Source organism: Bufo bufo, chromosome 5, assembly GCF_905171765.1.
Source record: "Bufo bufo chromosome 5, aBufBuf1.1, whole genome shotgun sequence".
Taxonomy (NCBI): Eukaryota; Metazoa; Chordata; class Amphibia; order Anura; family Bufonidae; genus Bufo; species Bufo bufo.
This window is the reverse complement of record NC_053393.1, coordinates 122,198,819-122,342,997: the sequence shown is the minus strand read 5'-3', so window position 1 is coordinate 122,342,997 and position 144,179 is coordinate 122,198,819. Positions and strand designations below refer to the sequence as shown.

The following is a 144,179-nucleotide window of genomic DNA, read 5'->3' as shown; positions in this document are numbered from 1 at the left end:
CTGATATATTTATACATAGTAATTAGATCTCCCCTCAGTCGTCTTTTTTCTAACGTGAATAACCCTAATTTTGATAATCTTTCAGGGTACTGTAGTTGCCCCATTCCAGTTATTACTTTAGTTGCCCTCCTCTGGACCCTCTCCAGCTCTGCTATGTCTGCCTTGTTCACTGGCGCCCAGAACTGTACACAGTACTCCATGTGTGGTCTGACTAATGATTTGTAAAGTAGTAGGAATATGTTCTCATCACGGGCATCTATGCCCCTTCTGATGCAACCCATTATCTTATTGGCCTTGGCAGCAGCTGCCTGACACTGTTTTTTGCAGCTTAGTTTGCTGTTTATTAAAATTCCTAGATCCTTTTCCATGTCAGTATTACCGAGTGTTTTACCATTTAGTATGTACGGGTGACTTGCATTATTTCTTCCCATATGCATAACCTTACATTTGTCAGTGTTAAACCTCATCTGCCACGTATCTGCCCAAGCCTCCAATCTATCCAGATCCCTCTGTAGTAGTATACTGTCCTCTTCAGTGTTAATTACTTTACACAGTTTAGTGTCATCTGCGAAAATTGATATTTTACTATACAAGCCTTCTACAAGATCATTAATAAATATATTGAAGAGAATAGGGCCCAATACTGACCCCTGAGGTACTCCACTAGTGACAGTGACCCAATCTGAGTATGTACCGTTAATAACCACTCTCTGTTTTCTATCATTGAGCCAGTTACTTACCCACATACAGACGTTTTCTCCCAGTCCGAGCATTCTCATTTTATATACTAACCTTTTATGTGGTACAGTGTCAAATGCTTTGGAGAAGTCCAGATACACGACATCCATTGATTCGCCGCTGTGAAGTCTAGAACTTACCTCCTCATAGAAACTGATTAAATTAGTTTGACATGACCGATCCCTCACGAAGCCATGCTGATATGGCGTTATTTGCTTATTTCCGTTAAGATGTTCTAAGATAGCATCTCTCAGAAAACCTTCAAACAGTTTACCCACAACAGATGTTAAACTTACCGGCCTATAGTTTCCAGGCTCTGTTTTTGGACCCTTTTTGAATATTGGCACCACATTTGCTATGCGCCAATCCTGTGGAACATTCCCTGTCAGTATAGAGTCCGCAAATATCAGAAATAAGGGTCTGGCTATGACATTACTTAACCCCTTCACGTCTGCAATCTGTATATATACGTGATAGCTGCACATGCCCCGTGCAGCTACCACGTATATAAACGTTCTGGCAGCTCTTTAATCCAAGCGCTGCAAAGCGCTTGGATTTAAGCTTCTGCCCCTGCCCTGCTGCTGTCACGGACAGCATACAGTCTAGTAATGCCGGCAAGGGGCCAATCAGAGTGGCCCCTTGCCGGCAATCGATCCGATTGGTTAGTCTGTGCAGACTAACCAATCGGATCGCGGCAGTGTTAAAGTGCCGGTTTCAGGCTCTGATCTGCGCTCTGCAGATCAAAGCCTGAAAGCAGATAGTGTAACTCATGCCCCCCGATCTGTGCCCCTCCAAGCCCTTAATGCCGATCTGTGCCCCCCCATCTGTGCTCTGCTGATCTGTGCCCCTCTCCTGCTCGGATGGCATGCGGTCCGCTCCCTCCCCGCCCCCTGCATTAATTTTCAAGCCGCCCCTCCTGCCCCAGCCTCCCTCGATATCCTCGATATTGTGGGCAGCCTCCCGACCCCCCCCCCCTTTCCCGCGCTGCCCCCCCCCCCCCCGATCCCCCTGCTGTGTGCGATGGCGGCGGCTCAATTACTGAGCCGCCGCCATCAGCAGAGAGTGTCAGCTCTATGCTGACACTCTCCTGTAACCCCTATAGATGCCGCGGTTGCGGCATCCATGGGGTTAACAGAGGGAGGGAGCTCCCTCTCTCCACCATCGGGGCTGCAGCGCTGTGATTGCAGCACCCGATGGTTGCCATGGCAAAGGCGTCCAGTGCTGCCACCTACAGGCAATCTGGAAGTACTCGACTTTGGAATGCAAGAGCATTGCAAAGTATAGTACAACTATCAGCCCCACTGGATCTTCAAGATCCAAGAGGGAACTGATAAAAAAAATAGTGAAAATAATAAAAGTAAAAATAAATAAATAAATAAAAATGTAAATTAGAAAAAAGAAATTGCCTTTTCCTATAAAAAAAATGAAAAAATAAAATAAAATACACATATTAGGTGTCGCCGCATCCGTAACGACCATCTCTATAAATATATCACATGATAGACCCCGTCAGATAAACACCATAAAAATAAAATAAAAAAAACAGTGCCAAAAAAGATATTTTTGTCACCTTACATCACAAAAAGTGCAACAGCAAGCGATCAAAAAGGCTTATGACCCCCAAAATAGTACCAATCAAACCGTCACCTCGTCCCGCAAAAAATGATAACCTATTTAAGACAATCGCCCAAAAAATAAAAAAAGCTATGGCTCTCAGACTATAGAGACACTAAAACATCATTTTTTGGGTTTCAAAAATGCTATTATTGTGTAAAACTTAAATAAATAAGAAAAAATATACATATTAGGTATTGCCACGTCCGTAACGATCTTCTCTATAAAACTATCACATGACCTAACCCCTCAGATGAACGCTGTAAAAATAAATAAATGAAAACTGTTCCAAAACAGCCAATTTTTGGGTCACCTTGCCCCATAAAGTGTAATAATGAATGATCAAAAAATCCTATGTACCCAAAAATGGTACCAATAAAAACCTCAACACTTTCTGCAAAAAACTAGCCCCTGCACAAGACGATCGGCACAAAAATAAAAAACATATGGCGTTCAGAAAACCAATCCAGCAAAATCTGCCTTCCAAAAACCGTATGGCATTCCTTTCCTTCTGCGCCCTGCCGTGTGCCCGTACAGCAGTTTACGACCACATGTGGGGTGTTTCTGTAAACCGCGGAATCAGGGTAATAAATTATGAGTTTTGTTTGGCTGTTAACTCTCAATGTGTTAAAGAAAAAAAAATTATAAAAATGGAAAATCTGCCAAAAATGTGAAATTTTGAAATTTCATCTCCATTTTCCTTTAATTCTTGTGGAACGCCTAAAGGGTTAACAAAGTTTTTAAAATCAGTTTTGAGTAATTTGAGGGGTGTAGTTTCTACAATGGGGTCATTTATGGGGGTTTCCACTATGTAAGCCCCATAAAGTGACTTCAGACCTGAACTGGTCCTTAAAAGGTGGGTTTTGGAAATTTTCTTAAAAATTGTAAGAATTGCTTCTAAACTTCTAAGCCTTCTAACGTCCTAAAATAATAAAATGACATTTCCAAAATGATGCCAACATAAAGTAGACATATGGGGAATGTTAAGTAATAAATATTTTATTAGGTATGACTTTCTGTTTTAGAAGCAGAGAAATTGAAATTTGGAAAATTGTGAATTTTTCCAAATTTTTGGTAAATTTGGGATTTTTTCATAAATAAAGGTGAAATATATTGACTCAAATATATGACTGTCATGAAGTACAATGTGTTACGAGAAAACAATCTCAGAATGGCATGGATAAGTAAAAGTGTTCCAAAGCTATTACCACATAAAGTGACGCATGTCAGATTTGAAAATTTTGACCTGGACATTGGGGCATCAATGACCCTTGGTCATGAAAGGGTTAATTCCCTTAGGATATGGGGGTGTATGCCATCCGGTCCTGGCGATTTGTCTATTTTGATCTTTTTAAGTCGCTGTTGTACTTCTTCCTGGGTCAGACAGGACACTTTTAATGGGGAATTTATTTCAACATTCAGCATTTTATCTGACAGTTTATATTCCTCAGTGAATACACTTGAGAAAAAAATATTTAACAGCTTTGCTTTCTCCTCGTCGCTCTCTGCGACTTCCCCCTCATTACTCTTTAAAGGGCCAACACCTTCAGATTTATACTTTTTAACATTTATATAATTGAAGAACATTTTAGGGTTAGTTTTACTCTCTTTGGCAATTAATCTCTCAGTCTCTAGTTTGGCCGCTTTTATTTGTTTTTTACATGTTCTGTTTTTTTCCTTTATAGTTTTTCAGTGCTTCCGTGCCACCTCCTGTTTTAGTGTTTTATATGCTTTCTTTTTGTCATTTATTGCTTTCTTTACAGTTCTGTTTATCCACATTGGTTTCTTTTTGTTCCTTAACCTTTTATTCCCATACGGTATGTACCTCTCACAATGAGATTTTAGGATGTTTTTAAAGATATCCCATTTTGTGGCTGTATTTCTGTTTTTGAGGACTTTGTCCCAGTTAGTTAGGCCTATGGCCTCTCTTAGTTGGCTAAATTTAGCTTTTTTGAAGTTTGGTATTTTTGTTCCTCCCTGTAGAAACGCTCTTTTGAATGATAATTGGAAGGTTATTACTTTATGGTCACTATTTCCCAGGTGTCCCCCAACCTGCACGTCTGTTGTTCTGTCAGGTCTATTGGTTAATACTAAGTCCAGTATGGCCGTAATTTTCTTTAGTTATTGCCAAGAATCTGTTTCCTTTATGAGATATACAAGTTTCCGTTTCCCAGTCTATATCTGGGTAGTTGAAGTCCCCCATAATAAGCACCTCATTATGATTTGCCGCCTTGTCTATCTCATTTAGTAGTAGATTTTCTGTGGACTCTGGTATATTAGGTGGTTTATAGTAAACTCCTATTAGTAATTTATTGTTGTTTTTAGCTCCATGTATCTCTACCCACAGTGACTCCACATGTTCATGTCCCTCACTTTTATCTTCACGGAATGTGGGCTTTAGACAGGACTTTACATAAAGACAAACCCCTCCCCCTCTCCGGTTTTGACGATCCTTTCTAAACAGACTGTAACCTTGTACATTAACCGCCCAGTCATAGCTATCATCCAGCCATGTCTCAGTTATTCCCACTATGTCATAGTCCTCCTCACACATCACTAATTCCAGTTCACCAGTTTTATTAGTCAGGCTTCTGGCATTAGTATACATACATTTGAGAGGTTTATGTATATTTTTTACCCTACACCTTTCCTTCTGAACTGTTCTAGTCCCTCCTTCCATTCCTCCCCCAGTCCCACTACCTTGCCCCCGGTCTCTATCTGCACTATCTTCCCCTTCTTTAGTGTAATTACCCTCCCCCCCAGTCCCTAGTTTAAACACTCCTCCAACCTTCTAGCCATCTTCTTCCCCAACACAGCTGCCCCTTCCCCATTGAGGTGCAGCCCGTCCCTACGATAGAGCCTGCAACCGACAGAGAAGTCGGCCCAGTTCTCCAGGAACCCAAACCCCTCCATCCTACACCAGTTCTTGAGCCACTTGTTAATTTCCCTAATCTCCCGCTGCCTTTCTAGTGTGGCCCGTGGTACAGGTAGTATTTCGGAAAATACTACCTTTGAGGTCCTTGCCCTAAGCTTTGCAAAGAAAGGTGGCTATATTGGTCACTGATTTGTTTTTGTTTTGTTTTTGAATGTCAGAAATGTATATTTGTGAATGTTGAGATGTTATATTGGTTTCACTGGTAAAAATAAATAATTGAAATGGGTATATATTTGTTTTTTGTTAAGTTGCCTAATAATTATGCACAGTAATAGTCACCTGCACACACAGATATCCCCCTAAAATAGCTAAAACTAAAAACAAACTAAAAACTACTTCCAAAAATATTCAGCTTTGATATTAATGAGTTTTTTGGGTTCATTGAGAACATGGTTGTTGTTCAATAATAAAATTAATCCTCAAAAATACAACTTGCCTAATAATTCTGCACTCCCTGTATTTAAACATGGCGCTTCCCATGTTCGAACAAGCGCCGGCCGTACATACATTGTGGTCCTCAGAGTGGTGAGTTCTCTACCCCTATAGATATATACATATTCTTTGCATCAGTTTGATTTCTCTTGTGCCCATTTATATAGCGGTTGCTTTTGGTCTCCCCCTTTGGTTCCCTCCCCATACTTTTGGATGTTTTTTTCCCAGAAGTATGAGCATACACTCCCAGGAGTCTCTTTCCTTTTCACTTTGTTTCATCATGTGATTTCAGCCTGTCTATAGTAAGGTGGCGTGGTACTTAGAGCAGGCTTGTGGCAGTTTTTCTGCCACACTCACGTCCTGACTCCCCCGCCATCACCCTTGTCCCATGGTCGGATCCTACAACAGATATATACCTCACTTTGCATAGTATTTCACCCAGGGCTCATTTAATGTCCCATGTTCTCTGGACCCTGTCCGGTCGAACTCAGTCAGTACACTGTACAGATGTAGCATTTGTAGATTTTGATTGGACGCAGCTAGATCAAGTCTTATTTAATGCTAGATAGCCTTTCAACTATTTATGCATGTACTTGATGACACACTATATGTGGGACTCAACCTCCCCTACCTTTGATAACTTATCTTACCAATCATGCCATATTGTTGTACGGATCTTTATTATTTTTAACTTTATAATCATGCCTTCTTTGTAAATTGTATAATCATGTATCATGGATTTGCTCACACAATTGTATAAACATGTATCATGAATTTATGATGTATTTCCACCATATGAACTTTTTTCTGTATATTATGTTTTGTCAGCCTGATGAAGGGCAAATGTTAGCCCGAAACGTTGCACGCAACTGATATACCACTAACTCCGGCTGAAATAATATGAAATGAGATAAAATCACTATTTATCATCATCAAGGAGTGCTGTCTAAATTTTTGTGTGATATCTGCAGTTCTTGAGGTGGAGCTACAGAACACAACCCGGACGTGCACCCACCCTTGCCTTTTATTGAAAATAGTGCCGTGGCCTATTTACTTGAAAAGAAACAGGAGAAGTAGCGCAGGTAATGTCGCTGTCACCAGCGGCTAAGAAAAAATTACACTGAATGTCACAGATATTGAGGATGCACAAACATTATACAGGAGATATATATACATACATGCTTTTAGGTTTACTATTCTGGAGGTATGACCGTTTGGCAGGTTGTTACCTGTTTTAATTTATACACCCATTTTTTATCTTTGTGGTTTGAATTTTAATTATGTTTTTTGTCAGTTATTAGGTGTGGCTGCTTTTTCATGCGATCGATTTTCGACCTGGAGATGGTTTTTTCGGATGAATTTACATACAGAGACATTGACGAGAGTTTCAAGCAATTTAACATGAAATATATATATATATATATATATACATTTTTACCTGTATTGTCATCTCACTACTTGTATTTTATTGCATTTTATTGTATTTATGCGTCATATTGCGCATTTTCACATGTGACTTTCATCTGGTATTGATGAATTTTTATTTTGCATTGCTTCCATAACTGCACACTTTGCTCTTTCTTGGATGTGTGCATGTGTACGCACGCATGCGTTCTCGTATGTGTGTGTACATGTATACATATATCCTTATTTCACCTTGTTCACACTTACACATATATTTTTTATTAGTGTTCATCGCTTACATTATATTTCCACACACACCCTGTTCATTTTTGTCCCCTTTATTTCTACTCCTTCTTGTCATCATAGACATTCACTTATGATTGATATATATACCTACTCATGTATTTTCTATATTGATCTTATACACTGTTGTATAATGTATTATATATGTCACCTCCCAGTCTCTTCTGCGGTATTGAACATTCCGGTCTGCCGGCATATGCATTCCAAATGGTCATGTGACCGGCTCTATGCGTTCCACGCCTCCACTAGGTACTTCCGGTGCCACTCGTGTTCTCACCATTTCCTGTTTTAGGATATCGGCATATCCATCTTACTCTCCTTCTTTGCCCCTTTTGTATCATATGACTCGCTTCCTGATATATATCGGCCTTCGTCCTGCTCTTCTCCCGAACCGGAAGTGACGTAGTGCATTCCAGAACGCACGCGCTTCACTTCCGTGTGTGGCCACACATGCGTCTCTCCCTCCTCCCAGCTGTTCATTGTTAATCTAGTTATTCTTATATAAAAGGTACCCTATTGACAGTGCCTGCACATACACCCCTTGAGGAAGCATACTCGAAACGCGCAACGGGGCTCTGGATCACTATTCTGGTATTTATGATATTATCTATTGGTTACACCGTTCATTATATTGTCCATGTACACTGTATTTTGCACTTTGCACTTTATACTTACGTACTGTATTTGGCTCTAGTATCTTGTTTACGGTTTTGATTGGGTTATTGTACTATACGCCCAACCTGGGTATTTATTAACCACTCAGTACTTCTCTGACCTTTTCATTTAATTATTCTTACATGTTGTCCAGATTGTGATCCCCTTTTCATCCTGTGTGTCCTTCATCCACCATTGTATTGTTCGTCATTGTATTTTAATGGATTTTCGTTTCTGATGTTATAATAAAGTTTATATACATTGCCAGTTGTGCTTTGCCCTTTTCTCTTTTTGGTGTTGATACTTGGTATCTAGGCCTAGCACTCATACTCACTTTGTGAGTAATTTATTATTGGTGTTTATTATACAGGAGATGTGTAACATCCTGAAGTATGTCACCAAACTTCTGTTTCCCCGCTGCATCATGTCAGGGGCATATGTGTATTGTCATCCTGTGTAATCTAACAATGCATTTTCTATTATATGTATTATCCAGGCCTGTTTTATGTATTTTGCTGTAATTTCCATGTACACCAGCAGGTGGCAGCAGTACGTAATAGGATCTTAGTTCAGTTAGTATATCTAGCCTGGAATAGTTCATTCCAATCTAGCTCCCCCTCTTTGAGGAGGAGTGGAATGTTCCCACATCCTACCTCATGGGGAGGAAAGGAAGTTTAGTTAGTGTGTACCAGCCCCCTCCTTGGGGAAGGCTGTGTTGGTAGGAGCTCCCAGAAACAGGGATCCCAACCTAGGATCCAGCCTCGGTTGAGGCCCAGGATCCCTCTTCCCAGCCTGAGTCATCTACCTCAATGCTGGTTGACAAGCAAGCAGCCACCTCCAGATCTACAAATCTCCAGGAAGCCATTCCCTGCGAGCAGAACTGTGAGTGTTTAATCCAAAGTCCAGGAGAAGCCAAATACCTCCTTCAGCTAGTCAGGCCCAAATCAAGCAGACTACAGACAGAGCAGAAGATAGATACCTGACAGATTCTCTAGGCATATGACAAGAAGCAGAATAGATATTAATTCCTGCCACATATTGCCAATACCTGCTGGGATCAAAGACTATTGCTGTAACTGTATGGATTCAAGCTGCATCAAGTAAAGACGAGTTGGATTATATTTCCTGTCTGGATTGCAATTATTCCTCAATTACTCCTACTGACCACACTCAATTTTATTGCAAGTGAGCCAGGATCCAGGAGTCCAGCCGTACCAAGGTAGGAGACACCGTTGACACTATACCTACTATACAGAGACATTATCCCCCTCTGGCATTCCTCACTTGGTGCGTGAGCTATTACATCTTAAAGGGCCCTGTTACAGTACCTGCGCAAGCTGCAATTGGCGTCACAAACTAAAAATTATTAATATTGCGCCAGTGTGCATCTGTCCGAATCCGGCTTACTGCAGATGTAGCGCAGGTAATGTCACTATCAGCAGCGGCCAAACAATTGCACTGAATGTCACAGATATTTAACCACCTCAGCTCCCCTAGCTTAAACACCCTTAATGACCAGACCACTTTTTACAATTCTGCACTACACTATTTTCACGGTTTATTGCTCGGTCATACAACTTACCAACCAAATGAATTTTACCTCCTTTTCTTCTCACTAATAGAGCTTTCATTTGGTGGTATTTCATTGCTGCTGACATTTTTACTTTTTTGTTATTAATCGAAATTTACCGAAATATTTGCAAAAAAATGACATTTTTCACTTTCAATTGTAATATTTTTTTTTTTAAAACTACATTTCTATATAAATTTTTCTCTAAATGTATTGTTCTACATGTCTTTGATAAAAAAAAATGCAATAAGTGTATATTTATTGGTTTGGGTAAAAGGTATAGCGTTTACAAACTATGGTACAAAAATGTGAATTTCCGCATTTTGAAGCAGCTCTGACTTTCTGAGCACCTGTCATGTTTCCTGAGGTTCTACAATGCCCAGACAGTAGAAAAACACCACAAATGACCCCATTTCGGAAAGTAGACACCCTAAGGTATTCGCTGATGGGCATAATGAGTTCATAGAACTTTTTATTTTTTGTCACAAGTTAGTGGAAAATGATGATTTTTTTTTTTTCTTACAAAGTCTCATATTCCACTAACTTGTGACAAAAAATAAAAACTTCCATAAACTCACTATGCTCATCACGAAATACCTTGGGGTGTCTTCTTTCCAAAATGGGGTCACTTGTGGGGTAGTTATACTGCCCTGGCATTTTAGGGGCCCTAATGCGTGAGAAGTAGTTTGAAATTCAAATGTGTAAAAAATGTCCTGTGAAATCCTAAAGGTGCTCTTTAGAATTTGGGCCCCTTTGCCCACCTAGGCTGCACAAAAGTGTCACACATGTGGTATCGCCGTACTCAGGAGAAGTAGGGAAATGTGTTTTGGGGTGTCTTTTTACATATACCCATGCTGGGTGAGAGAAATATCTCTGTAAAAGTCAACTTTTCCCATTTTTTTATACAAAGTTGGCATTTTAGAGAGATATTTCTCTCACCCAGCATGGGTATATGTAAAAAGACACCCCAAAACGCATTGCCTACTTCTCCTGAGTACGGCGATACCACATGTGTGACATTTCTTTGCAGCCTAGGTGCGCAAAGGGGCCCAAATTCCTTTTAGGAGGGCATTTTTAGACATTTGGATTCCAGACTTCTTCTCACGCTTTAGGGCCCCTAAAATGCCAGGGCAGTATAAATACCCCACATGTGACCCCATTTTGGAAAGAAGACACCCCAAGGTATTCCGTGAGGGGCATGGCGAGTTCATAGAAGTTTTTTTTTTTGGCACAAGTTAGCGGAAATTGATTTATTTTATTTTTTTCTCACAAAGTCTCCCTTTCCGCTAACTTGTGACAAAAAGTTCAATCTTTCATGGACTCAATATGCCCCTCAGTGAATACCTTTGGGTGTCTTCTTTCCGAAATGGGGTCATTTGTGGGGTGTGTTTACTGTTCTGGCATTTTGGGCAAGGCTAAATTGTGAGCAACCCTGTAAAGCCTAAAGGTACTCGTTGGACTTTCGGCCCCTTTACGCACCTAGGCTGCAAAAAAGTGTCACACAAGTGGTATCGCCGTACTCAGGAGAAGTAGGGCAATGTGTTTTGGGGTGTATTTTTACATATACCCATGCTGGGTTAGAGAAATATCTCTGTAAATGACAACTTTTTAATTTTTTCTATACAAAGTTGTCAATTTACAGAGATATTCCTCTCACCCAGCATGGGTATATGTAAAAATACACCCCAAAACACATTGCCCTACTTCTCCTGAGTACGGCATTACCACATGTGTGACACTTTTTTGCAGCCTAGGTGCGCAAAGGGGCCCAAATTCCAATGAGAATCTTTACGATTTCACAGGGCATTTTTTACGCATTTGGATTCCAAACTACTTCTCACGCTTTAGGTCCCCTAAAATACCAGGGCAGTATAAATACTCCTCAAGTGACCCCATTTTGGAAAGAAGACACCCCAAGGTATTCCGTGAGGGGCATGGCGAGTTCCTAGAATATATATTTTTTGGCACAAGTTAGCGGAAAATGTTTTTTTTTTTTTTTTTTCTCTTACAGAGTCTCATATTCCACTAACTTGTGACAAAAAATAAAATTTTACATGAACTCGCCATGCCCCTCACAAAATACCTTGGGGTGTCTTTTTTCCGAAATGGGGTCACTTGTGGGGTATTTATACTGCCCTGGCATTTTAGGGGCCCTAAAGCGAGAGAAGAAGTTTGGAATATAAATGTCTAAAATTTTTTACGCATTTGGATTCCGTGAGGGGTATGGTGAGTTCATGTGAAATTTTATTTTTTGTCACAAGTTAGTGGAATATGAGACTTTGTAAGAAAAAAATATATATAAAAATCAATTTCCGCTATATTGTGACAAAAAAAATAAAAAATCTTCTATGAACTTGCCATGCCCCTCAAAAGTGATCTTTTTATAGCGCCGCAGCGATTTTACTGTGTTTTTGCAGTGATCAGAAAAAAAATATTTCTGTCACTGCGGTGGGGCGGACTGAACGCAAGTGTGCGCACAAGATCAGGCCTGATCGGGCGAACACTGCGTTTTTTGTAGAGCCTATAGAACATGTCCTATTCTTGTCCGCAATTGCAAGTGTAGTGACAGGAGGGGGGGTGTAGTGTAGTGGTGATTGGTGCTACTTACAGAGCTGCCTGTGTCCTCTGGTGGTCGATCCAAGCAAAAGGGACCACCAGAGGACCAGGCAGCAGGTATATTAGACGCTGTTATCAAAACAGCGTCTAATATAACTTTAAGGGGTTAAAAAAATCGCATCTACAGATCTGCAGATCCACTCGTTTACCTTTGGTTCCTGTGAACGCGCGCTCCTGTGTGCGCGCGTTCACAGGAAATCTCGCCTCTCGCGAGATGACGTGCCGGGGTGTCCAGGAGGAATGAATCGACCGCCTCCGGAACGCAATCCTGCGTTAGGCGGTCCGGAGGCGGTTAAGATGCGCAAATGTAACACAACAGATGTAGCAGAGATTGTGTCACTGTCAGCAGTGGCCAAACAATTGCATGCAATTTAGTACAGTTGGGCTAATAATATATATTGCAGCCAGATAAAACAATAATCCTTAAAAGGACTATTGGGTCTCTAACACCTTTCAACAGTAAACCCTGCCTGAAAAAATTAACTATTCCTGTCCCTATCTGACCTTTCTGCTGCAACTCTCCCTGACTTGGACTAAGCCGAACCACGTGTCATCAAGTGCTATATAGCACCCGATGACGCGTTCCGGCCAGCCAATGATTGGAATGCCAGTAACCAACATGGCTACGGCATTACAGTGAGTGCCAGTACTTCCCCGCACGTTTATTGTCTGCGAGGCAGCCAACAAATGTGCGGGAAGGAGACTCAAGCATCGTGCTCGAGAACACGTAATGTTCGGCCGAACACCGCGATGTGCCGAGCATCGCGATGCTCGAGTCAAAATGGTGTTCAGCCTCAAAGCATAGCACTGAGGATGTGCGATCCAGTTCTGTTTTCTCCCCCAGATAATATCTGTTTTAGAGATAGTTTCGGGTCTCACCTCTTAGATTAAAATTTTTAACAACAGGTTCCCTACTCAACGGAGGACACACGGCATCACGACATTTGTTTACATATACATACATCATATATATGCAACACACATAAATACACCATATATACACTACACACACATACCACCCAACTTTTAAAAAGCCTAAGAAGCTAAACTATGGAATGGAAGTGCTCATCTCCAGCTGCTGCTGCTGCTAGACCATGGGATCCGGCTGTAATTTTAACAACTGGATCTGGAAAACCTGAGGGAACTGGCTGAATTCCATGCCTGCCTGTAAACCCTATAACTATTTCAACCAACATTACCCTCTTTTTATAACTTCAACACTAAAAAAGGATACTACCTTGCAATATTGAATCCAACTGAGGTGCAACATCTGCTCGGAGCTTGTATGTTTTCCACCTGCTCCTTTCACTCATCTCCAAAGCAACGCGCTACTTTAGATGTAATGCTATGCATATATGACCTATGAATATTTTCCTCTTCCATATCTCTAAATTCACTCCCATTTATTTATCTTTTTACTTATCCGTTATACAGACATTGCTTTCATTTCTTTGAAATTCTTAACAGCAGGATCATAATAATGTCATACAGAGGAAATCAGATCCAGTTTTTATTAGATTTTGCACAGTCATAGACACCGTGTTATCAGCTGCCCTTTTCCGCATATATTAGACTATATCTGTTCTACAAAGAAATGTGAAATTCAGTTCAAATAATTGCTCCACAATTTCAGACAGACCAATAAGATACCAGGGGTGGGTCTGCTCTTGCAAGCAAAGCTTTTTTTTTTTTTTCCTCTATTGCCTTGAAGACAAGCACTGCTGGGGAGGACCCTTTCACTGCCTCCTTCCAGCTCATTCTCTGGCACGCAAGGCTTCTGGCAAAGCCTACAGCTGAAGACATTATTCTGGAAACTTGACGAAAGTAGACAGCTCATTTTTCCATATTCGGGATGGACAGCTTGGTTCTTTCCGCACGGATTTAACACGTAACAGGTATGTGAAGATGATACGATGATAGGATTCAATGTAGCTGCAGCATTTCAGCACTTCAGCGCATGGACAGCTCCCATCTGCAGTGTCTCCGCTTAAGCCTTCCCCGTCCAACAATGCTCTGCATAATCTGCCACACACAATCACATTACAGAGACAAAAGGCACAGGAGTTCAGGGCCAGGACATGCTGAGGTTCTGGGGAGTCAGCATAGGGGAGCAGAAGCTAAAATAACATGGACTGCATCAATATACAGCAGAGGGGAGCAGAAGCTAAAAAAAAAAGCATGGACTCTGTCATATGCCATACTTATGAAGCCAATATATTATGCCATTCTACGTATCGTTAAAAGGGGAAAAAAAAGGTTTCCGATGAACGAAAGAAAAGCAATCAAAGACAGGAAGCAGTATGGGGGTGAAGTCGTGGGCAATAAGCAGGCGGAAAAGTGATTGGGTGCAATGGTTATGAGGCTGCTGGTGAGAAGATTAAATTATGTAGATGAATGTGTTAGGAGAGCAGATGCTGCTGGTGGTGGTCTTAGGTCTTTTGAGATGAATGTGTTAATGCAGATTGGAGGAAACAAAGATGATGGTACAAGAGAAGGTGAAGTGACGGTTTACAGAAGAAGCCTAACCATGGGGTGCTGAAAATGCTATAGCAAGTTCCTGTAGTAGTGAAATAATACATTCACTAATATACTCTGTCAGTATATATTTTTATAGTCATTTGTAGACATCTATATAACCCTTATCTATTAGGTAGGTAATAGCTTTTTCTCCACTTACCGTATTTTTTCTTTCATGTAATTGAATTACAATAACTTGCATTTTTTGCAGGTGGATGTACGTATGATATTCTGATGTGAGGGCAGTTATACAATTTTAATTTATTATATTTTTAGAGATACAATTTCAGATGGCATTTAATGTGGCTTATGTAAATCAAGATGAAAATAATAACCTGGAATAGTCTTCTTCCAGATCATAGCTTCAGAAAATCTATAAATTTGTGTATATATTAGACCTAAGCTCTACTAAGATCCAATAAATAAATTATTTTGGAAGTATAGTCCTAGGTTTCTTCAATAATGCTTCATTATGCACCTCAGTCTGAATATACAAATCTCCTGCAACTTGAAATTGTAGTCAATGGCCTTTATAGAGAAGTGGATTACAGTGTGTGAATTCTATATGACAATACGTTGTGATGTGGCGTACATAAAGGGTGGTTTTATTTTGCTCAAGACATTGTTTAAATCTGATGAACTGACAACTTTTTATAGTTGTGCCTAAATTCTTAACCTGTCGGGTTCTTGCTGGCACAGAAATACTTTGTGGGTTGTATAATTACTGCACAAATGTTGAAATTTGGAACATGCTTTTTTGCCACTTATGATTGGCATGCCTAGGCTCTGCCAGACCCCTAGAGAAAAATGTAAAGTGTCCGAATATGGTGAGCAGGAACTGGCAATGAACGTATTTCTTGAGTCCTATTTTCTGATATTTTTGTACAATTTTTTCTGCTGTGGAGAGATTGACACATGGGCCCCTCTTTACTATAATAATTTCCAGTCATTGGTAGGAACAGGAGTGATCTAAACCTGATAGTGTCCTAGATTTAATATAAATCCTACACCTTTCCCATGACCATTTTTTGTTTTTACATGGTGACAACTCATTCTATGCTTTGGCCCATCATATGTAAGAGATGAAGTAGCGAGAAATGTAGAGAAAAACTGTTAAGGCCAAAGGCAGAGGACCTATGCCACAGTAAGCCTTAAAGCAGATCTCCAGGCTTCCTTGGAAATCTTGGTATGTGCTGACCTGGGGAGGGAAGAAAGTCTGCTCAATACTTAACCCACCAGCTTTGCCATTGACGCTGCATGTCATGTGACTGGAATGGATGAAGGCTCTTCCGTTCAGGTCCTGACCAGATGTGTTCCTAAGTCCTCCTGTTACATTTACAGTATGCTGCTGAACAGAAAGACTCGAGAGCAAATCCAGTCGGAATCAGAGTAGAAGAGCCCGTGGCTTGTCTGTGCACAGTGGAGATGGTGGCATCAGCAGAGTGATGGAGGGTTAAGTACTGAGCAGACTATCTTCCCTCCACCGGTCACACGGCAAGAAAACCCCTTCAATTTCCAAAAGTGAAATTGCAGAAATGATGCTTCACATGGAAACTTTAGCAGGCCGTACTGAATATTAACAAAACATTATCTATATACTAGTATCTGTATACTTCACACCCAAATGTTAGCATCAATCATATCAATTAGTAGAGTGAGCTTGATATATTGATATATACAGTGTATATATATATATATATATATATATATATATATAAAGTCAGGTCCATAAATATTGGGACATCGACACAATTCTAACTTTTTTGGCTCTATACACCACCACAATGGATTTAAAATGAAACGAACAAGATGTGCTTTAACTGCAGACTGTCAGCTTTAATTTGAGGGTATTTACATCCAAATCAGGTGAACGGTGTAGGAATTACAACTGTTTGCATATGTGACTCTCACTTGTTAAGGCATAGACATCACCAGACGCTGGGTTTCATCCCTAGTGATGCTCTGCCAGGCCTCTACTGCCACTGTCTTCAGTTCCTGCTTGCTCTTGGGGCATTTTCACTTCAGTTTTGTCTTCAGCAAGTGAAATGCATGCTCAATCGGATTCAGGTCAGGTGATTGACTTGGCCATTGCATAACATTCCACTTATTTCCCTTAAAAAACTCTTTGGTTGCTTTTGCAGTATGCTTTGGGTCATTGTCCATCTGCACTGTGAAACGCCGTCCAATGAGTTCTGAAGCATTTGGCTGAATATGAGCAGATAATATTGCCCAAAACACTTCAGAATTCATCCTGCTGCTTTGTCAGCAGTCACATCATCAATAAATACAAGAGAACCAGTTCCATTGGCAGCCATACATGCCAACGCCATGACACTACCACCACCATGCTTCACTGATGAGGTGGTATGCTTAGGATCATGAGCAGTTCCTTTCCTTCTCCATACTCTTCTCTTCTCATCACTCTGGTACAAGTTGATCTTGGTCTCATCTGTCCATAGGATGTTGTTCCAGAACTGTGAAGGCTTATTTAGATGTCGTTTGACAAACTCTAATCTGACCTTCCTGTTTTTGAGGCTCACCAATGGTTTACATCTTGTGGTGAACCCTCTGTATTCACTCTGGTGAAGTCTTCTCTTGATTGTTGACTTTGACACACATACACCTACCTCCTGGAGAGTGTTCTTGATCTGGCCAACTGTTGTGAAGGGTGTTTTCTTCACCAGGGAAAGAATTCTTCGGTCATCCACCACGGTTGTTTTCCGTGGTGTTCCGGGTCTTTTGGTGTTGCTGAGCTCACCGGTGCGTTCCTTCTTTTTAAGAATGTTCCAAACAGTTGTATTGGCCACGGCTAATGCTTTTGCTATCTCTCTGATGGGTTTGTTTTGTTTTTTCAGCCTAATGATGGCTTGCTTCACTGATAGTGACAGCTCTTTGGATATCATCTTGAGAGTTGACAGCAACAGATTCCAAATGCAAAATGCACTTGAAATGAACTCTGGACCTTGTAATTGCTCATTGTAATTGGGATAATGAGGGAATAACACACACCTGGCCATGGAACAGCTGAGAAGCCAATTGTCCCATTACTTTTGGTCCCTTAACAAGTGGGAGGCACAAATGCAAACTATTGTAATTTCTACACCGTTCACCTGATTTGGATGTAAATACCCTCAAATTAAAGATGACAGTCTGCAGTTAAAGCACATCTTGTTAGTTTAATTTCAAATCCATTGTGGTGGTGTATAGAGCCAAAAATGTTAGAATTGTGTGGATGTCTCAATATTTATGGACCTGGCTGTATATACACTTTATAAATGCTGCAATGAGCAGTTGAAACGTTGCAATTGGTGAATAAAGGGATCCACTTTCTTCCACGTCATCTGGAGTGCTGCCTTGTTGTTTCTACGAATTATATATATACTGTATATGTACAATTTTCTATTTATAGGGTCAATATATACTGTAGCTGCCTACTATGAAATAAAATATGTCCCATTTAATCACATTTGTGAAATATTCTAACATTTTTGAAATTATGATGATTCTTGGACATGAGTAACCCCAGTGTATACCATAAGCATATTTGCCAAGTTTGCCAGCAGTCCCACATTTGCAGACTATCCCTAATTTTCTGTGACAGTCTCAACAGATTTGGGCTGTCCCATGTCAAAATAGTTGGAGTTTAAAGGTGGGCAGTCTTGTGTGGGTTGGGTTTACATGCCTCAAGTTTACTAACTACAATGTTAGGGCTCATTCAGACCACTGTAGTGTTTTGCAGATCCACAAAACACTGATGGCGGCCCGTGTGCGTTACACAATTTGCGGACCGCACATGGCCGGCCCAATAATAGAAAATGCCTATTTATGTCCGCAATTGCGGACAAGAAAAGGGCATGTTCTATCTTTTTTGGTGGGGTCGCGGAACAGAACAGAATTGAATGGATCTACGGAACAGAATTTGAATGAATGGGTCCGCACAAGTTCTGCAAAATTGCGGAATGGGTACGGACTCGTTCATACAGCCGTCTGAATGGGCCCTTAGTAAGTATACATAAGGAACTGAAATACTGTAACATACATATAAGGAAAAAATCATTTATAAAGCCACATATATGTATATAACTGTGCTAATATGAATATGATGCTATTATTGGAATTGCCCCTTGTAGCTGTTTGAGTTATGAAACTATATTACGTATTTCCCAAGGTAGAACTCCGGCCCTGCGTGGCATTATCCTAATACTCCAACAGCTGTTTTATGGCAGCCCATAGTCTACTGATAGATGTGCGGGGTGATCCCAATGAATCTGAAATTCCCCCGGCAACCCTACAGATAATAATTGAATCACGCCAGTGTGTTAAATTATAACATAATATCACGTAATTACTTAATATGTTCTGGAATGCAGCTCAGAAGTTGTAGCCTTTCCTTTAAGCTTATTGAGATAGTATAGACGTATCCTGCTCCTCTAACAAGAGAGAAAACAAGAATGTGATTTCATCAGCAAGAAATAGATTTTTTTAAAGCAAATTCTCCATTGTACCTGGATCATGAGGTGTTTAAATTTAAACAGGTTTCACTTCTTTTTTTTTTTTTTTAAAGAATATACAATATTGTGTTAAAGAGGACCTGTTACATCTCCTGACATGTCTGTTTTACTAGCTACTTAAACTCCCCATGGAATTACAATTCTGGAGATTCATTTCTTATTACTCTATGTTGTGCCATTTTTCTCTTATTCCTGCTAGAAGTTTATGGATAAAGGTACAGATGGGCGACACCAGCTTGGAGGGGATGGGGGGTGTCCCAGAACAGTCCACCAATGGCTAGACTGTGCAGGGACACACCCCCAACTGGTAACTTCCATATGTACCTTTATCCATAAACTTCTAGCAAGAATAGAAGCATGGCAAAACAGAATCATAAGAATAAATGTTCCAGAATTGTCATTTCATGTGAAATACAGTTATTTACTAAAACAGGCATGTCTGGAGTGGTGACAGGTCCCCTTTAAAGTTCAGTTCTTTGCATGGGGACAGGGAGAGAAGGTTGCATTGTTTGTTGACATATGCTCATCCCATGATACATACACAGATTGATCCCTATGGGCTTACACCACGTCAATTACTAAATGCCTGTAGAAACAATCTGCTGCTGCAATTCCCAGTGAAAAAGGTATGTTAGGGTATCCTCATAATATCTGTTTCCTTTAATTTAGAAAAACACAAGCATGACCCAGAGAAAGCCACATGTACATGCACCTTATGCTTTTTTCCAGATACTGTCGTAGTACAGAGCATTGGCCAAGGACCTATAGCTCCTTTAGAAAATGAAAGATGGAATCTAATTGGTTGATATAAGCGTTTAAGCCAGTTTTCCTGTACACCAGTTTTGATAAACCTCCCCCATGGTGTTCTATAGTCCTTCACCTAAAAACTACAACAGGTAACATTATAGGGGGAGTCAGGATTCTGTTATCATTATACAGAGATCAGAACCCAGTGATTTTCATCATTGATTTAAATCAAAAAGTTTAGCTGCAAGCACTCACTACTTGTAATTTATGCACAGAATAATCTGCGCTCTGACCACCCATAAATAGTGCCATTTTTGGGACCTCAAAAACATGAAAAATTAAAAAATTGACCCTATAAAATTAAAATAACAAGTATGCTGCAGTGACAATATGCATGTAGTATGTGGCGAGGTGTCACGAACCAGCGGGTGTGAACCCATTGTGCCACATGTCCAACCTCCTCTAAGGGCGTTGTCTAAGTGAACCCCCTGATCTTCACAGTACCCCTGATGGTGGGTCAAAACTTTGCTGAGGGGAACACCAGGTCACTACCTCTTGAGAAAGATTGGAACACGAGGCAGCTGGTCCAGGCAGACCAGGAGGTACCTGAGCAAGGTACCAGAGACACAGGCATTGTCAGCAGGCTGAGTCATAACCAGGAGCAACAGTGCAGGACCGAAGGATGAGGAAGAGGCGAAGACAAACAGGCAATAGGTCAGGGCAGGTGGCACAGGTACAGGCCAGGCAATCCAGTCGACAAAAGGAGAGTCAAGGCAAGCAGGCAGGGATCAAACAGGTAGCAGAGTCCAGGAACACAAGTATGAGTCAGGAACACAAGCAGATATCAGGAACCTTAGCAGGACACAAGGCCCTTGACGCTGAGGCATCTGGGAAGTGGGCTGAGCCATTTATATATGTGCAGGAGGGCTAGGATTGGTCAGCGAGGTCACATGACCTAACCCATAAAGCACAGGAAGTGATACGCACCGGCCCTTAAGGAAGTGCTGCAGAGAACAAGTAGCAAGCATGCTGTGGCCAGGGCTGAGAGGAAACTGTGGAGCGGATCCCAGAACAACAGTACCTACACAGACAGAGCCCAGGACTGCAGCGGTGAATGGGAAGCACTGGCAGCTGATCACCGTTGAACACAGCGCCCGGGACTGCAGTCGCAAGCAGGGGAACAGCGGTACACAGTGCAAGCTAGGCCATCAACATCTGATGAGCGGAGGTCCAACACCCCTTACTGATCAGTTGTTTCAGAGTACAGTAGCTTCAGCACCAGATCTACACAGCTCCATCCATTGTACAAAGAGACTAAATCATTAACCACCATGAAAAATAATATTATTGTCAAACTAGTGGAATTTGAAGACCGGTCGATGAAGTCTAATATCAGACTGCTTGGATTTCCTGAAAAAGTGAAAGGTGCGGACTGTACTAAGTTTGTACAGAGATGACTTTGAGAGTTTTTTTCAAAGCATGTGTTCTCTAGGTTGTTTGCAATTGAACATGCACACCGTGTACTGGTGGGTCAAGTGGCACCTGGCAATTATCTATGGGCCATACTGGCTAAAGTATTACTATCCTTAGACAGGGATGCTATTCTGAGGGCAGCAAGATCTGACCAGCAAATTACTTATAATGGTCAGCATATTAGAATTTTTCCAGATTTTTGCAAACGATGCAGTACAAGAATTTAAGGACATAAAAGCAAGGCTTAGGAAGGTTGAGATTAAGTATTCTATGCTTTTTTCTGTAAAGTTCAGGCTTTGCTTTTGAAGGTTCTGTTCTCATTTTTCTACAGCCACAGATGCTCTGCAATGGATAGACTCACATGGTTGTTGACTTTGATTAATAAGGTAGTGCTTTTGTTAGCCATATTGATTTTCAGTTGGAAGTGTAACAGAGGGGTTGGGAGGTGGTAGGTTGCAGCCATGCTAGGTTAGAGACTGATAGGTATGTTATATATGCCTGGTTGGCCAAGAGATGGGAGAGAGGGGGAGGGATGGAGAAAAGAGAGGAAGGGGACGAGGTCTCTCTGTCCTTTTTTTTTTTTCTCTCAATTTTTTTAAAATGTCTTTGAAAATCTTAACATTGAATGTAAGAGGATTAACTAATAGGATTAACCACACTGCCATTTTTTTTATTAAATGATATCTCCTAGCCATAGTTTACCTCCAAGAGACACATCTGGTTAACGATGATGTGGCTTTTGTTAAAAAAAAATGCTGGGTAGGTTGGGCAGGTTCCATACACATACATACATCATAATAAAAAAAAAAAAAAAAAATGGTTCCATACACATCGCACAGGTTACTCATGGGGGTTAGTGTATTAGTACACAGGGATATCAGGTTTCTGAAAATGTTGATTTCTTTAGATAATGAGAGTTGATATATTTTTATCTTCTGTTCCATTGAGGGCATACAATTTGTTCTGGTATATATATATATATATCACCCCCATATTCTTCATTGGTTTTGGTTAAACTATAACAATTTATTAAAGATAGGATGGAGTACCCACTCTTTATATTTGGCAATTTATAAATGAAGAGTTGGGCAGGAAACATGAAATAATTCAGCTTTATGGTATCTTGTCTCCATTAAAATTTCTGGTGTCAAATTTGGTCTAAGTTGATGTGTGACAGGAGATGAATCCAGAAAAGGTTAAGTTTTCTTATAATAAAACCTGTAAAGTGTTAATATTCAGTTACCTATGGTCTCTTAGGTGTCTTATGAGTTACGAGGGGTCTCAGTTCACTCTCCTTTATTGGCAATGCTCAGTAAAGTTAAAACGTGTATCCCTGCTTTGTTCACATTTTACTCTTTTTGGCTTGATCTGTTTACAAACTGTGAGGAAGTATGATCCAACATGGTAGAATTGAAATTAATAGAGATTGTTTATCAGTACAGATTATCTGGGACTACTCTAAGGCCTTTGTCATAGGTCTTCTGATGAAGTCTTTCTCATCACCTAAAAGACAAATGGAGAAGGAGAAGAGGGACATAAAAGCAAAACTAGCTGATCCTGGAAACAAATACATTCTATGTGCTACAGAACCATCTAGGACAAAATGGCAGGAGGCACAAACCTAAAATGATTCGTTTTTGACAGAGAAGGCCTGTATAATCCTTTCTCTTTAGGGTCAAGAGAGATATACTGAAGCTGGGAGGCCAGGAGCCTTTTTGGCTAAAATGGTTTTGAATCCTAGAGAGGGGTATCTCACAATTGCATTAAAAAAATCAGAGTGGGGCAAGCCACAAAGATCAAAGCGAAGTGATGAATGCATTTTTTTTTCACTTCTATGTACAGGGAGTGCAGAATTATTAGGCAAGTTGTATTTTTGAGGATTAATTTTATTATTGAACAACAACCATGTTCTCAATGAACCCAAAAAACTCATTAATATCAAAGCTGAATATTTTTGGAAGTAGTTTTTAGTTTGTTTTTAGTTTTAGCTATTTTAGGGGGATATCTGTGTGTGCAGGTGACTATTACTGTGCATAATTATTAGGCAACTTAACAAAAAACAAATATATACCCATTTCAATTATTTATTTTTACCAGTGAAACCAATATACATTTCTGACATTCAAAAACAAAACAAAAACAAATCAGTGACCAATATAGCCACCTTTCTTTGCAAGGACACTCAAAAGCCTGCCATCCATGGATTCTGTCAGTGTTTTGATCTGTTCACCATCAACATTGCGTGCAGCAGCAACCACAGCCTCCCAGACACTGTTCAGAGAGGTGTACTGTTTTCCCTCCTTGTAAATCTCACATTTGATGATGGACCACAGGTTCTCAATGGGGTTCAGATCAGGTGAACAAGGAGGCCATGTCATTAGATTTTCTTCTTTTATACCCTTTCTTGCCAGCCACGCTGTGGAGTACTTGGACGCGTGTGATGGAGCATTGTCCTGCATGAAAATCATGTTTTTCTTGAAGGATGCAGACTTCTTCCTGTACCACTGCTTGAAGAAGGTGTCTTCCAGAAACTGGCAGTAGGACTGGGAGTTGAGCTTGACTCCATCCTCAACCCGAAAAGGCCCCACAAGCTCATCTTTGATGATACCAGCCCAAACCAGTACTCCACCTCCACCTTGCTGGCGTCTTAGTCGGACTGGAGCTCTCTGCCCTTTACCAATCCAGCCACGGGCCCATCCATCTGGCCCATCAAGACTCACTCTCATTTCATCAGTCCATAAAACCTTAGAAAAATCAGTCTTGAGATATTTCTTGGACCAGTCTTGATGTTTCAGCTTGTGTGTCTTGTTCAGTGGTGGTCGTCTTTCAGCCTTTCTTACCTTGGCCATGTCTCTGAGTATTGCACACCTTGTGCTTTTGGGCACTCCAGTGATGTTGCAGCTCTGAAATATGGCCAAACTGGTGGCAAGTGGCATCTTGGCAGCTGCACGCTTGACTTTTCTCAGTTCATGGGCAGTTATTTTGCACCTTGGTTTTTCCACACGCTTTTTGCGACCCTGTTGACTATTTTGAATGAAACGCTTGATTGTTCGATGATCACGCTTCAGAAGCTTTGCAATTTTAAGAGTGCTGCATCCCTCTGCAAGATATCTCACTATTTTTGACTTTTCTGAGCCTGTCAAGTCCTTCTTTTGACCCATTTTGCCAAAGGAAAGGAAGTTGCCTAATAATTATGCACACCTAATATAGGTGTTGATGTCATTAGACCACACCCCTTCTCATTACAGAGATGCACATCACCTAATATGCTTAATTGGTAGTAGGCTTTCGAGCCTATACAGCTTGGAGTAAGACAACATGCATAAAGAGGATGATGTGGTCAAAATACTCATTTGCCTAATAATTCTGCACGCAGTGTATTGTTATTAGTGTTTATCAAATCAAAGTCCACAAAGTGAACGCAGCATCTGAAGGGTTCCAATGAGGCGGGAGCGCAATCCCCGTTCCCCATCAATGTGCCCACTATCCAAAAAAAAATGCGCTTCGCGGCGAAGCAATTTATCACAAAGCGAATTTCTTTATGAAATTCGGCAAAGCAGCCGAATCGAAGTTTTGAGAACATTGCTCATCTCTAATCATTATCTACTTCAAGAGCTAAGTATAGGTAAGATGAACTGCAGGCATTTACGAGGGAAATACCATTCCCTTCATTGTCAGAAGCACAACAGCTTCTACTTGATGCCCCTATTACCTTGGAGGAGCTAATAAAAGCAGTAAAAGAGTCAGGTTTAAATATCCAGGCCCTGATGGGCTTCCTTCAGAGATTTATTCAAAGTTTCAGGTGGTGGTGGTGCATGTTTACAAGACTCTTTGCCTGTATGTATGTTGGGGTCACTGATTGCGCTGGTTCCAAAAAATGTAAAGATGCATTTCAAATTGGCGCTTATAACCCGATATCACTGATTAGTTGTAAAGCTATACTTCTGGCCAGGGTATTGGTTGCTAGATTTAATATCATTTGGTTCATCCGGATCAAAGTGGGTTTGTTCCCAACAAGTATAGGTAAAATCCATCATTTAACATGTTAGTCAGCGTGTGGGATAAAATAAAATAAAAGTTTTCTTAGGAACAATTTCATTCTGTCTCCCCCATATGGAACAACAATTTCATTCTGTCTCCCCCATATGGAACAATCGGTATATTCCACAGTTGGGAGGGTTCAATCTTTATACTGTATGTGATTGATAATAAGGCCTCTACAACATCTTATAATTTTAGAAAACATTGGGAAAGGGATATGGGACCTATTTTATGCTAAATTCAGTATAATCCGTTTCACAGAAATTCAACCATCAAATATATGATTCTACACAGGCTTTATTATCACCTTCTAGATTTTATAGTATATTCTTTAGGTGCCCTTAAGGTTGACGGGTTGGGGGCCAATTTGTTTAATACGTATTGGCTGTGTCCTATTAGTAGGCAGTGAACGTGTGAACATACCCTAAGGAACGCATACAGCAAACCTTTCTTCCATGTAGAGAAATCGGAGACAGGGGTAGATCTACGCATATTTATGTTGATTTGGCTTGAGAAATCTGGGTAAAAAAACTAGTGAAAGCTGCAATATTGGTTGTTTTCTAGTCTGATCAGAACCAAATATAATAATTACACAGGATGCCAGAAATGCTATAAAACGTGATGTCATGAAATATATATTGATACTGGCTGACATTAGCGATGTGCTAAGGTCAGCTGAACATAACTATATTAGTGCCATCTCACTGGCTGAAGCCTTTATTGAGAAAAACTAACTTTTATAATATGCTAATTAGCCTCTAGGAGCAGGGGGGGTTGCATCTGCTCCTAGAGGCTCCGTTCTCCCGCCTCTTTTCACGCAATTCTCTTGATTAACAGGACCAGGGCAGCGCTGCTCTCCTCCCGTTGGCCGTGTCTGCAGTGTAAATCTCGCACCATTCAGTATTTCGGCGCAGGAGCAGTGAGGAAGTCAGCAGCTGCCGAGTTTCCCTCCCTCACTGCGCCTGCGCCGAATACTGAACGGCGCGAGATTTACACTGCAGACACAGCCGGCGGGAGGAGAGCAGCGCTGCCCTGGCCCTGTCAATCAAGAGAAGAATTGCGTGAAAAGAGGTGGGCAAACGGAGCCTCTAGGAGCAGATGCAACCCCCCCTGATCCTAGAGGCTAATTAGAATATTATAAAAGTTTGTTTTTCTCAATAAAGGCTTCAGCGAGTGAGATGGCACTAATATAGTTATGTTCAGCTGACCTTAGCACATCGCTACTGTCAGCCAGCTTAATACCCATTTTTCAGGTGACAGAAACCCTTTAAGTTCACACCATGTGGGGGTCTAGGCTACGTGTTTATACTGGGTGATTCTCATGAGGTTTACAGTACATGTAACATTTCCCCTAGATTATCATCAGCCGCAAATATGTGTCAGCAAAGAAAAAAATGGGGGTTAGTCAGCACATGCCAATGCGCAGGTGCACATCGCTACGGCTGAAAGCACAAAAGCAAAAACAAACACAATGCAACAGCACTCTGCAACCACAAATAACAAAGTAAATACAATCGTGCCATACTCACTATAGAAAATGTACTAGTGTTAATGCTACGTTATAAATGTGAGATTCTTGGCAAATACATTTTGTACAAAATCATTTGTGCCTGCCCGCCAATGAGAAGGTGATCTCTTTAGTACAGGAACCTACACTAAATACTACATCCACTGGTGCCATACCGGCCTCCATAAAATTTAGGGAATGCAGGTTCCACATGCATGCTGAGTCCACACTGTATTATATCTCTTTTGGTGTCAGAATGTAAGTTCCACAAATATGTGTCACATTAGTAGGACTTTGGTCAATAGGAGTCAATGGCAGCCATATGTAAAAATATATGACTATAATTGTATACATTCTGGGGCATATGTTCAGCTGAATATTAGTATTAGTAAGTTCCTGTATAAGATGTTCTGTATTATACACACTGAATGCAAGGTAACCCTTTGCTGTACAATGACTGTTCCTAATGTAGCACAGTCAGTCTCTGCACTCCTCCTAGTATATCACATACAATTCTTAGGGCTCGTTCACACAAACGTTTTTTGCGTTCCGTATACGGGCCGTATACGGAAACATTCATTTCAATGGGTCCGCAAAAGAAACGGAATGTACTCCGTGAGCATTCTGTTTCCGTATGTCCGCATTTCCGTTCCGCTACATTTTGAGTCTTGTCCTATTATTGTCCGCAATTCAAGTCAATAGGTCCGCAAAAAAAAATGGAACAAATATAGAAATGCATCCGTATGTCTTCCGTATCAGTTCCGTTTTTGCGGAACCATCTATTGAAAATGTTATGCCCAGCCCAATTTTTTCTATGTAATTACTGCATACTGTATATGCCATACGGAAAAACGGAACGGAAAAACGGAACCGAAACGGAAACACAATGGAAACAAAAAAACAGAACAACGGATCTGTGAAAAACGGACCGCAAAACACTGAAATAGCCATACAGTTGTGTGAAAGAGGCCTTATAGTGCTTCCCTTTTCACAAGTCCTCAAAACGTTTGTGTGAACTAGGCCTAATAGAAGGGAAGCTAAGAACAATGTGGAAGCAAATTTTCATTGACCAGCGGGGGTTTGCTCGACTGTGACAGATGGAAAGTACGCAAAGCAAGGATCCTAAAGAAGCAGGGTGTAAATGAAATGCTCCAGCATAACAATTAGTTAATATTGATTCTGCTCCATTACTTATTGGAAATTCAGTTTAACAATTAAGCGCTGTAGGGCGGTCGTAAATTCTTCTATCATTGTTTAATGGTTAGCAGGTTATCAAGACAAATTTGTGCATTTACAGAATCGATTAATCAGAAATGTATCCATCTTTCTGTCTGTATTGATGTTTGTATCTATCTATCTATCTATCTATCTATCATGTATTTATCATGTATCTATCTATCATCTATTGATCTATTTATCTAATCTATCTACCTACCTATAGAAAGATAGATACTATATAAAAATATAACCTATATCTAACAATCTATCTATCTATCTATCTATCTATCTATCTATCTATCTATCTATCTATCTATCATCTTTCTATCTATAATCTCTCTATAAGTGTTGATCGAGCACTAAAGTGCTCAGGTAGAACACCTCAGGATGCTCGGGAATGGAAGTCAATGGGAGAACCCCAGGCACCCCCTGTCCTGAAGAGGGGAGGGTGTCTGGTTCACATGAAAAGGTCATAAAATGATGGAAACACCACTGAAATGGTTCGAGAACAGCATGGGGAGGATGTCTGGATGCATCTTGGACTCCCAGGTCGCTGCTGGTAACGATGTTGTCCGAGTAGTACGCCACTTTTACAGACTGACAATAATACGCATACAACTGAAGATAAATTAGATTTTAGAGGAAAAATTGTTAGGAAGCATTTGTTCCTGTATATTTACTTGTATATAAAGTGCAAGTGCTGCCACAAATTACAAGGAAGAGGCACTCCGATACAACCTGTATATCACATAAAAGAGGGCTTCATTTACATTGTCATACAATTGTTCAGGTAGTGGGACTTCTACACTCATAAAGCCTATGCACTAAGTGAAAGGGCTGCCAAAAATTACAAGGAACCAGCACTCTAATACACCCTTTATTACACATAAAGGAGGGCATCATACACACCCTTGAAAAATTATGATTGATGGCCTGCTGGTGACCCTTAAAAACATTAGGAGCAAGGGCCTGCTGTTGACCCTCTAAAACATTAGGAACGAGGGCCTGCTGCTGATCTGACCATCTAAAACATTAGGGGTGAGGGTCTGCTGCTGAGCTGACAATCTAAAACATTAGGGGTGAGGGTCTGCTTCTGAGCTGACTCTCTAAAACATTAGGGGCGAGTACCTGCTGCTGATCTGACCATCTAAAACATTATGGGCGAGGGCCTGCTGCTGATCTGACCCTCTAAAACATTATGGGCGAAGGCCTGCTGCTGAGCTGACCATCTAAAACATTATGGGCGAGGGCCTGCTGCCGAGCTGACCATCTAAAACATTATGTGCGAGAGCCTGCTGCTGAGCTGACCATCTAAAACATTATGGGCGAGGGCCTGCTGCTGAGCTGACCATCTAAAACATTAGGGGTGAGGGTCTGCTGCTGAGCTGACCATCTCAAACATTAGGGGTGAGGGTCTGCTGCTGAGCTGACTCTCTAGAACATTAGGGGCGAGTGCCTGCTGCTGATCTGACCATCTAAAACATTAGGGGTGAGGGTCTGCTGCTGAGCTGACAATCTAAAACATTAGGGGTGAGGGTCTGCTTCTGAGCTGACTCTCTAAAACATTAGGGGCGAGTACCTGCTGCTGATCTGACCATCTAAAACATTATGGGCGAGGGCCTGCTGCTGATCTGACCCTCTAAAACATTATGGGCGAGGGCCTGCTGCTGAGCTGACCATATAAAAAATTATGGGCGAAGGCCTGCTGCTGAGCTGACCATCTAAAACATTATGGGCGAGGGCCTGCTGCCGAGCTGACCATCTAAAACATTATGTGCGAGAGCCTGCTGCTGAGCTGACCATATAAAACATTATGGGTGAGGGCCTGCTGCTGAGCTGACCATCTAAATCATTATGGGCGAGGGCCTGCTGCTGAGCTGAACATCTAAAACATTATGGGTGAGGGCCTGCTGCTGAGCTGACCATCTAAAACATTAGGGGTGAGGGTCTGCTGCTGAGCTGACGATCTGAAACATTAGGGGTGAGGGCCTGCTGCTGAGCTGACCATTTAAAACATTAGGGGCGAGGGCCTGCTGCTGATCTGTCCATGGAAAAAATTATGGGCGAGGGCCTGCTGCTGAGCTGACCATCTTAAACATTAGGGGTGAGGGTCTGCTGCTGAGCTGACTCTAAAACATTAGGGGCGAGTGCCTGCTGCTGAGCTGATCATCGAAAAAATTATGGTTGAGGGTCTGCTGGTGAGCTGACTCTCTAAAACTTTAGGAGCGAGGGCAGCCTAATAAGCATGTTGATATGATGGAGGAGGAGGTGAAAAGGAAAATTGAACCATATACACTTTTTTGTGGTGGAAGGGGTGCATGGGAATACAGTGTATTCAATACACCATAAAAGCGACATTTAAAGTGCCTTTATGTTCAGCCGCTTTTCTCTGGTGTAGTAGAGAAGTCAGGGGCAATCCAGGCCTTGGTCATTTTGATAAGAGTCAACCAGTCAGCATTTTTAGTTGACAAGCGGCAGGGTCGTCTTTAATGAGGGGGAAAAGGGGCAGCTGCCCCGGGGCCAGTTGCTCCTGGGGGGCCCAAGTCAGCTGCCTCTTGAGCCCCGCTGGCCAGTGGCGGGGGGCCTTGCCCCGGGCGCAAAATTCCAGGGGGCGCTAGCAGGGCCGCACCACCAATCAGACAAAGTGAGGCGATCGACACAGGAGGCGCGGCCCTGGTGACAAGTGGGGGGCGGCGGCAGGGCACAGGGAGATGAGCGCTTACATTGTGGAAGTCATTTGTATCGCCGTCCTCAGGACAGCGATACAGATAGATGTGCTGCGGCGGGGCAGGAAAGGGAGAGGCTTCTCCCTTCCCCGTTCCTCTGATAGGGTGCAGGCACTATAGAGGAACACTATGGGGGCTTCTGCTGAGGCCCCAAAGAAGGGGTATTTTATATGTGTGCTCTGTATAGGGGCATTTTATACTGGGGCACATGTGTAACATCCTGAAGTATGTCACTAAAACTCTTTCTCCCCACTACAACATGTTAAATGTATGTATATTGTCATCTGGTATAAGTTTGCATCACTCTCTCCATAATATGCATTATCCAGGCCTGTTTTATGTATTTTGCTGTAATTCCAATGTACACCAGCAGGTCGCAGCAATATGTAACAGACCATAGCCAGTTAGTATCTAGCCTGGAATAGTCCATTCCAGACTAGTCTCCCCTGTGTGAGCAGAAGTGGGCTGGTCCCATGTCCTGTCTCATGAGGAGGAGAGGAAGTTAGGGTGTGTGTACCAGCCCCCTCCTTGGGGAAGGCTGTGTTGGTAGGAGCTCCCAGAAACAGGGATCCCAACCTAGGATCCAAGCCTCGGCTGAGGCCCGAGATCACTCTTCCCAGCCTGAGTCATCTACCTCAGATGGTTGACAAGGAAGCAGCCCTCCAGAACTATAGATCTCCAGGAAGAAACCATCATACCCTGCGAGCAATCCTGTGAGTACAGATCCAAAGACCAGGAGAAACCAAGTACCTCCTCAGCTAGTCAGGCCCAAACAAAGCAGACTACAGACAGAGCAGAAGATAGATACCTGCCAGATCTACTAGGCATATGACAAGAAGCAAAATACATATAAATTCCTGCCACATATTGCCAATACCTGCTGGGACCTAAAGACTATTGCTGTATACTCTTTTGGATTTAAGCTGCCATTAAGTAAAGACAAGTTGGATTATATCACCAGTCTGGATCTCATTCCTTATTATCAAAGTTCCTCAGTTACTCCTACTGACCACACTCAATTTATTGCAAGTGAGCCAGGATTCAGGAGTCCAGCCGTACCAAGGTAGGAGACACCGTTGACATACACAGAGACAGTATTCCCCCTCTGGCATTCCTCACCTGGTACGTGAGCTATAACATCTTAAAGGGCCCTGCTACAGTACCTGCGCAAGCTGCAATTGGCGTCACGAACTACTACATATATATCCTGACCCACTGTATAGCATCCCCACTGACCCAGTGTCCTGCTCATTGCACATGTATGTAGGGGTGGATGGAGGGGTTAGAAGTACAGTACTATCTGCACATTGTAGAAAAAAATTATAATAATCTGAAAAATACTAGATATTTGTGTCAGAAGTTGTGCTTTTTTAATTTTTAAAATAATGATGCAGCCATCTTATTTGATACTTTTGTGCTGATTCTTTTTTTTTCTCTATATTAAGGATTAAGGGACACTATAGTCACCAGAACCACAACAGCTAAACGTAGTAGTTCTGGTGTCTACAGCATGTTTCTGCAAGCTTTTTAATGTAAACACTGCCTTTTCAGAAAAAACACTACTGTACCTTCCACAATTCGCGCTGAGAAGACGAAATGAGGGTGGTCTGGCTATCACCCTGTGTACTGTCTTCCCCTATTTCCACCACTTCCACATGCAAAGCGTCCGCCTTTATTGTGAGCAGCGAGCGTTTCAGTAGACACAGAAGTGGGATGGTTACGCTAATAATAGTGGCATCGCCGCTCACCATCTGTGTTGATTCCTAAAATGTGCATAAAACCTCACAGAGGTCAGACATCCATGCCCACTCGTCGCTTGTGAAGAGCGGAAGCTGACTGGAAAGGCGACAACCATGTTGCAGCTGGTATTCCACTACTGCCCTCTGCTGCTCACAGAGCCTGGCCAACATGTGGAATGTGGAGTTCCAGCGCATGCTCACGTCGCACAACAGTCGGTGAGCTGGCAATTGCAAGTGCTGCTGCAGGACTGCCAGACCGCCGGCAGCTGTAGATGACTTTTGAAATGGGCAGTGGGCACACATGCAGCGCACCTTCACCAGTAGCTCAGGCAAATTGGGGTAGGTTTTGAGAAACGCTGAGCCACTAACTTTAACACGTGGACTAGACATGGTATGTTTGTGAGCTTGCCGAGCTCCAAAGCCGCCACCAAGTAACGGCCATTATCAGACACAACTATGCCTTGTTGTAGGTTGAGTGACAGTCTGGTCTCTTATACCCTGCCATAGCTCTGCGGCGGTGTGCTGCTTGTCACCTAAGTTTCAGCACCACCTGTGCTGCTCCCCACTGCAGTGCTACACTGCTTCCAGCTACTGACTGATGGCTGACTGGTGCTGCAAGATGAGAATTCAGAGGTGGCAGTGGAGGAGGAGGAGGAGGAGAAGGGGGGGATGCAGCCACTAATGTATGAAATCCTGATGGAAGTAGGGCCCGCAATCATTGGCGTCGGTAGCACCTGTTCCATCCCAGGGTATGACTCTTTCCCGGCCTCCACAAGGTTCACCCAGTGTGCCGTCAGGGAAATGTAGCGTCCCTGGCCACAAGCACTTGTCCATGTGTCAGTCGTTAAGTGGACCTTCTCAATAACTGCATTAGTCAGGGCACGAGTGATGTTACTGGTCACATGCTGGTGTAAGGCGGGGACGGCACACCAGGAAAAATAGTGGCGACTGGGGACTGAGTAACAAGGGACAGCCGCCGCCATCAGGCTGCGGAAAGCCTCAGTATCCACAAGCCTAAATGGCAACATTTCCTGGGCCAGCAATTTGGAAAGGTACGCATTTAGTGCTATGGCCTGTGGGTGGCTGGGTGTTTGTGCTTTTGTTCAAAGGCCTGGGGTATGGACATCTGTACGCTGCGCTGGGACACAGAAGTGGATGTGCTAGATGATGGTGCTTGCAAAAGTCCAGGTGCAGGGTGGGAGGCATCCGGCCTGCGTCTTGGACAGGGAATTGGCCAGCATGTAACACAGGGAAAGAGGAGGCAGTGGTGTGACCCGCAGACACTGATTATGGACCCAGGCGTTCGGCCCACCTATTAGGGTGCTTTGATGCCATATGGCGGATCATGCTGGTGGTGGTGAGGTTGCTAGTGTTCACGCTCCTGCTCATTTTGGTATGGCACAGGTTGCAAATGACAATTCTTTTATCGTCTGCACTTTCATCAAAAAAGCGCCAGACGGCAGAACACCTACCCCTTGGCAAGGGAGATTTCCGCAAGGGGGCGCTCCGGGGAACAGTTGCGAGCCTGTTTGGTGGGGCCCGCCTTCAACCTTTTGCCACCCCACAACCTCTTCCAGCCTGTTGTGGTGCTGAGGATTGCTACTCCTCTGTACTGCTGTCCTCACTCGGCTTGCCACCTTCCAAGGTTGGGTCAGTGATTTCATTGTCCACCACCTCCTCTTCCACTTACTTACTCTAGTCATCCTCCTGACTTGTTGACCTAACAACCTCACTTATTGACAACTGTGTCTCATCCTTATCATCAACCTCTTGAGACACTACAGTAATTGCCGTTGACTTATTTGCAACTGTGTATCATTATCATCATCATCATCCACCTCGTGAAACACTAATTGCCGTTCCTCAACGCCATCTTCTTCTGACTGTGGATGCTCAAGAGTTTGGGAATCAGGGCACAAGATCTCCTCATGTCCCTCTTCAAGCGGGCTTGGCGAGAGGCCCAGATTAAGGAATGGCGATGAAAAGAGCTCCTCGGAATATCCGAGTGTGGATCACTTGTTTGCAAAGACTCTCCATGATGGGAGGAAGGAGGATCAGGGCGAGGTTTCTGTTGACCAGACTCTTGGCTATTGAGATTGGACTTTGTGGAAGACAGGGTGGTGCTTAACCAACTGGAAACATTAGATGCTGCAATCCAACCGACCACCTGCTCGCACTGTTCTGACTTCGAGAGTGGTGTCCTGCGCCGCCCTGCAAACTGGGACATGAAGCTATGTATCGTGGGTGAGTGTGTTTCTTGTGCTCTTCCAGCAGGCACAGTTTCACTGCGCCCAGGGCCATGGCCTCTACGTGCTCCATCAGCAGCACGGCCACTTCCCCGTCCCTTACTGCTCGCCTTCATCATATTAAATGGTATATATGCCTTCAAGTATGTCACACGTACAGTAGCACAGTTTTTTTTAAGTGTATGTGCAAATAAATTACAGTTAATGTCATAGATATTTGGGATGCGAAAACGTTCTATAGGATAGGTACCACAAGTAATGGCGCTGCTGTCACCAGCGGCTAAGAAAAAATTACAGTCAATGTCACAGATATTTGGGATGCGGAAATGTTATACAGGAGAGGTAACAAAGGTAATGGTACTGCTGTCACCAGCGGCTAAGAAAAAATGACAGTCAATGTCACAAATATTTGGGATGCGGAAACGTTATACAGAAGAGGTACCACAGGTAATGGCGCTGCTGTCACCAGCAGCTACGAAAAAATGACAGTCAATGTCACAGATATTTGGGATGCGGAAACGTTATACAGGAGAGGTACACCAGGTAATGGCGCTGCTGTCACCAGCAGCTAAGAAAAAATTACAGTCAATGTCACAAATATTTGGGATGCGGAAACGTTATATGGGAGAGATACCACAAGTAATGGCACTGCTGTCACCAGCGGCTAAGAAAAAATGACAGTTAATGTCACAGATATTTGGGATGCGGAAACGTTATACAGGAGAGGTACCACAGGTAATGGCGCTGCTGTCACCAGCGGCTAAGAAAAAATTACAGTCAATGTCACTGATATTTGGGATGAGGAAACGTTATACAGGAGAGGTACCACAGGTAATGGCGCTGCTGTCACCAGCAGCTAAGAGAAGCCTTATGCAGGAGAGGTACCACAGGTAATGACGCTGCTGTCAACAGCGGCTAAGAAAAAATGACAGTCAATGTCACAAATATTTGGGATGCCCGAAACATTATACAGGAGGGGTACAACAGGTAATGGCGCTGCTGTCACCAGCGGCTAAGAAAAAATTACAGTCAATGTCACTGATATTTGGGATACGGAAATGTTATACAGGAGAGGTACCACAGGTAATGGCGCTGCTGTCACCAGCGGCTAAGAAAAAATTACAGTCAATGTCACTGATATTTGGGATACGGAAATGTTATACAGGAGAGGTATCACAAGTAATGGCGCTGCTGTCACCAGCGGCTAAGAAAATATTACAGTCAATGTCACTGATATTTGGGATGCGGAAACGTTATACAGTAGAGGTACCACAGGTAATGGCGCTGCTGTCACCAGCGGCTAAGAAAAAAATAGTCAATGTCACTGATATTTGGGATACGGAAATGTTATACAGGAGATGTACCACAGGTAATGGCGCTGCTGTCACCAGTGACTAAGAAAAAATTACAGTCAATGTCACAGATATTTGGGATGCGGAAACGTTATACAGGAGATGTAGCGCAGGTAATGTAACTGTCAACAGCAGGCGCCGTCTACGATAAAGTACACTGGATGATCCAGATATTTTTAGTATGCACACATGTTAAACAGGAAATGTAGCGCAGAAAATGTCGCTGTCCGCAGCGTCTACAGAAAAAGTACACTGGATGTCACAGATATTTTGAGTATGCGCACTCGTTTAACAGGAGATGTAGTGCAGATAATGTCGCTGTCCACAGCGTCTACGGAAAAAGTACACTGGATGTCACAGATATTTTTAGTCTGCGCACACGTTAGACAGGAGATGCAGTGCAGATAATGTCGCTGTCTGCAGCGGCCAAACAATTGCAAGCTATTTAGCGCAGGTTGCGCTAAAAATATATATTGCTGCCAGATACAGCAATAGTCCTTACAAGGACTTTTGGGTCTCTACAATTGCACGCAATTTAATGCAGGTTGCGCTAAAAATATATATTGCTGCCAGACACAACAATAGTCCTTAAAAAGACTTTTGGGTCTCTAACACCAACCCTGCCTAACAAAAAAATTAAATTCAATTCCCTACACTATCTGTCCCTTCTACAGCACATCTCTTCCTGACTATATAGCACCCGATGACGCGTTCCGGCCAGCCAATCACTGTAATGCCAGTAACCAACATGGCTACGGCATACAGTGAGTGGCAGTACTTACCTGCACGTTTATTGGCTGCGTAGCAACAAATGTGTGGTTAGGAGACTCGTGCATTGCGCTTGATCACACATGGTATTCGGCCGAACACCGTGGTGTGCCGAGCATCGCGATGCTCGAGGAGAACTGGTGTTCGGCCGAGCATGCTCACTCAACACTACTATCTATCTATCTCATCTCATCTCTTTATCTATCTATCTATCTATCTATCTATCTATCTATCTATCTATCTATCTATCTATCATCTTTCTATCCATCCACCTAACTATTTTTATTGAAAACTGTGCATTCATCATTGATCTACCTATAAGTCTAATCATTATATTTTGGTATAGTATCTATCTATCTGTCTTTATTGATAACTATGCATTCATCATTGATCTACCTATATGTCCAGGGGTGCACCACCAATGAGGCAAGGTGAGGCGATTGCCTCAGGCAGCATCAGGTAAGGGAAAGAGGGGGGCAGTGGAAGGGCCATGGGCAATGAGCGATTTCATTGTGGCAAAGGGGTTAGGTTAAGGAATTGGCATTCGGGGGGGGAGCACCATTTCAGTTTTTGCCTCAGGCAGCAGAAAGGCTAGGTGCACCCCTGTACAGTGATGGCCAGTTTGCAGTATTCGCCCGCGAACACATGCGGGCTGCCATCTTAACTCACAAGTCCGGCGATGCACAGGTAAGACCTTACCTGTGCCTGTGCCGCGAGCCGGTCTGAAATAAAATGCGGTCATCGGGAGCAGGCAGTTCCGAGAACAGCCTGATGAAGGCCCCCGGCGGCTGTTCTCGGAACTGCCTGCTCCCGGTGACAGCATTTGATTTCAGACCGGCTCGCGGCACAGGCACAGGTAAGGGCTTACCTGTGCCTCACCGGACTTGTAAGTTAAGATGGCAGCCCGCATGTGTTCGCGGGCGAACAATGCGAACTGGCCATCACTGCCCCTGTATAAGTCTAATCATTATATTTTAATATAGTATCTATCTATCTATGTTTCTATCATCTTTCTATCTATCATCTACCGTATCTATCAATATGATCGAATCTGATGCATTGGCTAAATGGGTGTAATATACAGTGTAAACTTGCATTACATTTGCACTTGAATTCTCTGTTATTTGTAATATCCTTTATGATTTTTTTTGTGTACATCGGTGCAGTGTATGTGGACTTGGTTTCTATTCTGACAGACCATTACCATATGTGCACACGTTCTTTTCACTGAACATCTGCTCCATTGTGGAGCGCACACATCTTTCTCAGCTGCTGAGCTGATCTTGAGAAGCCTTTTGTGAAGCAGAGCATTAGTAGGTTTGAGCACTGCCTTGAACTATTTCATTTACAAGGGATTGGAGAATAGGCCAGCTTAATCATGTGGTTGCATTCAATCTTCTTCTTGACTGATAGAATGGCACGTGCATTAGCAACATCAGGTATTTCCTTAGGCCCCTTTCACACAGACGAGTATTCCGCGCAGGTGCAATGTGAGGTGAGCGCATTGCACCCGCACTGAATCCGGACCCATTCATTTCAATTGGGCTGTGTACATGAGCGATGTTTTTCGCGCATCACTTGTGTGTTCTATATTCTGCAATATATTCTGTTTTTCATGCGACGCAGGCCCCATAGAAATGAATGGGGCTGCGTGAAAATCGCACAGCATCCGCACTTGCTTGCGGATGCTTGCGATTTTCACGCAGCCCCATTCACTTCTATGGGGCCTGCGTTGCATGTAAAACGCACAAAATAGAGCTTGCTGCGATTTTCACACAACGCACAAGTGATGCGTGAAAATCACCGCTCATGTGCACAGCCCCATAGAAATTAATGGGTCCGGATTCAGTGCGGGTGCAATGCTTTCACTGCACGCATTGCACCCGCACGGAAATCTCGCCCGTGTGAAAAGGGCCTAAGACTCTCAGGTAGGGGGACTAGATCCTGTATCTGGCAGGAATCTCACTCAATCTGATCCCCTCAATACAGCATGATCCGGCCTTTATTTAAATGTCTGTGACAAGCTCACTAGTATATTGGGAGTAACAAAGGTGTATCGCCTTCCTTTCAGTGCACTTTGCTTATAGGGATCTACCTACAATTATTTACCTACAAACTTTTTTTATTTGCAACTCCGTTATATATTGCCGCGCTCCACTCTTTATATATATTTATTTATATATTACCCCCCATATTAACTCATAATTCCCTATAGAGTATGTGAAAATGGATTTTCTAAACTGACTTTAAAACATGTATTCATGCCTAAAGTCCTTAGGCATGAATGGCTGGTCTTGGCCATAGGTACCCTACCAAACAGCAGTATGAAGGATAGCCCTTCAGTGTTTATCCAGGCACTGCGTACGTGGCTGCTCCTGGTACTGCAGCTAAAGCCTATTCAAGTGAACCAAAAGCTCTGTGGCCCCTTCATTCTGGTGGGGAGCAGGGGATTAACCTTCCACTGATCACACATCGATAACCGTTGATATTCTTTTTCAGGAAAAACCCTTGAAAACCCAGAATAATCCACATAAATACTTTAGTCATTTGACAGATTCACTACAAGCCATTCTAAATCCCAAGGCTGCCAAGCTCAATGCACCTAGCACTCCTTGCTTGTGCAGTGTCTGTGCACTGATAATGTGTATTCTGGGAAATGTAGTCTTGAAGGGGTTGTGCCACTAATATAAATGTATCCCACCCAACAGATATCACTGTTAGATCACTTACCCAAAAAAACACCATTTATCAAAACTGCCTTATTTTAAAGTTTTTAGCCTATTATTGCACCCTGTGGCAAGCCAGTTGATTTAATTTATTGTTGGTTATGTCCTGCAGTGGAGCCTTGTAATACAGGACGCACATGCTCACAGCGCTTCTTCTCCTTAGCTTCAATAACTACTCCTATATGTGCAGTGTCAGTTACATGTCAGTTACAGTATCGGTTATGGATGGATGGACAGACAATAAACAGATGATGGATGGATAGATAGATAGATAGATAGATAGATAGATAGATAGATAGATAGATAGATTCAGTCACACTCAGAATTTTGAATATGAGGAGGTAGAAAATAAACTGGTTAGTGTCACATGATCTGCTGATGTCAGGACATCTTACTGCCCTAAGGCATGATGGGACAGCAGTCACATGACAAACCAGGAAGTAGGATTCAAGCCTGGGGGATAAGAGAAAACTGCAAATGAGGTAAATTTGAAAAGAAATGGGGTTCGGGTTCGGGGTCAAGTTCAGGTCCCGAACTTTGCGGCGAAGTTCGGCCGAACCCGGCGAACCCAAAACTTCCAGGTGTTCACTTAACCCTAATTGTAGCATAAGTAAAGTAGATGTTAATGCATTATTAGGCTACTTTCACACTCGCGTTTGGTGCGGATCCGTCTCGTATCTGCACAGACGCATCCGCATCGATAATGCAAACGCTTGTATACGTTCATAACGGATCCGTTTGCATTATTCATTCAAAAAAAAGTCTAAGTCAAAACGGATCCGTCTTGACTTACATTGAAAGTCAATGGGGGACGGATCCGTTTTCAATTGCACCAGATAGTGTCAGTGAAAAACGGATCCGTCCCCATTGACTTACATTGTAAGTCAGGACGGATCCGTTTGGCTCCGCATCGTCAGGCGGTCACCAAAACGCTGCAAGCTGCTTTTTAGTGACCGTCTAAAAAACGCATTCTGAACACATCCTTATCCATTCAGAATGCATTGGGGCTTAACTGATCCGTTATGGGCCGCTTGTGAGAGAGAGCCCTGAAACGGATCTCAGAAGCGGACCCAGAAACGCCAGTGTGAAAGTAGCCTTAAATGTGCTATGAACACTTGACAGCTACCATAGTTTAGAGATCTCTGTCGGAGATTACTTTTCCATATTGTTATTAAGTAATATTAACACTTCCACTACAACCATATATTTCCTAGTTCCTCTCCAGCAATTTACATATATTTACCGAGCGGAACTAATAAATATCTGTTAAAGGACCCTGTCTTCTGCACACACTTCCTCTGGATTAGAGTCTCTATGATTGTAGAGTCTCTACGAGCAGGCCCTCTTCTCTTTAATACGTTCATTAATGACCTTGTGGAGAGCTTACAGAGTACAGATTCAATATTTGCAGATGATGCTAAGCTCTATAAGGATAATCGACACAGCTCAGGATAATGTAATATTATAGAGAGATTTGGGGAAGTCGGAAGCTTGGGCAGATGAATGCCAAATTAAGTTCTTTTGGATAAATGTAAAATTATGGACTTGGGCTGAGGAAACAAAATGAACAATTATGTATTAAATAATGAAAATGCCACTGGAAAAGACAGAGATAATGGTAGGCAGTTAACTTAAAGGGATTGTCCAAGATAGTTTAAAATCTCAGACAACTCCTACAGTTTCTCAAAACAAAAAAGTATTATATACTCACCTGTCCTCCAGCATAGTCCTCTGTGGTGCTGGTCCTCTACTCCTGCCGCTGATTGCTTTCAAACAGCAGCAGTGACATACCAGGTTAAGACACGTGACCGCTGCAGTCAATCACTGTCCTCAGAGGTCTATAGCTTAGGATAGTAAATGGCTGCAGTGGTGAGGTGTCGTCAATGTGCATGTCATAGCAGTCAGTGACCTGGGGGAATGCCTAGAGAAAGAAGGTTTCACCATCAAAATAGATGGGTATTCTTTACGGTAAGAGCAGTGACACCATTGAACTCTCTGCCACAAGATGTTGTGGTGTTGCAATTCACTAAGCAAGTTCAATGAGGGCCTGGATGCCTTTCTTTAAAGTATTTAATATTACACGTTAAGGTTACTAGATTTGAAGATGGGACATTGATGCAGGGATTTATTTTGATTGTGATAATTAGGCTCAGGAAGTCATTTTCCCCCTAAAGTTGAGTAATTGACAACCATCCCATAGGGGTTTTGCCTTCTTCTGGATCAACTCAGTAATATTATTGGTTGGACTTGATGGACCTGTGTCTGTTTTCCACCTCATCAACTCTGTAGCAATGTAATCATGTAAGCAGGGAAGTTGACCACATTAAAAGCTTTCAGACTTCTTTTTAGGTAATGAATCAAAGGTGGCTTAGCGGGCATGGCATTTTCCACCACAGGGAAACATTGAGGCAAATTAGTGTAATGCTGTGATTTTATGAATCCATAACATGCTTTCTTTAGATTAGCACATTTGTTCCCCCAAAGTGAAGAAGTCTAAATGTCTAAACCTTAGAGACACCAGTAGTCTACTGAGCATTTCAGGAGGTCTCATGGAGCCATATGGTGCAACCTTAATGTTTCTCGATAGGACATTTGACAATCCCAACATTTCCTATTGCCAGCTGAATATTACTTTTTACCTCAACGGGGATTATTGAAGTTACATACAGGTTGTGGTAAAGCTTTGTGTCCCAAAGTAGCTTTGGCCTTGAGACATATTTTGGATATTGATGACCTCAGGATAGGTGATCAATATCAGATCTGTGGAGTTCTGTCACCCAGCACCCCCACTGATCAACTGTTTGCTGCAGGCGCCGGAAATATAACAGTGGACGGAGCAGGAAGCAGAAGCCTCCATTTAGCAGAAGGCTCCATCCACTGTGTAGTGGCCGTGCCGGCAGACTGCAGCTCAGCTCCCATTGAAGTGAATAAGTGGGGGTGCCAGATGTCAGATCCTCACCAAACTGATATTGATAACTTATCCTGAGGATAGTTAATCAATTTCTTAAAGGTGGACAACCCTTTTAATGTAGACCATATCAATATTTAATCAGATACTGGCATCCTAAAGGGAAATATACTGTACCTCCATCAATTAAATGTGAAAATAAAGGGAATAAAATCAGAGCAATAACATAGTGGAATTGTGTAAGGTAGAATACATTTTACAGAATTGTCAACTGAAACTTTGTGTTTCCTATTTTTGTAGGTATCAAGCCTATGTTTCTGGATACATCTGCTTCATTTCACTCTTCAATTTACTCCTGACTGATATTGTTAGACAGAGTTTGAAATAATATATAATTTGGAAGGATTTGATGTCCATCCTTTAGCAGATCCAAGGTTTAAAAAGATGACCCACCTACAAATTGGACTAAGTCCGGAGACGGTAGAGAAAGCTCGCTTGGAACTGAATGAAAATCCAGACACTTTACATCAGGATATCCAACAAGTTAGAGACATGATCATCACTAGACCAGATATTGGCTTCCTAAGGACAGATGATGCCTTCATATTAAGGTTTCTAAGGGCAAGAAAGTTCAACCAGATGGAAGCTTTCCGACTTCTCGCTCAGTATTTCCAGTATCGTCAGCTTAATTTGGACATGTTTAAAAATCTTAAAGCAGATGATCCAGGGGTTAAGCGTGCCCTCATGGATGGTTTTCCTGGTGTGCTTGACAGCCGTGATCACTATGGGAGGAAGATTCTTATACTTTTTGCAGCCAACTGGGACCAGAGTAGGTAAATGTAGATAGTATTTGTCCTTTTACTGAATGTTATATTAAATAGCCTGAATTATGTCTGCAATTCGATTTATTTTAATAAATATTAATAAATATTTAATTATCAGTATGTATAATAGTCATAGGTAATATACAGTGATGGCCAGTTAGCCGTGTTCGCCCGCAAACACATGCTGGCTGCCATCTTAACTCACAAGTCCGGTGATGCACAGGTAAGCCCTTACCTGTGCCTGTGCCGGGAGCCACTCTGAAACAAATGCGGTCACCGGGAGCAGGCAGTTCCGAGAACAGCCCGATGAAGGCCCCCGGCGGCTGTTCTCGGAACTGCCTGCTCCCGGTGACCGCATTTGTTTCAGACCGGCTACCGGCACAGGCACAGGTAAGGACTTATCTGTGCATCGCCGGACTTGTGAGTTAAGATGGCAGCCCGCATGTGTTCGCGGGCGAACTGGCCATCACTGGTAATATACTATAATAATGCATTTGGGAGTAGTGTCAATGATCTCACTGTATTCTTGGCTAAGGTTAAGAACCAGAGGGAAAATATTTTATTTCTATAACAATTTATGCTTTCAGACAAGGAAGTAAACTTACTGTATGTACTAAAGATTATTATAATTTATATTGCGTTAGTTATCTGTTATGTTGCCATATATAGTATTAGACATTTCAGTGAATAACCAATACACCTTAAGCGGTTCTCCAAGATTTTACAATAAATGGCCTCAGCTGATCAGCTGTTTAGGGGTATCTCTGGCGTGGGAAGTCAACACGGGAACTACACAGCTTCATCGATTTTGCAGTGGATGGAGCTGGTTGGTGCAGCACTGCTCCCATTCACTCCAGAGGGACCCCCATCCATACACAGTGGACTGTGTCATGTAATTCTGGCACCAACTACAGCACTACTGCTATCCCAAAACAGATTATTGATGTTGGTGTGGGGTACTGGACCTCTGCCAATCAGATATTGATGGTCTATTCTGAGGATAGGCTATCAAAAATAAAATCCCGGATAACCAGTTTAAAACAATCTATGTAAGCCACTACCTTTAGTTAATGAGTTTTAAACATCTGCAGTTGTCCACTGATGCTTTTTTTTCCCAAAATAACTGACATTTGGAATCCTGATTGGTTGCCATGGTAATTTCACATTGCCTTTGGAAGGTCATGCATTATGGTTTTATGCCTCACATATTGAAGATACTGTGTTTGTTAGTTTTCATTTTTTCAAGTATTAAAACTGTTTCAGGACCCGACTAGAGGGATGGCCATACAGGACTTAGTATTAAAGTGTAACTGCCATTTAACTACCAAAAATTAAATTCCTCACATATGTGATGCTGAAGGGAAGATATTCATGAAGCTGCATTTTTCAGCTAATTTTACCTTTCTGATGTCTGTAATCAGCCCCTAACAACCATATTTCTCTGGTCCTCTATTTCAGCAACTTCCTAAAAAGGGCTCTGCTGCTCTTCCTGTGATGATCTTTGCCCTTCCTTGAGGTCATCCTATATCTCCCTCACTTCCCATAAGCCCTTGCTCTCCTCGCATGAATGAGCAGGACCAATCAGAACGCAGATAACTTCCCACAGTACCCAGAGCAGTGTGTAGCCTCACATACAGCTAACCAGAGACAAGCCCTGCAATTACATTAAATCAGTAAGCATTTCTTTTAACCTCTTAAAGGGAACCTGTCACCTAATAAACGCCTCCCAAACCACCAGCATTACCTTTAAGTAGCCAGCAGTTTGTTTCTAAAGTTCCTTTTCTTCCTCCGGCCAGATGCACCAAAATCTAGAAAAACAAACTTTAATCCCCTGCACGCGCTATGTAACAGCAGAGTTTGAAGTAAAGGGGGCAGCGGCCTCCTCGCTTCCAGTCAAGCTAAGCCCGTCCCTTACCCATCCTCCCTTCACTGTGATTGACATCCTGCTGTGAGGCTGGGATCGTGCAAGTCTCGCACATGCGCTCCTTGTCTCTGCGCGATCCCGTCTCCAGCTCCCGCACTGAACCGGCCACTTTCCTCCCTCTGCGCATGCGTTGGGCGCGCGCACAATGGAAAAACCCAGCGCATGCGCAGAGAGAGGAAAGCGGACGGCTGAGTGTGGGAGTCAGAGACAGGATCGCACAGTGACAAGGAGCGCACCGCGCATGCGTGAGACTTGCAGGATCCCAACCTCACAGCAGGATGTCAATCACAGTGAAGGGAGGATGGGTAAGGGACGGGCTTAGCTTGACTTGAAGCGAGGAGGCCGCTGCCCCCTTGACTTCAAACTCTGCTGTTACATAGCGCGTGAAGGGGATTAAAGTTCGTTTTTCAAGATTTTGGTGCATCTGACCGGAGCAAGAAAAGGATCTTTAGGAACATACTGCTGGCTACTTTAAGGTAATGCTGGTGGTTTGGGAGGCGTTTTTTAGGTGACAGGTTCCCTTTAATAGCCAGCTGTCCCTCATTTTCTTACAGACTTTAGCTGTTTATATCTCTGGTTTGGTACCAGCTAGAAATATTCCAAGATTTCAGACAATACCAGAATGACATAAATCTCTTCAGTACAGGGGAAGATATCAATGATAGAAATCGGGATGCTGTGAATGAAGCTGAAAGTGAAAGTAAAAGCAGATTTTACCAGCGATTATTCCAGACTCTATTTCTAACAGTGATTTCTCCTCTGTTGCATGGACTAGAGTTGTCTGGTCTAGTATGAAAGCCTGGACTGTCAGCTTTTAATTATTGCATTTTTTTCTCTGCTGGGGTCAGTTTCCTACTTAAATACATAACAGGGTGCTCTTCCCCATTTAGCTCTTGGGACAGCACCGCCCCTAATCCTGAGTCAGCATCCGTCTGAACTAGGAACTCTTTTGTCACCAGTATCGGCTGTTGACAGAGGCTAGCCTTCAATGTCTGGAATGACATTTCGACTTGGGGGGACAACTTTATCATTACGGACTTTCCACCCTTAGTTAGGTTTGTTAGGGGGGGTGCAATGGACGCAAAATTCTTCACAAACCTCCAGAAGTAACCGGCGATGTCTAAGAATGCCCTGACCTGTTTCTTTGTCAGAGGTCAGGGCCAGTTTTGAATGGCTTCCACCTTATTCAATTGGGGCTTAATCAATCCCCAGCCAATAATGTATCCCAGGTACCTGGCTTCTTCTAATCCCAAGGCACATTTCTCGGGGTTGATGGTTAGCCGTGCGTCACTTATAAAGTCTAGAACTTTTTGCACCTTTTTTAAGTGACTCTGCCAATCTGCGCAATAAATGATCACATCGTCCAGATATGCAGCCGGGTATCCTCGATGTGGTCGCAGGATTCTATCCATCAATCTCTGGAAAGTAGCTGGAGCCCCGTGTAACCCAAACGGCATTACCACATACTGAAATAAACCCTCTGGGGTTAACTTCTGTAGCGACTGTTGCACAATTTTCCTGGGATTCCGGAGAGATGTTGGAGCGGTCTGGGAAACAACCAGCAGGGCTTTTGTAAGGGCGGCCATTTGTTCTGACAAAAGGCGGTTCGTCTCCTGTTGGCGTAGGTTCACCTCAGCCTGCGCTTTAACAAACTGCGCTTGACTCCTGCAGGCCGATAGCGGGCTTTACCCACGTCATCCACTGGAGAAAAAAGTTCTTGCAGAAAAAAACGAAGAGAGGGGAAATTTTTTTTTTCTTTGTGCCGTTGCCGTTAGCAACCGTTATGCTTGCATTCTCCACCAATTGTAAGCCTGCAAGGGGGGTAGCGTACGGTTCTGGACATTCACAGAGGCACAGATTACATAAAGTTCACATCACTTTTATTTAGGGTCCGATTTCAGGAGGTTTACATCAACACATGCTTTTTAGTGGAACCCATGATTTCCAGTATTGCAGTAACAAATCACAGAACAAAAGCCTTCCCGTCTGGGACTAACTAATAACACAAAGAGGTTGTTTCACTTAGGCTAGAGTTGTTAGGCTGACGTTCACACAGCAGGTAGTTTGCTCACTGGTCCTCAGTATTCCTTGCAGGCCTTCTCCTAAGTGAGCCACAACACTGTATATAGTAACCTAACGAGGTTAACTGCCTTAAGGTGTTTCAGAGGATACCAACAATCTGGCCTGGAAGGAAGGGAACAGTTGCTCCCTCTGCCAAACTTAACAACCATTCCACATAATCCAGGCCCCACGTATTTCCAGAAAGAATCCTGTCTAAACAACTAAGTTTGTTCAGGCCACAGCACTCCCTGGATTACACTTTTCACCCAGGTGAGAAATCTGGGTGAAATATACCTTCCTTCTCCTAGTATTCCACCTGCATGACCACAATATATATATATACACACTGCATATATTACACAGTATTATAGATGCAATATGTACAGATATATAGTATATATTGCAGTATACTGATATGTGAGATACGAGGTATAATATATGCAGTGTGTACAGGTATATTGTATATACAGCAGTGGTTGATATGTGAGGTACAAGCTGTAATTTATACCTCATACCTCACATTTCAGTACCTGCTATATATACAATCAGGGCTGGGATAAGGTCCACCAACAACAGAGGCTGAGCTGCCCAAGTGCGCCCCCCAAGCCCCCCCTTCCGGGGCGTTGCTTGTAATTTTACCCCATCCAGAACCCCATCAGACCTCAGATCAGACGGAAAAGAATATTATCTTTATTTAAGAACTATCTTACTTCACTTCAGGGCAGACTCTCACGCTCTATCCCTGCTGCTGCCTGCGCTGCTCCTGGTCTCCAGAGGGCGCACATGTGACCTGACTGCGTACAGCGCGTCAGGTCAAAGTGCGCGCTGTACTCAGCCAGTCAGGCAAGCGTCGTTGACGACCACAGATTTACACTGTAAATCACCTTTTTTTGTATATGATTGTCTTATCACAGTCATGGCCGACATATCCTAGCCATATGCCAATGTCAAAGAAAGCAGCACTGAGAATAAACTGGGCAGTGCACTGAGAAGTAATACACAGTCAGAGCATACAGTTACTGTAATGATGGCATCCATTCCCAGCATTATATTTAGAGCCATGACTTTCTCAGATTACAGAGTGGGCAATGCTGCCATGCTGATGGTGCCAGGTTATAACATGCCAATGCCAGCCTGATGATAGTCATCACTTTCTCAGATTACAGAGTGGGCAATGCTGCCCAGCTGATGGTGCCAGGTTATAACATGCCAATGCCAGCCTGATGACAGTGTACTACACTGTCATCAGGCTGGCATTGGCATGTTATAACCTGGCACCATCAGCTGGGCAGCATTGCCCACTCTGTAATCTGAGAAAGTGATGGCTCTAAATTATTTAGAGCCATCACTTTCTCAGATTACAGAGTGGACAATGCTGACCAGCTGATGGTGCCAGGTTATAATATGCCAGCCTGATGACAGTGTAGTATGAGTGGCCGGCGCCGACATATCCTAGCCATATGCCAATGTCAAAGGAAGCAGTTCTGAGAATAAACTGGGCAGTGCACTGAGAAGTAATACACAGTCAGAGCATACAGTTACTGTAATAATGGCATCCATTCCCAGCATTATATTTAGAGCCATCACTTTCTCAGATTACAGAGTGGGCAATGCTGCCCAGCTGATGTTGCCAGGTTATAACATGCCAATGCCAGCCTGATGACAGTCATCACTTTTTCAGATTACAGAGTGGGCAATGCTGGCATTGGCATGTTATAACCTGGCACCATCAGCTGGGCAGCATTGCCCACTCTGTAATCTGAGAAAGTGATGGCTCTTATAATGCTGGGAATGGATGCCATCATTACAGTAACTGAGTTGGCCGCACATAACGTTAATATAATATACACTACAGCTCCGCTCACCTCTACACCCTGGAGATGCCAGTTGCCAGAGTAGGTGCCCGCTCCCGGTGTGCTGTTGCCTGCTGCTGCCCGGCTCGAGCTGCTCCTGGTCTCCAGAGGGCGCCGCGCACATGTGACCTGACTGCGTACAGCGCATCAGGTCAAAGTGCGCGCGCTGTACGCAGCCAGTAAGCGTCGACTGAGCAGACAGCAGAGACCAGAGCAGCGGAGCGGCCAAGCCAGGAGGCGGAGCAGGGAGGGAGCACGTAAGTCAATGCAGTGCTCACTACTCCCTCCGTCCTCCAGGCAGCGCGGCCGGCAGTCCGGCATTCGCGGCAGCAGTAGCGACGGCCGCCCAGAGGCTGGGGAGCTGGCCTGCGCCCTGAGGCTGGAGCCTCCCCAGCCTCTGTGTCGGCCCGGCCCTGTATACAATATATCTGTACAGACTGCATCTATTATACCTCGTACCTCAAATAATATAACACCATAAGGTCTGGATTAGCTTGAATTGCGGTGACTGGGATACTCAAAAATTTATATCAACACACCACGAAAAAATGAGTAAACTAGATTCCCATAAAAGTACTGTTTATTAAATAATGCCGATAAAATCACCTAGCATTTTTAACAATAAATATATATTCCGTATCAACATCAGTGGAAATATCTAATATCTAGCGCCACCTTCATTAACAGACAATAGATAATAACAAGCATTCTAGGATAGTATATAAAATAAATAGTCAATGCAGGTTGGAGTAACATCTAGAGAAAAACATCCTCAGTGATAAAATCAGCCCCTGCACGAATCTACAAGTGTGCGAATCCTATTGACTGCTGAATGGTTTAGAAAGTAGTGATAAGGCGCATCATACCTTTAAAGGATTTATCTTTTTTTGGAGTACTGGATTGTGGTGATTAATATCACCTTGGTGGCCCTATTTCAACTTTTCACTGTGTATTCAATTACCCCTTAATTCCACAGTTTGTTCCCTGTACTGCCTACTTTTACCTGTGCTTAAAATAGGGTTGCTAGGCATGGTCCGTCTATCTGTGAGCACAGAAGCAGGCTGCGTTCAAGGTCAGATTACTGACAGCCAGGGACTGTAAGTAAATGATTAAAGAGAGGTCCTCCCCAGCAGCTGATAACAGTGCCTGGGCTGTGTGCACTTCTCCCTGTCCCTGCGCTTGGCATACTCTCCCTCACTCAGCAGACTTGGAGAATGCAGGGTTGAAGCAGCGCACAACAGAGAAGGGAGATCTGCCATCTGCTCAGTGTATAAATGAAAGCAACATGTGGTAAGAGGACCCCTTTGTGCTGCAGGAGATTAACCCTTTAGGGGGGAGGGCTCTGGTTACTGACACTTTTGGAAGGCTATTGTTACTGGCTAGTGAGGGCAGGCGGGATTAGCCTCAGGGTGAGGGCAGTGGCGGCCATCTTAACTGAATAGTGAAATTGCAGTTTTATGCAGACTGGTTGCTAAGGGCTGAATCTTATTAAATATGGGGTAAGTCAGTCGAATAGTAACTCATTCTGGAATATCATGTTATTAGTAACTACATATATGAATATTGAAATTCGGGTCTAAATGTGACAGTTATCCTTTAAAGTGGTTGGTTAAGTGGTCGCTAGCTCCTCGACGCGCGTTTTGCCGTCTTGACTCCTCCTGCCTCATCTTCCTCATCTCCCTCTTGCTCCTCCGGCTGCTCCTGCTCCTCCTCTCCTGTCACCTGTGTAGAAAAACCACCCATTTTGCTACACATTGCTTGTGCTCCAATGTCCTCCTCCAGTTCAGCCCCCACAGGGCTCATGTGGCTGTGAGATCTAGGCGCCACGTCTCCAGTCCCCTGACCAGCCAGATTTACATGAGCTGCCACTGGCTGACATCGAAGTTACACAGGGGAGTACTCCTGTCCACTTGGATCATCAAGAAATCATTTATGGCCTTTCTCTGTTTGTATAGTCGGTCCAACATATGGAGGGTGGAATTCCAATGGGTGGAAACGTCGCATATCAGCCTATGTTGGGGGATGCCTTTCTGCAGCTGCAGCTGAACGAGGGTGTGCTTTGCGGTGTACGAGTGGCTGAAGTGTATACAAAGTTTCCTGGCCATTTTTAGAATGTCTTGCAGATGGGTGGTGTCACGCATGAGTGGAAGACTTCAGGAACCGCTTGACAACCAGATTAAATACATTCCCCGTCGTATGGCTCAGCCCTCCTTGATGCAGTGCCGGCACCATGTTCTTCCCGTTGTCGGTCACCATGGTTCTGATTTTGAGTTGTCACGGAGAAAGCCAGGATTTGATTTCTTGATGAAGGACATGGAGGAGTTCATCCCATGTGTGACTCCGTTCACCCAGGCAAACGAGGTGCAGAACAGCGTGACATCGCCGTGCCCTGCACATGTGGTATGCTGGAGGGGCACTGTGAATTGTCCGTGCAGTCGAGGCTGAGGACACGGTGGAGGATGACGAGGCAGAGGTGGACATTGTCGCAGGACCAACGGTGTGAGAACGTGGAGGCGGAAGCGGCGTCACCTGGCCAAGTTGCTAGTGTGGCTGTGCAGGAACCACATTCACCCAGTGGGCCGTAAAGGATATGTATTGTCCCTGACCATAGTTACAGCTCCACACATCGGCGCTGCTGTGCACTTTGGCAGACACCGACAGGCTCAAGGACTGGCCCACCTTCTGTTCTACATACGTGTGCAGCGCTGGTAATGCCTTTTTGGCAAACAAATGACGGCTTGGGATTCTCCACCTCGGCTCAGCACAAGCCATCAGTTCTCTGAAAGGTGCAGATTCCACCACTTGAAAAGGGAGGGACTGCAGCAGCAGCACCTTTTCCAGGAGCACATTCAGCTTCTGCGGCATTGGATGAGTGCACGCATACTGTTGTCTCTTGGCAATCGCTTTGGTAATCGATTGCCGATGGAATGACTGACAAGGAGGAGGGGGAGGAGCAGGAGCATCAGGGCCAGCAGATGATGGGAAGGACAGACAACTCCCTTCGGCTGAGGTGGTGGAGCCTTGACTGCCTGAAATCGGGTGCGTGCCACTTGTTGATGCAGCGATTGCTGCGGTAGGCTGGACCACCACATCTGAGCCACGGTTCTCCCAGGGCACTTTATGGTGACGCTGCATATGTTGATGCAGGGCCCTAGTGCCAACATTGGCACCCTGGCCACTCTTCACCTTCTGCCCACAGATTCTACAAATGGCCATGTTCACCGCCGAGTAGGTGATTTTCTCCCCAACACTGCACACTGACTGCTACCGCCGCTGCTTCCAGGAACCCGTGCACCACTACTTTCCGGGCAGGTAGGCTCCTGCAGAGAGGGTGGTCTACCCAAGGCCTGTTTGAGTCCCGACCTCCCACTGCTGCCATCCTGCTGACTCCCGGCCACGCTAGCAACTTGCTGACTCCACCACTGCCACACGGGCAAGCTGCCACCCTCTTTTCTCGATGATGATGAGGCCCCTAATTCACCCGGCTCCCAAGTGAGATCAGCTACATCATCATCATCGTTTACTGTCTGCACGTCACTGATGTCCTCCTCAACGGTCTCTGACCGCTCGCAACACCAGCTCCCACGCCACTCTCCTCATCACTACTTGCCCGCCTGCTGGAGGAAGCGGCGGATGTCTCCTCCACATCTTGGCTGGCCAGTAGCTGCTGACTGTCCTCTAGTAGCTCGACCTCACTGTATAATGGAGCTGAGCCCACAGCATATAATACTTCTCTGGCTGAGGGAACAGAAAAGGACAGAGGCAGGTTGAGGACACGTGAGGGTACAGGGCCTGTTCCCAGGCCATGCCAACTAAGGGTTGTGTCTGATGAACCCACTGACTCTTGGCTGGGGGTGTCTGATGTCACTTGGGATGAAGTGGATGACCGAGTCAAGACACGACCCCTAGATGATGTCAGGAGCTCAGGCCTCTCACTGCGACTCCTGTTGCCACGCCCCCTTACTCTGCTGCGACCTATGCCTGCGCCATAAATATTTAGGCCTCTGCCACTCCCCTGTGAAGGGCCTGGCACTTCTCTGTCTGACATACTGTTAGATCAAATGAATAAATAAAAAGGAAATTAAAACACCCCAAAAAAGTTAGTAATTTTCTCACTTCACCACACAACGGCTAATAAGCCCTTTTTTTCCACTAATACATGCCAAAAAGGGCTTTAAAACATATAACTGCACCTCTGAACGGCAAATAGGACCTTATTTTTTTCCACTTATACACGCCACAAAAGGCTTTAGAACTTATAACTGCACCGCTTAACGGCAAATAATATATTTATTTGCCACTAATACACACCAAAAAGGGGTTTAGAACATATAACTGCACCGCTGAACGGCAAATAGGCCCTTACTTTTTTCCACTTATGCACTCCACAAAAGGCTTTAGAACATATAGCTGCACCGCTGAACGGCAAATAATATATACACTGCTCAAAAAAATAAAGGGAACACTTAAACAACACAATGTAACTCCAAGTCAATCACACTTCTGTGAAATCAAACTGTCCACTTAGGAAGCAACACTGAGTGACAATCAATTTCACATGCTGTTGTGCAAATGGGATAGACAACAGGTGGAAATTATAGGCAATTAGCAAGACACCCCCAATAAAGGAGTGGTTCTGCAGGTGGTAACCACAGACCACTTCTCAGTTCCTATGCTTCCTGGCTGATGTTTTGGTCACTTTTGAATGCTGGCGGTGCTTTCACTCTAGTGGTAGCAAGAGACAGAGTCTACAAACCACACAAGTGGTTCAGGTAGTGCAGCTTATCCAGGATGGCATATCAATGCGAACTGTGGCAAGAAGGTTTGCTGTGTCTGTCAGCGTAGTGTCCAGAGCATGCAGGCGCTACCAGGAGACAGGCCAGTACATCAGGAGACGTGGAGGAGGCCGTAGGAGGGCAACAACCCAGCAGCAGGACCACTACCTCCGCCTTTGTGCAAGGAGGAACAAGAGGAGCACTGCCAGAGCCCTGCAAAATGACCTCCAGCAGGCCACAAATGTGCATGTGTCTGCTCAAACGGTCAGAAACAGACTCCATGAGGGTGATATGAGGGCCTGACGTCCACAGGTGGGGGTTGTGCTTATAGCCCAACACCGTGCAGGACGTTTGGCATTTGCCAGAGAACACCAAGATTGGCAAATTCGCCACTGGCGCCCTGTGCTCTTCACAGATGAAAGCAGGTTCACACTGAGCACATGTGACAGACGTGACAGAGTCTGGAGGCGCCGTGGAGAACGTTCTGCTGCCTGCAACATCCTCCAGCATGACCGGTTTGGCATTGGGTCAGTAATGGTGTGGGGTGGCATTTCTTTGGAGGGCCGCACAGCCCTCCATGTGCTCGCCAGAGGTAGCCTGACTGCCATTAGGTACCGAGATGAGATCCTCAGACCCCTTGTGAGACCATATGCTGGTGCGGTTTGCCCTGGGTTCCTCCTAATGCAAGACAATGCTAGACCTCATGTGGCTGGAGTGTGTCAGCAGTTCCTGCAAGACGAAGGCATTGATGCTATGGACTGGCCCGCCCGTTCCCCAGACCTGAATCCAATTGAGCACATCTGGGACATCATGTCTCGCTCTATCCACCAACGTCACGTTGCACCACAGACTGTCCAGGAGTTGGCAGATGCTTTAGTCCAGGACTGGGAGGAGATCCCTCAGGAGACCGTCCGCCACCTCATCAGGAGCATGCACAGGCATTGTAGGGAGGTCATACAGGCACGTGGAGGCCACACACACTACTGAGCCTCATTTTGACTTGTTTTAAGGACATTACATCAAAGTTGGATCAGCCTGTAGTGTGTTTTTCCACTTTAATTTTGAGTGTGACTCCAAATCCAGACCTCCATGGGTTAAAAAATTTGATTTCAATTTTTTTATTTTTGTGTGATTTTGTTGTCAGCACATTCAACTATGTAAAGAACAAAGTATTTCAGAAAAATATTTTATTAATTCAGATCTAGGATGTGTTATTTTTGTGTTCCCTTTATTTTTTTGAGCAGTGTATTTTTTGCCACTAATATACACCAAAAAGGGCTTTAGAACATATAACTGCACCGCTGAACGGCAAATATATATTTTTATGCCACTAATACACGCTAAAAAGGGCTTTAGAACATATAACTGCACAGCTGAACGGCAAATAGGCCGTTATTTTTTTCCACTTATACACGCCACAAAAGCCTTTACAACATATAAGTGCACGGCTGAACGGCAAATAATATATATTTATTTGCCACTAATACACGCCAAAAAGGGCTTTAGAACATATAACTGCACCGCTGAACGGCAAATAGGCCCTTACTTTTTTCCACTTATGCACTCCACAAAAGGCTTTAGAACATATAGCTGCACCGCTGAACGGCAAATAATATATATTTTTTGCCACTAATACACACCAAAAAGGGCTTCAGAACATATAACTGCACCGCTGAACGGCAAATATATATTTTTATGCCACTAATACACACTAAAAAGGGCTTTAGAACATATAACTGCACCGCTGACCGGCAAATAGGCCCTTATTTTTTTCCACTTTCCACTCTCCTACTGAACCCTGTTTTGCTTCAATACTGTGGAATGATTCTTTCCTATCCTTTCCCTGAACTTCTATACAGCAAAATAAAAGTTTTAAAGTCTTTTCTACCACTGTCCCTAGCGCCTGCTGACGTCTCTCCCTGCACTAAGTACGCTGGTAAATGGCTGAATCCAAGATGGCTGAGGCTATTTATAGGGTTGTGACACCACACGGCTGGCTGGCTACTGACTGGCTGCATGCATGGCATTTTTAGTGATCCCTCGTTCCCAGAGTTCGAAGCCTAAGGAAATTCGGATTCAGTGCGGATTGGATTTTTTCCAGAAATTCGGATTGAATTCCACTTCATCAACTTCGATTTGTTCATCTAAAAAAATAGATTTGTTCATGCAAAAATATATAATAAAGAATATTAAAAAAAAAAACTAAAAAAACTTTGATTTGTTCATCTCTAGTTGTGACCTTGGACTAAAATAAAAATCTCCTCTCAATACCCACTTTATCCCGCATTGCAAGTTCCAAACTTTTCTCCAAACAATTTATTGTACCAGGTACATCAAACACATAAGAAATTGCAACATTTTGGTGGAAAAACCTTGATAAAGGTGTTTTTTCCACCGAAATGTCGCAATTTCTTTTGTGGTGGATGTACCTGCTATAGTAAACAGTTTGGAGCCTGTAATGCTGTGATCTTTTCATTTACTTTGGATTATCTGGAGGATTTGTCTGGTGGTCACGGGCACAGTGGGTGGAAGTCTTGGTTTTCTGATCCCTCCTTGGTTTACTTCCTTAACAGTAAATATAGTACAGATTGAGCACAGTCAGTGATATTGCACATTGGTCACTTTCAGAGGTGGAGTGAGACTTTAGTCAGGTAGATCACTTTTAAGGAACATTTAAGGGACTGTATAAAGTGCGACTTTTTAAAATGTCACAGAAGAAGTCGCAACTCCACTACACAAACCCCTTAGGCGTGCTTTCACTGAAATAGACACAATAGAACATTGCATTTGCACCAAATTTATAAAAGCCATGCGCCATGTTCAAAAATTTGGCACAGGTAAGTATCGCAACTCCAATCTTAAATGTAATTTCAAATACACCTAAAATGAAAAATTCTCGCAGCGTTTTTTTTTTTATTATAATACATTATTACATTACATTATTAGGCTATTTTCACACTAGCGTTTTTGCTGGATCCGGCAGGGTTCATCAAAAATGCTTCCATTACTGATAATACAACCGTCTGCATCCGTTATGAACGGATCCGGTTGTATTATCTTTAACATAGTTAAGACGGATCCGTCATGAACTCCATTGAAAGTCAATGGGGGACGGATCCGTTTTCTATTATGTCTGATTGTGTCCGAGAAAACTTATCGTTTTGCTCCGCATCCCAGGACGGAAAGCAAACCAGAACGGAACGGAATGCATTTTGGAGCGTTCTGTTCAGTTACGTTTTGTCCCCATTGACAATGAATAGGGACAAAACGAAAGCGTTTTTTTCTGGTATTGAGACCCTATGACGGATCTCAATACTGTAAAATATTAATGCTAGTGTGAAAGTAGCCTTATATTTGATATTACAATGTTATCAGCATTAAATGTCTTTCCATGTGTTTTATTATTTTTTTTATGATTATTTAATTGATTGTATAGTTCACTATTTAAAAAAATACATTTTCGGTGAGATGTTCTGATTAAGGGGAACTCTTTACAATTTACTAGTTGAAGCAGTAAAATTATAGATGTATTGTTCATTTTAATAATCAACATGTTTTGTAATGTCATTTGGACGCCACATTCCCTAGCAGAGAAGATTTATATCTTACATATCTCACCAAGAGAGGCTGCACGGAATCTGCCGGTGGTTCTAGTATTGGAACATAATTATTATGAGGTCTTTGAATGGTTATTTCTATGTAAATGTGCTTATTTGCCTAGGTCTGTAATTGCCTAACAGCACGCCGTATGTTGTTGTTAGATTTGATTTGACTTTTACTTTCCTAAATGTGATGCTGGAGGGATTGGGAAGCTATTTGCAGTGTTCGAAATTCTTAAGAGCAGCCACTGCCAAGAGGTTCTGTATCATTGTTCTCAAATAGTTGACCTTTTTAAGGAAAGTTGTCCATTTCTTCTCTAAAAGTATTCTGTTGACTAGTCGTAAAACATAGAGCATTATCTGCTTGATCACAATATATCAAGATTAGGATATGGTACAGGTACTAGAAATCAGCACTATCCCTGAGGCAAAACAGTATTGGCATACCTTCCCTTTATGAAGCCAGGGTCAGCGCGTACGCCCTAGACCTAGGGGCACTGCCAGAGGTCACAGTAGGCGGACATCTGCAGAGCTCAGGAAAGTGGAGAGGAAGCAGGGAGAGTGGATGCCAGACAGAGGAGCAGGGACACTGGACAGAGCAGATGAAGGTGAGACTGGAACGCCAACCTAGACAGTAGACCATGGCACCACAACAAGTACCATGCACACTGAACTCAATCTTCTCTTTATTAAAAATACTTTTTTTCTTTCATTGAAGGGGCTATCACTCAACTCATGTACACTTTAGTGTGGAAACGAACAAAAATCCACTTGAAAATCTGCACAGATTTTCAGTTTGGAAGCCTGGACCCATGTGCAGGTAGCCTAACAGATTTGAAGCCTCATTTATGTTTTTATGGTTTAAGCCAGTGATGCCCAACCAGCGGCCCGCAAAGCCGTGTCATGCGGCCTGCGCAGTGACCGGACTTTATCAGCGCAGGGAGCGCCGCTAACGGCACAGGCAGCAAAGTTATGCTGCCTGTGCCTGCAATCTCCCCGCCCAGCCCCGCCTCCTAGTTAATTTATTCACTGCACTTGCCTCTGTGAAATTGAAGAGTAGTGCCGTAATCTCGCACAGGCGCACTGGCAGAGGCATTGAAGTGTGCATGCACCGTCTTCCTGGCCTCTGCCAGTGCGCCTGTGCGAGATTACGGCGCTTCTCTTCAATTTCACAGAGGCAAGGCAAGTGCAGTGAATAAATTTGCTAGGAAGCGGCTCTGGGTGGAGGGGGGGATATCTGTGGATGACACTGAGGGGGGGGATATCTGTGGATGACACTCCAGGGGGGGGGATATCTGTGGATGACACTGAGGGGGGATATCTGTGGATGACACTGAGGGGGGGATATCTGTGGATGACACTGAGGGGGGATATCTGTGGATGACACTGAGGGGGGGTATATCTGTGGATGACTGAGGGGGGGATATCTGTGGATGACACTGAGGGGGGATATCTGTGGATGACACTGAGGGGGGATATCTGTGGATGACACTGAGGAGGGGGTGTATCTGTGGATGACACTGAGGGGGGGTGTATCTGTGGATGACACTGAGGGGGGTTTATCTGTGGATGACACTGAGGGGGGGTGTATCTGTGGATGACACTGAGGGGGGGATATCTGTAGGGGGGGATCTGTGGATGACACCGAGGGGGGGGGGGATCTGTGGATGGACACTGAGGGGGGGTTATCTGTGGATGACACTGAGGGGGGGATCTGTGGATGACCCCGAGGGGGAGGATCTGTGAATGACACTGAGGGGGGGATCTGTGGATGACACTGGGGAGGATCTGTGGATGACACTGAGGGGGGGATCTGTGGATGACACTGAGGTGGGGGATCTGTGGATGACACTGAGGGGGGAATCTGTGGATGACACTGAGGGGGGATCTGTGGATGACACTGAGGGGGGGATCTGTGGATGACACTGAGGGGGGGATCTGTGAATGACACTGAGGGGGGATCTGTGGATGACACTGAGGGGGGATCTGTGGATGACACTGAGGGGGGATCTGTGGATGACACTGAGGGGGGATCTGTGGATGACACTGAGGGGGATCTAGGGAGGGGTGTGGGGATGTTGGGGTGGGAGCTCTGGAAGGGGTGGGAGGTCAGATAGGTATGTGGGGGTGGGAGATCCAGGAGGGGGGGGGCCATACATTTTTTTGCTATGGGGCCCAGTCATTTTTAGCCACGCCCCTGATTGGTAAGATTGGGCGGGCACTGGAGCGATACAGCGCCCTGCTGTAGGAGAAGCCGGCGGGAGATGAAAGGAGGAGGGGCCAGCTCCTGGTGGTGTTGGGCACACGGCGCAAGCATGGCGGTGGAGGATCTGACTGAAGCCTAAAGACCAGACATCATGGTAGACCTGCAGAAGAAGGTGACAGCGCAGTATGTGATGTATACATGTGTGTAATGTATGTAGTGCAGTGTGTGATCATCACATACTGTACTACATACATTACACACATGTATACATCACATGCCCCCTCACAGTAATAATGCCAAGATATGTGCCCTCTTCACAGACGTAATGCTCACACATGCCCCCTCACAGTAGTTATGCCCAGATATGTGCCCCCTCGCAGTAATAATGCCAAGATATGTGCCCTCTTCACAGTAGTAATGCTAACTCGTGCCCCCTCACAGTAGTTATGCCCTGATATGTGCCCTCTTCACAGTAGTTATGCCCTATGTGCCCTCCTCACAGTAGTTATACCCTGATATGTGCCCCCTCACAGTAGTTATGCCCAGATATGTGCCCCCTCACAGTAATAATGCCCCCTCACAGTAGTTATGCCCAGATATGTGCCCCCTCACAGTAGTTATGCCCAGATATATGCCCTCTTCACAGTAGTTATGCCCTGATATGTGCCCTCCTCACAGTAGTTATGCCCTGATATGTGCCCCCTCACAGTAGTTATGCCCTGATATGTGCCCCCTCACAGTAGTTATGCCCAAATACGTGCCCCCTCACAGTAGTTATGCCAGATATGTGCCCTCTTTACAGTAGTTATGCTCACACGCGCCCCCTCACAGCGTTTGCATTTCTTTCTGGCAAAGCTACCTGGTTCCGGCCCGCAAAATTTATACCAAGTCTAGTGCGGCCCTCAGACGAAAAATGGTTGGGCACCACTGGTTTAAGCAATCAAAGCTCATTCATTAAAGAGTTTAGGCCCTGAACAAAAAAAAACTGTGAATGGCTTGTGACTGTGAGTAAAGACAAAAAACTACTTAACTGTTCTGGTCATCCCAGATCCAGATGTGTGTACAACTCCCTGCTGTTTCTGGTCCCCACTTGAGCAGACGTTTGACATACTTGCATACGTGTTCCCTACCCAGCCACTTACAACCATGTTACTGTTCAGGCCACTTAATGGCCAGCAGCAGTGACATGCGGGGATTTGGCATATCACTCTTCCAGCCACGTAGGAACTGGAAGCAGTGTGGACGTAGACACACTACAAGAACTTGGATGACCTAAGCAGGTAAGTGATTTTTTTTGTACTCGCATACTGTGCCCAGCCATCCCCGATTTTTTCCAGGCTCTGGACAACCCCTTTAAGTTGAGATGTTACATTTTGTGTATAAATTGCAGATGGGTATCAAGATCTCTGCTTACAGTAATTGAATGTTTATTCAATGATAAAGTAGGTTTGAAGTTTAGCGCAACCTCTTTCTGCTCCTGCAAATGGTGGTCCATCAGGCTTAGATCTAGGAGGTTTAGACTCATTTTCATACTAGAGGCCTGCATTAGTTCTACTCTCTATTAAAGGAACAAGGGTTCCGCTGGTAACTTACTGTATTAGGGCTTGTTCACATGACCGTGTCATGTTTTGCGATCATTTCTAAAACCAACTTTTTCATGACCAGTTCAGGTCTGAAGTCACTTTGTGAGGCTTACATAATAGAAACCACCCAAAAATGACCCCATTTTACAAACTACACCCCTCAAGGCATTCAAAACTGATTTTATAAACTTTTTTAACCCTTTAGGTGTTCCGCAAAAATTAATGGAATATAGAGATAAAATGTCAAAATTTCACTTTTTTGGCAGATTATCCATTTGAATCCATTTTTTCCAAAGCAAGGGTTAACAGCCAAACAAAACTCAATATTTATGGCCCTGATTCTGTAGTTTACAGAAAAACCCCATATGTGGTTGTAAACTGCTGTACGGGCACACGGCAGGGCGCAGAAGGAAAGGAATGCCATACGGTTTTTGGAAGGCAGACTTTTTGTGAGGCAAGAAATAGCTGTTTTGGCACCGTTTTTATTTTTTGTTATTTACAACATTCATCTGACAGGTTAGATCATGTGGTATTTTTATAAAGCAGGTTGTCACGGACGCGACAATACCAAATATCACAACTTTTTGGGGTTATTAGTTTAAAAAAAAAAAAAGATTCTTTAGTGTTTCCACATTCTGAAAGCCATAGTTTTATTTATTTTTTGGGCGACTGTCTTGTGTAGGGGCTCATTTTTTTCAAGATGAGATGACGGTTTGATTGGCACTATTTTGGGGTGTGCATATGACTTTTTGATCGCTTGCTATTACACTTTTTGTGATGTAAGGTGACAAAAAATGGCTTTTTTTAACCCGTTTTTTTGGGGGGGTTTTCACGGTGTTCACCTAAGGGGTTAGTGTCATGAGGATAGTATGTAAGGTACTAAGGTGGAAAAGCAAGAAAGTATTTACACAGGACCAAAAAGTAGAAAAAATAGAAACAAGGCTTAAATCAGGTCAGATAAACCAGGTCAGAGTACATCAAATGAAAGAAGCAGAAGAAAAAGAAGAAAAAGAAAAAAGCAAAAGAAAAGAAACGCAATAGATGTGAGCATCCTATAGGATCCGCCAGCTTTATCTTAAACATAAAGGTGACCAGTTATAGCTAAAAAGACTGCGATAATAGAAGGACAGCAACACATAGAGCATAGTAAATACATCCTGTGAAACAATTGTGAAAGGAAAACAACAGGTGACATGTGCACTGTTAACCATAGGCGAGATACAGTGTAGAATGCCAAATGCAAAAGATATACCTTAAGCCTGGGTTGTGACAGGTGTGGCGTGGTGCAGTTTGGACGCTGTATGATCGCAATTTATAGAGTGCGTTACCTGTGCTACATGGGCGTGACAGAGCCCTGGAGTGATGCGCTATTGGCTGAATGGGTTGCGTCATATAGGGGCGTCTACAGCGCAGGACGCGTCCAATGAATAAGGGCCCAGAGAGTGAGGGAGGTGTGGACCTACCGTAAAAATAGATGTGCGCATGCGCCTATAACATCAAAGAGCGCATGATGATGACGACATGCCTAAGTCATGTGACAGCTACGTCGCAACTGGGTGTAATAGAAAGAGCGCATGCGTACTAAGGAAAAAGCAAACCGAAGCGCCATATTGAAAAAAGGCACGGCAAGAGGACAACTGGTTATTCAAATATATTTGAAACCAAGTAGGTACAGCTACCACTATGCCTACCTCTGTATTGCCGTGCTTAAGTCATAGAACAACTACATCACAGCTAGATATAATGGAAAGCACGCATGCGCACTGAGCGAAAGTGTACTGAGGCACCATATTGGAAGCCGGCTAAGGAAACGTACAAAGCATGACAAATGGACAACTAGTTATACACGTATATTCAGAATTAGGTGGGTACAGCGACCATTATACCCACCTCTGAATCGCAAAGCGTATTAGTATAGCGTATTAGAATAAAGGGTAGGACACTGATCTCGCAGCTGGTATGACAATAAGAGCAGTCTATCGTGGACAACATACAATAGGAGCAGTCTATTACGGACAACATACAAGAGGACAAAACTCCAGGATGACCAAGACACCAACGGAGACAATATAGACCCGGTGTATAAGTACCAAAGATGAGGTGACGGAAATAAGGATGAAGAAAATGGAAAATTCGGGAGACAATGGATGGCAGAACTGAGATCTATGAGAACCTTAAAAAAATAAATGAAATAGATAGGGTTAGAATCATAACGTCTTGTTTAGCAGAACAATGGGTACATATCTAAGCAAATATATAATCCTTATTGAGGCCACCAGGGCCATGTGTATCAAGACGGCGGATCCATTGCATTTCTCTACGGTGCAGCAATTCTTCATGGTTACCTTGGCCGCAATGGGGGCACCCAATCAATTATTTGAAATCTGAGTTGACTAGGAGTGTGTTTGAATTCCATGTAGTGTTGGACCAATGGAGCCTCCGGTTTATTAGTTTGAATATTAGATTTATGTTGGCTAATACGGTCTTTAATCTTTTGCGTAGTCTCGCCAACATAACCCAGGCCACATGGGCATTTGATCAAATAGATCACGAAGTTGGTAAGGCAAGAAAAATGTCCCCTTATGAAATATTTTTTGCCAGTCGAAGGGTGCGTAAAGGAGTTGCCTTTGGTGACATTGCCACATTGTGCGCAACATAAACAAGGGTATGTGCCTGGGTTAGGTGAGCCCGTAATAGTACATTGTGGGTCTTGTTTGGAAGTACCTAGGTGAGAATGGACCAAATGGTCTCGGATGTTAGGAGGACGTTTGTATGACATGAGGGGTTTAGTGTGAAATACACTAGGGGCACATTTCTGCATGATATGCCAGTGTCTGTAGATGATTTTCTGAATAGAAGGACTAAGTGTGGAAAATGTGGTAACACAAGGTATTCTTTGGAGTGTGTCTCTAGTAGTGGTTCTGGGTTTCAAAAGATCTTCTCTAGTCAAAGTCTTAACATAGTGGACATGGTCCTTAAGTAGTTTAGTGGGGTAGCCCCGTGCCAAGAATTTGTTGGTCATTTCTGACAGTCTAGTATCAGCAGTTGAGGGGTCTGAAACAATCTGTCTTACCCGCATTAATTGCGATAATGGAAGAGAACGGATCAGACCAGGAGGGTGATAGCTACTAAATAGTAGTAAGCTGTTCCGATCCGTTGGCTTAGAGTAAAGATCGTAGTGTAAAGATTCGTTGTGTACCTGTAGTTGTACATCAAGATAGGGGAGCTGTGAGCGGCTGGTCTCTAAGAAAAAAAAATGCAATGGATCGCACCGAAGAATTCAAATGATCATGGAAGTTCTGCAATTCATCCATCGATCCCTGCCATAGACAAAAAACATTGTCAATATAACGAAGCCATATTTGGTATACAGAGAATGTTGATAAACATATCGTTCCTCAAAAGCATTCATGTAAATGACCGCAAAGGTTGGTGCCACGTTACATCCCATAGCGGTCCCTGATTGTTGGAGATAAAACGTATCCTCAAAGAGGAAATAGTTACTCTTTAGTACAAAACGCAATAAGTCTAAAATAAAAAGATTTTCCTTCTTGGAATACTCCTGGTTCTGGATTAGGGCCTCTGAGACACAGTCGATCCCATCCTCAATAGGAATGTTGGTGTATAAACTAGAAACATTCATGGTAACCAGCAGATAGTTGGTGCCATGGATCCCCATGTTTGTCTAACAATATTGCGGCCGGTTGGAATAGTGATCCACAGCCGGACACAATAGGTCGACCAGGGGGGTTTGTTAAACTTTTGTGAATTTTTGGCAATACATACAGTACTGGGATACGGGGATGTTTCACTACCAGGAAATCTTCAAGTTTTTTATCAATAATCTGGTCCTCTAGGGCCTGAGATACTAAACCCTGTAAAACTGATCCATATTGGGCTGTAGGATCATAGGCAATAGATGAATACGTATGAGTATCTGCCAATTGTCTCAGGATTTCATTCCTGTAGTCATCCTTATTTAGTATCACTATTCCCGACCCCTTATCTGCTGGTTTGATTATTATGTTCTTGTTCTGAATCAAATGATTCAAGGCCCTCCGTTCCCACTTGGTCAAGTTGTATCTCACCTGTGTAGAGTTAGTGCCTTTCATGAGTTTCTTTAAATCAGTTTTAACGAAAGAAATATATGTTTCCACTGCGTCTTGGTCATGAGGAGGTTCAAATGTACTTGGAGGTTTGCAGTCTTTACTCCTGGTATGAAAAGTAGATGTGCTCGAGGATGGTAACTGTTGAGCCCACATGGGCTTATCTAGTGCAAAGTGTTCTTTTAAGCGAAGATTACGATAAAATTTAGACATCTCGGAATCCAAGGTAAATGGGTCCACGTGGTGGGTACTGGAAAAACCAAGACCTTTATTTAGAAGTGATTGATGATTCATCAAGTTGTATACGTGAGAGATTCACCACAAGGTTCTTCTCTAACATTGGCATAGTATTTGGGGTATTTATCTGCCCCTGTTGCTGGACCTGGTTTGGATCGGATCCCTGTATCTGTAGGTTGTGGCAGTATTTCTTCCGGTGTTTGCGCCCAGCCCTCCTCGGCGTCTTCCTCTGCGAGGGCGTGGATTTTCTAAAAAATCGGTATCACTTGTGCTAGATGAGCCGGAAGCCCTGGGGGAGGCCTGACGACGGATTGAGGAGTTAGTCGGCGGGGTGCTGTAAACGTAGCCTGACTCGTAATCCTGAATATCACGTAGAAATTTCATGCGTTTTCTGTCTTCCAGATTTCTTTTAAAGAAGTTGATTTTTTGTGTCAGGTTGGTTTTGATTGTGTTGATTTCTTCAGAGGAAATGTTACTGAAGAGATTATTCTCCAATGTAGAAATCTCCTCTTTGGTCTTTTTTATTTCGCGATCCGCACGTTCTAATACTAGAAGAATGATATCGAACGAAGCCTTGTTCAATATTTTCTCAAAGCTCTGACAAAACTCTGGGTCTTCTGAGAACAATGTGGGGCGCAAATTGCACCTCAAACCCCTCGGTATACGTCGGGTCTTGTAATATTCTGCCAAGGTAACAGCATGCAATTCTAAGGCAATCACCTTCTTGTAGATTTTCTCCAATGTGGAGACAGAAACGTTAGGTCCTGTGTTGGATAAAAATTCATTCGATGCCGTCACTGTTGCAGTGATCCTTCTTGCATCTTCTTCAGTGTAGAAAAGGGTACCACTGTTGAGAGTTGAAAAGCGACATTGAGAGGAGTAGCAGCCAACAACGGTGTCACGTGGTTAAGGACGGGTGGATACAGTAATATTCCAATCAAGAGTAACCACAGCACTCGTGTACAGGGCTTTTGTGGGTGCCCGTCTCCAATCGATTCCTTCCACCCTAATATGCATACTTTTTTTATTTACTAAAGTTTTACACAATACCAGCATTTTTTAAACAAAAAAAATGATGTTTTAGTGTCTCCATATTCTGAGCCATAGTTTTTTTTTGGGGGCGATTTGCTTAGGTAGGGGCTCATTTTTTGCGGGATGAGGTTACAGTTAGATTGGTACTATTTTGGGTGGCATACGCCTTTTTAATCACTTGGTGTTGCACTTTTTGTGATGTAAGGTGACAAAAATGGCTTTTTATTACACCGTTTTTTTTTTTTTATGGTATTTATTGGACAGAGTTGATCATGTGATATATTTATAGAGCTGGTCATTATGGACGCGGGGATACCTAATGTGTGTTTTTTATTTTTACAGTTTTTTATTATAAAATAAGGGGAAAGGGCCGTTTATTTTTCTTTTTTTACTTTATAAATTTTATTAAAAACTTTTTTTTTTTTACTTTTTTTTCTTTACTTTATTTCTGATGTTCACTTTTGGGGGTCTGATCTCCTCTGCAATGCATTACAATACATTTGTATTGTAATGCATTGCCTGTTCGTGTACCACAGTGAGTAGTACACAAACAGGTTGCCTAGGAGACCCAGCCTGAGGCTGGATCTCCTCGGCTCCTGTAGAAGGCAGTTCCCGATGCCGTGCAAGGCATTGGGCAGCCTCTGCACGACATCAGGCTGCCTTCTGAGACATCGAGTCCCTGCCACAGCAGCGCGGGGACTCGATGGGCTCCCTCAAACACAAACCCCTTCTATGCCGTGGTAGCGGCATAGAAGGGGTTAATCCGCAGCGATCGCCAATACGGGGGGGGGGGTCACAGGACCCCCCTCGGCATTGACCCAGGGTGCCTGCTGATTGATTTCAGCAGGCACCCAGTTCGATCACCACCCGCTGCAGGTAAGTACCAGGACATCAGGGCGTACCTGCCCGTAAGAGGTTAAGCAGACTGTGATTGTCTATTGTTGTGACTCAGATCACATTTTATGACCAATTTGTTCAGAAATCCATATCATTCCAAAGGGTTCACATACTTTTTCTTGCAACTGTATGTAGTATTTGAGAAAATACTACTCTAAAATTTCTTGCCCAGAGCTTTCTACCCATGTCGATGAAATTATGTTCAAGGACTTTCCATATAACTCTACCTTTGTCAAGACCACTGGACTTTCACCAGCCTCTCATCAGTCAACCCTATGGTGAGATATGTTGCATCCCAATAAAAGCACTCTGTTCAGTTTTCTCAGTCTTTGTGACAGATTTGCCTCCCTGTTCCACTAATAATTCAGTCCCCCACAACCAGCACCTGTCTTGCCTTTCCTGTGCTAACATTCCCTTAGAGAAATGTAGTATCTTGCTGCAACAGTGCTACACTTGAACTGATTCCTCCCCATCCACCAACTTGGCAAACTTATTGAGATGCTCCAGATCAGGACTAGCCAGTGTCTGAAAGTCTTCTCTATACTCCTCCTTCTAAATGTCACCCAGCTAACTGCCTCGTCATGTTGAATCTCCATGCTGCCATCCTCCCTCGCATCTACCCCAGCGAGTGTCTGCTCAGTGAGCAGCACAGTCCTCTCTTAATTGTTCTTAAATGTTCTTAATTTCACCCAGTGTTAAGAGTTGCCCATTTAGATTCAAAATCTGGGCATTCATACAAGCAATTCTTACACACCCACACAACAATATGCCCTCTCAAACAGTTGTTCAAGGAGAGCATACACAGCACAGGATGTACATTGATTGGCACTGATACGAATGGAGCTTGTTGCAACTAATGGGGATCTCTAGCAGCACAGAAAGGTTTATATGGACTAAACAGAAAATATAATTACAACCCATATGTTCCTTGTGCTATTTTATTGACCATGAAAGGAGATAATGTGTATTGTCACCTCTGTTATTTTCAACATTGTGTTTGTGATTGAAAAATCAATCATTGGACATTCCTATAAGTACTGCCTCAGTAGAATCAGCTTCCATACTACTTTGCCAGGAGATACTTCAAAATATCAGAAGATGTCAATAGAAATGTTCTATTATTGCAAAAAGAATGATTAATAATTTTCTGTATCTCTACTCCAATTCCATAAATTACCCTTAAGTGCTCAAATGAAACCCGTGTCCGCCGTGTGACCAGGCGTCATTGATGCTTCTGTCTCCAAATATAAAATGTAATTTTGGAATTAAGCAATCCTAAAATATTGTTTTTTTTCTTAGTCTGCTTGAGCTTTTTTCCACTTTTTTCATGGTAGATAACGATTTCAGATGACACCAAACCGGAGCCAATATATTTTAATATTACAAGTTTTTTCAAAGGGGATAAAGACATAAATAGAAAAAAAAAACATTTACAAGTATCTTTTAATGTCATTTACCACCTAAAGACCACACCAAAAACTATACATCTAGAGCAAAGCTATAATATCCTGCAACGAGATTCATTTTAAAAAGGGGTTTTAAACAATAAGAAGACACCTCTACTCACATTGAATTTGCAATATCCTTATCTGAAACTGTACTTTAGTTCTTAGATCCCTGACAAATTACATATTGTCCATGATAAAGCCATTCTAAGCAACACAACATGTTGTGGATTGAAAGAAATGGTCAAGTGATGTGACATTATTGATGACCTGTCATCATGTCAAGATCTAAACACTCTATTGAAAGGATCTAACCAAAGCCAGGAGGGGAGTAGAGTCTAAGCATGTGCTGTGGCCCATGTGGCATGTGCAAATGGGTGCAAAGTTCTTTTCTACAGCTGATGTTAGGGTACAGGTAGCAGCGGATAGGAATGGGTCTGGACCAGCTCACAAATTATATGGAAGTCAGAATCTACAGGTAGGTATTTAGTTGTTTACTTTCCTAAGATCTTCCCGTGAGGCTGCTTGAGTAGCTCAGCTCAATTAGGGGGAAGCTGTGATCTGTGACTACAGATTAGCTACAGTGTCTACAGGGAGTCTGAGGTAGTCTGAGGCACACCTCTGTCTTAGGTTCAGACTGCTCCTTTTCCCCTATTACAGCATCCCTGCTTTCTCTAATTGGCTGCAGTATATTATCACAAGCTCACCAGGAAGTCAGCACACAGAGAGCTCATGATTTCTGGTACTGGAAGGACAGAATAATTATAAAGAACAGACCATTAACCCACGAGTGAGAAAAAAAAAAAGATGGACATCAAGTAATCTCTATACATACAGTATGTCTATAACACGTTATATGTTGGTACAAATCCAGAAACACGAGTGTAGAAAAAAACTGCTCTTAAAAGTGAAGGCACAAATTTAAGATATTGAGCAAAAATAGTCCTTTCTAGCAGTTCATCAATCCTGAAAAAACGTACCTTAGAATGTTATGTTGTTACACATACATTTTAACTTTAACCCTTTCAGCCGTGGAGATTTTTTCATTTTTGCATTTTCATTTTTCATTACCTGCCTTTCCCGGGGCTATAACTTTTTTATTTTTCCACTCAAAGAACCGTTTTTTGCAGTTTCTAATTCCACCATTTAATATTGCATACAATGTAGTGGGGAAATTGGAAAAAAATTCCAAATGGGGTGAGATTGGGAAGAAAAAAACACAATTCCACAACCGTTTTATGGGTTTTGTTTTTATGATGTTCCCTATACGGTAAAACTGACCTGATACTTTCATGCATTCATTCGTTTTTCTTGCATTTTAATACTGAAAAAAATGTTTTTATTATTTTTTATTTTCGTCGACATATTCCGACCCTTATAAGTTTTTTTCTACTTTTGTGTACTGAGCTGTATGAGGGCTCATGTTTTGCTGGGTGATCTGTACTTTTCATTGATACCATGTTGAGGTGTGTACGACTTTTTGATCACTTTTTATTTCTTTTTTTGTGGGATGTGAAGTGACCAAAAAATGCTGAATCTGTCATTTTGACTTTTTTCCATTTCGTCACTTGCTGTATGGGATAATTATTTTTATATTTTAATAGTACCGGCATCTTCGCAAGCAGTGATGCCCATGATGTGTATTTTATTGTTTATGTATTTTTATTTACATTTGGGGAAAGGGGAGTGATTTCAAATTTTATATTGTTTAATTTGTTTTATTTTTAAGAACATTTTTTTTCATAGTTTGCTTTAGTTCCCATAGGGAACTATAGCAAGAAATCATCAGACTGCTTCTCTCATACACTTTAATGCATTAGCATTGGAGTGTATAAGAAATACACAGTATTCCTATGGAGGCCTGCCACAGGCAGGGGCTCAATAGAAACAAATGTTTAGCAGCCTCTTGTCACTCAGGAGGACAGAGGCTGCCGCCCACTGTGTTCGGCTCCCCGCCTTATACAGATGCCGGGGACCACAACATCTAAATGGTTAAAAGTCCGCGATTGGCATTACCACCAGTTGCAGATATAAGTCCAAGGTGCCTGCTATCCCAGCTGATATTTATAATCTTATCCCACAAGCGTGACACTACTAATTGCCAGGCATGAGACAAGCTGATCTCTTATGCCAATTTATATGCTCCTGTTCCACTGTACTAGGCAAATACAGTGTCCTTCCTTACCTTCATTTGTGGCTGGACATCTCCTGAATCCTTATTTGTGTGTGACGAGGTGATAAGCCTTTCAGAACAACATGATTTTGTGATATTGTGTCAAGAGATCTCTATCCTGTATATGTTTGGGTGTGGCCACCTAGTTAGGTTTTGTTAGCATGTCACAATATTGTATTGAATTAGTTTAATGAGAAACTGAAGTCCTTAAAGGGTTTTTCCAGGATTCTCTCCCTTTTTAATTAAGCCACCTAGTATGTAGAATCACATCTGCTCCCTGCTGCTCTGTGATCTTCCAGCTATGGATGGAGTTATGTGCACCACTTCAACCAATGACTGTCCTCAGTGGTGACGTGTTCAAAAGCAGCACCTCACTGGTGAGTCACGTTCAATATGGGGACATGTTTCCACAGATGCCGGTCATTGGCTGCATGTCACGGCCTATGGTGTGCGCTGTGACACTGTTGCTACACTTGCGGTTGCCCGTGGCAACGTGTTGCTGTGTGTGCATGCGGTGGCAGTGTCTCGGCCTTTTGGGTGATTGCCGTGACATGGCTGCCACGCATGTTGTTGCCTGCGGCAACGTGTAGCTTTCTATACTTGGGTGTGCACTTCCCCTTTAAGTGGCTTCCTTCCCTTGTCTGGTGTTGGAAGGGTTAACTCGCTTCCTAGTGTTTTGTGAACACTGGGTTTATGTGTGTGTGGGTGTGGCTGCTTGGGCTATTTAGCCTCCACTAGAGGCCAGGAGTCATTGGTACTCCCGCCATGGTGTGTGCTGGAGCTATGCTCCTGGTCTTCAAATTCCATCTGTCCAGTGAGGGCCACCCTTGGGGTCATCAATGTTATTCCGGTGTCTCCTTCCCTTCCTTTCCCTTTGTGTATGGAGTGGGATTTAATCAGGGTGTTGGTATGTCTATTTTTGGTGTTACATGTCTGGTAGTGTTTGGTGTCCAGCATGTTTTTAAGACATTCCCCTGTCTCATGTTTATTGCAGCTATGAGTGTCCTGGGTCCCTGTGTGGTTCGTGGTGTGTGCTGTGTCCTTTAATGTTGGTTTGGACACTAGCACTTGTGCACGGGTTCAGTCAGTGTGTCTGTGGCAGGTAAGTGTGTTACTGGTTTCACTTATCTGCCATCTCCATATGCTGTATGTGTTCCCCTCTCCTTGAAGCTAGGCTTTAGAGACCCCTGTTCCTCCGTGTTGTGGAGGAACAGGTCGTCTTTACCCTGCTCCTAGTCCAGGGATTTCTTGAGGGTTAGTAGGGCCCCGAGGTTCCGGAGTATGAGCCCTCCTACCATCTGGGTTGGCTCATACGGTTAGGCACTAGGGAGAGGATTAGGGATGCAATAGGAGGTGACCTGCTCCCTCATCCTGGCGTCCTGGCCTAGCAGCTACCCTTTATCCCTTTGATACCGCACGGTGGGGGGTTTCCCCCACTCCCCGTCGTGACACTGCAGTTGCACACATGACCTTTTCTGTACACTGAATGGAGGTTAACAAAATTGAGACCAGAGATTGTTGAATGGAGCAGAAGGTGAGTATGATTCCTTGATTGCGTACCACACTCTAGGGGGGCTAAATAAAGGGAACAAATTCTTGAAAATTCCTTTAACAAAATTAGAGCTAATGTAATGGTGGGCACAACTGTAGATAAACTAAAAATCCCTAAAAATCACCAATTAAGTACAAGCAGTATGTAACTTTGGGCTTCAAAAAGGTATACCATACTTTGGGACATTTGAAGTATTCATCAGTAGTACACAATATATGCTTTCAGTTGGCTTAAATCTAGGATGCTCAACCTGCGGCCCTCCAGCTGTTGTAAGACTACAACTCCCACAATGCCCTTCTGTAGGATGATAGCTGTAGGCCTTCAAGGAATGAAGGGAGTTGTAGTTTTGCAACAGCTGGAGGGCCGCAGGTTGAGCATGCCTGGCTTAAATGATCTTGCTTTCTGAAATGTAAAATCGTGTCAAGCTTACATTTTCTCAAGCTGCTCCTGACTCCTTAATTTTCATGTCTTTTCTTTAAGGAACTCCTTTGTGGATATCTTACGGGCCATTCTCCTTTCACTAGAAGTTCTAATAGAAGACCAAGAGCTTCAAATCAATGGCTTTATTTTAATTATAGATTGGAGCAATTTTTCCTTCAAGCAAGCCTCCAAGCTTACCCCTTCAATCCTCAGGCTAGCCATTGAAGGGTTGCAGGTATGTGGAGAAAAAGATTATAACTACTACAGCTGCCTAGTGTGAGATGGCAGAATCTGTGTTCGGTTTCTTCTGACATCATGGTTACAGCTGGTATTCTTTTTACTAAATGACATTTAGAGATTTTCGTGTAATCCTTCAATAGAGGTTTGGGGATTAAAATATTCAGCATCTGTTCAAATAAAAACATGCAGCTTTGATGTAACATAAGTAAATGAAAGATTTTATGGCTTTAATGGGAATAGTAAGAATGGATATTGAGTTGAATATGTATAATTTTGACTTGAATGTAGGGTTACAGTGAGTATGAATCACTTGGAGATGGCTTTTAGCAAACCAATCTTTATTAGGTGGCTGAACATCTGTATATGTTTGGTAGCATGAATGTGATGAATCTTCTCGGCTCCACTAGCAGTACCAGTGTAAGAAAGTAGAATCAGATGAATACCAGTCTATAAAAAAAGAAAAAGTTAAGCTCAGCAAGGCTAAAAAGCATTTAAAAAAACATTATAGGCTTCCCTTAGTAGATCAGTTGAAATGTAGTTATACCTGTTATATAAAACGGTAAGATATACCAACTGAAAGCAAACCTTTGCAAGACTGCTTTATATTTATAAGGGTATGACCACATGGTTGTGAGCTTTTTAGGGGGTGGTCGAGAGTGTGACACCATGAATGTGAAACCATGAAGGGAATATTTGACGTCAGTTTTGCTTGGGTTTGTGTTGGAGTATTTTGTGCCATATTTATCAAATGTCGCAAGTTGTTTGATAAATTTGTCATGTCTTTAAACCAAGCAGCTCCAGTTTTACTACTCCACCCTCCTCCTGGAGTAAGACTGTGACTGTTTTAAAAAGTCGCAATTAGAGATGAGTGAATCGAAGCTGACGAAGTGGAATTTGATCCGAATTTCAGGAATTATTCGATTCGCACCGAATGCAAATTTCCTCACCCTTCGTGGTAACGATGCATTTTTCCTAAAGTGGCTGCTGCACATGTTAGGACATGGAGCAAGGAACTCTGGGAATGAGGGATCACCCACAATGCCATGCATGCAGCCAATCAGCAACCAGACAGCCCTGTGATGTCACAGCCCTATAAATAGCCTCAGCCATCTTGGATTCAGCCATTTTCCAGTGTACTTAGTGCAGGGAGAGACGTTAGCAGGCGCTAGGGACAGTGCTAGGAAAGACTTGAAAACTTATTATTTGCTCAATAGAAGTTCAGAGAAAGAGCATTAGAAATGTAGGGAAAGGATAGGGAGGAATTATTCCACAGTATTGAAGCAGAACAGGGTCCAATAGGAGAGTGTACAGCCTGGGTAATAGGAACAATCCTATTACACCTTGCTGCACTGACTGAGGATCCAAATTGCCATTATACTGCTGCTTTCAGGTTTGCAATAGATCATACCTCTGTAATTCCAGCAAACCGTTCTTGTTATTGAGGTCTTATTAGCCCTTGTGTGGTGCAGTTATATATACACTGCTCAAAAAAATAAAGGGAACACTTAAACAACACAATGTAACTCCAAGTTAATCACACTTCTGTGAAATCAAACTGTCCACTTAGGAAGCAACACTGAGTGACAATCAATTTCACAGGTGGAAATTTCACAGGTGGAAATTTCACAGGTGGAAATTATAGGCAATTAGCAAGACACCCCCAATAAAGGAGTGGTTCTGCAGGTGGTGACCACAGACCACTTCTCAGTTCCTATGCTTCCTGGCTGATGTTTTGGTCACTTTTGAATGCTGGCGGTGCTTTCACTCTAGTGGTAGCATGAGACGGAGTCTACAACCCACACAAGTGGCTCAGGTAGTGCAGCTTATCCAGGATGGCACATCAATGCGAGCTGTGGCAAGAAGGTTTGCTGTGTCTGTCAGCGTAGTGTCCAGAGCATGGAGGCGCTACCAGGAGACAGGCCAGTACATCAGGAGATGTGGAGGAGGCTGTAGGAGGGCAACAACCCAGCAGCAGGACCGCTACCTCCGCCTTTGTGCAAGGAGGAACAGGAGGAGCACTGCCAGAGGCCTGCAAAATGACCTCCAGCAGGCCACAAATGTGTATGTGTCTGCTCAAACGGTCAGAAACAGACTCCATGAGGGTGATATGAGGGCCCGACGTCCACAGGTGGGGGTTGTGCTTACAGCCCAACACCGTGCAGGACGTTTGGCATTTGCCAGAGAACACCAAGATTGGCAAATTCGCCACTGGCGCCCTGTGCTCTTCACAGATGAAAGCAGGTTCACACTGAGCACATGTGACAGACGTGACAGAGTCTGGAGATGCAGTGGAGAACGTTCTGCTGCCTGCAACATCCTCCAGCATGACGGGTTTGGCATTGGGTCGGTAATGGTGTGGGGTGGCATTTCTTTGGAGGGCCGCACAGCCCTCAATGTGCTCGCCAGAGGTAGCCTGGCTGCCATTAGGTACCGAGATGAGATCCTCAGACCCCTTGTGAGACCATATGCTGGTGCGGTTGGCCCTGGGTTCCTCCTAATGCAAGACAATGCTAGACCTCATGTGGCTGGAGTGTGTCAGCAGTTCCTGCAAGACGAAGGCATTGATGCTATGGACTGGCCCGGCCGTTCCCCAGACCTGAATCCAATTGAGCACATCTGGGACATCATGTCTCGCTCTATCCACCAACGTCACGTTGCACCACAGACTGTCCAGGAGTTGGCAGATGCTTATTCCAGGTCTGGGAGGAGATCCCTCAGGAGACCGTCCGCCACCTCATCAGGAGCATGCACAGGCGTTGTAGGGAGGTCATACAGGCACATGGAGGCCACACACACTACTGAGCCTCATTTTGACTTGTTTTAAGGACATTACATCAAAGTTTGATCAGCCTGTAGTGTGTTTTTCCACTTAAATTTTGAGTGTGACTCCAAATCCAGCCGCAGTTATATGTTCTAAAGTCTTTTTTTTGCCGTGTATTATTGGGGAAAAAGAAAAAGGGCTTATTAACCGTTATGTGGTGAGGTGAGAAAATTACAGCCCTTTTGGCGTGTATTAGTGGAAAAAATATTTAGTATTTGCCGCAGTTATATGTTCTAAAGCCTTTTTTTGTCATGTAGCAGTGGGGGGGGGGGGCAAGGCTTATTAGCTGTTGTGTGTTGAAGTGAGAAAATTAAAGCCCTTTTTGGCATGTATTAATTTCCTTTTTATTTACTTATTTGATCTAACAATATGTCAGACAGAGAAGTGCCAGGCCCTGCACAGGGGAGGGGCAAAGGCCTAAATGTTTCTGGCGCAGGCACAGGTCGCAGCAGAGTAAGGGGGCGTGGCAACAGGGGTCACTTCGAGAGGCCTGCGCTCCTAGTGTCAGCTAGCATTCGTGTCTTGACCAGCAACCCAGCAGTTCTTAAATGGTTGACTCGTTCTTCGACTTTGTTGCAAGTGACATCAGACACCCGCAGCCAAGAGTCGGTGGGTTCGTCAGACACAACCCTTAGAAAATTAGACACATAACGGATCCTGTCTGTGTAGCAGCTGTAAGGCCTGTATGGTCCCAACAAAATTGGCTTATGATTTGGTATCAAAAAGCAGGAGTGGGTACAAAACACTGAAGACATGCAAATATTCCATTCATGTGTCTTCTCTGTTTTGGATCCACTTCAGTTTTTTTTTTTGGCATTAGCAATACTGATGGATTACTGACCAAATGCTGACCGAGTGAAGGCGGATGCTCAACAGACAGGATCAGTTTTTTGGGGGGTTATTGTTCTGAGGATCAGAGGAAGGGCAGCTGGCAACAGTGTAAGGGCTCTTTCACACTTGCGTTGTCCGGATCCGGCATGTACTCCACTTGCCGGAATTACACTCCGGATCCGGAAAAACGCAAGTGTACTGAAAGCATTTGAAGATGGAACCGTCTTCAAAATGCTTTCAGTGTTACTATGGCACCCAGGACGCTATTAAGGTCCTGGTTGCCATAGTAGGAGCGGGGAGCGGGGCAGCGGTATACTTACAGTCCGTGCGGCTCCCGGGGCGCTCCAGAATGACGTCAGAGCGCCCCATGCGCATGGATGACGTGATCCATGCGATCACATGATCCATGCGTTTGGGGCGCCCTGACGTCACTCTGAAGCGCCCGGGGAGCCGCACGGACGGTAAGTATGCTGCTCCCCCGCTCCCCACTACACTTTACCATGGCTGCCAGGACTTTAGCGTCCCGGCAGCCATGGTAACCATTCAGAAAAAGCTAAATGTCGGCTCCGGCAATGCGCCGAAACGACGTTTAGCTTAAGGCCGGATCCGGATCAATGCCTTCCAATGGGCATTAATTCCGGATCCGGCCTTGCGGCAAGTCTGCGGTATTTTCTCCGGCCAAAAAACGTTCCGTACCGGAACTGAAGACATCCTGATGCATCCTGAACGGATTTCACTCCATTCAGAATGCATGGGGATAATCCTGATCAGGATTCTTCCGGCATAGAGCCCCGACGACGGAACTCTATGCCGGAAGAAAAGAACGCAGGTGTGAAAGAGCCCTAAAAGAAGTGCGCTCTTTCATGCTATAGTAGGATCTTGGGCCTCTGCACAGTTCTTTATACCTGATGCTAACATCGACCTGTAAGGCTTATTAGGTTATTTTGTCAGTTTTGGCCCCGTAACTTTCCAAAGAAGTGAAGTGAGCAGTGATTCTTAGTGTGACGCCTGTCATCTGCATGTCATACTGACTCACAGTATTGTTTCACTACCACACTAGACGCACTATGCGTGTTACTGCAAGGTACAGTGTTCTACACCACTATACAGGCTCTCTGCAGCCAGGAAATAGCTGTTTATTAACGCTATTCGCCACAAATTAATTTGAATCAAATCTTTTCGGAAAATTCGGCGAACCAAATCGAATTTTTGAGAAATTCGCTCATCTCTAGTCGCAATAATAAAAATAGAGTGAAACTCATTAACATAGCTAACCACACCCACCTTTCCACCCATATTACAAAACTGGGGTCAGTGGTGTAAAAATGCAAAAAGTCGCAAAATTTGGGGCAAATGCATGTAAAAAGTTGCAAGAGCCCTATTTTGCAGCTTTTTGAGGCCAGAATTCTGGAGTGAAGATATGATAAATCAGAGACCATGAGTCTACAATATTAAACTTAACAATATTCTAATTTTCTAAGATACAAATTTTTTAGTTTCCATTAGCTGTAAACCATGATCATCAACACTAAAAGAAATAAAAACTTTAAATAGATCACTCTGTGTGTAAATAATCTATCTATATCATATACATCATATATCTATATTATGTACTGTATAAGCTTCACTTTTTGATTGAATTACTGAATTACATTAACTTTTCGGTAATATTCTAATGTATTAAGATGGACCTGTAATAATATACATCTTTTCATATTCTTGAGAAGACAATATATACATAGCAAACTAGAATACTGTTAAATTAAAGTACTTTTGTTCTGCATTACCTCCTATAAAATCCAGTATAAAGGCATTTATTTGTGGCATTCAGAAATAGCAGTGTCTTTTAGCTTGAGTTTGGATTTTGAATTAATTCCATCAAGCTGAATACGATTCAGTGGAATGTGCCTTTATGGTGCTAACGCTCTTTCCAGAATATCTATTTGATGGGACTTTCTTCATTCATATATAGTACATTTATTGCATATCTTTATATATGCCAGCCATATCAATCTGTCCGTCTGATCTACTTCCTGGAAGCAGGATTGTTTGATCCAGTGCCCTAGAATACCAGATGAATGCCACGTTCAACTGTATCCTGCCCTCCTAGCCATTTACTCTTGCAGATCTGCAGCACAAGAAATACTGGGACCTTAGAACAGACTGGTGGAATGCAAGGACTTGTTTGCTCTTGCCAGCCCTGGGCACCTGACAGTGAAGGATAAAGGTCTGCAAAGGCCAATAGCTTGAGGTGCTCCAATTGTTCTGGGAGCTTGGTGAAACTTGGTGGGTACACTGTTTATTTGGCAGGAACTTTGGAGATCATGAAAAAAGCTTTCTGACCTCAAAAACTATTTGAATTCTGAATGGGAAAGTGTTTAACATAAAGGCACTCGTGTATTCACCACCTCTCTGTTCTAGCGCCAAGGCTCCTTTCCGATCCCCTGCTGAACCAGAACAGGGATTTCCTGTCCTTGGTCTCATGCATTTCTGTAGCCACTTATTGGCCTAAGCGGTAACATGTCCCCAAGCAACACATCCCGACTGAGGCCAGTGAATGGCTGCAGTTGTGCGCATGACCACAGGTGAAATGTCACACTTGCAGTCTGCCGAGAACTGGAAGGAGCAGTGACAGGAGCCTCGCCGCTGAAATGGGGTCAAACGACTTGTTTAATACCAAAGTGGGCATCATTACTTTTACTAAGTACATAGGATAGTAATACAATGTGAGGCACACAATTGGGCTCTACTACCATGTAGGATACCTATGGGGGTTACTGTTAGCATTTGAGACAGATCTCTCTATCCATATACAATCTAGTAGCTGCAGACCTTCAGCTTCTATAAAATCAGAAATTGCCAGCTCTGGTCACCAGCAATTCTTTTACCAGTTATTTATAGGCTATAAAGTGCACATTACACAGTTACAGATTTTTCAGTCTGTTAATCAGATGTTTCACTGCTAGAACATTGCTAACATTTCACACAAAGTGATTTTCTTTACTGCATTTGAGATTCTGTTTATTGCAGTAGTTTCACACAATTGATCCTCCACTTAGCCGCACACATTATGATTTGGCACACCAGCTTTGTCAGTTTATTATGTTAGACGTAGCTTTTACATTATACACACATACTCAAATTGAAATGTCTATGTTAGCAGAAGCAAATAAGCTAACTAAATAAATATCTGAAGGATCATTCCCAAATCTGCATATACACTCACCTGAAGAATTATTAGGAACACCTGTTCTATTTCTCATTAATGCAATTATCTAGTCAACCAATCACATGGCAGTTGCTTCAATGCATTTAGGGGGGTGGTCCTGGTCAAGACAATCTCCTGAACTCCAAACTGAATGTCAGAATGGGAAAGAAAGGTGATTTAAGCAATTTTGAGGGTGGCATGGTTGTTGGTGCCAGACGGGCCGGTCTGAGTATTTCACAATCTGCTCAGTTACTGGGATTTTCATGCACAACCATTTCTAGGGTTTACAAAGAATGGTGTGAAAATGGAAAAACATCCAGTATGCGGCAGTCCTGTGGGCGAAAATGCCTTGTGGATGCTAGAGGTCAGAGGAGAATGGGCCGACTGATTCAAGCTGATAGAAGAGCAACGTTGACTGAAATAACCACTCGTTACAACCGAGGTATGCAGCAAAGCATTTGTGAAGCCACAACACGCACAACCTTGAGGCGGATGGGCTACAACAGCAGAAGACCCCACCGGGTACCACTCATCTCCACTACAAATAGGAAAAAGAGGCTACAATTTGCACGAGCTCACCAAAATTGGACTGTTGAAGACTAGAAAAATGTTGCCTGGTCTGATGAGTCTCGATTTCTGTTGAGACAGTCAAATGGTAGAGTCCGAATTTGGCGTAAACAGAATGAGAACATGTATCCATCCTCTGATGGCTACATCCAGCAGGATAATGCACCATGTCACAAAGCTCAAATCATTTCATCGTTTCTTGAACATGACAATGAGTTGACTGTACTAAAATGGCCCCCACAGTCACCAGATCTCAACCCAATAGAGCATCTTTGGGATGTGGTGGAACGGGAGCTTCGTGCCCTGGATGTGCATACCTCAAATCTCCATCAACTGCAAGATGATATCCTATCAATATGGGCCAACATTTCTAAAGAATGCTATCAGCACCTTGTTGAATCAATGCCACGTAGAATTAAGGCAGTTCTGAAGGCAAAAGTGGGTCCAACACCGTATTAGTATGGTATTCCTAATAATTCTTTAGGTGAGTGTATAGTATTTCCATAGTGCATGCCAGAAATGTCCCATAGGTCGTACCTCTGGGACTTGCACTTATCTCAACAACAGGGGTCTCCTGCCCCATTCTGTGGATATGCCATAAACATCGAGATGGGAAGGGGTTTTATAGGAACAATTAATTATTAATTGACGGCTGCTTGCCTGCATGCCCTGTTGAAAGATTCATACTCACCTGCTCCCTGCTGCTCTGGTACTGCGCACTGGCTCCAATTCCTCCATCTTCCGGGCCCCAGTTTTTTTTCCCCGGCTGGGGCATGATTATGGTCATCTGTGCTGCTGAAGCCAATAACTGGCTTCAGCGGTGACATGTCACTTGGGTACACATCATTGGAGGATGTGACCATGTCCATACCAGAAGAAAAGAAGCCGGGGACTGGAAGATCGAGGAACGGGAGTCAGTGTGCAGGACCAGAGCAGTAGGGAGCAGGTATGAATCTTTCAATAGGTGATGCAGGATTGAAGGATCTTTTAATGAATGATCGTTATTCACTGTGGATATTCCTGCACTTATTTAAGTAAAACTTAAACAGCTCCATACTTGTAGACTGTAGTATGTTATACACTGGCAGTAAATGAAAAAATAACACCTGATAAAAATGTGATTGAGCTGAGATTTACAAAGTATAAATTGCTAGTGGTGCTTGGTCAATGATCACACAACCATGGTGGTGCACCCTATATTTTGGGTTATGCAGAAGGGTATATGTTGAGTCAGGGTCACATTAATACTGAATGGCATCCCCCTTGTTGCGATACAGGCTCCCACTCTGGCATGGTAACACTCATACTTATGCTGGATGTCCTCCTGTGGTATGTCATTCTAAGCTCTTTCATCTTGCAGAAAAACATATGCAGTCCCCCAGAAAAAGGGTTAATTACTGCTGAAAGAGTTAATTCCAAGTCACCAAGTTAAATGCTGTTTTTCGTGGGTGAAGCCGTTGTTTTATGCACCGTGCAAACATAATGGCAAATGTATAGGAAGCTACATGGTAAGCATTTGTTTACTGCTCAGGTTACCAGGATTATGGACCAAGGTCCAACCCTGGTTATTGAGTCTAGTTTGAGCAGAGCAAAGGAAAAGACGTGTGTGAGGAAGTCTCTGCAGACCAAGCCTCCCGCTCAAAGAACCCTTATCTCTGAGGCTTCACCTGCCTAGGAAACAACTACAACACTAAGGTACACATGAGAGAAGGAGACAAGCCATCTTAGAAGGTCTAACACCACATCCCTCTCATGGAAGATAACTTCGGTGAGGTGCAGCCTATTTATGGCAAGGGACTTTGCTGCAGTGGGGTGGGAACCTGCCATGCCTGGCCATCCAGATTTTAAATCTGCATCCCTAAGCTCGGAAACTGCAGAAAGGATAGCATGCCCATGGTTATTAAGAGCGATTGCAAAGTGTCTTTAGAAAGAAAGAGATAGACTGGGAGTTCTACAACTGCCATCATTATTGCTGTCCATATACAGCCATTGGGGAAATACAGCATGTGAAACACATCTGAATTGTGCTACTGTTGCAGCCAACAGGCCTGCATCTATACCGCCGCCTTGCACTCAAGGGCACCCATCCTAACATCAGGCAGGAGTCCCCAATATAAGGGAGTGCCCTGAGGGAGGGAAGAGTGGGCCCTTATGCTGGTCACTGCACGTAGACTGCCAATATGACCATGTTAAAGCCCTGTAGTTGTGCATTTTGACCCTGGTAGATTACAAGCTGAGCCAGACACAGTTCCGCCATACCAGTGTTAAACAGTGTGTCCATAGAAGTGGCCACAGTTGAAAATTAAATCATTGATATATTCATGTTGTTCCATCCGCAAAGCGGAAAATTTCTGTGAACAACCGCAGCAGAGAGATGTGAATACTATGAATACAGCATACCGTGAATCTAGATATTTTGTCGCTACTGAATCTTTTCATTTTTGCTCTTTTGCATGTTAGGGAATACACTGGGAATTAGGACTTTTTAATTATGCACAGACATTCTTTGTGTTCTGGATAGTTATATTCAGGTGGCTTCATTGAGGACCTATGGGATTGCGTGGGTGAAGAACAAAACGCTACAACACAAAAGCCATTAGACGGTCTGCAGCATAGTGCACACACTGCATAACAAATGCTCTATTAAAGGAATGAGTCTGACAAATTGGCAATTTTACCTCAATGTTCTTTTATATGTAAATTGTGCGGGCTATGTACTCAGCCGCAACATTGCTTGTGTTTTTAAGAGGGAGGCAGCTACAATGTCTTGTAGGTATAGCTCAGCCAAATGTGATGGTACCTTTCACTTAGCAATCCATTGCTTTGTGCACCCTTGCTCCCCCTCCTCATTCTTCTTGAGACATTACTGCATTGTCATCTCATCTGGCCCTGTCCATCAACATGGAGGGAGGTGGGAGGCTTTCAGAGGAAGCAGGAGGAGCAAGGCATGGTCTCACCCTTGGTGCACTTACCGGCTCATTTGCATATGAATTAAAGGTACTTACAGAATAAAACAATGGATCACTAGTGAAGGTATCATTACATTGAAATGATCTAGCCCTACTAGGCATTGGTGCTGGTTTAGCAGTGAATTTCCTGATGACAGATCTCCTTTAAGTAAAACATGTTTTATTGCTTCATTTAAGGGATATTTTAGCAGAATAAAAAAAATATATAACTTTTGTGATGTGCTGCAAATGCTGTAAAAGATAGCAAAAGTTTTACTCATTAAAGGGGTTTTCTCACTTCAGCAAATGGCATTTATTATGTATAGGAAGTTAATACAAGCCACTTACTAATGTATTGTGATTGTCCATATTGCTTCCTTTCCTAGCTGGATTTATTTTTCCATCACATTATACACTGCTTTTTTCCATGGTTACGACCACCCTGCAATCCAGCAGCAGTGATCATGCTTGCTCACCATAGGAAAAATAATTTTAAAAAAACTTAGACTTCATGACTAGTGTTGGGCGCGAATATTCGAATAGCGAATATTAATCGCGAATATCTGCACTTCGAGAATTCGCGAATATTTAGAATATAGTGATATATTTTCGTAATTTCAAATATTCTAGATTTATTTTTCAGCAGTAACCTCCCTTCTAGCTTGTCGGCCAATGAGAAGGCTGCAATGTCTTTGTCTGAGCTTAGCAACATCCCTAGCAACCAATAGGAAAGTTGCCTACCCCTTACTATATAAGAACCTCCCCAGCAGCCACTGTATGCAGTATTTTGCAGATCTGAGAGAGACAGCAGTGTTATTGCTGTGCTCTGTGCTTTCCTGTGTCATTACATTAGTTAGTTAGTTAGTTAGTTAGTTAGTTAGTTAGTTAGCTTAAATATATAATACAGATAGTTAGTGGGAGATAGTCAGTGTAGGATAGATAGTGATATAGTGTAGCTGATAGGTTCTGCTGTCCATACATACATACATAGTGCTGTGATGTCACAAGTTCACAACAATACTTAGTGCACAAATCACTAATATGTAGTCAGACCTGTTAAAATGTGACGTTGCACGTATTGCGCCAAAATTTTCACATCGCGAATATACTGGAGCACTGCATATAAAGCTATTGTAATGTTCTGCCGTGCCAACCATTTTCTCCAGTCTCAGGAAACTTCTAGCAGCCTGAAAAATGTAGCTATAGTGACCCACGCCTGTATTTTGCGTGCATTCATCGCCGATTTTCCGCGATCAAGAAAATAATCTCGAGTTCGTGAATTCGCAAATATATGACGTATATTTTACCAAATATTCGCAAAATATTGCAAATTCGTATATTGCCCCTGCCGCTCATCACTATTCATGACAAGGATCCACCCAAAATAACATTGTAACGTGCAAAACCAAATAATGAATTGTTCCATAATGGCCCAGTTTGATCACTAAAATGTGTAAATTTAAATTATTATGACTACATAAACGGGGCTCTACACAACTTTTGACCACCTAGAGCAGCTCTTGGTGACCACACTTTGCTAATATGTCTGTAAGAAATATAAAGCATGTGGTCTAAGCAAGATTAGGGTCTTCTTAGTCAAACATTTCAAAGCAATATGCAGTGTCTACTAGTTAGCAAAGTATAGCAACTGTTTTTTAGAGTATAATCATGAATTTATTGCACTACAACCAGGGTCACTATTTCTCAAGTGTATAGGATAATAAGGAAGGGGCTGGGTAAAATAGTAAAGTTTAACAGTGAGGAAAAATGGGGAAAGGATATAGGATTAAACACAATAGAATGGGGGAATATATATAAAAATTAGAGGTGGGACGAATCCAATTTTTTTCGAATCCGAATCCGAAAAGGTTCTCGAATATATTGAATCTTTCGAATCTCGAATCCTACGAATCCTGTACATAATTGTGTGAACGCACGGTGTAAGAAACGAAGTCAGACCGCGTCAGTTTGTCTGAACCTCCACCTCCCAGTCACGGTCGCACCCTATATGACCGCGATGACCCCTGCTCCTATCACTACAGAACATACAGGGTAATACAGCCACATACCTCTTACATCCAGTGACGTCTCTTGTAGATGTTCTCTTTCCTCATCTTCTCCTTTCAGACCTTCAGACCAGACCACCATTTTTCAGCCATTTTTCGTCTCTGCAGCTTGACAAAAAAAACATCTTAGTTTACTACTTTTCCATCATCCTCCCATCTTCTGGACAAATCATCCTAACACCCCCAATACTGTGCCGCTGTGCTCCCCAATACTATACTGCAGAAACAGATGATACCCCTGATAATACTAGTACCACACAGAGCCCCCCATATAAAATACCCCTTCTTTGTGGCCTCAGTAGATGCCCCCATAGTGCCCCCCAATAATGTGCCAATAAGAAGTGGCCCCACAGTGCCACCCAATAATGTGCCAGTAAGTGTCCCCATAGATGCCCCCCTAATCATGTGCCAGTATCAAGTGCGGAGTGCCTCTCTCCTCCCCCCATGTGCCGGTATCATAGTGCCATCTCCCCCCCAATGTGCCCGTATCATAGTGCCACCTCCCCCCATAATGTGCCCGTATCATAGTGCCATCTCCCCCCATAATGTGCCCGTATCATAGTGCCTCTCACCTCTCCCCCTGGCATTCACAGATCCCCCCATCCTATAACAGTGCCATCCACAGACCCCCCCACCCCATAACAGTGCCATCCACAGACCCCCCCACCCCATAACAGTGCCATCCACAGACCCCCCCACCCCATAACAGTGCCATCCACAGACCCCCCCACCCCATAACAGTGCCATCCACAGACCCCCCCACCCCATAACAGTGCCATCCACAGACCCCCCACCCCATAACAGTGCCATCCACAGACCCCCCCACCCCATAACAGTGCCATCCACAGACCCCCCACCCCATAACAGTGCCATCCACAGACCCCCCCCACCCCATAACAGTGCCATCCACAGACCCCCCCCACCCCATAACAGTGCCATCCACAGACCCCCCCACCCCATAACAGTGCCATCCACAGACCCCCCCCACCCCATAACAGTGCCATCCATAGACCCCCCCACCCCATAACAGTGCCATCCACAGACCCAGCCCACCCCATAACAGTGCCATCCACAGAGCCCCCCACCCCATAACAGTGCCATCCACAGACCCCCCAACCCCATAACAGTGCCATCCACAGACCCAGCCCACCCCATAACAGTGCCATCCACAGACCCAGCCCACCCCATAACAGTGCCATCCACAGACCCAGCCCACCCCATAACAGTGCCATCCACAGACCCCCCCACCCCATAACAGTGCCATCCACAGACCCCCCCACCCCATAACAGTGCCATCCACAGACCCCCCCCACCCCATAACAGTGCCATCCACAGACCCCCCCACCCCATAACAGTGCCATCCACAGACCCCCCCACCCCATAACAGTGCCATCCACAGACCCCCCATCCTATAACAGTGCCATCCACAGACCCCCCCATCCTATAACAGTGCCATCCACAGACCCCCCCCACCCTATAACAGTGCCATCCACAGACCCCCCCACCCCATAACAGTGCCATCCACAGACCCCCCCCCACCCTATAACAGTGCCATCCACAGACCCACCCCTTAACAGTGTCATCCACAGACCCCCCCCCCCATTGCCGCTCCAGTAGTTATAAATGTGTAATTCTGATTAATAATCATGCTGCCCCCTCTGTCTGTAGTATAACATTCAATGAATCTTACTTACAGGGCTACTGCTATCGTAATGCAGGCCGGCCGGGCAGACGAGCAGCAGCGTCACTGACTGACGTCACCTGCTTGTGCCGCCTGCTTCATTCATAAAGCAGGTGGCGCAGGCAGGTGACGTCAGTCAGTGACGCTGCCGCTCGTCTGCCCAGTCGGCCTGCATTACGATAGCAGTAGCCCTGTAAGTAAGATTCATTGAATGTTATACTACAGACAGAGGTGGCAGCATGATTATTAATCAGAATTACACATTTTATAACTACTGGAGCGGAGGGGCCGGAGCACAGTGAACGCACCGGCCCCAGCTCCGCCTCCCAGTCCCTCCCACCGGATTCGTTGGATTCGTTTCAGGCAAATTACGTCGGGATTTGAGTCCACGAATCCCACGAATCCAGCAAGATTCGAGGGATTCGTGGATTCGACGAATCCCCCGTCCCATCTCTAATAAAAATATAAAAAGGGCAACGATTTCTAGTAATTTTAGGATAATCTATTTTAATATTGTCCACAGAATCTATATGACTCCATTATTGTTAAGTAAGATTTATAAAGAACTAAAATCAAACTGTTGGAAATGCAGAGAAGAGGCTGCCGATTATATGCATATGATTTGGACTTGCTCAAAAATGCAATCCTTTTGGAGAGACGTTTTCGGTTTTCTAAGCGTAGAGTCCCTAGTATCGCTCCCACTGAAACCGGAAGTGGCTGTTCTGGGAAGTATCCCATCGTCAATCAGGGAAAAAAGGAACAAAAGGATTTGGATAAGAGGTCTTATGGCGGCAAGAGTGATTATCGCAAGAGAGTGGGGTTCCAAAAGAGCGCCCAATACTATTGAGTGGAAAAACCTATTGGTAAAGATTGAAAGATTTGAGGAATATGCAAGAAGTAGTGTAATCAGTTGCTGATGTGCGGTTCTGTCGTCCGGCTGGGGGGAGGGGAGAGAAAGATGAAAAATAATGGAAAATAAGCTATTCCCCTTACGGGGGATCGTTTTATGGTGCCCACCGAGACAACCATCATGGGGCGGGGGGGGGGGGGGGTGGTGGCTGATTTAAGCTGGGGGAGAATTTGGATAGACAATGAGAGGTCTGAGCACAACTAATATGGTGTTTAGAGGGGAGTCTGGTAATCCCCTAAAATGGAACAGACAGATTGTTTAATATCTTTTGTACCATTTTTGTTTAAAGTGATTCGTAATTTATTGTAATGGCTGTTCTTGTAGATGGTATATAGAAGCACTAAGACTTTGTATTGTCAAATTGAATTTTAATTTTGTATTATGAAAGCAATAAAAAAAAACAATTAAAAAAAAAACATGTGGTCTAAGCAAGATTAGGGTCTTCTTAGTCAAACATTTAAAAGCAATATGCAGTGTCTACTAGTTAGCAAAGTATAGCAACTGTTTTTTAGAGTATAATCCTCCTAGTAGGTACATTAAAAAAAGACAATGCTAGTCAGTACGTCCTATAAAATAAATAAACGTGCAGTTGCATGTATGCCATGGCTCCAGAAAAGAAAGCAAAGACAAGATGCATCAGCACACAAAAATTACTGCTGTATTAACTATACACATAAACATGAGGTTCTTTGTCATACATAAGTAATTTATTTTCATTAATTCAATGTCCACCTATGATTAGTGATCACAGATGTCTATAGCCTTCGACTGTCAGTGCAAAAAAATGAACTTTCCAGTGGGAATGAAACTGCAGCAGCTGTTAATTTAGTTAACTTATGCAAGCAATGTGTGGCTCATTTAGACTACAGGGGCCAAGTATATTACACTCCATACAGTACATACGTTGCTCAGGCTATGGCCACATGTTCAGGTTTCATGATGTAGGTTTGGAAGCAAAAATCAGGAGTGAATTTAAAAAAGAGGCATTAAAAACTGCATTAGGAAACCTAACCGTGTGGCAATACCCTGAGATGATCTATAAGAATTCCATTTTACTTTACTACTACTAAAAAAAGGGTTGTCTGCATACCTGCACTTACCTTGACAGATGAACCAGTCAGAACACTGTACTTATCACTAGTGAATCAGCGTCGCGCTATATGCTGATGCCTAAAGCACTTACCTACAGGAAAGGTTCATTTTCCTGCTCTATCTCTGTGCTACAGCAGTGGGTGTTGTACCACTGTGTTAACCACCTGGTTTGACTTTGGGTTAATCCTAAGGGTGTTATCCTGGCAGTCCACTGGTTTTCACCATGTAATCCCTATACAGGGATCTGGACTTTGCTGCAGAGGAAACACCAGGCTACTACCTCCTGGAGTAGTCTCAGTGTGGTTCAAAGCTGACCCATGGGGATGAGACATCAGTGTGAAGCACCAAGGGATCAGGGAAAGCTCCAAATTGGTAACATGCTGAGGTCAGGACAGACAGAGTTCCATAAGTAGTAGGGCAAATACTGCCAAAGTAGCAGTACCCCCTTATGCCCTCTCTTCTTTGAGCCAGAGATTTGCATAAACTTCTTCAATAAGACAGCGGCATTAACATTTTCAGCAGGCTCCCAAGTTCTCTGTTCTGGTCCAAAGCCCTTCCAGTCCACCAGATAAAAAGTCTTTCCTCTGACTTTTTTCATATACAAAATACTCCTGACTTCAAAGTCATCTTCAGACATAGATATAGAAGATTTGGACTAGTGGTTCAGCACAAGAAGTCTGAGGAGTGATACATGTTTATCCAGATGTGTTGCACAGAGCATCAAGTACCAGCAAAAGAAGAAGTAGGCTAGGAGGCCTCCGTCTGAGAGACTTTTTCAGAGTGCAATTCACATAGGAAGTGATAATCTCCTGAATATCTGGTAGAAGAATTGGACACTAATAGTTCCTTGAGAGGAGTTCCATGGTCTTACAAACCCAGGACCATATTTTTTCATATTTTTTCATGGAAGGATGTCCTTAATCTGTATTGGGGTAATTAAAATAATGCGGTCCAGGTCGATGATGTGCTGAGGCTTTCCCTCCTGGTCAGCCAGATCAAAAGAGCGAAATAGGGCATAAGCCTTGATGTTCTTGTCGGCCAAATGGAAATGCAGGACGAAGTCAAAGCAGGCAAAGAATAATGACTATCAAGCCTGAAACCGGTTGATTCGCTGGACAGACTGTATGTAGGTTAGATTCTTGTGCTCAGTGTAAATCACAAAAGGATGACTGTTCCCCTCAAGAAGGTGACCACAGTTCTCAAACACCATCTTAAAGGCCAACAGCTCCCTGTCACCAATGGAGTAGTTGTGTTCAGCTGAAGAGAAGGCTTTAGAAAAGGACCACCCTAATATCTTTCCTGAATCACTTTTTTGGCTCTGGCCCCTATGGAGGTTGGGTCCACCGCCACAATGAACTGCTTGGTGACATCTGATTCGTAAAGAATAGACACACAGGCAAAGACATGTTTAAGGGACTGGAAGGCTGACCCAGATTCAGGAGTCCAGTTCTTAGCATCCACTCCCTTCAGGGTGAGAGCATTGATGGTTGCAGTTTTGGGAGGAGGAACATGGTATAAAATGTCTGTAATACTTGGCAAATCAGAAAAACCGCTATGTAGCTCGCAGACCAGTAGGAAGGGGGCACTCCTCGGAAACCATAGAAATACCATATCTGAAATAATATAGCCCAGGAAGGGTAAGGACATCTACTCAAACAAACATTTTTCAAATTTGGCACATAGCCAGTTCTCACACAGATATTACATTACACAGGCCAAAGGGCATAACAAGATATTCGTAGTTTGTACAGGTTTGTACAGATTTTGAATTCACAGAAACCAATGGCGGGGAATACTTGCAGTCAATACACATTCAAAGCGAACCATCATTCTTTTTGACAAAGAAGAACCCAGCTCCCGCCAGAGAGGAAGACTTTAATGTAAAGCCCCTTTGCAAGTTCTCCTTCATATCCTAGGTCTCAGGCAGAGACAATGGATACAACTGGCCATTATAAAGAATTGTCCCCGACAACAGATCAATGGGGCAATTATAGGGACAATATGGAGGCAGCATCTCAAAGATGTCAATGTATCTGGCATGATCAGAAGTCAACCCTGGCAGATTTTGAGGAATAGGTAGTGCACGACCAGGCTGTACAGGCATCAGGCAATGAGAAAGACTTCCAATACATATCTGGACAGTACAGATGAAGCCTGAGCAGTCCCAGAAGAAGGTAACTGGTAGACACAGGCAGCATGTAAAAATAGATCTTTATCAAGTAAAATGCAACTACTACCATAGGCACCAGGATGTACTAGATAAATTTAAGAAGTACCATCCCATTCACTGTTGTCACCACCAAGGACTTCTCAAGGTGCGGGGTAGGTATGCGATGATACACGAAGGCCTAATGCAGGAAGTTTCCTGCCTAGTTAGAATCCAGGAAGGCCTGCTGTCACGGCGGGAAGTGGGGGAAACCCCCCACCGTGCGGTATCAAAGGGATAACGGGTAGCTGCTAGGCCAGGATGCCGGGATCAGGGAGCAGGTCACCTCCTAATGCGTCCCTAATTCTGACCCTGACTCCTAACCGTATGAGCCAACCCAGATGGTAGGAGGGCTCATACTCCGGAACCTCGGGCCCCTACAAACCCTCAGGAAATCCCTGGACTAGGAGCAGGGTAAGACGACCTGTTCCTCCACAACACGGACGAACAGGAGTCTCCACCGGCCAAGCTGCAAGGAGGGGAACACATACAGCTATAAGGAGATGGTAGGTAAGTGAAACCAGTAACACACTTACCTGCCACAGACACACTGACTGGAACCCGTGCACAAGTGCTGCTGTCCACACCAACATTAAGGACACAGCACACACCACAAACCACACAGGGACCCAGGACACCCATAGCTGCAATAAACATAAGGCACCATAAAAACATCTACTATATTCTATGACCACAAGGGTGGCCATCACTGGACAGATGGCATATGAAGACCAGGAGGATAACTCCAGCATACACCATGGCTGGAGTACCCCTCAGCTTCAGGCATCCAGCAGAGGCTAAATAGCCCAAGCAGCCACACCCACACACACATAAACCCAGTGTTCACAAAACACTAGGAAGGGAGTTAACCCTTCCAACACCAGACAGAGGAAGGAAGCCACTTAAAGGGGAAGTGCACACACAAGCAAACAAAACCACACGTTGCCACAGACCACAACATTTGTGGCAACCATGTCACGGCAATCACCCAGAAGGCCGAGAAACTGCCACTGCATGCTCACACAGCAACACGTTGCCGCGGGCAACCGCAAGTGTAGCAACAGTATCACAGCGCACACCATAGGCCGTGACACTCCCACTCTTCAAAGCCCCCCCACCAAAAAAAAGGGAAACTAAACAGAACACCCAAAAAACAACAAGACAGGGGGTGTAGGGGAAAGTAAGAGAATCAGTGTCAGCGCAAGCGAGTCTCCCCATAACTGCTGCCAGCCCCTGGAGCCACACACAGGAACCAGGGCTCCAGCCACCAAACAGCCAGGAGAGACCGCACTAATCACAGCGTCCACACTCAGACACGGTTCACACCAAGTCTCTGCCAGCATGCATCCCACAGTGCACACCATAGGCCATGACACCTGCACAGTAAGCCAAGTATCACCACAGCATAGCAACACAGATATTGTATATTTTGGAGAGAGATTATATTCACCTAGGGTCATCTCTTCTACTGACCCTAGGATCTGGAGTTTCTCTCCTTGTTAGGACAGGTACGGACATGGTGACCCTTGGCTCTGCAACACAGGCACATTGGTATGCCTTTGCTAACGTCCCTCTTCTGTTAACCTGACTTAATTCACCTGCATGGGTTTCTGTACTGGAGCCAGAGATGGAGGAGTTAGAGGTCTCTGGAAGGAAGCTTCGAGTCTGAGAGCTCTCCTCTCACGTGTAACCTCCTTGGCACTCACAGAATTGGATGTCAGTGCAGGTAGCAAGAAAAATCAGGTTGTCCAGTGTGAAAGGTATATCTTGACCTGCCAGTTGATCTTTAATTCACCCAGACAGACCTTCCCAGAAAACCTCCTGCCAAGGCCTCATTGTTCCAGGCTAGTTCAGAAGCCAGAGTGTGAAACTGGCGTACTGGCCAACTGTCTGATTGCCCTGACGCAAAAGCAGAAGGGAAGGATCAGCATATGTAGTTTGGCCAGGTTCCTCAAAAACCTAGCAGAAGGTGGTCAGAAATTCTTGTAGGTTGCTGTACAGAGGACCGCTTTTCTCCCAGAGAGGGGTAACCATTAGTGTTGAGCGCGAATATTCGAATAGCGAATATTATTCGTGATTATCGCAACTTCGCAAATTTGCGAATATTACGAATATAATGCTATATATTCGCTATATCGAATATTCGTCATTATTTAACATCTGAAAACATGATTCCTCCCTGCTTCTTTCTTGTGGGTCAATGAGTCATTGGCCCACAAGCAACTTAAGCAGGAAGGAATCATGTTTTCATATGGAAAATAAAATGGCGAATATTCTAAAAAACGAATATATAGCAATATAGGGAATCTATTTGTTATTTAGAATATTCGTCTTTTTTTTTTTCCAATCTGTACGGAAGTTCGCATACTCCTCCCCGACAAGTGTCCCCGTCACCATGGGAACGCCTGTGGGTTAGAAAATACCATGGGATCTGAATTTTCCCTGAGATCATGAAAACTCAGATCCGATGGTATATTCTAACCCACAGGCGTTCCCATGGTGACGGGGACGCTTGTCGGGGAGGGGCATGCGAACGACCGTGCAGATTAAAAAAAAAGATGAATATTTTAAATATCGAATATTTGCTATATTGCTATATATTCGTTTTTTAGAATATTCGTCATATTCTAAAACACGAAGTTATAGCAATATAGCGAATATTCGTGAAATACACATATAGACTGCAATTTAGCTAATATAGTGCTATAGTATATTTTTTTTATAGTGTACATTTTTTCCAAATCTGATCTTCAGAAGAGACAAAAAAAATTAGACTATAAAAAAAAAGATTATAGCACTATATTAGCTAAATTGCAGTCTACAGTTGCAAGAAAAAGTATGTGAACCCTTTGAAATGATATGGATTTCTGCTCAAATTGGTCATGAAATGTGATCTGATCTTCATCTAAGTCACAACAATAGACAATCACAGTCTGCTTAAACTAATAACACACAAAGAATTAAATGCTACCATGTTTTTATTGAAAACACAATGTAAACATTCACAGTGCAGGTGGAAAAAGTATGTGAACCCCTAGACTAATGACATCTCCAAGAGCTAATTGGAGTGAGGTGTCAGCCAACTGGAGTCCAATCAATCAGATGAGATTGGAGGTGTTGGCTACAGCTGCCCTGCCCTATAAAAAACACACGCCAGTTCTGGGTTTGCTTTTCACAAGAAGCATAGCCTGATGTGAATGATGCCTCGCACAGAAGAGCTCTCAGAAGACCTACGATTAGGAATTGTTGACTTGCATAAAGCTGGAAAGGGTTATAAAAGTATCTCCAAAAGCCTTGCTGTTCATCAGTCCACGGTAAGACAAATTGTCTATAAATGGAGAAAGTTCAGCACTGCTGCTACTCTCCATAGGAGAAGATGACTGCAAGAGCACAGCGCAGACTGCTCAATGAGGTAAAGAAGAATCCTAGAGTGTCAGCTAAAGACTTACAAAAGTCTCTGGCATATGCTAACATCCCTGTTAGCGAATCTACGATACGTAAAACACTAAACAAGAATGGATTTCATGGGAGGATACCACAGAGGAAGCCACTGCAGTCCAAAAAAAACATTGCTGCACGTTTACAGTTTGCACAAGAGCACCTTGATGTTCCACAGCAGTACTGGCAAAATATTCTATGGACAGATGAAACCAAAGTTGAGTTGATTGAAAGAAACACACAACACTATGTGTGGAGAAAAAGAGGCACATCACACCCACATCAAAACCTCATCCCAACTGTGAAGTATGGTGGTGGGGGCATCATGGTTTGGGGCTGCTTTGCTGCGTCAGGGCCTGGACGGATTGCTATCATCGAAGGAAAAATGAATTCCCAAGTTTATCTAGACATTTTGCAGGAGAACTTAAGGCCATCTGTCTACCAGCTGAAGCTCAACAGAAGATGGGTGTTGCAACAGGACAACGACCCAAAGCATAGAAGTAAATCACCAACAGAATGGCTTAAACAGAACAAAATACGCCTTCTGGAGTGGCCCAGTCAGAGTCCTGACCTCAACCTGATTGAGATGCTGTGGCATGACCTCAAGAAAGCTATTCACACCAGACATCCCAAGAATATTGCTGAACTGAAACAGTTCTGTAAAGAGGAATGGTCAAGAATTACTACTGACCGTTGTGCACATCTGATCTGCAACTACAGGAAATGTTTGGTTGAAGTTATTGCTGCCAAAGGAGGTTCAACCAGTTATTAAATCCAAGGGTTCACATACTTTTTTCACCTGCACTGTGAATGTTTACATGGTGTGTTCAATAAAATTATGGTAACATTTAATTCTTTGTGTGTTATTAGTTTAAGCAGACTGTGATTGTCTATTGTTGTGACTTAGATGAAGAACAGATCACATTTTATGACCAATTTGTGAAGAAATCTATATAATTCCAAAGGGTTCACATACTTTTTCTTGCAACTGTATATGTGTATTTTACGAATATTCGCTATATTGCTATAACTTTGTTTTTTAGAATATTCGTAATATTCTAAAACAAGAATATATAGCAATATAGCGAATATTCGTAAAATACACATATAGACTGCAATTTAGCTAATCTGTATGGTCGTTCGTCCCCAAGGGAACGCCTGTGGGTTAGAATATACCATCGGATCTGAGTTTTCACGATCTCAGGGAAAACTCAGATCCAATGGTATTTTCTAATCCACAGGCGTTCCCATGGTGACGGGGACGCTTGTCGGGGAGGAGTATGCGAACAACTGTACAGATTGGAAAAAAAAATGCAAATATTCTGAATAGCCAACCAATAGGAAAGTTGCCTTATACAGTTAAAAGAAAATCGCAATATTATTTGCGATAAATAGAATGACGAATATTCGATTTCGACGAATATAAGACAAATATTCAATCGAATATTCGCAAAATATTGCAAAATCGAATATGGCACCTCCCGCTCATCCCTAGTAACCATGGCAAGAGCTTCTCCTGTCAGGAGAGAGACAAGGAAGGATACTTTAGCCTGGTCGGTGGGGAACTAGTGTGGTTACCCTTCAAAATGTATAGTACACTGATTTTAAAAGCCTTGGCATGTCTGGAGGTCTCCATTATATCGTGGGGGAAATGGCAGATGCATACCAGAGCCACTGGAGACTGTGACTTGCAGAAGTGTCAATGCAGATACTGTGGCTGGAAGTTGCGGTATCAGAGAGGCAATGGTCAAGGCGGACATAAAGCGCATTAAGGTATTGCAGCAATTGGTCCTGGTGACCATGCTGGGTGGTCAATTCCTTGAACACCTCAGGCAGACCTAGCTTGGATGGGCCAGCAGGTTCCATGGCCAGTGGGTGTGCAGGGCCGGACTGGGGATAAAAACCAGCCCTGGAAAAAGTTGCATACGAGCTCCACAGCATTGCGTCATTATTTACTTGTTTATAATAGGAGAAAGCATTCATTTTAAAACACGTGTGTAAACACGAATATGAACTTTGCCCCACGGTAGAACCCCCATTGTTCATATTATCACAGTGTTTTCCCAACCAGGATGCCTCCAACTGTTGCAAAACTACAACTCTCAGCATGCTCAGACAGTGTTTTACCACGCCCTTTGACCCGCCCCTTTTTTGTTGGCCACCTATTTAATAATTGTTGCATGTAACATTTTACTTGACCAGCTATTTTAGATATTCTACGGCAGTCCTGTTACAATCCCCCCCAATGAGCCTTTTGACAAAATAATAAAAATATTTATAAAATCTCACCCATATGCTGCAAAAAAAATAAAAATCTGCAATGTAAAATCGATAATAAAGATCAACTACAAACATAAACATATTTCACATAAAAACTTACAGTTACTTGGCTTGGCCCTTGGGGATCTCGGACACCACTTCAACACTTGGCCGGGGGCTCGGCGGAGCTGATGTTGTGCTTTATCCTAATGAGAAAGATTTCATAATAAGGATTTTGAGAAAGGGCAGAGGGATAGCAGAGCAGGGAGATGCTGGTGCTGCTACTAGGGGGTCATACCATGGGGGAGTAATAAAGCCCACTATAATGCCCCCCCCCCAGTAGTAATAATTCTCCTTAAAATGTGCAAAACATACCCCTTTGTAATGCCCCCAGTTGAGCTAATGTTCCCATAATGTGCCAATATAAAATACCCCTTCTCAGTGCCCCCGTAGATGACCCCCATAGTGCTCCCCCCCTTCCCCATAGTACCCACCATAATGTGTCCCAGTATAAAATGCCCCTATACAGAGCCCCCCATATAAAATACCCCTTCTTTTTAGCCTCAGTAGATGCCCCTATAGTGCCACCCAATAATCTGCCAGTAATAAGTGCCCCAATAGATGCCCCCAATCATGTGCTAGTAATATGTGCCTCCATAGATGCCCCCAATCATGTGCCAGTAATAAGAGCCCCCCCACCATCATGTGCCAGTAGCCAGAGCCCCCCCATATCATGTGCCAGTAGCCCCCCTTATTATGTGCCAGTAACCCCCCTTATGTGCCAGTAGCCCCCCTTATGTGCCAGTAGCCGCCTCTTATCATGTGCCAGTAGCCGCCCCTTATCAGCCAGTAGCCCCCCTTATCATGTGCCAGTAGCCCCCCTTATCATGTGCCAGTAGCCCCCCTTATCATGTGCCAGTAGCCCCCCCTTATCATGTGCCAGTAGTCCCCCTTATGTGCCAGTAGCCCCCCCTTATGTGCCAGTAGTCCCCCTTATGTGCCAGTAGCCGCCCCTTATGTGCCAGTAGTCCCCCTTATGTGTCAGTAGCCCCCTTATCATGTGCCAGCCCAGTAGTCCCCCCTTATCATGTGCAGTGCCAGCCCAGTAGTCCCCCCTTATCATGTGCCAGTATTGTACCTATATAAAAAATAAAAAAAAACACTTATACTTACCTCCAGCGATGCGATGCAGGCCTCTTCCGGCCTGTGTCCCTCGCTATACGGCTCAGGCGGCGCGATGACGTCATCGCGCCGCCTGCACCGGCCTCTGATAGGCTGCCAGCCCTAGGCCGGCAGCCTTCAGAGGAACAGGAGGGGACACACCTCCCCCCTGCCGCAGCACAGCCATCTGTATCGCTGTCCTGAGGACGGCGATACAGATTACTATGGAGATGAGCGCTTCCACAATGGAAGCGCTCATCTCCTGCTGCTGTGCCCTGCCGCCGGCCGCCCCGCCTTGCGGCACTCAGGCCTGCCGGCCTAGCGGGAAATTTCCCGGTATCCCAGCAGGCCAGTCCGGCCCTGTGGGTGTGGAACCACTACATCAACCTACCAGTTTGACTTTGGGCTAATCCTAAGGGAATTACTTTGGCAGTCCCCTGGTTTTCATTCTTTAACCCCTATACAGGAATCTGGACTTTGCCGCACAGTTCAGGCGAGCGAGAGTTAGAATCCGGGAATCAGGCAAAGGTCAGTACACAGGTAGACAAGCAGAGGAAAGTGCACCTTTGCAGAATCTAGCAAGCCACAAGGGAGTGAAGTACGGTAATCAGGCACAGGTCAGGTCAGGTGACAGAGTCAGAATCCAGGAATCAGGCAGAAGTCAGTACATGGGTAGACAAGCATTGTAAAGCGCACCTTTGCAGGATCTAGCAAGCTATTGCTCAGGCATAGTGAGACAAACAGCACAGCATAAATAGCAGAAGTTGATTAACACATTAGAAACAGCCTTGCAGCACACAGAATCAAAGGAGGGTTAACTCTTGCAAAACTGTAGAATGAGGTAAGGTTCATTGAAACTATCAGAATACATGGTCTGGGGCAATGGACCTGCGACAGACATAGGGTGAGTGGGGCGAAGCCCATACTGGCCTAAAGTAGCAAGGCAGCTGTTTGCACGGACTGTCAAAGTAACACCTTATATCTAAATATTCTTGCCTAGTATTCAGCACCCAGTCCATATACCCCTGTTGCCTTCACCCCAATAACACCCCAGTCTATATTTGTGGTTTCAGTTGTAGCTAGCCTTTTCTTTACCCGAGGCAAATGTTAAGTTTTCTACCCTAACCCCGCGGGCATGTGCGCCGGGCTCCCTCTTACCATCCTCCTGTCATGTGCTGTGCTGACAATCGTGGGCAGCAGGTAGCTTAACTGTTGTATCTGTGTTCCATGCCAAAGCTTACTTCTTGCTTGAGTCCTGTACTGTTTGTTCAGGCTTGCATGGGTGTGTCTCTTCTCCCTTGTGAGTCAGCATGTACACGCCCTCTATCTTCCCAGCATATGGCTGGATTACAGAAAGTATTTAAAGGTGCCTCCTGCCCCAGGAAGGCGCCTGAGTTAGTCTTAGGTTCCTAGCTTGTCTAGTTTCTTGTTTGAGCGAAGGTGTTCTATTGATTCTTGTCAGTCTGTGTACCGGACTTTGGATTACATTTTACGGACTTTTCCTGATTGCCGCCTGCCCTGACCCTGATCTACATTTACGGACTTTGCCCGACTGATGCCTGCTCTGACTTCTGCCTTCGTACCCTGACTACGCTTCCGTCTGATCAGCCTCCGGTCTTCCAGCATCCACTGTTGTGTTGTGTCATCTGGAGGTCAGTCCAGTGTCATTCACACTCTGGTCCAGATTCCCTCGTGTTCCAGTTCCCCTCTGAGGTAGCACCAGGTACTCCCCTCGGGAAAGTCTCTCTATTAATCAAAGGTATCGTGTGAAGAACGTGTGCTTAGACATCGCCCTCAGAGGGAGTTGGCCACATGGGGCGTCGGGTTCTCATCCGCTGCTCATAACATTTACACTAGCTTATTAATTACAACTAGTGATGAGCGGCAGTGGTCATATTCTAATTCACAATATTTCGCGAATAATTCATAGAATATTCGTAGAATATTCGCAAATTTGAATATTCGTTAGGAGTAGTGTTGATTGCAAAATTTTCGTAATACGAATTTTCGGAATGAGAATTTTTGTGATGCAAATTTTCATAATGAGAATCAATGAGATCGTGAAAACTCGTCTTTTTAAAAAAGATCTGTACAGTTGTTCCACTTTGGCATGCTCATCCCCGACAAGAGTCCCCGTCACGATGGGAATGCATGGGGGTTAGAATATACCATCGGATCTGAGTTTTCACGATCTCATTGATTCTTATTACGAAAATTCTTATTACGAAAATTCTCATTCCAAAAATTTGCATTATGAAAATTCGCAATCAACAATACTCCTAAAGTCAAAGATATTGCAGCCTTCTCATTGGCCCACGAGCTAGAAGCAGGAAGGGATCACGTGTACTAATTTTAAAATAATCATATCACTATATATATCACTATATATATCACTATATTCTAAATATTCGCGAATTCTCGAAGTAACGATATTCGAGATAAAAATTTGCAATTTGAATATTCGTGATCAACACAAGTTACAACAGGCTGTTCTCTGGATGTTACCGCAATGCCCACAGGTCCGATTGACTATAATGGGGTCCGGTGGAGATCCGGCCACTGCCCAGCAAATATGCCAGGATTTGGCTGGGCAAAAATCTCTGCAGGAAAGGGCGAGCATTGCGGTAACATCTGGCAATGCTGGATCCAGAGACCTCTGTCAGGCTGTTCAGAATTATTACATTGATGTGAAAGAAGCCTTACTTGGTGCCATTGCCTGATCTACATGCCTTCCACCTAGCTACACCCCTTCTAATGCCAATGACACTATATAAAGGAAATTACATTTGAATACGTTCTTAAACCATCTAGTGAGGAGCTTAAAAATTATAGTAGTATAGCTACACTGCCTACAGGTAGTATGAGTTCACCCCCTGCTGCAGCCTAAACCAATGATGAGACAGGAGGTGTGTCTCAGACTACCTCAGACTATGCTCTATAAGCAGGGATCAGCAACCTTCGGCGCTCCAGCTGTGGTGAAACTACGACTCCCAGCATGCACACTTGCTTAGCTATTTTCAGAACTCCCATAGAAGTGAATGGAGCATGCTGGGAGTTGTAGTTTCAACACATCTGGAGTGCCGAAGGTTGCTGACCACTGCTCTATAGCTACACATTATTTTTGAGCTCATGAATAAGGGGTCACTTTAAGTTTCTTTATATAAAATCACAAGAGATTAGCCTACATATGCTATGCCTAATAGGAGTCAGCATGTAATTCTTTATTGCTGACTAACATGTATGTTTTAGCCTCTAGATGCAGAAATATAATTGGGTACAGTGATAAAATTGTTCTAAACTCATGTCACTTGTGTAATGGAGTGCCTTTCTGACCAGCTGGCCATCCTATTATATCCAGTAATGAGCGTCTGTTTCCTTCTTGCTTCTAGGACAGTTTTCCAGCTCGCTTTGGAGGCATCCACTTCGTGAATCAACCTTGGTACATCCATGCTCTATATACTTTAATTAAACCTTTCCTTAAAGACAAGACACGGAAACGGGTAAGACATGAGAAGTCATACAAGGCTGCCTCCTGTACTTTCTCCAAATCTCCAGAGACTCGTAGATGGTTTTTCCTGGTGACCTCTGAGATTAAGGCATATGGTGTGCTGCGGTCACAGCTGTGATTTTTAGATTGTCTGCTTCCGATCAATAAAGCTATGGCGAATGGATTATATTCATTGCAAGGCTTTGGGATGAGGGCATCTTTGATCTTTAGAAAGAACAGGAACTAACCAGTCCGAATCTCATGTGTGATATGAAGGGGGAATCTATTAAAACTACTGGCAGCAGGAATGTGTAATTACAGACAGTATAAAGGCTCAGCGGCCGTACATAATCGAGCATATCTGTTTACAGCAGAAGGTGTTCTCTTTTATAATTTCATTATTTTCCTGCGGCTGTATTGTTCAGCTTAGACATATTCTCCCGAGCATATTAATGCACAAAGCATGTACAGTCTTTAGATAGAACTGGAAGACGAGATTATTTTCTGTCTCCTCTTACACAGAGTGAATGATTCGGAGTGCTTAGTATAGTTGAGGATATAATCTTACCCTCTGATATCCGCATATAACATCATATAACAAGTTCAGGGGTCGGCGATAAATCATACACAAAGTATTTTGTGATAGATCCATTGTCACAACCTTTGGTGTGCGCTGTGACACTTTTGCCACGTTTGCTGTTGCCCGTGGCAACGTGTTGCTGTTTCAGCAGGCGGGGGAAGTGTCACTGCCTTTGTGGTGTGTGCCGTGACATGGTTGCCTTGCATGTTGTTGCCTATGGCAACGTGTAGCTTTTTATGCTGGTGTGTGCACTTCCCCTTTCAGTTGTTTCCTCCTCTGTCCGGTGCTGGAGGGGTTAACCACCTTGTTGGGCGTGGTCACTAGGTGCTTAATCTTACCTGGGGCTAGAGGCCAGGAGTCAGTGGTACTCCAGCCATGGTGTGTGTTGGAGTTATGCTCCTGGTCTTCATGTTTCCATCTCCCAGATTGAGGGCCTCCTAGTGGGACATTGAAGTCTCCAGCGATGTCTTCCCTCCCTTACATGTGTTGTATGTTTGGTGTGGGGTTATGATTTGGTGTGTTGTAATGTCTAGCTTGGTGTTCCTTGTCTGGTATGTTTGGTGATATCTTCCAGCATGATTGCTAGACTTCCTAGCCTGTATGCAGTGCCACCTGGGGCTGCCATGCACCTTGAGGCATGGGGGTCCTGGCGGAGTCTGGTGTGCTGGATACCTGTGTAAGTTGCGGTTACGGTGTCCTGTTTGATGTTAGGGCTCCGGTACGTATTCACGGGTTCCAGTCGTGGTGGCAGCGGCAGGTAAGTGTGTTGTCTTGTTTTCTTACCTGCCGATTCTCTTGCTGCATATGGTCTTTTCCTTTCCCTGCGTCTAGGCCTTTTGAGACTCCTGTTCTTCCGTGTCCTGGAAGAACAGGGCGCCTCTCCTCAGCTCCTTTGTGAGGGATTCTCAGGGCGACTCAGGGCCTTAGGTATCCAGGGTATGAGCCGTCCTACCATCCAGGTCTGCTCATACGGTGAGGAGTTAGGGCTAGGTATAGGGATGCATTAGGAGGTGACCTGCTCCCTTATCCTTGTGTTCAGGCCTAGTTGCTTTCCTTATCCCCCAGTCATCGTACGGTGGGGGATTTTACCCACTCCCCACCGCGCACACCAAAGGCCATGACATCCATATTACAAAAACACGATGTGCAATATGGATTTGCAGATGTTAGATGATAGAACCCATTGACCATTTTTAACATCTTTCATTGCATTATGGACACTTTTGGAGTGGGCAACTTTTTATTACAGTACTCTATTTTCTAATTGGTCTTCATTGGAGATGAGTGAATCGTATCTAATGAATTGATCCATCTCATCAGCAAGGTTCTTCTTCTGTGTTAGCCTTTACCCACAGGTGAAGAAGAGCCCAATTGTCTGTTGATCTGTTGATTGACAGGGTCGGACATCTCACCTGGCCTTGACAATCAGGCACCTGCGCCTCTGCTCTGAGTAGCGGCGCAAGTGCAAAGGCTCTGCTTCAGCTTCAGGAGCAGCAACTATTCATGCGCCACTACCCAGGTATGTAGCAGCCAGGGGTGTACAAAGCTGTCATAGGGCCCCATACCTAAACCTAGTATAGGCCTCCCTGTGCCGCCAGTTTCCCACTATGTGTGCATCAAGCACTCCCAGGCGCTCTCTCTCCAAGGAGAGATAGTACCTCCCAAATCCTGACTTAGGCCTCTCACCCAGTTAAGCCAGTACTCTCTGTTCTGCACTAATGAGTGGCAATCAACCCAAAACAGCTGTCTGCAGATAAGGCCCTGTCTTATTTAATATCTTATTGAGTCATGTCTCAAGGCCTATTTAAAGGGTCGAACATTGACTTATAGGATACCTGCCTTACATCTGGTGGCATTGGAGGCAGAGCTTGCTACGAGCTCATTTGCATCCCTTTCTTCCCAGAATTCCAGAGGAGCATGTATGGCCTATAAGTCTCCTCATGCCGAGGAGAAACAGTACCCCCAAATCCCAGGCAATGTGGAACACAAAGCATAATGCCCCATATTTCTGATTAATTAAATCAAATGAAACTTAAAAATATAATAAAAAGTCACCCTCGGCCTCACCCACTTCATTTGACCTCTGTGGAACAGTGCATTAAAAATTTGGCGCGCCTAAAAAAAACAGCAAATTTATAAATGTCTTTATACTAGCCAGTACTCTCTGCTCTGCACTGATGAGAAGCAATTAACCCAAAACAGCTGTCTGCAGATGAGATGCTGGCTTAATTATTACCCAAGTCACATCTCAAGGCCTGTGTAAAAGGTCAAACATTGACTTATTGGATAGCTGCCTTACATCTAGTGGCATCAGAGGCAGCACTCGCTAACAGCTCATTTGCATACCTAGTTTACAGCAAGTAATGGTTATATGAATTATTATTGTTTGTATTTTACAGATTTTCCTCCATGGTAACAATCTTAACAGTCTGCACCAGTTGATCCACCCAGAATGTTTACCATCGGAATTTGGGGGTACACTCCCTCCATATGATATGGGAACATGGGCAAGGACTCTGCTTGGTCCTGATTACAATGATGAGAATGAGTATACCCACACTTACAACGCTATCCACGTGAAGTATGTACCTACCAATCTAGATAGAGACTGCTCGCCGAAATATATGAAAAGGTAATAATCTACTTAGTGAATGTGCATGTGGTTCACAATATATAACAAGCTTCAGTGTTTAGTGCTTTATTGTACACAATATTTTACAAGATCTAAAATGAGAATGTGCATCAATGTTTAAATGTTTAGTGAAATATGCAGACTGTAAGTCAAAAGTCCCTATCTTTTTGTATCTTGAGGGTCACATTCAGCTTAGAGTGATGGTCAGAAACCATATTCAACTCAAATATTGAAGATTTTTGTTTTTTTACTCCCTGCCTTCCCGGAGCCATACGTTTTTTATTTTTTATTTACAAGGCTTGTTTTTTTTTTGGTTTTTTTTTGCGGGACAAGTTGTATTTTCTAATGGCACCATTTAATGTTGCATACAATGCAGTGCAATGCCAAATGGCCGCAAACAAAAATCCAGCTCACCATGTATCCATCATCCTCCGTGCACCGAACGAACCAGGCAAGTTCTCCAGACTGTAATCTCACGATGTCAGAAAGCTAGAGCGCCGTAATCTCACTATGCGCCAGCTAGCACATGCACAGTGTCGTCATAGTGTTCCTTCCCTGTGCTGGCATCAGCCTCAGGGAACGAACTGCGTATGCGCTAGCTCGCGCATCACGAGATTACGGTGCATTAGCTTTTCTGACGTCGGGGAGCAAAGAGGAGATTCGGAGGATGCGGGGCGGTGCTGGGCTCCTTCACGCTGGACTCATCTGATGGACAGGACTCACTTCAGGTTAATTTGCATATGTATCAAATCGTTTTTTTACACAATAAAAGCACACAGATGTGCTAGTGGCCATCTAGCAACCCATGTCCTCAGCTCTATACACAAAATCCCGGTGACAGGTTCCCTTTAAGGGGGCGGGCCCCTGTGGAGGCCATTGTCAAGGGGATGGTGTGCTGTGAAACTCACTGTTAAAGGGGCAGGCTGCTGTGAAGGTCAAAGTGAAGGGGGTGGGCTGCTGTGGAGGTCCCATTTTAAGGAGACGGGGCACAGTGGGGGGGGGGTCAGTGTTAAGGGGTGGGTGGCTGTGGTGGTGGTCACTGTTAAGGCGGCGGGGTACTGTAGATGTCACTTATGGGGGGATACTGTCGATATCTTTTAACAACACACACAAACATTAAATGAAATAGTATGTGTGTATATATATATTAGAGAGAGAGTGCAGTGTACTGATATAAGACATACAAGGTATAATAGATGCAGTGTGTACAGAAATGTGGTCAGGATACATTAGGATCAATGCAGGGGTGTATATACCGCCTGTGCAGCTGGTTCAGCAAGGGAGGGGGCCATCCCAGTGCCAGCAGAGGCGTTTATTTTTTTATCTTATCATATTTTTCATTCCCTACCTCTGCCAACAGGGTAACATGGGCACCTTGGGGTGGAGGTCAGGAGGGGGCGGAGTTGGGGGGTGATTAGCACTTACTGCGAATCTGCTGCCCGTTTGTGTCTACACTCCATAGCTGAAGGACCTTTGACATCATAATCATGTGATCTTTTCAGCAGTGGAAGTGTGTTGGAGGGGTGAAAGAGGGGATTTAAGTGATTTACATGGGACTGCATGTTATAGAGCACTGTAAGGAAGATAAGTTATTTACATGGGACTGTAGGGAGAGAACTGATGTTATTTACATGGGACTGTAGGGAGAGAACTGGTGTTATTTACATGGGACTGCATGGTATACAAGACTGAAGGGAGAGGAGTGAAGTTATTCACATGGGACTGCATGGTATGGAAGACTGTAAGGAAGATAGGTTATTTACATGGGACTGTATCATATAGAAGACTGGTGAGAGAGGACTGGTGTTATTTACATGGGACTACATGGTATAGAAGACTGGAGGGAGAGGACGGGCATTATAATTTATGGGGGCACTACAGAGATGATTATAACTCCAGGGGGTACGGCAGGAGGTATAATTACAGGGGGCACTGCAGGGAACATTATAAATACTGTGGGCAGTGGTGTAGGGCGTTACTACTACTGAGGGCTCTATAGAAGTGCCTTAAAGATTATAAGAGGTGCCCTATAGGGAGGCTTTATTAGTACTGAGGGAACTGTAGGGATCCTTATTACCACTGGGGATACTATTTTGGGGTGGCTTTCGCCTGGCAGTGAGCCCGGTCACTGGCACTAATGGACATGCTTTAGCTCTGCCTTAGCCTGTAAAATGGCTAGGGCAGCGCTAAAGCCACCCATCAGTGCCGGTCTGTGTTGGGCCCATGTTCATATATGCCTGCATTATTGAGAAAAAAAATGAATATTTGAATATATGCAAATGATCCTCTAGGAGCAACGGGGGCGTTACCATTACACCTAGAGGCTCTGCTGTCTCTGCAACTGCCGCTCCCTGTCTACTTTGACAGGGTCTGGCATTGAAAATGTCATACCACCGGGACATGTTAAAGTGCAGAGGGTGCGGCAGTTACAGAGAGAGCGGAGCCTCTAGGTGTTATGGTAACGCCCCCGTTTGTATATAATAAAACATAATTTTTTCTCAGCAATGCAGGCACATAAGAACATGGGACCAACACAGATGCCTTCAGCTGCCAATCGCACACGTAACAGGTCAGTCCTTTAATTGTCCAAGTGTATGAGGGAGTCCTGAGGGATAGCTGAAGGCCTAGGGAGCATTTTACCATCAGCTATGGACTTCATTGAGGGGAGAAAGCTGGCACTAAAGTGCCTAGGGCAGCATCAAATCTAAATATGGACCTGGCTGCACAGCAGTAGCAGGATGTAGTGTCACAGTGCTGGTCTGTGTATGAGGAGGAGTGTTGCGGCCGGGAATCTGCTGTGCAACTCCTCCTACACAGACCAGCAGAGCAATGTGTGACACTACATCCTGCTGCTGCTGTGGAGCGCCAGCGGCTGAACTGTGATCATGAGGAACTAGGTGAGTATATTTTTTTAACTTCCTGTCAAGGGGGCACATATCTGACCATTACTACTGTGAGGGGGCACATATCTGTACATAACTACTGTGAGGGGGCACATATCAGGGCATATCTACTATGTACTGGCACAAAGGGGGAATAATTACTATGTGGGGGCATTAAAGGGGTTCTACAGTTATTTTAAACTGATGATCTATCCTCTGGATAGATCATAAGCATCTGATCGGTCCTACACCTGGGACCCCCGTCGATCAGCTGTTTCAGAAGGCAGCGGCGCTGGCATTAGTGCCACAGCCTTCTCGCTGTTTACCGCAGGCCCAGTGACGTCACGACTATTATCACTGGCCTGAGCGGGGCTAAGCTCTGTTCTCTTGAGTGGAGCTTAGCCCCGCCCAGGCCAGTGATACTAGTTGTGACGTCACTGGGCCTGTGGTAAACAGTGAGAAGGCCTCGGCACTACTGCCAGCGCCGCTGCCTTCTCAAACAGCTGATCGGCGGGGGTCCCGGGTGTTGGACCCCCGCCGATCAGATGCTGATGATCTATCCTTTGCACAGGGGCCATTTGCTGCCTGTGTCCGCCCCTGGGTCACTGTGTGTGAGGTACATGAGGTAGTGGTGATTGTAACTCTCTGCAGTATATGAGTGAGCAATGTGTAAAAACAGGGCATGGGTGGGCGGGGCAAATGAAGAGAAAAGTGGACGACCTCCTCTTACCACTCCATTCTAGTCCCAATTGATCAATGCAGAGCAAATTGTGCACTTCTAATCCTTGCTGTTAGGGGTTAAAGGGCCTGTGATGATGTCATCACCGGTCCTGGCAAATGCACCTTTCAAACCTGGGAACTACACCATTCTTGGTGAATTTCCTTTGCTAGATTGTGCAGGACCTGTGATGCTGATGATGATGTCATCACAGGTCCTGGCTGATGCACTGTTCTAGTGTGAGAACTACACTATGTAGTTCCCTTGCTAGATGTACAGGACCTGTGATGACATCATCAAAGGTTCTTTAGCTTTCTCCACTGACGATAGGAATTGAACACACCCACACATTGGGCTATACAGCAATTACTTCCATATGTCCTTTTCTGAATCCTCCCCTATCCTCTGGTGTCACAGCGATGCCGAGGAAAAAGCCTTTAGAAGTTAGGGAAAGGGGCAGAGAGCGGAGAAGGGCGACAGGCTTGGGCACTGTGAAAAGGGCCACTGGGCACTTGGGAGCTGTTTTTCGTAGGAATAAAAGTATTTTTCATGGACATGGAATAAACACTCAGATGACATAAAGGTACGGTTAGAATGCTTTCATAACGGTCCGATGGCCATTGCTGGTAATGATATTAGTGAAATTTAAGTCATAGACTCCCTTTAAGAGGCTGTGCCTCTTGGAAGATTTGGTACAGTCTACGTTGACAGACATTATACTAAGACTAGGGTTTATAACCCCCCTCTTTGTATATTTGCCACATTACCAACAGAAGCACTGCTCTATAATGCAATGTGGGACATCAGCACCATGTGGCAGCACATGAAGTGTTTATGGTACCACAGTGTGAAGCCTCAGCAACTCTTTAGAAGACCAATTAAAGGGGTTTTCCCATTTCAGACAATGGGGGCATATCGCTAGGATAGGTGCAGGTCCCACCACTGGGACCCACACCTACACTGAGAACAAAGGCCCATAAGTTGTGTAGGGGGCACTGCGGATGTGCAGCCACCCTCCATTCATTTCTATGGGGTCTCCGAAAATTGCCGAGCACTGGCTTGTCTATTTCCGTCAGCCCCATAGAAATGAATGGGAGCGGAGGGGAGAGCACTTGGTGGTGGCCGGACCTTGTAAAACCCAGGGTCCTCCGGCAACCACCTTACTCGCTCTGTTCTCTTGGACCCACACCTATCAGACAATGGTGGCATATCCTAGCGAGATGCCCCCATTGTCTAAGATAGGAATACCCTTTTAAGGAGCTATTTCCATGTGATGTGTTAATGCTTAAAGGAAATGTGTCACCAAAAATTTTATCTGCCAGTTAAAATTAGATAGTAACACGTCTCCTTTTTTCTAATCTGTTTTTATTTTCTGATTGCAGATTTTTTTATTCTGTTACTGAACATGATTATGGGGGCGGCCATCTTGCCTCAGCTGTTCTTAACATTCAGAAAGCATTAAGAAAATTTACGGCAGCCCCATGGGCCATAGACACAATGGTCAGGAAGGGACCCTATTGACTTCTATGGGAGAGTTTACTAGGCATGCTCTGTGACCTATGCAAAGGATAATTTCACTAGGAATGAGCGAATTGACTTCAGATGAAACTGTCATGGTCTCTCCCATGACAGGGGTCAGAAGATCTAAGAGACTGGCTGCACGTGATGTGATCTGACAGCCTCTTTGGTTTTACTTGTTTCTGTGTTGTTGCTGATTATGACCACACCTCTTGTCTCAGGTGTAGCTTAAGTGGTCATTCCAACTCCTCATTTTATTCTGGTCTCACCCATCATGCTATGCGGTTGATAGCTCCTTTCTGGTTGTTGAAGTGCTGGTGTTTGGTTCTCCTCTGAGTTCCTGCTTGTCTGCGTACTTCGGAGTTAAGTGTCTTTTACCTATTTCTAGTTTGTTGTATTCTCCTATCTTTTGGTATTAGGCCTGAGGGAGTCTCCTGTTCCTTTAGCTGGGAAGGAACAGGTCATCTTTTGTCCTGACACTACTGTATTTCCAGGGCCCTTTAGGGTCAGATAGAGCTCTAGGTTCCTGCGTATGAACATTCCTACCATCGAGGTCTGTTCATACTGATAGTAGTCCCCTTTCAGTAGTTTCCAGGCCTATTACCTTTTCCATTCCTTCCTGTGTTCGGTGTGGAGTTTGCTACCCACACCGGGCTGTGACAGAGGGTTAACTAATGCTCCTGCGGTTTTCCAGAATTTTGTTAATTATATCTTTCATCATCTGGTGGTAAGGTTTGTTGTGGTGTATCTGGATGACATACTAATTTATTCTCCAGATAAGGAGACTCATCAGGATCACATGAAACAGGTGTTACAGATCCTAAGAGAATAAATTGTATGCTAAAATGGAGAAGTGTGTATTTGCAGTTCAGGAAGTGCAATTCCTGGGTTACCTACTTTCATCTTCAGGTTTTCGTATGGATCCAGAGAAGGTCCGTGCTGTGTAGGACTGGGATCGACCCAAAATTCTGAAGGCGCTTATGCGGTTTTTGAGGTTCACCAACTACTACCGTAAATTCATTTTGAACTACTCTACTGTGGTTAAACCTTTAACGGACATGACTAGAAAAGGTTCTGATGTCTCAGTCTGGTCTGATGCAGAATTACAAGCTTTTTCTGCGGTGAAGGAATGTTTTGCTTCTGCTCCTATACTGGTGCAACTGGATGTGTCACAGCCATTCATTGTGGAAGTTGACGCATCCGAGGTAGGGGTAGGAGCAGTCTTATCACAGGGTCCTTCCCCTAGTAAATCACGCCCATGTGCATTTTTCTCTAAGACTCTCGGCTGCAGAAAGGAATTATGACGTGGGTAATAGAGAGTTGCTGGCCATTAAGTTGGCTTTTGAGGAGTGGCGTCATTGGTTGGAAGAAGCAATTCATCCTATTACTGTGCTTACTGATCACCAAAATCTGGCTTACCTGGAGTCAGCTAAACGACTGAACCAGAGGCAGGCCAGATGGTCGTTGTTTTTTACCAGATTTAATTTAATCGTCACCTATCGCCTTGGGGTTAAGAACGTCTAGGCTGATGCTTTGTCGTGTAGCTTTCCTGGGGGGGGGGGTGATTCGGAAGATCCTGGTCCAATATTGTGTGAAGGGGTAGCTATATCCGCCCTATATCCTGACCTTGAGGCAGAGGTGTTGGAGACCCAGGGAGATGCACCAGATTCTTGTCCTCCAGGGAAGTTGTTTGTTCCTTCTGAATTACGTCACAGGGTGTTCGAGGAACATCACTGTACGGTTCTCACAGGGCACCCTGGGAGCAGATCCATTATCAATCTCATCTCTCGTAGATTATGGTGGCTGGGGTTGCATAAGTGTGTTGAGAACTATGTGTCTGCTTGTAGTACTTGTGCACATGCTAAGGTGACACATACTCAGCCTTCCGGATCTTTACTTCCGTTGCCCATCCCGTCCCAACCTTGGACTCATTTATCCATGGATTTTATCACAAATTTACCTAATTCTTCAGGAAAAACTGTGATTTTGGTGGTTGTTGATTCTTTTAGAAAGATGGTGCACTTTATAGCATTGCCAGGTCTACCTAATGCTAAAACTCTTGCACAAGTGTTTGTCGATAACATTGTGAAATTACATGGTATTCCTTCTGATGTGGTGTCTGATAGGGGGACTCAGTTTGTTTCCAAATTCTGGAAGGCGTTCTGTACTTGTCTGGGGTTACAATTGTCCTTCTCTTCGGCCTTTCATCCTTAGTCGAAAGGACAGACTGAACGCAGTAATTAGAATCTGGAGACTTATTTGAGATGTTTTGTCTCTGAGAACCAGGAGGAGTTGTCTTTATTTTTGTCTTTAGCCGAGTTTGCCATAAATAACCGTAGGCAGGAGTCCACTGATAAGTCACAGTTTTTTGGAGCATATGGGTTCCACCCGCAATTTGGCACATTTTCTGGTACGGAAACTTCTGGTATACCTGAAGAGGAACAATTTTCCACTTCTTTGTCATCTATTTGGCGGAAAATTCTAAATAATCAGAAAAAAATGGGAAACAAGGATAAACGTATGGCTGAGAGAGATGTATGAATGGTCCGGACCTGAGAGTGGATGATTCCGTGTAGCTGTCCACAAGAAACATTAAGTTGAAAGTACCTTCTTGGAAGTTGGGCCCAACGTTTATTGGCCCATATAAGATCACTGCCATTATTAACCCGGTAGCCTTTCGTCTTGAACTTCCTCAGGCTTTGAAGATTCATAATGTGTTCCATAAGTCGTTGTTGAAGAGATATGTCGAACCTGTTAAACCGTCCTCCTTGCCTCCCGCTCCTGTCATGGTGGACGGTAATCTGGAATTTCAGATCGCCATGATAGTGGACTCTCGAATTCTCAGTAAATCCCTCCATTATCTCGTTCACTGAAAGGGTTACGGACCAGAAGAAAGGATGTGGGTTCCAGCGGCTGACGTTTATGCTAATCATCTGGTGAAAGCCTTTCACAGAGCTCATCCAGATAAAGTCGGTCCTGGGTGTCCGGAGGACACTCATAGAAGAAGGGGGGGTACTGTCTCCCATGACAGGGGTCAGAAGATCTAAGAGACTGGCTGCACGTTATGTCATCTGACAGCCTCTTTGGGTTCACTTGTTTCTGTGTTTTTGCTGGTTATGACCACACCTCATGTGTCAGGTGTAGCTTAAGTGGTCATTCCAACTCCTCTATTTAGTCTGGTCTCACCCATCATGCTATGCGGTTGATAGCTCCTTTCTGGTTGTGGAAGTGCTGGTGTTGTTTTCTCCTGAGTTCCTGCTCGTCCGCATACTTCGGAGTTAGTGTCTTTTCTCTATTTTTAGTTTGTTGTATTCCCCTATCTTTTGGTAATAGGCCTGAGGGAGTCTCCTGTTCCTTCAGCTGGAAAGGAACAGGTCATCTTTTGTCATGACATTATTTCCAGGGCCCTTTAGGGTCAGATAGGGTTAAGGGATTCACTAGGTGGTGACCGTTTCCAAGCCTAGTACCTTTTCCCTTCCCTCCTGTGTTCGGTGTGGAGTTTGCTACCCACACCGCGCCGTGACAGAAACATCCGAAGTCGATTCGCATAAAACTTCATTCATTCTGCAGGAGCTCCGTACAGTATTAGAATGCATTGGCTGGGATGAGCCGAAGTTATTGCTTTGCGAAGTCTCGCGAGACTTCGCAATAACTTCATAAATTAATTTGTACTGTAAAAAAACATTTCCCAAATTCAGGTTCGGTTCCAAGTGGTACCTTGGAACCGAACACAAGTTAGGGAAATGTTTTTTTACAGAAGCAATAACTTCGGCTCATCGGAGCCAATACATTATAATACTGTAAGGAGGTCCTGCTCCGTATAATATTAGAACAAGGTTTTATGCGAATCAACTTCGGATGTTTCATCCAAAGTCGATTCGCTCATCCTTATAATAACCTATTGTGAATGTTGGATCCTGTCTTATCTATACACAGAAGTGATATCATTATAGGCTGGATTAGAATGACAGATAAGCAGATAACTGCAGTAAAGTGTTCTGTACAGACCAAAATTATTAGGCTTAGTGGTGGCGCGAAAACTGCAGGATTTTATGTTTTTTGTTTAAATATAGATATTAAAAAAGAAAATTCAAAATAACATCATCGAAAATCATTTCAAAATATGTTATACATAAAAACATGATTTAAACAATAGTTTCTGAATTCTGATGACACTTTCCCATTAAGTCTAATTCATGATGTAAGATATATCGGCTGAAGGACACTAGCTCAACAATACAGAAACTGCTTTGAAAATCGTTGTGGAAAGTACCAGTATTCTTGTTTATTGGGTTACAATGATAAACATGAGAGGCGTACGTTTTATGCCATGATCTGTAGGTCGCTATTTGCTGTATGGTTCGCGGTAGTACTCGCCATCCTTTGATTTCACTAAGGCATCATGCACACGACAGTAGTCTTTTCTGTGACTCTGCATCCAATCTGCTTTTCCGCAAAAAAAACTGATGACGTTCCGTATGGCATCCGTTTTTTTTGCGGATCCGTTTTTTTTGTAATAATTGTAATAATGCCTATCCTTCTCCGCAAACTAGAAAAAAATAGGACATGCACTATTTTTTTTTGCGGAGCAACGGAACGGACATACTGATGCGGACAGCACACGGTGTGCTGTCCGCGTTTTTTGCGGACCCATTGAAATGAATGGGTCTGCATTCTATCCGCAAAAAAAAGCGGTCGTGTGCATGAGGCCTAAAACTGTCTTGTGACTGACAAATATGGCACATCATTTTTGGGGTGCATAACGTGTACCTAAAGAATATGACATAAATGGAAGGGAGCAACCACATGTCCCCAGCAACCTGCAGCACGAGATGTAAGCATGGTTCAGCAGTCACAGCTGGGACTTGCAATCAGATTAATGCCATTGACCTAGACCAAGGACATGCTTTCAATTAAAACAGCAATCCCATTTATTATTCCATCATACAGTAGTTTGCATTCTGAATAGTATTCGGTAGAATTCATGTATGTTTCATATCTGTGTTCTTTTTAAGGGATATTTATCTATACTACTGTAAAGTAGTTTAAATGATTATTAAATATAGAAAGTATTTACAAAAGTTAGTGCAAAAGTATAAAGATACATTTTCGGGAGCAGTGATGCAGCAGAGGGACATTATTACCCCATGTGAACGTACCCTCCTGGGGCTGTATGGACCATGGTAAGCAGTAGCATGCCTGCTGTCATTTTTTTTAACAATACTAAGAAAGGATAGGGCAGTGACGGACTGGGGTACCTAGGGCCCACCAGTAAAAATAAATTTTGGGGGCCCACTGTAAAGCTACAGTACATGCATATACTACCTGCCCACACTACCCAGTTTTTTATATGGACATAAGCAATGTACTGTATAGCATCTTAGCCAACCTATCTATATGTCAGTCTACTGTGCATGTCCCACTTGAGCAGGAGGTTGGGTACTAGGGGCCCACCTTGCTCAGGGGCCCACCAGGGGATTTACCTGTTTCCCTGTGGGCCTCTCTGAGCCTGGGATAGGGTTAAACTGATTACCTGTCAGAAATACTGCTCAACATATTCCAAAACATACAATATGACAAGTTCCAAAGCTCAGCACTGATCGGTAATTCCTGTCCCGTGGATTAGTTTCATAAGTGTGTCACGGATACCTATGGGCCACATTGCTGATAGTCTGGTGTCTATGCCACTAGATTTTGGGGTAACATAGTAACTTAGTTTGTACAGGCTCATGCACGTGACCGTATGTATTTTGCTTTCACAAAAAACGGATCCGCCAAAAATACGGATGACGTCTGCGTGCATTCTGTATTTTATGGAACAGCTTTGCCCTAATAGCACAGTACTATCCTTGTCCGTAATGTGGACAATAATAGGATATGTTCTATGTTGTACGGAACGGACATACGGAAACGGAATGCACACGGAGTAACTTTTTTTTTTTTTTTTGCGGACCCATTGAAATGAATGAGTATTAAAAAAAAAATTAATGGACACGGAAATAAAATACATTCGTGTGCATGAGCCCTAATGCTGATGAAAGACATTCATCCATCCAGTTCTATTATCCTGAAGAGTTGTTCCAGAGGTAGGCAACCCAACCCCCATGAGGCTCCCAGGACTAGAGAGGTTTGTGATATTGATATACACTGATTGGCAAAAGAGAAATAAATAATGCACCCAGATGTAAAAGTTGGATCCTTGCAAAATTTGACATGTGGTCATGTCTCACAGATATGTAAATTATTGCAGGTGTGGCCTGATTAAGCACTGGATCTTACCTTAACGGGGCATGAAAGTGCTTCCCCCAGTGCCCTATAAAAAGGCATTCAGAGCTTACTTTTGGGTGGCATACCTCTTGGTGAGAAATTGCTGACTGCTAGACATGCCTCTACGACACACAAATAAATTTTGCCCAGCACACAACTTTGAGGGGGCTCTTCATTGGACTGAGAGAAGGATAGTCATTTTGATGAATTACCCAACATCTCCAGTGATAACCTCCGTCACTCCAGCTGTGGTGAAACTACGACTTCCTGTATGCTCCATTTATTTCTATGGAGTTCTGAGAACAGCCAAGCAAGTGTGCATCTTGGGAGTTGTAGTTTTACCATAGCTGGAGTCCCAGAGTTTAGCCACTACAGACCTAGGCCATTATAACCTAGCTGTTAGGAGGTGTTGGGAGCAGGGATTAGATATGGGTATGCATACGCAGAAAACATGCTCTGGATGGCATAGACAGACCACCAGTAGAGAGGATTGTTAGATCCCATAGTTTTGTTGTCCTCCCTTCCAGACACAGATGGCACTTTTATTACACACCCCTGTCTCTGCCTGGACCATTTCCTTAGCAGAAGGAAATTTGATGTCACAGCACCCATTACACATGTGACATTTGCTGACTCCTTCGTTTGCAGTGGTGTCATGAACGAGAAACATGGACTGCTACAAACTGAAACCTTATCATCTCTAGAGATGAATCCAAGTTCTGTTTGGGATTGCACAATGGTAGGGTTCAGGAATGAAGGCCTTATGTTAAGCACTTCAACCCTGCCTTAGCTGTAGAGCGACACACTTCTCCAACTGCTGGTGTGATGATCTGGGAGCTATCGCATACGACAGTCGGTCACCCTTAGTAGTGATAAGAGGGACACTAATAGCTCAGCAATATATGCAGGACATCCTGTGGCCACATGTGTTGCTTCTGATGGCAGGTCTTCCAATTGGCATTGGTCAGCAGGATAATGCTCGTCAACACACAGGAAGGGTTTTCCAGAAATGTCTCCACCAGATTACAACACTTCCTTGGCCTGCCTGGTCGCCAGATTTATCACCAATTGAGTATTTATGGGACCGGTAATCTATGAGTGTGTAGGATCTACAGGCCCAGCTGCAACATCTGTGGGCAAATGTGCCGCAGGATACCATACGGAACCTGTATGCTTCTATACCCATCCAGAACTCATCTTGTATCCAGACTAGAGGCTGACCAACAGGGTACTAGAGCCTCCTATTAATTGTACAGTTTTCCCCAATAAACTTCTCCTTTCACTGTAATATTGTAATTGCTTACATATATCATCATTACATCACACATAGAAAGTTTCATTAGATTTTTAGTTTCATCAACTCCTTCTTTGTGCATTTAGTATATTTTGGTGACAGTAGAGTATTTTATTTGAATTCCAAAATTATTCATATAAGTGACAAATTTCAGTCAGACATTGATCTAATCAAACTCGGATTGCTGTAGAGTTTCCTAGTGCTAAACACACAGTCATTCTGCTGCAATCTGGGTTTCATAAAGGTCATTATGGCTGAATGTGTCATTTATTTGATTTTGGATTGCAAATGAAAATCACAGCAAATTTAATCTATTGAGTGATGGATCCTTTTTGCCAAAGAGTGAGATCCTATCCGTACACCCCCAACTTTTGGAGTGCCATGTTATCTATTGCTTTCCAGAGTGTTGGATACACTGGATATAGTGTAGAAAATATTAAACTGATCTGAATGGGGTTACAGTGTCTCTAGAAAGGCATATTCCCTTATATTCATCAGAAATCTCAAAAACATCTCAAACAATATAATAGGCTATGTTCACATTGCATGTGTGACTTACATTCAGCATTTGCATCAATACTTTTATTTTATTTTTTTAACTATGAGACCCTATTGGGATCATATGCCACTAATGTCTACACTGAATCACAGCCATCTATCGGAAGCATATGTTGGTAAGGTTGGAAAATAGGTGAACAGAGCCATGGATTGTTACGTAATCACAGGCAATGTTTCCCCGGGTCCCAATAAAAGAAGGGACACATAGAGGACAGTAACAATGACTGCCAGATCAGAGTGCACCAGGTTTTTCTGTAATAATAATTATTCTATGGCACATTCCGTAAAATGTTTTTGTGGACATTTAGACATTGAAGGCCTTGATCAAAATGATTTATAACACTGATGTCTTTCATACAGAGAAGCACTTGAGCACTTAAAGTGTTTTGGAAAACTGGAGGCCATTATAGAGTAATGTTCTAATTGCCTAAAATGAATTAGCCACATTTCCCATCTTGCTAAAGTTTGACCTCCACCTGAATTAGAATTCATGGTTACATAATTTAGAACATCCTCTGAGTTCTCTAATATAAATCAAACAGCAGAATTTATTAGCAGGTTAGCCCTCTCTTTGCGAGATGTAGACAATTGATCTCATCAAAGCTTTATTAGACTAATTAGGTAATTAACAGAACTCGGAAGAGCCATGAACTGTCAAACTCAGTCGTACAAAGTGTTCAGTTGGTATCCATTTAATAGATGATCTAAAAATAAGATATTCCCCCGGTCTTGTCCTCAGCAGTCTGGCATCTTTCTGCTTCTTCCCAGTGGGCACAACCACCAGGTAGCATGTTCCATCCACTCCACGCAGGCTGAGGCCTGTTTCTCTGCTGCCTCTGCCTCTGTCTCTGGCTCTTAAAAGGCCAGTGTATGCTCACCTAAATCTTCCCCATCCTATGACTGGCCCACACATTGTATTTAAGGCACCTTCCCTTGTGAGACGATGTCTGAGCAATAGGTTCTAGTACTCTAGTGTCCTGCGAAGGTGTGCTGTTATCTTGTCTATCTGCCTATGTAACGACTTTGTCCTGATCTCTGAATTTAACCTTTTGCTGCCTGACCTCTATATTATCTCCGTACTAACCCTGACCTGCCTCTCCTGACACTTGGACTCAGTGAGTTGCATGACTCTGTCTGCCTCGACATTGGCTAGACCATGACTACAGTAGATCCACATCCGCTTACTAACAATTGGTAAGTTAAGCATATTTAGGCAGCCCTACCCAGGACACCAAACCCACCCAAGAATGGCCACTTATGAGTAGGGCTTACATAGGCCACACCTACTTTTGGCTCGAGCAGCCCACAATTGCTAGGACTTTCACTAAAAATTAGTGATAGTCCTTGTAAATTGGGGACTGATGGCAACTATGCGGGAGCAGTAGTCTGAGACCTTTCCTACACTGTGTTGAGACCTATAATTAGACAACAATGCAGTGTCAGTAAGTTAGTGAGCAGGCACAGCTGGGGGGATTGCTCACCTACATCTGCCACTGATTCCATTTTGAGGGTGGGAGGGGTGTCATTCTAATCCTTGTTATTGAGCCTCCCTTGTACAGAATAGACAGAACGCATACTGGCTGTAAATATAGCCATGTGAATGCAGCTTTCTATGGGGAATGCTGGCTGACAGTCTTTGGAAATCCACTGCAACACCACAGTGGATGGGAAACTGTAGTAATACTAAGGAAGAATATACCATTGCATGGCACCCATCAAAATCAATGACCATCTACTGATTACATTAGATGCCAAAGGCCTTCCATTTTGCAAGCCACGTCACTTTACAGACGGGTCACACCCTTCGCTGTCTGTTTGGACACCGCGGCTGTGTCTGACAACCTGCCATCACACACAGTTAGGGCTAAATGCTGAGACACTTCTGTGAAACCTGCAAACTCTTCCGGGAGGCCTCTCCTTCTTCCAGGAACCTCCCAGAGGCTCAGGGGGAGTTTTGCAAGTATACTGATAGGTTTCAATTGATTTGACAGCAAGAATAAGGCTGCATGCCGAACTCAAGCCTGAACTTGCAAAGGGTGTTCACCCTCCTCTTGTGACGTTCTTGAGCCCAAACACACAATCTTTAGCAGTGCCCCTCCACATACCATTCATAAGGCCACTTTCCCATGGTCAGTATTTGGTATCGGTATTTGTAAGCAAAAACCAGGAGTGGAGCCTTCAGAGGAAACATAGTATGGAAAGAGTTGTGTTGGACCCACTCCTGGTTTTGGCATATAAATGCTGATGCAAAATGCTGACCACATACTGATCATTTATAAGGCCACTTTCATATGGTCAGTATTTGGTCAGCATTTTGCATCAGTGTTTATAAGCCAAAACCAGGAGTGAGTCCAAAATACAAAAGAGGCACAGATCTTTCAATTTCACATTTCCTCTTTTGGTTCCAATCCTGGTTTTGGCTTCAAATGATGACAAATACTGATTGTGTGAAAGTGGCCAAATATTAGTGTCTTCTTGAGTGGCAGATTGGACCATTGTGACAGCTACCTCCCACTCCCAATTATTATGCCTCTGATTTTCATGTATTCAGTGAGGAATTTATCACTTTGGTAAAAAACCGGACAAAGAGAAGAACCTAACAAAACTAACTTCATGAATAGTAGCAGTGCTTGTGATGTTTCCTTATTTCTTGCAGGTCTCAGTCAGTAGTAGAACCTGGCACGCTGATGCATGAGGACCACAGAGACAGTGAAAACACCCAGCCGCTGCTCGCCCTGGACTGATCTCCGAACATCACAGCAATCACTTGACATTTCACAAGAGTCTTTTTTTTCTTTTTTTTTCCAATTTTTTGTCACTTTGCAAAACACTCACCAGCTACTTGCACAAGATGCAAAGACTTGTTAAATTTCATTGCCATAGTGCCAACAAACAGGAGCAACTTTATAACTGTGAAGATTCTTTTACTGCCAAAAAGGACCCAAACAAAGTGCATTTGAGACTTTCATACACTACGACATATACTGCACTGCCTAATGTAAAGGAAATATATTAAAGGGTAGATTTTGTCTTAGAAAAGCTTATATGGTCAGTATTTTTGTACCACATCCTATGGACCTATGAGGTTTCATTAGTATACCAAGTAAAGCACCAGCAGAAAGTTGGCAAAATATAACAAAGCCAACAAAGTATAACAAATCTGAGTATAATTAATGAATCTATAGAAGATATTAGGTTAGTTGTCATCATATAAGTATTTACTAACACGTAAAATTTTTCACTTTTTTTTCATAACTTGCTTGAAAATTGTTCTTGCCCTGTTGAATATGTATTGGATGTTATTTGCACCTATCAAAGCAAATCTATTCACATGTACACAAATGAGATTGAATGTATCCATATTTACCCGATTGGTACTGCCTTTGTTTTCAGTGTTTCAGAGGTGACGCCCTGTTTAGGTGGTCTACATTATACCCTATACATTAAAAGACATTGCTTTGACATTGACTTTGTTTTATTTTGTAATTACTGTTTGCGGAATATCATTACTAGTTTTACAGAAATTCTTCATGCCATTTGGATCAATGACACATAACATGATATTAGTAAGTGAGAAAGACCAAGACATGAGAGGAGTAAGGAACATTTTAAATTAGCAGATAATCAGGCCAATTACTAGGAATGGACGTTCATATGAACACTTTTTCCCCATAACTGGCCACTGTTAAAGAAGAACTCCCCAAAAAATGATATTCTCTCTGTAATGAAGGTAATCTTATCAGTGACTGTATTTGTGAGTTAAAACCTCCCTTCTGATACTGAGCTGCATCATGTGACACAGGACAGGAAGTCAGTTACTTTTCTATTCATTTCTATGGGAGCCTCAATGTCAGCCTCATAGGAATGAATAGAGAAGTAACTGATTTCCTGTCCTGTGTCAGTTGGAGAATCAGAGTCTTGTTCACATGACACATCTGAGGATCAGAAGGGAGGTTATGACTCACAAGTTACCTGTAAGAAGATTACTTTTACTACACTTTACATCACGGTCGGTGAATCATTTTTTTTGTATGCTTCTTTAATGTGCCAAAATTGGCAAATTGGTGATCAGCCAACAAAAAAGCCAATTCTCATGTACAGTGCCATACATTTGCTAGTGGCTATGCCTGGTATTGCAGTTTAGTACCTTTCCCTTGAATCAAACTAAGCTGCAGAGAACTGCAGCACCATGGGCAGCCGCTATTAAATGTACAGTTCTGTGCCTGATAAACAAAGAAGGTGTAAGAGTCTTCTTTACTAAGTTGATCATTGGGGGTGCTGGTAATCATAGGCCATCAACATCAAGGTCCTGGAAAATCTCTTTAAAGCTTTCCTATCCCTATATTCCATAGCATCAAGGGTAAACTATATATCTCTTATTTATCACTAACATCCGAGAAGAAACAAAGTATTTTATGACTGTGGAACCATCTGGCTTATGGTTAGAGCAACGTGTTGGTTATATTAAGGCGAGGTCTAAATGGTGACATGTGTGGTGCAACAAAAAGGGTACAACTACATTGTGATGTGTTGTCTCACCAATGTCGCACAACATTTTTTGTAATGATAGGCAGTGGTGTCAGACTGCGACAGTTGCACAAAAATCCAACATGTCGCATGTCTCAGTGAGACACCAATTTTTATTATAATTTTTTTGTCACAGTTGCAGCATTGCAACACCATTGACTATCATTTCAAAAAATATTGCGCTCTTTTGTTGCACGACACATGTTGCCGTGTAGCCCTAGCCTTAGTCTGGTCCTATAGGCAATATTCAGATCAGATTTCCTTGACCAGCCATGGAATGCTAATCACAAAATTAAGTATCATAAGTCAACCCATAAAGCCCCACAAACCATATGTTCTTTAAAGGGGTTCTCTTGAAATTAAGAAAATGAAAATACTTAAATATTACTTCATTATAAATATATTCCCAAATACCTTACTTTAGTAATAATGGCTCGTTTTGTCTGGGGAGCAATCAATAGGAAAAACAAAATGGCCACTGTCTTATTAGTACACACACAATGTGTCCTAATCACACAGGAGGACAATTACTTCACAACGCTGAGCTAAAGAGCTACCTCATCCTCCTCTCTGCTCTGCTTGTCAAGGACTATGATCCTGAATACAGTTTAATATGGTCATCAGCTGAATCTCTGTAAAGGAGTTTATGAGCAGATGTGGCTAATGAGCAGCAGCACTTGTATGCAGTTTCCATTACCATAGTCCCACATTACCACAGTCTGTCCTGTCCATCCTCTCTGTACTTCATGTCTCCTTATGAGCTCCATTCCTACAGAGATTCAGCTGAAGATCTTCTCATCTGTATTCAGGATCATAATCCCTGACAAGTAGGAGAGGAGGATGAGGCAGCTCTTTACCTCAGTGTTGTGAAATAATTTGTCCTGCTGTGTGATTAGGACATGCTTTGTGTGCACTAATAGGACAGCGGCCATTTTGTTTCTCCTAATCATTGCTCCCTAGACAAAATGATCCATTATAACTCATGAAAGGTATTTGGGAATTTATTTATAATAAAGTTATATTTACGTATTTTCATTTTCTTAATTCCCAGAGAACCCCTTTAACATCAAAGGCAAATCCATATATCTGTCATTTATCATCAACCATCGGTAGCACTGGGTGCCTGGACTATGTTATTCATCTCATTAGCAGGCTTTAGTGACCATGCATCAGAATTTCAGGCCAAAGTCATATCGCTGTGTTATGTTCCACTACGTTATACAAGAAAGAAATATATGTTGTCCTCCCATGATTCATGTATCTGTTTACTGGCTATTGTCGGCAGTGCAAAGGTTTATTCAATGCAGTCACAGAGCTATATTTTGCCCCTTAAATTGAATAAAAAAAGAAGAATCAACAAGAAAGAAAACATAATGGCATATATCTCCTGTGACCATCTCTTGTGGAGCTGGGGCTGTGGAGAGCAGTATAAACATATATTTTGTGGAGTTTTTATTATCAGAAGTAGTGTGAGTATGATACCAGGTACTGCTCCTACAAGTGCACTGGAGGCGGAGCTTCACTGTGAAGTGCTCCTGAGCCCCTCCTCACTGCTCTAATGTCTGTTGCGGTATCTTGGGTGGATCAGTGCAGAGGGGCGGGGCCATGAAGCAGCTCACTGTAGAGATCACTTCACAATTAAGCTCTACCCCCAGGACCCTAACAGGAGCAGAACCTAGCAGAATAAACTTCCAATAACACTACTTGTGAAGATAAAACCTCCACAAAAGGTACTGCCCCCTATCTAGTGCTGTCAGCTGTTAAGCATGGTCAAAACTGCTGACAGAGGTTTTCCGAGATTTAGATATTGATGACCTATCCTCAGGATAGGTCATCAATATCATATCAGAGGGGGCCGGACACTCTGCACCCCCAACGATCGGCGTTCCTGTGAGCGTTATAGTCTCTTCGCAGCTTAGGCTTGTTTACCATTTTGCGCTATACATCTCCAGCAGGCTGTTCCGGCAGGTGAGCAGCCTGCTGGAGAAAAAGACACACGTTTCACCAGCTTTATAATGTTCCATCCAAAAATAAGGCAGAGGCTTCATTTTTGGATGAAAGGTTATAGAGCCGGTGATACTTGTGATACTTGCTCCTGGTTTCTCCGTGCTGTGCTTCATCTATGCATTTAGGTGCCTAACAGCATTTACATTTATATTAGCCTGCTGGAGTTGTCTGGATCTGGCACTGGCTGATGCTAACTGACATCCGCCAGCCCCATTCACTATAATAGGGACTGGCGGAGATCCGGCTGCAACCCGGCAAACATGCTGAGAAGCAGCTGGACGAAAACTGCTGCATGCTGCTACATTTGTCCGGCCGCTTTGTGGCATATTTGCCGGGTTGCAGCCAGATTGCCACCAGTCCCTATTATAGAGAATGGGGCTAGACTGTGATGTGTTTGCATCCGGCAATGCAGAAATGCAGAGAGATCCGGCAGGCTGTTCCCTGCCAAACAGCCTACAGGATTCTCTTTAACGCAAATGTGAAACAGGCCTTACCAAGCACAGTGCTGTCCATTGGTTAATAGCTGTGCTTGGTATCGCAGCTCAGTTTCAATCACTTCAATGGGACTGAGCTGCACCTTGGCCACGTGAACGATGAACGTTACGCCACTGGCCTAGGAAGAGGCTGTGGAAGTCACGAGAGCCTGGCAGTCTCTTCAAGCAGCTGATCAGCATGGGTGCTGGACCACTGCCGAACTGATATTAATGACCTATCCTAAGGATAGTTCATCAATATCTAAATCTTGGAAACCCCGTTAAATCTGTGACAAATGTCAACACAAAGTTCCGTAGGAAGAATATAAGGAAGAACTCAACAGAAATATTTCAAGTGCCAAAGATTCCATTTGCTTTTCTTTTATTTGCAATGTTCTTCACCATGTAATAAAATGTATGCTATATCTGATTTGTCTTTTTTGTTTAAAGTGCCAATTTGGATGTGTACATTGTACTGTGTCAACTTTGGTTTTACATTGACCTGTGTTGGTGCAAATGACTTGCAAATACCATGTTTTATTACAACATTACGATGCAAAAGTTAGAAAACCGTGTTATCAGCCATTTTTTCTGAAGAATCCCTGCTGTGGGTATGGTGGAGTAAGATAAATGTTGCCCATTTACTGCCTACTACAACTGTTCCTACAAGCTTCAGATGTTGCAGAACTGCCACAGATTTTGCACTGCAAATCCATGGCACTGGACAGTACATACATGTGGACGGTGTGTTCAAAACTCAATCCACACTGAGAAGTCAGAGCATGATGCCATTTTTCAAATATACAGCATGCTCATTCTTAAGAAGAAATGTCACAGATTGCAGGGTGAGGCCATGACAAAACACCCAAACAAAAATCCACCTTTAACACAAAACCTGCAATAAAGAAAATGTAGCACTTGAGAATTTTGCAGTGGATTTCACCCTATGCATTGCACAGTATGAAATTCGTGGTAAAAACGTGACATATCTGCAATAGAATTGATAAGCTGTGGATTTGAAAACCACATTGTGCCCTAAATTCTGCATGGTTCTTATTGCAGCGTCCCACATATACATTCACCTAAAGAATTATTAGGAACACCATACTAATACGGTGTTGGACCCCCTTTTGCCTTCAGAACTGCCTTAATTCTACATGGCATTGATTCAACAAGGTGCTGATAGCATTCTTTAGAAATGTTGGCCCATATTGATAGGATAGCATCTTGCAGTTGATGGAGATTTGAGGGATGCACATCCAGGGCACGAAGCTCCCGTTCCACCACATCCCAAAGATGCTCTATTGGGTTGAGATCTGGTGACTGTGGGGGCCATTTTAGTACAGTGAACTCATTGTCATGTTCAAGAAACCAATTTGAAATGATTCGAGCATTATCCTGCTGGAAGTAGCCATCAGAGGATGGATACATGTTCTCATTCTGTTTACGCCAAATTCGGACTCTACTATTTGAATGTCTCAACAGAAATCGAGACTCATCAGACCAGGCAACATTTTTCCAGTCTTCAACAGTCCAATTTTGGTGAGCTCGTGCAAATTGTAGCCTCTTTTTCCTATTTGTAGTGGAGATGAGTGGTACCCGGTGGGGTCTTCTGCTGTTGTAGTCCATCCGCCTCAAGGTTGTGCGTGTTGTGGCTTCACAAATGCTTTGCTGCATACCTCGGTTGTAACGAGTGGTTATTTCAGTCAACGTTATCAGCTTGAATCAGTCGGCACATTCTCCTCTGACCTCTAGCATCCACAAGGCATTTTTGCCCACAGGACTGCCGCATACTGGATGTTTTTCCCTTTTCACACCATTCTTTGTAAACCCTAGAAATGGTTGTGCCTGAAAATCCCAGTAACTGAGCAGATTGTGAAATACTCAGACCGGCCCGTCTGGCACCAACAACCATGCCACGCTCAAAATTGCTTAAATCACCTTTCTTTCCCATTCTGACATTCAGTTTGGAGTTCAGGAGATTGTCTTGACCAGGACCACACCCCTAAATGCATTGAAGCAACTGCCATGTGATTGGTTGACTAGATAATTGCATTAATGAGAAAAAGAACAGGTGTTCCTAATAATTCTTTAGGTGAGTGTATGTGTAAATGGGACACTTCAAACATCTGAATATATATTTATTGAAAAATATAACAAAATAATAGCAAAGACAGGTGCACTCTGCGGTCTTACTAAACCCTCAAACAGATTTTAAACTTGAGAGATTAGCCAACGTGTCCTACGGTGTAGGACATGTCTGAGCCCGAGCACCACGCCAAGGTTTGTGTAGGATGTTTATTGTGGTATTGTAGGACATGTTGGCTAATCTCTCAATTTTAAAATCAGTTTGAGGGTGTAGTAAGACCGCAGAGAGCACCTGTCTTTGCTATTATTTTGTTATATTGTTATATTGATTATCACATCCACATAATTTCTATCTTGTGTAGGATGTCTATTGTGGTACTTGTGGTTCGCTGTGGTCATCCTCCACTGTATGCATTTTTGCTGGGGATCGTCATTAGCAACGGGCCACAAGTGCAGGATTTGCTCCCCTGTATATATATATATATATGCGCAACTGCATGTGGGTTTGAGCACTTCCTGCTTGTTTAATACCACGCCATTCTTTTCAGTTTGTATATATATTTATTGAATTGTAATGTATGGTATTCTTTATTATCTGGCTGGCAGGTTCATTTACATCCATTTTCCTCTAGGTGGTGCTGGCACGACATAATATATATAGTAGTGAAAAAAGAGAGGTTCTGCTTCGGCGCGCAATCACCGGTGGAGACGGTCTTAATGGATTCTTATTACGTATTATTGTGAAACCTGATGAAGGGGAAATTTTAATCCCAGAAACACGTTGTTTCTATTAAATAAGAAGAATCCATTAAGACCGTCTCCACTGGTGATTTCGCGCCAAAGCAGAACCTCTCTTTTTCCACTACGAATATCTTTTGGGGGACTGGACATCCTATCCGAAAGAACACACAGTCTGCGGCTGCAGTCCCAATACAAAGGTCTTATCTATAAGTCTACAATAGAGTTGTGCCTATATTAGCACAACCCTACAAGGTAAGCCTGGATATTTCTCACTACATTATTCTATTATTTGAACATACTACCCTATTGTGCACCCCCCCCCCCCTTCTTTTCTGTTTTCCCTCATTCTTGGAGGGTAATACAGATTTGTCCACACAATAAGATAATATATATAGTGGGGGGGGGGGGGGGTCTAGCTTAGAGCGGAGTAAAGGAGGAGCAGAATGTAGTCAGAGTAGGGAGAAGCAAGTTCATGGAGGAGAGATACAGGCTAAAGTCACCATGTAGCTGTGTTCCTTTCCTCTGGGCCCTGATCAAGCCTGGAGAAGATAACTACAGAAACCAAGCACCAGACAGTGAGTCTATATACAAAGATGCAGAGAGCCTAGCGAGGGTAACAGCTAAACTTAGCTTATGGACCTCATTAGCACAAGTGACTAGGAGTAGCTTTCCGAGTGCCTGGACACAACTGGATGATTAAGACCAAAATTGTCCTTATCCATTACACAAGCCTTCCGGGTCATAATGGAAAAACCTATTTATAAAAGTATCCTGCCAAATAATGAAGCAGATGTGTTTGCCTGCCACAAGGGAGATCGCCCTTAAAGGATAGCTCATAGTAACTATATATATTTACTGTATATCAGCATCTTTAGTGCCAGAGTGCTGTAAAGAGTGAATTTAGGATTACCACCGGGATCCTTGCCTGTAAAGTATCAGTTTTCGAAGAATCCCTCCATTGACAACTGCCATTGCCTGATAATAGGATTACAAGTCAACTTATTATTATTGCTATACAAAAAGCTTTCCCTTGATGAACTGTACCAACTGTCCAGAGACTATTGATTCTTCAGTAAATGTTCAACTGGTTTACAACTGACTCCTCATCATTTCCACTACTACTCTCAACATTTGCACCTAACGATGCTGGCGTCACGAACCAGGGGCCCAGCAACAAAAGCACCTTACACCCATTACCATCAAGGGCACCTCAACTTCCATCTGGCTGGTGTTCCCTGTAACCGAGAGTGCCCCGGAGGATTTCACGCTGTCTTCCCATCCACTGTACGCCAGCCCAAGAAGGCATCTGCTAACCGTGAGTACATGAACCATTGCACCCATCGGCCCACCATGAGCCTCACGTGTTTTCCCCTGTGGTTTGGTAGCGTTACATTATCCCCTAGTCCCATTCACACAGAATCTTTTGACACTGGAATTTTGGAATCCACTTCCCATTGCTTTCAATTGGAGGCCATGCTGCTGCTCGTGCGGCCAGAGTTTTAGGCCCCTTGTAGACGAGCGTGGCCGGATTATGTCCGGATGCGTTTAGTGAAAACTGCACGATTTCGCAAACAAAGCCATTCAGTTTTGTTTGCAATCGTGTTCAGTTGTTCCGTTTTTATTGCGTGGGTGCAATGCGATTTACTGCGTTTTGCACGCACGTGATAAAAAACTGAATGTTTACAAACAACATCTCTAAGCAACCCTCCGTGAAAATCGCATCGCATCCACACTTGCTTGCGGATGCGATTTTCATGCAGCCCTATTCACTTCTATGGAAATCGCAGAATATAGAACATGCTGCGATTTTCAGGCAACGCAAAAGTAATGTGTGAAAACCACCGCCCATGTACACAGACCCATTTAAATGAATGGTTCCGGATTCCGTGTGGGCGCAATGCGTTCGCATCATGCATTGCACCCGCGTGGAATTCTCGCTTGTGTGAAAGGGGCCTTATAACTGAGGCCGCGTCAAGTAAGGCTACTTTCACGTACGCTGTAAAGGTATCTGGAGGGTTGTTCCAGCAGAGGAACAGCCTGACAGGGTTCACTGTATGAAGCCTAGCTGTATAAGGCAATGCTCTCCTGAACCCCATTGACTATAACTGGATCTGGCAGGGATCGGGCGATTACGGGCCTGAGTTCCAGATTTCTGCCAGACAAAAGCTGGTGCATGCACCAGTTTTGTCTGGCCGAAACGTGGCACCCAGGCTGGAAACTGTCAGGATCCCATTGTAGTCAATGGCCTCTGGCAAACAACAGCAGTGTCTGGGTAGGCCGGATGCAGCGAACTCCAACAGGCTGTTCCTTTACCACAGATGTGAAAATAGCCTAAGGACGTATTTTCTTGGCATGTTGTCCGGACGGATGGTGCTGGCGGCTGAGGCAGGTGTCCATTTAGGGTGTAGCTCCATTCAATGGGGATAAACGTGAGTGAATCCACTGCATTCAGATTGAAAAACCTTTACAAAATCTGCCATGTGAACAGGGCTTTAATAACTTTTATTTAAACTTTCAGCAACATATACATGATGTGTGAACACTGTGATAGAGCGACCACTGTTCGCCACTGGCCTTGACAAAGCATCACAAGAAATCAAAACTAAAGTCTCCAGGAATATATAATGTTAACCTGCCTGAAATCACTAGTAAAAAAAGACTATAAAAATTGTATTTGATGGTGGATTCTACAGGTACAGGCTTATAGCAGTATTAATAGCTGTACAGTGTGGACCTGTAATATGAAGAGAAAACCATAGCACTCTAGCTGCTGTTTCGTTAAATGCTTACAATAAAAAAAAGCATTTAACGAAACTGCAACTAGAGTGCCGTGGTTTTCTCTTCAATTGCATGAACTTTATATACCACTGAGCACCACCTTCACCACAGAGGTGTGCCGTTCAACTCTTTTCTCATATTGGACCTGTAATATGGCCGTGTGCATGAGCCTTTCAGGTGCATTAACCTGGATGTACCCATTCTGCACCCATAAAGGACTCACCTATTTTTTCCCAAAAACTAGAATAGATCCCATCACGGCCCAATCTTGAATAAGGTTTACCTTCTTTTTTTAGCTCTGCTCCGGTTTTTCTCCGGTTCTGCTCAGACAGATAATGCAGCCTGATGCAGCAGAATCTGAACATATTTCTGATGCGATTTTATTACACATAATAAACAATTTCAGGTTAATTGACTCTTTGAGGAATTTGGATCCATTACAGAAATTCCATTTTGCAGACTCATAATGAACATTCGAAATTCGATTCACCCGAGACGGCATTAGATCAGATTTTATATCTTTAATTTTAAGATGCAAAGCTAACAGAGAAGACAGGTCATTGTGTGCATTTAATTACCAAGATACAAAAAAGGATGACAACTCATTCACCTTTATAATATCAGTATTTTATTTTAAAAAAATTCAAGAAACAAAAGCAAATCGAAAAGCACAAATTACAGATCTTAAAAACCTTTCTTTAGAAAAATATTTCGGGTTCTGAATGTAGGACACAAAACAAACGAGACACTTTTCTCTGGAGGCCTTGCAGATCTCAAGCCCTTTAACCCCTTACGGACACATGACGTACTGGTACCGCATGTTTCCCGAGTCCTTAAGGACACATGACGTACCGGTACGTCATGGGCTTAAAACGCGATTGCGGCGCGGCGCGGGTTAATCGGAACAGGATGCCCGCTGAAATCATTCAGCGGGCATCCTGTCACAACGCCGGGGGGGTCATGTGACCCCCCCCGTATCGGTGATCGCAGCAAACCGCAGGTCAATTCAGACCTGCGGTTTGCTGCGTTTCCGGTCCATTCGGGTCTCCGGTGACCCGATGAACTGGAAAAGGACTGTGATCGGTGGTGTGATTACACACCACCAATCACAGTCCGAGCATTTGGGAGAGGCGGTGCTTGCCGTGGTGCTGATGGCTGCTGTCCAGGGTGCTGATTGGTGCGGGGAGAGAGGCGGGAGATTCAAACTCCCGGCGCTCCTCTCTCCCCTCCTCTTCCTGTTTCTGCACCATCCAGCACCGTCCTCACCAGGTTCCTGCGATCCCCCCGTCGGCATCCATCACCCTCCAGGTAGGTTAGGGTCAGTGAGGGAGAGGCACCGTTAGGCAGGGATAGAAGGGAAAAGTTAGTTAGGAAAAAAAAACAAAAAACACTATCTAAATGTATTGTTTTCTAGCTTTGAGGCCCTAGACCCCCCCTGCCACTTGCCACAAGCGGGCGAGGTATGGCGTGAAGCTGTACAAAATTTGTGAGAGTACCTCAGGGTACACTTACAAATTTTGTGTGTACGAGGGGCGAGATTCCCGTATTCAACCCCCAGAATGTCCCCCCACTCTGGGTGTTAGCGGGAAACTCGTGTGGGACCTTATGTACCCACTGCTAGATAAGGGTTACCACGTGTACGTGGATAAATTTTATACTAGCATTCCCTTGTTCAGGTCCCTTGCCGCCAGATCCACGTTCGCTTGTGGGACCGTGCGGAAAAATCAGTGCGGCCTCCCTGCCCACCCCCTCCAGGTACCTATCCCCAGGGGTGAGACCCGTGCCCTTACAAGTGGAAACCTGTTGCTGGTCAGGTATAAGGACAAGAGGGATGTCCTTGTACTGTCCACAATACACGGTAATGGCATCACCCCTGTCCCTGTGCGAGGTACCGCGCCAACGGTCCTCAAGCCCGTTTGTATCGTTGACTACAATCGGTATATGGGAGGAGTTGATCTCTCTGATCAAGTCCTCAAGCCATATAATGCCATGCGCAAAACCCGGGCATGGTACAGGTCTACTTGGTACAGGTTGCCTTGTACAACTCTTTTGTACTATTCCGAAGCGCTGGCAGCACAGGGTCATTCCTCCAATTCTATGAGGCAGTCCTCAAGGACCTGATTTTTTCAGACCGGGAAAGAGCAGGCCGGAGTACCTCGGGAATTGGAGGCGCCCGGATCGTCCCTGGCCAACATTTTCCAGGTGTGGTCACCCATACTGGAAAGAAGGGACGAACCCAAAAAAGATGCAGAGTGTGTAACAAGAGGGGGATACGGAAGGACACCACCACTCAATGTGACAATTGCCCCGATCATCCGGGCCTCTGCGTTATCGATTGCTTCAGGGAGTATCACACTTCCATGGAGTACAAAATTTTTATAATCCCCAACAGTCCCCTAGAGAACATAAAAAACTATGGCTCTCAGACTTTGGAGACACGGAAACAATTTATTTTTCCAAAAATTTTAATTTTAGTGCAGGCATCCTCAAACTGCGGCCCTCCAGATGTTGTAAAACTATAACTCCCAGTATGCCCAGACAACCTACAGCCATCAGCAGGGCATGGTGGGAATTGTAGTTTTACAACATCTGGAGGGCCGCAGTTTGAGGATGCCTGCTTAGTGTCTCCAAAGTCTGAGAGCCATACATATTGGGCATTGCCGCGTCCGTAAAAATCTTCTCTATAAAAATAACATATAACCCAACCCCCCCGGATGAACAGCGTTAAAAAAAACAAAAAAAAAACGAACATCACAAAAAGTGTAATAGCGAGCAATCAAAATGTCATATGCACCCCCAATTAGTGCCAATAAAACCGCCATCTCATCCCGCAAAAAATGAGCCCCTACATTAGATCGCTCAACAAAAAAAAAAAACTGTAGCTCCCAGGCTGTGGAGATACTAAAATATTATTTTTTGGTTCCTAAAATGATATAGTGTAAAATCTAAATAAATTTAAAAATGTAGACATATTAGGTATCGCCGCGTCCGTAAGAATCTGCCCTATAAAAATAACATTTGACCAAACCCCTTGGATGAACAGCGTTAAAAATATAAAATAAAAACTGTGCCAAAACACCCATTTTTTGGCAAAATTTCCATTTGAATCCTTTTTTTACGGTAATAAAGCAAGGGTTAACAGCCAAACAAAACTGAATATTTATTGCCCTGATTCTGTAGTTTGCAGAAACACCCCATATGTAGTCGTAAATGGCTATATAGCCACACGGCAGGGCATAGAACGAAGGGGACTCCATATGGTTTCTGGAAGGCAGATTTTGATGGACTGGTTTATTTACACCATGTCCCATTAGAAGCCCCCATTGATGTAGCCTAGACTAGAAACTCAAAAAAGTGACCCCATCTAAGAAACTACACCTCTCAAGGTATTCAAAAGTTACTTTACAAACTTTGTAGAAACTTTGTAGCGAATGTAGAAACAATTTTAGAATTAAATTTTTTTGTTACCTTGCCTCAAAAAAGTGTAATATAGAGCAACCAAAAATCCTATTTACCCTAAAATAGTCCCAAAACAACAACCACCTTATCCCGTAGTTTCCTAGATGGGGTCACTTTTATGGAGTTTCTACTCTAGGGGTGCATCAGGGGGCTTGAAAGGGTACATGGTGTAAATAAACCAGTCCAGCAAAATCTGCCTTCCAAAAACCATATGGCGTTCCCCTTCTTCTATGTACTGCCGTTTAGCCAAATAGTAGTTTACGACCACATATGAGGTGTTTCTGCAAACTACAGAATCAGGGCAACCCATATTGAGTTTTGTTTGGCTGTTAACCCATTTTTTCCAGTAATAAAGTAAGGGTTAAAATGGAAAATTTTCCAAAAAATAGAAATTCCAAAATTGTTTCTCCATCTGCCATTAACTCTTGTGGAACACCTAAAGGGTTAACAAAGTTTGTAAACCCAATTTTGAATACATTGAGGGGCGTACTTTCTTAGATGGAGTCACTTTTTTGGAATTTCTATTCTAGGGGTGCAACAGGGGGCTTGAAATGGGACATGGTATAAACAAAACCAGTCCTGCAAAATCTGCCTTCCAAAACTCATATGGCGTTCCCCTCCTTCTATGTCCTCCCGTTTGGCCAAACAGTAGTTTACGACCACATATGGGGTGTTTCTGCAAACTACAGAATCAGGGAAACCCATATTGAGTTTTGTTTGTCAGTTAACCCTTGCTTTGTTCCTGGAAAAAATGGATAATATTGGAAAATTTTCCCAAAAAATCGAAATTCTTACATTTTATGTCCATTTGCCATGAAGTCTTGTGGAAGACCTAAAGGGTTAATAAAGTTTGTAAAATCAGTTTGGAATACCTTGAGGGGTGTAGTTTCTAAAATGGGGTCATTTTTGGGTGGTTTCTATTACGTAAGCCTCGCAAAGTGACTTCAGACCTGAACTGGTCCATAAAAAGTGGGATTTGGAAAATTTCTGAAAAATTTCAAAATTTGCTTCTAAACTTCTAAGCTATGTAACATCCCCAAAAAATAAAATATCATTCCCAAAATGATACAAACATGAAGTAGACATATGGGGAATGTAAAGTCATCACAATTTTTGGGGGTATTACTAAAGTAGAGAAACTGAAACTTTGAAATTTGCTAATTTTTCCAAATTTTTGGTAAATTTGGTATTTTTTTATGCAAAAAAATGTACTTTTATGACCCAATTTTAGCAGTGTCATGAATTACAATATGTGACGAAAAAACTATCTCAGAACGGCCTGGGTAAGTAAAAGAGTTTTAAAGTTATCAGCACTTAAAGTGACACTGGTCAGATTTGCAAAAAATGGCCTGGTCCTTAAGGTGAAATAGGGCTGAGTCCTTAAGGGGTTAAAAACTACACACTGAATCATGTCTTGGCAGCCATAGGCTGACAGGGCATGCTGGGATTTTTCGTTTTGCAAAAGCAGGAGACCAACCTTTGCTGTATCTTTTGATACTTGGATTTGTGATTGTAGCAACATTTAAGCCTGACCTGTCAGCTCTCTTGATAGAGTTATTTTATTAAAGGGGTTTTCCAGGATTTTAGTATGATCACCTTTCCTCAGGATAGTTCATCAATATCAGATCAGCGGGGGTCTGACACCTGGGACCCCTGTCGATCAGCTATATGAGGAGTGCGCTGGTCCCGTCTCCTGTCTCTCTTCCTGCTCGCTGCTATGTCTATGGCAAGCAGAAAGAGAGACAGAAGACAGCACGTGTGTGCCGTGTCCTCATACAGCTGATCGTTGGGGCTGCTGGGTGCCCGTCGATCTGATATTGATGACCTACCCTGAGGATAGGTCATCAGTATTAAAATTCCAAACAAATACAGATAGATAATAGAAGGATAGTATTGGTGTCCTCAAACAGTGGAAGGTAATATAAATTGAAAAAAGGACCCTTAAAACATAACTTTTACTAAAGATAAAGATAAAATCACCCTGTAATTTCAACAGAGGATAGATAATAATCAAGGGCAACAAAATGGCCCAACTAAAATTGTACATATAGTATCCCAAAGGAAAAATGGGGGCAGGGCTATGGGACAGTTGAAGTTGAGAACACTTTCCCTATAGAGGCCCTGATTACACCTAAGCCCAGGGACAACCCCTAGTGGTGGGATTTCCCTGTCCTCGTGCCTGTCCTATGAAACCCTAGAATGCCCTAGATGGTTTTAAATAATTGATATCAACACCCCGACGCATTACCCCTTGTTAGGTTCCTCAGGGGGTCGGTAATAGCTAGAAAAAAATTGCATCTGAAATTGATAACATAATTGATAACATATTTGAAAAAATAAATACAGATGTAACAAATTAGGCAGACTTTGAAAATTGGTACCAGATACATCACATGTTCCTGCGGAACTGGTAGGAGAGGATGCAACCTAGAAATGAAGAGACAACAAAAATATATGTGCCTACAACGAAAAACTAAGTCCAAATCACCATATATACAGTTGCAAGAAAAAGTATGTGAACCCTTTGGAATTATATGGATTTCTGCAAATTGGTCATAAAATGTGATCTGATCTTCATCTAAGTCACAACAATAGACAATCACAGTCTGCCTAAACCAATAACCCAAAAATAATTAAATGTTACCATGTTTTTATTGAACACACCATGTAAACATTCACAGTGCAGGTGGAAAAAGTATGTGAACCCTTGGATTTAATAACTGGTTGAACCTCCTTTGGCAGCAATAACTTCAACCAAACGTTTCCTGTAGTTGCAGATCAGACATGCACAACGGTCAGGAGTAATTCTTGACCATTCCTCTTTACAGAACTGTTTCAGTTCAGCAATATTCTTGCGATGTCTGTTGTGAATCGCTTTCTTGAGGTCATGCAACAGCATCTCAATCGGGTTGAGGTCAGGACTCTGACTGGGCCACTCCAGAAGGCATATTTTCTTCTGCTTAAGCCATTCTGTTGTTGATTTACTTCTATGCTTTGGGTCGTTGTCCTGTTGCAACACCCATCTTCTGTTGAATTTCAGATGGTGGACAGATGGCCTTAAGTTCTCCTTCAAAATGTCTTGATAAACTTGGGAATTCATTTTTCCTTCGATGATAGCAATCCGTCCAGGCCCTGGTGCAATAAAGCAGCCCCAAACCATGATGCCCCTACCACCTCACTCCACAGTTGGGATGAGGTTTTGATGTTGGTGTGCTGTGCCTCTTTTTCTCCACACATAGTGTTGTGTGTTTCTTCCAAACAACTCAACTTTGGTTTCATCTGTCCACAGAATATTTTGCCAGTACTGCTGTGGAACATCCAGGGGCTCTTGTGCAAACTGTAAACATGCAGCAATGTTTTTTTTGGACAGCAGTGGCTTCCTCTGTGCTATCCTCCCATGAAATCCATTCTTGTTTAGTGTTTTACGTATCGTAGATTCGCTAACAGGGATGTTCGCATATGCTAGAGATTTTTGTAAGTCTTTAGCTGACACTCTAGGATTCTTTTTCACCTCATTGAGCAGTCTGTGCTGTGCTCTTGCAGTCATCTTTACAGGACGGCCACTCGTAGGGAGAGTAGCAACAGTGCTGAACTTTCTCCATTTATAGACAATTTGTCTTACCGTGGACTGATGAACAGCAAGGCTTTTGAAGATACTTTTATAACCCTTTCCGGCTTTATGCAAGTCAACAATTCTTAATCGTAGGTCTTCTGAGAGCTCTTTTGTGCAAGGCATCATTCATTTGTGAAAAGCAAACCCAGAACTGGTGTTTTTTTTTTTTATAGGGCAGGGCAGCTGTAACCAACACCTCCAATCTCATCTCATTGATTGGACTCCAGTTGGCTGACACCTCACGCATGCGTAACTTCCGGTTTGATACATCGCATGCGCTCCAGTGTGTACCGGGGAGAAATGAGAGGGGCATGCCGTGGAGGGAGTCTTACGCTTTCCCGGAGGTCCCCGCCTTCAGGCGTTATTGATACAGTGCTCGGGCCTGAGGGAATGCTATCTGGGGAAGTAAACAGTTTACGAATAAATGGAGATACGCCCCTGATTAAATAAACGGACGTTAACCATATGAAAAACATACCATTTTTAATAAAATGACAGTGCCTCTCACATTTAATAGTTATGTACCCCTCATATCGTCCCTTTATCCCCCCATTTAGAGGTATCCTCCACACCCGTTGGGGACATACTTGACAATAGTCAGTTCTCCAGACTGTTAACTAGATGAATACAGTAAGGTTAAGAAAGAAAAGATGACTAATATAACATCACCCTTTTTGATACATATTCATACGAATGCTTTCCGCATTCATGACCAGTTGGGGCTATTAGCAATAATGGAAGAAAAGGTCTTACACACAAAAGGGAAGAATGTTTGAGAGGACTGCATAGAGCTATAAATACACATGTTATATAAAGCAAGTGAAAGTCAGTCTCTCATTAAAAGGGTTGTCCGGGTTCAGAGCTGAACCCGGACATCCCTCCATTTTCACCCCAGCAGCCCCCCTGACATGAGCATCGGAGCAGTTCATGCTCCGATGCTCTCCTTTACCCTGCGCTAAATTGCGCAGGGCAAAGGCATTTTTTGGAGATCCAGTGACGTATCGGGGCTCTCCATGGGGCTGCCAGGAACCAAACACAGTGCCGGCGGAAGTTACCGCCCGGCAGTGTGTTATTGAAAACAAAAGAGCCCGTGCCCTGCGCGATTGAGCGCAGGGCAAGGAAGCGCATCGGAGCATGAGATGCTCCGATGCTAGCCTCAGGGGGGCTGTCTGGGTGAAAATAAGGGTATGTCCGGGTTCAGCTTTGAATCCGGACAACCCCTATGAGGTCAGAAGGTGATTGGGATCTGTATATCCATTCTGCCTCCTTCTGGAGAATTCTCCTGTCCCAGTCTCCCTTTCTGGGAGAAAGAGGGACCAACTCCAGAACTGAGAGTTTTAGGACTCGGGGATTGCGTGAATGATATTCATTCACATGACTAGCAACTGGTGTAATATTTTTCTTACTTTCTTTCTTATAATATGCTCACAAACCCTCCTCCTCAACTCCCTAAATGTCTTTCCGATATAATCCTTAGGGCAGGGGCACTGGCAGATATACACTATGCCTTTGTTTTTACAATTGACAAAATCACAGATAGTGAAGGTCTTATTAGTAGCAGAGCATGTGAACATTTTCGATACTGAAATGAAGTCACATTCTTTGCAAGTCCCGCATCTAAACATACCCAGGGGTCGGCGGTCAAGCCACGTACCTGGTATAGTCGGGGGTGCATAGTGACTGTGTACCAGGCGATCCCTGAGAAAAATCTGTTCAGGATCGTTTTAACCTGAATATTCACCACATCAAAAGTGGAGATGAGAAGGGTCAGTGTCCGTTCTCCCTCATATGGTCTTTTAGGGGTAAGTAGAGTCTCACTTTCTGTGACTAATGCGTGTTGAAAAGCTTGTCTCAGAGTGGCCTTGGGACACCCCCTATCGATCAATCCATTATATCGTTTTCTCTGGAATTCATTAACGCTGGAACAGTTTCTGCGCACCCGCAGGTATTGGCCTCTAGGGATACCCTAGAGATTGGCATAAGTGGGGGCACACGGGCACCCCATTGACGCCCCCCCCGAGCTGGTGGAAGAACTGCCCATTAAAGAGGAAAAAGTTGTGTTTGAGAACAAATTCAAGCAGTGTCATGATAAGACGGTTGTGGGCGTTGTAATATGTCCCTAATGTACGTAGATAGTATGCTACTGCCATAAGTCCCTTGTCATGGGGAATACTGCTGTACAGAGATTCTACATCAATACTGGCGAGTAGGCTAGAGGGTACAATGACCATCGTCCCTACTTTATTCAAGAAGTCCATGGTATCTCTTGTGTATGACGCAAGGGAGAGGACAAACTCTCTTAGGACCTGGTCTAAGTATAACCCACAGTTCTGGGTCAGGGAATTAATGCCTAATACTATTTGACTAACCCTCAAGGGATGTCTTCCTTTGTGGACTTTGGGAAGTCCATAAAAGATCGCGATTTGTGGTGTAATTGGTAGCATGAAATCATATTCTGCCTCACTTATGACCTTTTTCTCCAGTCCAAATTTTAAAATGGTCCAGAGTTCCACCAAAAATGTATCGGTGGGGTCACCTGTTGAGGAGGTCTAGACACATTTTACGATAATTGTCATGATCCATGATAACAAGGTTCCCGCCCTTATCCGACGGTTTAATAATTATGGATCTATTACTCTCTAGTGTTCTCAAGGCTTCCAGTTCAATTAAAGACAGATTCCTATGATTTGAGGATGTGACTTTCAATTGTTCAAGCTCTTAAGTCACCAGTTGTTGAAAAATGTCAATGTATTCGTAGTTAGAAGGAGGAGGCATTCTAATACTCTTTGGGCTTAACTTGGTGAAGGGACCCTCACCTAAATTACATGAGCCTTCCTCCCAAAGTTCCATAAACAGTGCTAAGTCTGCTAGTTTGCTCTCGTGTACCCCTAGCTTTTCATAGGACTGCTTATTGTTGATGTCAAAAAACTTCCTCCATCTTAATTTTTTACAAAATAGGTCAAGGTCCTTAACCCATGTAAATACCTTAAAGTCCGTAGTACGGGCAAATGACAATCCTTTCTTTAAGACAGAAATCTCAATTTCATTTAAATCACGTGAGGAGAGGTTTATCACCTGAAAGTCCGCATTTCTACCTGGTGTTCCCTTCACTTGTTCCTGTCTCGTAGTTGCTATGGAACTGGACCTTGTGCTAAAAAAGGAGAAGGAGAAGGTGTAGTGGTTGTGGCTGAGGATGCTGCCGCACAGGAGGACGTAGATGAGGAGGTACCCTGATATCGAGTCCCTTCCCCACCTCCGGCATTTTTCCCTTGTTTTCTAGAGGTAGCTGTACCTTTCCTAGGGCCACCCCTTGCACCTTTTTGGGTGATTTTAATATCATATAAATCTGTGTCCGAAGATGAAATTTCGGACGCCGAGGGGTGACCCCTTTTCTTTTCTAGCTGGTAAGCTTTGTTTTCCCGGAAGTCACTGAAATCCTTAACGAATTGTCTATGTTTTCGCTCTTTAAGCAAGTTTTGAAACCTCTCTACTGACATCTGGAGAGACACTTCTCGTTTCTTGAAATCCGGATCTGTTTCGAATTTCAAGGCCATCTCTTTGAGGTCACGTAATTTTTCAGAGGTTTTTTCGAGCAAGACTTTTCTTTTCCTCTAAGAGGATTTTCACAAGGTTTAGTGAGCTCTGGGTAAGTTCTTCCTCCCACCGTATATTCAAGGAGGAGCAGGAATAATGGGAATACGTAGACCCCTGGGAACTATTCTATGTTCCAGATAGCTCTCAAGGTAGGAGGGTTTGTGAGCATATTTATGACATACGTAAGAAAAATATTACACCAGTTGCTAGTCACGTGAATGAATATCATTCAGGCAATCCCCGAGTCCTGAAATTCTCAGTTCTGGAGTTGGTCCCTCTTTCTCCCAGAAAGGGAGACTGGGACAGGAGAATTCTCCAGAAAGAGGCAGAATGGATATACAGATGTAGATCCCAATCATCTTCTGGCCTTAATGAGAGACTGACTTTTGCTTTATAGAATATGTGTATTTATAGCTCTATGCAGTCCTCTGAAACATTATTCCCCTTTTGTGTGTTAGACCTCTTCTCCCGTTATTGCTAATAGCCCCAACTGGTCATGAATGCGGAAAGCATTTGTATGAATATGTATCAAAAAGGGTTATGTTATATTAGTCATCTTTCCTTTCTTAGAAGCGAATATATGAAACCTGGGTCGGGTGGATCCATGATCTTGGATGTTTGTTTAAAGCTTTTTAATTCATCTCCTTTGTGAGTTTAATAAAACTGTTAAAGATTATTTTCCTGGTGGATCTTCACTATGTGCACAAAATTCTAACCTCCGCAGAAGGATCGTTCATGATAGGGCTATCCCTGCTGGAACTCGGATGTTTGGTTCCATGGGAAGAGCCTGATATTTCCTGACCTCACTTGGCAGTTACTATCTGTATTTGGCAGAGCCACCTTGTGCTCTCATTTATATGGGCAGGACTTTTTCTAGAGAAGATTCAGCTTCCTGTAGGTCAGCACAGTGTTGTGCTGTGATTAGTACTAGAGATGAGCGAATCAAAGCTGACTAAGTGGAATTTGATCCGAATTTCAGGAAAAATGGAGAAAGGAACTCTGGGAAGGCGGGATCACCCATAATGCCATGCATGCAGCCAATCAGCAGCCAGCCATCCCTGTGATGCCACAGCCCTATAAATAGCCTCAGACATCTTAGATTCTGCCATTTACCAGTGTACTTAGTGCATGGAGAGACGTCAGCAGGCGCTAGGGACAGTGCTAGGAAAAACTTCACTGTTATAAAAAAAAATTATTTGTAAGTGCAGGGCAAGATTATTCAAGGTGTAGGGAAAGGATAGGGAGGAATCATTCCACAGCATTTATGTTTAACAGGGTTCAGTAGGGGAGGTTACAGCCTGGGTAATAGGAACAATCCTATTACACCTTGCTGCACTGACTGGGCACCCAAATTGCCATTATAAAGCTCTGTAATTCCAGCAAACCGTTCTTGTTATTGTGGTGTTACAGCCATTAACAGAGTTTATTACTAGGAAATATTTCTACTTCTTATTTGCCCTTGTGCGGTGCAGTTATATGTTCTAAAGCATTTTTTGGCTTGTATTAGTGGGGAAAAAAGGGATTATTAGCCGTTGTGTGGTGAAGTGATAAAAATTACAGCCCTTTTTGTCATGTATTAGGGCAAAAGTAAAATATATTTGCCGTTCAGCGGTGCAGTAATCTGTTCTAAAGCCTTTTGTAGAGTGTATTAGTGGAAAAAGAAAAAAAATGTTGCCGGTCAGCGGTGCAGTTATCTGTTCTAAATCCTTTTGTGGCGTGTATTAGTGGAAAAAGAAAAAAAATGTTGCTGGTCAGCGGTGCAGTTATCTGTTCTAAAGCCTTTTGTGGCGTGTATTAGTGGAAAAAGAAAAAAAATGTTGCCGGTCAGCTGTGCAGCTATCTGTTCTAAAGCCTTTTGTGGCGTGTATAAGTGGGAAAAAAAAAATGCCTATTTGCCGTTCAGTGGTGCAGTTTTTGGCGTGTATTAGTGGCACAAAAAAGTATTTGCCGTTGTGTGGTGAACTGAGAAAATTACAGCCCTTTTTGGCGTGTATTAGTGGCAAAAAACAAAGGGCTTATTATCCATTGTGTGCTTAAGTAAAAAAATTACTGTTTTTTGGGGTGTTTTAATTTCCTTTTTATTTATTTATTTATTTATTTCAA

The 144,179-nt window shown here is 43.5% G+C and overlaps 1 protein-coding gene across 1 annotated transcript; it reads left to right on the top strand.

Moving 5' to 3' along the window:
* Positions 1–43,189: 43,189 nt before the first annotated feature.
* CLVS1 (clavesin 1) lies at positions 43,190–121,540 on the top strand. Its single transcript, XM_040432827.1, has 5 exons — positions 43,190–43,578; positions 73,493–73,667; positions 102,250–102,360; positions 105,327–105,559; positions 121,453–121,540. Exons 1-5 carry the CDS (start codon positions 43,190–43,192, stop codon positions 121,538–121,540), a joined length of 996 nt encoding a protein of 331 aa, XP_040288761.1.
* Positions 121,541–144,179: the final 22,639 nt, after the last annotated feature.

Coding starts and splice junctions, on each gene's coding strand:
- CLVS1 (XM_040432827.1), top strand. CDS start 43,190: ATGACCCACCTACAAATTGGACTAAGTCCGGAGACGGTAGAGAAAGCT. Junction 43,579..73,492: donor GCCAACTGGGACCAGAGTAG/GTAAATGTAGAT, acceptor CTTTTCTTTAAG/GAACTCCTTTGTGGATATCT. Junction 105,560..121,452: donor TCGCCGAAATATATGAAAAG/GTAATAATCTAC, acceptor TATTTCTTGCAG/GTCTCAGTCAGTAGTAGAAC.